Source organism: Homalodisca vitripennis, chromosome 4 (assembly GCF_021130785.1).
Source record: "Homalodisca vitripennis isolate AUS2020 chromosome 4, UT_GWSS_2.1, whole genome shotgun sequence".
NCBI classification, from domain to species: domain Eukaryota; kingdom Metazoa; phylum Arthropoda; class Insecta; order Hemiptera; family Cicadellidae; genus Homalodisca; species Homalodisca vitripennis.
The window spans coordinates 171,322,467-171,444,362 of NC_060210.1; the positions used below are offsets into that span (position 1 = coordinate 171,322,467).

Here is a 121,896-nt window from a genome sequence, read left to right on the forward strand (position 1 = left end):
AGGGATTTGAAACAATGTGGAGAAAGGGATGTCAATATGATGGTGTATTTATTAATTTAATAATCAGAAAACGTGAATAAATATATTCTTCGTTATCTAGGTACGCATACAACTTTAAAAATTATTGGTTAATTTACTAATAGATTTGTTTAGCAATCACGTTAGAACAATGTTAAACTCTTTCATTCGTTTGAGTTCTCCTGTAATTGAAAAATATCATAGACAAACGAATATCTATTTAATTATTCGTCTAATGGTAAGCGTCCATATTACCAAATACTCAGCGGAGCGTTATTGTTGAAATGCCTCCCGTCTTAAATTTTACCCAATGTGTGAACTTCGGTAATCTAAATAAAAAATGTAACTTTTACTTCCGGTTAATTTGTATGGTTTATGTTTTAAATGCCCCTTTCAAAATATTCAAAGCCTGCTATGAGTTGTGTTTGATCTTTTATTCGCATATACTATTTATTTGCTGCTGCTTACAATGATGGTAAGTATTCAACTGTTACAATACGATTACAATAGTTACTGTTACAATAGTCTCTTTACACGTTCTCATCACAGTCGAAAACAGCATGTTTTCTTTACATTTTCATATCATGTAATTCAGGTAAGAGGTACATTTTTCTCTCATGCTGAGAGACATAACTAAATTTATAGAAGTAGTATGAAATGGTTGCTCAATCTTCAGCATTGCCTGAAGACACCGGCTATATTATTTGGGTAATTTTATTGATCTGAATTATTTGCAAGGTAAATTACTAACTTTCGATTAATGGATACGGGTTCTCTGATGAATACTATTCCAATGTTATCATAACATAGTTGTTACTGTAGTAACTTCATGGCTATGAATAAAACTTTACCGTTTTTATATGATATTTTGTTGTGATTGTTGCGTTTTATTTCAATTATTTTCTTGCCGTTGGTATTTTAAATGCTAGAAAACTGATTTAACTCTAGAGTTTAAACGCGGAAGTAAACACGAGATGCTAACTTGTTAATATTAGATAATGTTGAATAATTGTTACTGCAATGTGAACCAAAAACAAAATATTTTTCTTCACCCGACAATTTTTTTTGAGGAGAAAAAACTAATCTCAAGTTTTGGAATCTTTGTTAAAAGTCAAGAAATCCTAATGGGGGTAACCACTAAGTAAATAACTCTGGAGTGTGTCAATATTCTTCATATTTTTATTTGAACTATGTGTTGCGAGTTTTGCAGGAGAGGGTGCTCTTCTGGATGAATGTTTTAGTTACGCTTTATAAAATTTATATTTTTGTAACTTTCTAAATATAATACCTAAATTTGGGGCCCAATGACCCTGAACTCATAAAATTTCCTTTTTTGTCAGCAATCGTCTCTTATTTAAATATTTGTAAGTGGTCGACTTTTTCTGTCATTCTGTAGGTCAATATTTTTGTTCAAACCCTACCTTACCGTCACGGCAATTATCCGCTTAATTGTTGGATTTGATTGTGGACGGATAAAATGTATTTTATTGAATGGAGGAAATTGTGTTTTCATAAAAATAATTAGTATTTTTATATTTAACATAGTACAAAGATACTAGAATAAATTATAAAAGGTCAGGTTTCGAAAAACTAACGTATACATGATTCTGAATGAGGCTGTGTTAGTTTTAATTAATAAATAATTGTATTTCCAAATAAAAAACCTTCTTTGACGTTTCATAATGATTTGACTACATATTTGAGTCTAATTTATGCGTCATACCTATGCTATTTTAAAACAAATGCATTTTCTCTACGTAGATACCTAGGTATTCGAAGATAATTCAAGTGTAGATAATAATTAATACGCTTAAAAATACATTAATATTAAATTAAATTAATCCATTAGGTATTTTTAGAAGTCATTACTTCATAGCAGCAGTAACCAATATCGAGTAAGTTATAATCAAAGCACATGCAAAAAATCTCTAGCTTTTGGGTCATGCAGCCTATGTTGGTTTACCAACTTCTAGAGATATTTCATTAGAAAAAAATGTAAACAGTGTTGTAAATTCGCTGTATTTATTAGATCAGACAACAAGGGATTTTGACGGAGAACACTAGTAGGAATGAATATTTGTACAAAATATTTTTACATCGTAGTAACAAAACATATTAGCGGACGTTAGTTTGACTGAAGAGTTAGTTAATATATAAGATTCGTTTCACTGTGTAAAACTCTCAGGAGGGTGATCTCTCTGTGTCACCAGAAGATAAAATCATATAGATTAGTATGAGAATTAATTAAGCCTTCGTTTCTTAACCATCAGCACGGACGCGCTCGGTGTGGCAACACTGTAACATTGTTATAGTAACATGAAATTGACGGTGAGTTGATATTTACGAAATCTATGTAGGGCTGTAGGCGGCATACTTGCGTTTAGTTCTATTTGTATAGGATTATGGGAAATTTCTCATTTCAGACATTTAACTAATACACATCAAAAATATTTTTAGTTCTTGTGAATATTTTAATTGTTATATAGGAAAATATTTCCTATCTATTTATACTTCGCCCATTAAATATTCAAGTATAAACGATTAAATGACCAAACAGAGTTTTCATGTATTGAAACTGAGAGCCTGTCCAAAATTATACAACATAAAAATAAGGCCATAAAAGGGTTTGAACTTTAACCTCGTAATAACGTTGAGGTTATTACGAGGTTATTATTTATCCCCCATAATGGGGGTAACAATCAAGTTCATTTCACAATAGCAAGTCGTTTTCAATACAAATAATTTTTTTCTACACCAGAATAGACGATAGAAGTATTCAACTACTCTATTCGCTACAACTGTTGTCTGATAAAACATAAGTCGTTGTGCCATTGTTGTGAAAGCTTATTCTGGAATGGCCTTGATGCTATTCAATCTTTGCATTTTAGATATTTATATCAGCATAATCCTATTGTTTTTTAGAATTTATATCTCAGTAACGTGTCAGTAAATTCGATTGTGAAGGCATTTTCACTATTGTTTTATTATGTTTTGAGATAATTTTATTTCTCTAACAATGAATAATCGTGACCGATTAACACTACTGCTGGAAATAAATAAGCATAAGGTGCGCTTGAATACTTGATAATAAAATACCTCGAGAATTAGCTAATAGTGGGATTAAGTATATGGATTTATACATAGAATTCATTAGCATTTTAGATTCTCACAGCATTACATTATTAAGAATCTGCAGACCTCCTCATGACGTCACTCGAGAACGCTAAGATAGAAATTGTGCAACGATTGGCTATAGTACACTCTCAACAATAGTCCCAAATTATCTATGTATACACATATGAGAATATATATATATATATATATATATATATATATATATATATATATATATAACGTATGTATCTGTATACAGTAACAAAGTAACATGATCAATTTCTGAAAACAAACTATAGCAAGCCTATGAGGAATTGTCAACACGGAAACAAAAGTATTTGCCACATGCGCAAACATTTCAGTAGACTTAAACATTAAAAAGTTATTTCTTATTATATTATTTTATTATTATTATATTATATTATTACATTATATTTTTATACAATTATGGGACTTCTTGAGTGTATCCAAACTATTAACCAATCACAATATCTCCAAGAACTACATTTGGCCCAATGTATGGCCCAAAAGTAAAACAGTGAGATGAAGACTAGAAATGTATAGTAAAGTAAGTACTATTGTACAATACAGATATTTAAGTTGTATTAAAGTATACATTATTCTACTCGGTTATAGATTATTTGTACGTATTGATCTAAACGTCAATTGGATTATATTACAATTATAAAAAGTTTATTATAAAAAGCCAGAGTCCACTCCACCCGAAACATGCGTAAAATTCTTTAAAACCGAAGAATGAAATGCGAACCTTGATAGTGAGTAGCAACAGCCAGATCGGTTTACGTAACAGCGGGTAGGCCCGGCTCCGACCCACTTCTGCTCCGTCATTTGCATTCTACAGCTACGTATTAAAACTATAGATCTTACAATAACTTTAACTAAGTGTTGAAATTTAATAACTATGCTAAACCAAATTTATTCCTCTCCCCTCGCATTTGAAAATCAAACGAAATCGATCTCAATAAAATTGTAAAAGTGTACTTTATAAACATTCATAATTAAATAGTGTAATTTTGTGACTCAAAAATGATTTTGTAGAATACAAAATGATATACGATACGGTGAATCTAGATAGTTTAGTACTTTTATACTAAATATATGTCTTTATATGAAGTAGTAAAAAGTGAATATTCTACATACTATAACAAATAAAAACTGCCTATGCTTTGAAGATTACATTTTCGAGGTGTAGTAGATGCTCTGAGTTTTTAAAACCCGTTGAGTTGAGATAACACATTGGTGAGTACACATAAGCAGTAGGTATATTAGTAGGTAAGTATAGTTGCAGGTTCATTTGTAAAGGTCTGGTGCATCAAAAGCTAGATGAGTCTGCGGTTAAGGATATAGCGGCAGGGGAATTTTAAAGTCCGAACGAACTCATATCCTCAATCAGAAATAATTATAGTAAATGAATAACACAAAACTCCAAGGAAAAATATGTTAATTCTCTATTAACTCACCACTCTGAATGTTAATGACGGTTCTTATTTAGACATAAAGTCTACCTCCAGTGTCATAAAATTTGCCCATTTGTTTACTATCAAACTGTGCAAGGATGAGTTATGTAGGTCAGACACAGCAAGATGTGCTTTATAGAACTGTTCACACAAGTCTATCTATAGGTACATTTGGGAGTAATATTGGTCAGACATTGGAACAGATGCGTGTTTTATTGGTATTTCGCAGTAACAGTTTCTTTAAAATAATTATTATATTTTGTACTTATGCAAGAGACAAAAATGCATTTTAGAGTTATCGGGAGGATTCGGTAATAGGATGTGATTTACTCAAATGTGACTAGTACATTTGTGAGTTGTAAAGGTGTAGCAGATTTACGAGTATTTGTGACTTAATAGGTTAGACGCAACAAATGCTTCGGGGAACAGTACAATAACTGAATAGTTACAAGGTCATCCGCGGATATGATCAGGTTTATTAACAGGTTGATCGTTTTTACTACGTACAGCAATGTATGCGGTGTAGGTGTGACCGGTGGGAGTTGTGGAGGTCGGTGGTTCTGTAAGCTGTCCAGATCAGACGCAGGAACACGTTCCTCGTTCCTCAAGGGTATAGATAATAATACGCTGTGAGTTGTGCGTGTTTACATGTTTCATTTGGGTGGCACACGGAATGTACGCGTAGAATATTCGTCCGAATTCACAGTATTCATACTCATTGAATAGGCTCAAACGACGGTGACATATGGCCGAGTATAGTAGGAAAGGTTAGATGCAGCAACAACAGCTTGTGTGAGCAGTAAATGCCAGAGGCTAAGTCAACTGCATGGGTGTACAGGAGCGTCCTAACAGTTAAATATTCACTGGGGTTGCTCAATAATACGAAGCATCTGGAAGAACTGCCTCTTCAAATTGCTAGTAGAACAACAGGTTTAATTGAGTTACTTGTAAGTGTCAATAAAACTTACTAAATTTGTTAATTTACTCCAATTACTGTTATGTAGTTTGTACCTGCACATAGACACGTGTCATATCGGTAATCTAAGTAAGAACACGACTCTTTGTGTTCATAGATGTGATCTTCATGGGGCTGAAACCTCATCATATATATATATATATATATATATATATATATATATATATATTATATATATATATATAGAACAACATTGCCTGTAGCTTAAAAACTCATCTACGCCTTTTTCTAATATACATATATTATAGGCTACAGATTTTTAATCCAGCAAATTTTGTATTTATTTTGTGTATATTTGGATAGAGGCAACGTTGCTATGAGAACTAAATACAACATTTCCTAGATTAAAAACTGATAGCCTATAAATAATATTATAGACTGAACGTGCTAAATTACAAGGCGGAAACACTCGTACAAAAGTGTACGACATTGAAATGTAAAGAGATTGAAAAACTAAAAGAATCGACTCTGTTATTTAGAGCTTATTTATGGTGTGATTTAAGACGCAAAAAATAGAGAAATTTGGATAGAGCAGAATAAATTATACTGTTATACCCCCTAGTAAAATAAAAATTATCGCACATTTACATTTGTATGGCAAAGATCTCAAGGGTTCAAGTTTTTTTTACATACGCTATTGTTCTCGTTAGATAAATGCTAGAGAAAACAGAAACACAATGTCAATGTTTTGATATCTGTAATCCACCTTTTCCTCATTGTGTTTTTTTACCTAAGATCGGATTGCAGGTATTGGAACGTTGTGTGTAAAAGTAGCACTTACCGGTCATTGACCATAACTATCCTATTACCCTTCCCTATTACACATGTCCTTCTGAAGTGTTCTTACAAACTATACTCTTAAAGCCCATAGTAAGAATTTACAAGTCGACTCATTTTTGTAATTTAAATACATTATTCCTTTTTAATCCAGAAATGGTCTCTCTTGGCTCTCTGTTATACTTTCGGCTTCGGATTGCTTAAGGTATGGAAGGAAGGTCCCATTGATTTGTTTATTAAACCTTTACAACTTAAGGTTAAAGTTACTCTCACTTTTCTTTATCTTAAATAATTTATCTCCTAGAAAATAATTTATGTTTAGAAAATACATACTACGTATATTCAAGTTCTTAAAAAAAAAAAAAACAGAAACATTATAAAAATACGATTGGTTGTAGACAAAATTCACTCTGTAAGCATTTAGTGTCAGTTATAAAACTATTATTAATGTAGAATTTGTAGTTTTCGACCTAATATAAATTTTTATTTTAGCATGGCAATACAACTGAGATAAACAGATTTTATTATTATGGTAACCAATTTTATTATTTGATTTGCAATTATACCAAAAGTCCTAAACATTTTTTGAATAACATAAAACAAAAGTTTTAATTTGTAAATATAATTTATTAGTTAATAAACTATAGATAATAATGACTAAATAACTAGAAGTTAAAATGACTTTTTGGATATCATGAGATAGCCGTTAGATAAACGTTATTTACGGTAAAACAAAAGACTTGTTTGCCGTATTAGGCAAACTACATTAATTAAAATAATTAGTGACGTTCTTATTTCTAGACAAAAACATTACGGCTCGTAAATTAAAAATAGAGATGAAAATCGTTTGGTTGACCAGTCTGGCAAAATTCAGAGGACAGGAATGGGACCAGATTACAAAATGAGAACAGGCCTGCGGGCAGGGCGTGGCGGACCCTGGCATCCAGACAACCTGGCATCTCCGGACCTTACCGAGCTGTAGTAGGTGGCCTACAGATGTCCTCTGTGCACCATACCGAGCTGTAGTAAGTACCCTACATGATGGCCTATGTGCACCATACCGAGCTGTAGTAGGTGGCCTACATGATGGCCTATGTGCACCATACCGAGCTGTAGTAGGTGGCCTACAGATGGCCTCTGTGCACCATACCGAGCTGTAGTAAGTACTCTACATGATGGTCTATGTGCACCTTGTCAGGCTGTAGTAAGTAACCTACATGATGGTCTATGTGCACCTTGTCGGGTTGTAGTATGTAGCATACATAATGGCCTATGTGCACTTTACTGTGCTGTAATAGGTAGCCTACATGGTACATAGCCTGCATGCACATTACCGAGCTGTAATATAGGGCCTACATTATGGCCTCTATGCACCTTACCAAGCTGTAGTAATTACCCAACATGGTGGCTTCTGTTTACCTCACAGGTAGCCTACATGATGGTATCTGTGTAACTTACCGAGCTGTAATAAGTAGTCTATATAATGACCTCTATGTACCTTACACAGCTGTAGTAGGTATCTTATATAATGACCTCTATGTACCTTACACAGCTGTAGTAGGTAACTTATATGATGACCTCTGTGTACCTTACAAGATGTAATAGGTGACCTACATTAATTATGACCTCTATACACCTTACCGAGCTGTAGAACGTAGCTTACATGATGGACTCTGAGCTCCTCACCGTGCTGTAGTAGTAGATAGCCTACATAATCGTCTCTGTTCATCTTATCGAGCTATAGTATATCTTCTACATGAAGGTTTCTGAGCATTTTAGCAAATTGTAGTATGTGTCCTACATAATGGCCTTTGTGTACATTACCGAGCTTTGTAAGGCCTATATATCGGATAGTGCCTTTGTGTGCCTTAGGGAACTGAAATGGGCGGCCGACATTAACACTACACAGTAATTTGTCAGAATGATGAAATGTCTGAGCCTTACGTTCCTGCGGAGAAAAGCAGCATTATGTCATCTCTAGACATGACTCTGCTAAACTAGTCAGGCATCACTGAGCCTCATATTTCTGTAATGGAAGGCCGACGTCATTGTATACTCTCTGTGCATTATCTTGCTTCAGTCGATGGTTAACGTGATGCACGAGTATGTCTTATACAGGTTGTACCTATATATTAGTAAGTGTAATGGACAACAGGTACGATTTAAGTTGCAGGGATTACACATCATATCATGTTAATTTATTAAATCACCTCGTCGTTTTTTATGATAGTTTTATGATAGTTAGTGAACACCCATATGGTGGTAAATTCTCGGAGTTATGCTAATTTATGGTTTGAAATAGTTTGTTGAGGGTTTTGCCTAGACGCCATCATATTTTGTCCGTGTTACGACCACATAGTAGACATTACGTCCACTAGTGACGAATAAGTGGCTGGATTGTACCTTCTTGATCGGATAACGAGGACTCATTGAAAATGCAACCGGAGATCAAAGATTTACCATCATGTATTCTATCTCGTACTTATCACATCTTTTTTGATTAGATATTAATTTAAAATTGGTATCCTTCAGATAGAGAGTTTAATACGAATACCTAATACAATAAATTACAAGGTTTGCAAACAATATATGTACTAACGTCGTTTTAAAGAAGCTGTAAAGAGTTTTGCTAGCTTAACCGAGATATGTAGTTTTACTTCCATTACGTGGAAGAACGAGTGTAATGGAAATCATAAACATCCATCACATCTGCAAAATACAGTCTGTGCAAACCGTCAGTAATCTTTGCTTGCTTGACAGGGAAGAACGAGTGTAATGGAAATAATAAACATCCATCACATCTGCAAATACAGTCTGTGCAAACCGTCAGTAATCTTTGCTTGCCTGACAGGGAAGAACGAGTGTAATGGAAATCATAAACATCCATCACATCTGCAAAATACAGTCTGTGCAAACCGTCAGTAATCTTTACTTGCTTGACCGGGAAGAACGAGTGTAATGGAAATAATAAACATCCATCACATCTGCAAATACAGTCTGTGCAAACCGTCAGTAATCTTTGCTTGCCTGACAGGGAAGAACGAGTGTAATGGAAATAATAAACATCCATCACATCTGCAAATACAGTCTGTGCAAACCGTCAGTAATCTTCACTTGCCTGACAGGGAAGAACGAGTGTAATGGAAATAATAAACATCCATCACATCTGTAAATACAGTCTGTGCAAACCGTCAGTAATCTTTGCTTGCCTGACAGGGAAGAACGAGTGTAATGGAAATCATAAACATCCATCACATCTGCAAATACAGTCTGTGCAAACCGGTCTGCCACCGCTGCGAGGCGGGTGAGAGGAGTGAAGAGCATCCTTTCTCCTCAGAGGCACGACGTTTGTAACGTCGCTGGCAACATCTCCTTCAGGTCTTCGTTAAATAACCCGTTTCATAGTTCAGCTACAGATTCCAAGCTATTTTACCTTATATGTCTTTGGTTGTTTTAATTTATTATTTATGTCCCTGACATGTTGCTCAAGAGAACCAGCTTTTTATGAAAACTGCCAAACCTCTCTCCACTGGCAAAGAATTCTTACTGGAATTCTGGCAAAATACCAGTTAGTCATGTGTTAAAAGAATTTATAATAACGATAACCACATAATATTTCAACACTATTATAGTTATAGTGGTTAATAATGATAGTGACTGGTGTTGAGACAACCTCTCACTGCTACTGCAACCTTTGGTAGCGACCGTCTCCTCCCCAACCACTCCAACATAATTTATGTTATTATCATATTTTATTACAAAAACTCTGGTTAATGGAGGTTTTTTTCTTTATTTATTTATTTTTTTTAATTAGAGTTTCGTTCTACTAAAATACTTTGTATTATTATAAATGTAACCTCATAAACTATAGAATTGAGATAAGATCTACTTCACTCCCTTTTGACAAGGAATTAAAACAATAAAATATCTTATACTATTGCTAATCTTTGAAATAATCAAGGGACACATTGAATTCCATTTGTATAAATAACTGAATATACCATTTTATATATGCGTTTGGAACCATGCAACTCGGTTAAGTCACACAGTACTAATAAACATTTATAAAAAAACAGGGAATACACGCAAAAGGCTTGAACTACTTCCTTAGTGTAAACCGGAACTCTAACATTGAAATGTTCACTTACTGATGCGGATCAATTTAAATTGTATAAAAAAACAGTGCATAGTTTTCTTTTCATTTATTTCTTTTTCTATATTTATTCTCTTTATTTTAAAGGCAAACCTTGTCGGAAAAATGTGTGTACAATGTGTCTTCTAAGGAGTACTAGTGGCGGCAGCCTCCTTAACAGCGAATCAGCGAATGAGTTGAAAAATACTGTATATTATACTTAATTGTCTGGTACAACAGAGTGTTGAAGGACCCGAGAGAACGTAAAGAAATAGTTATCGAACAGACTGTCTCTTGACCTTTTGACCCCAAAACCAATAGTGCTTTCCTTGAACCAACAGAAACATACCAAGTTTTTAAGTCTCTTGGGTTTTCCTATCAAGCGTTATGGTACAGCTGGACGGACAAGGGGATGGCCTAAATGGAGTTTCCAGTAGAAGGAATGAGTACAGTAGAGTTTGTACCTGGACGCGACGCCAGACCTGTGTTGCTTTCGTGACTCGACATTTGCGCTCGTGACGAGCGTGGCTCCTGACCGAAATGGTGACTTTTAATGCCACATCAGCGATAAGGTCACAGTTATTGTGCATTAATGTGGCATTGTACATCTCTGTACCCACTTTCCCAACCTCCAGTTAGTGAAATTGAAATTAACAGATCGCTTTAAAATGAGAAAACCTACTTTCCACTTTCTCGTCCAATCCAACAATTTATGTAAGAGATGGCCAAATTATGTAGGCCTACGTTTAACAGAATAACAGTATGAAATCGGAATGTTTTGCTGTTACTTGAACGTTGCGTCACAGGCAATAGTCACTTTAAAAAGAGGCTAAATTGGTTTATAGACTATATAACTAGTTTCAGAAATGTACATTATGCATTCCCCCTCATAATATATGCTCGTACAATACGCTACTTCCAGTCTGGAATGTACTTGATATGAGTTGAACTGTGTCATAGTTTGGTGTAACTAAGTGCCTGACACTCTGTCACATGGTTAATACATCCGCCAATAATAACTTCTATTAGTATGTGATTTGTTAATGAGAATTACAGTCTAAATTTTGATGGAATTCGGTATACACTTAAAATTGAAAGGGTATACTACAAAATCTGGACTCTTATTTAGATCGATATTATCAAACGATATTTCTTTTAGATACAACCATGAATGTTTGTCAGCAAATATTTATGCATTTAAGTCTAATTTCCATTTTCATAACAATCTTCCAAACTTTGATAGTTAATAAATGTTTATTTAACCATGGCATATGTTTGTTCAAAAACACATTTTGGTATTAAGAATAGAGACAGCTGCCTTTTTATCATACATGCTCTACTGATACGATAAAGTGAATGTTTGAGGAATTAAAAGTATGTAATTATTAATAACAAAAACATAACGCATATTTTTTCTATGCCTTTTTTATACGGTATTTTTTTACTACCCATTTTTGTAATACGGTAAGCCGAAGTTTATGAACACAAATCATCCGTTATTTACGGACTTTAACGATTTAGGTATAAAAATGGTTTTAGTCTGCAGTTGTCGTGCGAAATGTTTTTCAATTCCTTCCAACAACTTTACCGTCTTTAAAGATTTTCCTATGCGGATATAGCATGGAGATAAATAGTATCGAAAAACAGCTATTCATTCAGTAACATACAGGTAAGCAACAAGTAAATCGGTTTCAACTGAATTCTGATTTTAAATATTACATTTTGATAAATATCTTTTCTTTAACATTATATAAATGAACAATGATGCTTTGTTGTGGTGAGAATGTTTCTATAAATTAGATTTATAATAATAGTTAAATGTTAAACAGTATATAAAATCGAAGACTGAAGAACAAAGAGGTTGCTAGGCTCTCTATAAGTCGAGAATTCCGACACCATAAGAAATTAGAGTAATTTAGCATTTATTAGTTAGAAAAAGTCAAATCTTGGAGCTGAACGGTGCATGAGTCTGCGTGGTGTAATAGGTTTCGAGCAGGTAGGCCACCAAAATAAAGTGTAATGGAGAAGAGAAATTTGTATGGTGCCTAATGAAATGGGTGTCCCCCCTAACGTAAAGTTTTTCATTAGTGAAAAAGGAGCTCATTATATACTTTTAATACCAAAACATGGATGTGTGAAATAGATTATACAAATTGGGCTTTCTTGAACGAGTAAACTATTGATCGTGATTTGATCACCTAATTAATGTCTCGGAGGAAAAAATGTAATATGAAAATACTTCATATAAGTTAATGGGCGTACATATATTTTTAATTTCAAAAAGAGAGTTTAACAGAAGTATTGAATATTTCAAATGAGTCAAATATGTTTAAACTATAAAAATATGTATTTTTAAAACAAAAAATTTCAAACTAGATATTTTACTGCATATATGCTACTTATAATCCATTTTCAATGTCTATATTTTTCTAATATTGTTGATATATTAGTATTGGTCTGTTTCAAAATCTTAGAAAATTTAGTTTTTATCAAATGAATCAAATAAAAATCTAATAACTTTTGGCCTATTTGTTAGGTTATTAAAATAAGCCAATAAAATAAGTTTCTTGTGTTATTGTTACTGAGACTTACTTTCGTTAGCTGAAATAGGTATATTATGCGTTTAAAAGTAATTTATTTGAAAATTATAAGCGAAAAAAATTGTGATATTTAGAATTCGTATTAATATATAATTTCTGTAAAAATGTAAAATTTGGGACCAAGTTCGTGTGTATCCAGCACCGGCCCACTAGTTACAGAATGTTCTAACGACAGTTTGTGGTACAAGCTTACGTAGAATTTATTCTACATAATTTTTTTAGTAAAAGTATTCTGTGATGTGCAAACAATTCACAGCATTACTTATCGAGGCGATGTTTTTAACACCGTTTAAATGTTATTTTCAATGCATTAAATGATCCGTTACTGGTGCAATTTAAAAAAAAAAAAATAGTAACTTTGTCTTTGCAATCTGCATAGCACTACTGATCAAGCACTGCATAATTATGCAACATTTTCTAAAATTTAAATGTAAAAAAAGCTTGTTTAGAAATTGGTTGAACTTCAGCTGAAACTGTCAACAGCTGCTGTTTGAAGTTTACTTTACAGTTAACTTTTGAATTACGTGTCGTAAATATTATAATTATTTTCCAGAATAGTAATTATTCTGAGAAACTTTTCCAATGTTTCTCACCTTTTAAACCCTCCTTGGACTTCTACAAATATTTGAAAACCAAAATTAGCCAAATTAGTCCAGACGTTCTCACTTGAGTTTTAGTGATACTAACAAACGTCATTTCATTTTTATATATAAAGTACTAATGTGTACTTAATCCTTTATTTGGAGCTCGCAGATGTATTAGTGAGGGCCCTTACAGTGTGGAATGATGGGGTCCTTTTATAATTTTAAAAGGACACTAAGTAAATTTTAAATACTTATGTTTTTAATGTTCATGCAAAATCCAACACAATCGTAGTCTTTTGCGTGACAGAAGCAGCAAACATCCAGTCATCATCCATTTATAATATTTACGATTTGATTAATATGGTATAAAATGACTCCATCAGTCTTCTTCGCGGCTACACGGCTCGTCGCTTTCTTCGTTAGTTCCTCGAGTTTCATTTTGGGAAATAATAAATTATGTAAATGGACAGGTGGGTTTTATTTACCAAAGAAGTACTCTTATGATGTATTCATCATCAAATAACGAGTTGCATAATATTTAACATTTGGCTCATCGCCATGTTCAAAAACCAGTTAAAATACTCAAACTTAGTAAGGTATTCATTTAGACATATTGTTTTACTAATTATTCTGTCTAGTTTCATCGTATCATTTTTTAAACTTTGATCAGTCGCACCTATTATTTGCTGTCAGTTATTTTAATATTGTTACCTTCCATGCAAAGTCAGAGAAAAACAAATCTAATGTATTTGAATTGTTTCTATAATCGTGCTTTTGATTAGGAAAATCCAATTTAATGTTTAACGTAAGTAGTACTCAATTATTTTAACACCTAAATTTTTTACTGTATGAGGTAAGATGAGAAGATTATTTTGATAGTTAAATATTAATGATTATGACTTTAGTGTGAAACACTCTCAGGTTTAGAGTTGTTCTAATTTACTTTTGATTAGTTAAACAAATTTTAACTTCTGTAACGTAATCTTCCAAGTTAAATCGCTTTGCCACTGAGGGAGAGCTACAAATATTTCTTTTCCTCTAATTCCTACGCTAAGAGCTCCTACAAGTTGGTGAAGCTTTGCGTGTTAAAGGTATATCAGTTTCCTATAGCATTTCAAAAGATTAATGATATTGTGAGAAGTATGTTATTTAAGTTATATTATGTACCTCAGATTATTGTAGAATGGTTTCTGAAGAACAAATCCTTTTTTATTATTTCTAGAGTTTTAGCATTCCTATATTTTTATATCCAATGTCTATATACTTAGTTAAAATAATGAAGAAGTGATACACTCTATATTTAAATTGGGTTCAGCGTCGTTAAGTTGAGTAATACTATATTAGTTATTTCCTCGGGCATTTTAATTGTTTCTGGAAAACATTGTTTCAAAAGAAATATTTTGTTTCATATTGGAATCTGATATGCCATATTCCTAGGTGGAATTAGATTTTTGCGGATCTACTTTCTATCTTTTATATACTAAGGTAAATCTCTTTATTTCATTTTCATGAATTAGTACACAATAAATTATTATTATATTTTATAACAGGTGTTCGTATTATGTTGGTTCTTAAACACTTATTCAAGAAGTGTCAAATCTTTTGTTTTCCTCTGATTCATACGCTATCATGGTATGTCTGAGACCATGTAGGCTATCTGACATACCATGATCTAATCTGATCTGTGAGTAGAGGTCCTCTTTGGCAAGTCTGCCTACATCAATAGTAACCGGGATATACTGATTTACAGTATTACCTATTTCAACTCTCTTTTACTGATTTTAATAAAATGTAATAGTGGCATCTCATGGCGTGAAATAACTGTGCTACTATGTTGGTGTTTAGTGTTTCTAACGTTTCGTTTTTAATTAGAATTGCAAAACAGAGTTGTAAGATCAACCCCATCAAGCCATTGAAGGTGTTGAGCAGGACTGCCAGTGAAGCTTTGAGACATGTCCTTAGGTCTTGCTGAATGTCCTTTTTACTAAGCAGACACGGAAGCTGGCAAGGCCAATGTATGTATTACCAATACTGGACTGAGGTTGACAAGTAATAGGCATACATCGGCCCTTCACTTGAGCCTGCTGGGGAAACGATCTTTGTTTTATTGAGGAAAATGGTTTTGAGGAAATGCTCTGTAGAAATAATCCATATGTCTTGTAATCATTTTGATATTTTTTTTAATATTTTGACACTAAATGCATAATAAGGTAGCCTAATTTATAACTATATAATCAAACTGTAGAAAATCCTAATTTCTAAGGAAACAAATTTGTTTTTAATATGACCATGATTGGTAAAACGGATAAATACTAACCGCCGTGAAAGGTGTTAGAAACCTCACATTCACCCTGTATCTTTTATTCACAATTATATTTACTCAAAGGTTAAAAACATAACTTATCCATCAGTGTCACACAACACCAATTCAGTCGTCATATTGAAAAAATTAAATCAGATAATATACGGAATGAGACATTGGATCTCAATTTGTCTTCAGCGTCTTACAATCGAATGCGAATGTTTACTTATGCACCACGAGCTGTTATACGAGGAGATATCCGTAGCTTGTCACTAGTCATACCTACAAATAATAATGCATAACCTAAAAAATCAAGACGTATTTAATTTAAATTATAAACCATTCTTAAACAGCACTGTAATCACTATTAAGGACCTGACAAAAACTTCTTAAAATCCGTCTTAATTGTCCGTCCCAAAATCCTAGAAGCCGGTACATAAGGTTGCTCTTAGTGCACGGGAGAATTGTATGGAATTTGAACTCAAAGGGTAGTCACAAGGACAGCCCGCCCAGTTGTATTCGTCTATTTATCTTTTTATTTTGGTCTCCGAAACCATTTTAGAATCAGTGAATATCTAATTTGGACTTTAAAACCTGGTGAAGTACTTGTACATGTCACACAGGAAAACTTTAAAGTGTTAGAGCCACTGGAGACCTGTAGTCAGAGACTGAAGTAATTTCTTTGAATTATATGTACGTTATATGTAAAAAAATTTTTTTTTATTTATAATTTATTAATTTTTAATTATGTACGAAGTACATAACATTCTATAAATCTGAATATTCTATGCTACAATTTGAATAATTGGGAATAATTCTATGGCACGTTATGTAGTTTTCAGTAATTATTGCTGTATTTAAATATATAAGACGAGTTTGATTGAGATCTGGAAAATAAGGTCATAGATATTTTTATTTTGCAACAACTATGAAGAGATTTGTAATTAATACAATATATTATTGTAGTCGTGGTATCTCAAGGTACTGTAGATGAAATATATTTCAGTCCAGTTAAACTGAATATATCTATAAAGACGCTTTTGTTTGTTCACGCCATCTGTAGTGACGCAGTCTTCTGTGACGCAGGCAAGCCGGTAGGCGTGGACCTCAAGAAATCGAGGATTGCACCAAGGGATTTTGGAACTTTCTCTCATTCTTGTTAACCACGATTTTTTTTTTTCAAAACGCAACATTAAAATGGAAATGTAAATAGCCTTAGTGCATTAAAAAGTATAAATATTTAGTCCTGGACCATTTCTTATAATCCTTAGGTATAGAAAAGGATTTTAATGTTAAAATTCCTAAAATAAAACTCTTAATCCGCTATTAATTTAGCAACATTACAATGTATACTAGTATATATTACAATATATACTAGCTATTAGCTATAAACTTTGTGGTTACGTTTATAATGTAACATGATTTCAATTAAAAATGCTGATTCAAAATGTATGTAAAAGAACAAACTAGTAAATGAAAGTAAATTCGCCATAGAAGGATGGAGATATGGCTGCGTAGAATTATATATTACGACTGTGAGGCGTTATTAAAAAAATGTAAAAGCCGAAGCGCCTTGGAGCTGTGCAGATCTTGCAGTTTTCCTAAGCAAATGTTTAGATACAAGCCTAAAGAACGTAGCGATACGACTCACACGCGGACAAAGATGTTCTCTGATTTATTTTGGAACATATACAAATTATAAATTATAAACAAACTATGGTAAATAATCATATTATATTAACATCACATTAAAATAAGAAATGAAAATAGTTTTAAAATTGAATTATTTCTAATATTTAATTACTCGTGCATTGGTTAAGTGATAACATTGTGGTTGAGAATTAATAAATAACATTCTTGTTTCGCCAGTGTGTCGAACATTATAGAGGAAGTGGTGTGCATTACAACTGGTTGTGTGTGGCAAATAAGGAATGTAACCACAGCTGTGCTATTCCGGTAATCCCAAGTACTTCCAACGGACTTGTTTTAAATACCAATTTCAAAAACACACCAATTAAAGTTAATCTATTCTTGTTTTGCAGATGGGACGGTTCACGATTAATGAGAACAGTATTTGTGAGCTAACAGGTATTTGTGAATAGTCAGCCATGACCTCAGGGCTCACTGACTCAACAACCCACTGGGCACTTAACCAAAAATCCAGAGAAGATTATGCATCCGTTCTCTTAGTTATTTTGAAGTGTATTCCTTAGCGCGTCAAGGTCATATTCAGCAAACAGCTGCTATAACGGTGTTCCAAGGTCGCATCAAGGTCGTCCACTGCAGCACCGCCGACCGCAGGCCAAGCAATAGCACATTCTTTTAAGTACATGCTGGGTAAGATCCGTACTAAAGCGTCTAGAGGATAATGTAAAAACCTCTTTCGACATCGTTTTAAAATCATTGTCTTACTACACAACCGCTAACCACTTTTATTTCTTGCGTCTTCTTGTAACTCTTGCCTACAAAATAATACATCTCATAGTGCTCCTTTGAGAATGATCAGCAACCTTCATCAACACTATTATGGGGATTATGAGTTTGAACAGTAAAGCACGATTTGTACGGCAAACCGCGACGTCCCCGTACTAATACCAACAGTTTAACTTGAAATATTCCAAGATAATCTTAAATGTCCTGAAATATACCATTACATTGTATTTACAATGCATTCAATGTTTAATTCGTCACTGGCGCAATGCGTTGTAAGATTTAGACCTTCTTCTTTTCTACAGCGGTATTCTATTGACCAAGCAATGAATATAAAAGTATACTTAACATTTTTTTAAATTTACAGGTTAAATGAATATTTTATGTTATATTAAATGTTCAAATGTTCTTATCAGGTTATTATGTTTTTATTAACTATGTACTCATTAACGATTACAGAGAACATTGAAATAGAAGTGTTGTTACCTTTAAGTATAGGTAAAAATATATTTCAGTCTCTTAGGCGAACTTTAGCTGAAAGTGTTGTAGTTAAATTGGGATTATGTTTAATTTTTCTCACAAATTTAGAGATATTCTATTAAAACTTTTTTTTTCTCTCTACAAAAACCTTCCTAGGAATTCAACGAATATTTGCCAAAATTATCCATTTCTCCACTGTTTCCGATTTGGTCCAACATGCAAATGCATGTTGAATACATGTAAAACCCCGCATGTTATAAAATATTTACTTAACTCTGTTAGTTTCTCCAAATATTCAGTGTAAATTTAAGCATTGCTAATTTCTCAACTGTTTAAGTTATACGATTCTGTTGATTTTTTTATCAATTGTATCTTCGGTCTTTATCAACATGTCGGTTTGTATACACTAGCGTTTTGGGATTGTAAACTCAGGACAGACTCTGTTCGAGGATGAAGAAGATGAATACACTTTTATTTCTATCGGATAGATAAGGACTCTTTCAAAAGAAGGATCTAGATTGTATTCCTTTCCCGCGCTTGGTACGATCACGTTGGGAAAGTTAAAATCACTTGATTGTTCTGCTGTAGGTTCAGTGATGGCTGCAGATGTCCAAGTACCTAATCAGTGGACCAGGCGTCTTCTCTCTTGCTTTCACTATCGACGGTCTGATGTTTAGTAGATTATACAATCGTCTCTCCGTTCGTACTACAACCCTACGGCGTTCAAGAGCGAATTGTATGAGTTGAAAACGTCCTTTGCTATTAATGAGAACGAATACGAATTTGGAAACAATCATCAATGGATCGATATCCCGTTGTATTCAAAGTGGCAAATTTTGGGGTAGGAGAAGTATTAGACACTGGTGGCGCTTTACTATTCGAAATACGTATTTTGAACTTAGGCGGAGTTCAAATATTACTTTCTCAACAGCTTGAGTTTACTTCACACCTTGGAATCTAGGGTCGGAATTAAGTGCTGATCTACTGCTTCTCAAGAATATGCTCAAGAACCAAACTCACTTGCACGCGTATGTATTTTAGGTAAATCAGATGCTGGTTTAATCGTGTGCGTGGTTTAATACGGACGAGAGACGCTGTAATCCAGACATAGTTGGTAATAAAGTCACTCAGATGGTGAGTGACTCTTTGGTAGTCAAATGGTTAGTGCAGTCAGTACCTGTGTTTCGCAGTTTGAATGCTAGCTGCTAGTGTGGCTGTTTTCTTGGCTGCTTCCGTGAATATATCAGAGGTTGCCGATGTATTATCCAAATAATGTATAAGATCCATCTAAGCTGCAGGGACTGGTCATGGGTAGGGTCACAACCATCTTTCCATGAGTTGGATGACGTAAAGAGTTGTATGAGTACCAGCGTGCCTGCAATAGTCTTCTTCTGTCACCAATAATTTATATATATTTACGATTATGTATTTCTACATATACATTAATTATTATAGATGGGTAGTGGTGCTGGCCGCCACCGTGGCTCTCGCAGTCGCCGCAGATGACGACTACGAGTACGAGGATGAAGTTGCTCCCGCCCCCGCTCCTGTAAAACCCCTCAGGCCGTCGCCGTTGCTGCGGCAAGCCAGAGGGCCTGTCATCGGCCGACCTGCTCCCAAGTCCACAGTGAGTAGTAACACATTTAGTTTAGAGGTCTAGTTTAAAATCTATAATCTCTTAAAAAATATATCTACTTTATAAAATTATAACAATGAATGAATGATTTTAGATTTATTTTACGCGAAAGTTGAAGAATCAGTTACTATGCTTTATGAACTAGTCGTGTACATTTATTTCCAGCGTAATTCTAGGGTAGACTCGTTTTAATCAGCCTAGTTGTATAACACTGTAAAGAGTATTTATGATTTAAATATGTTTCACTTTACCGCGACGCCCTTAGTCTTAGAGACTTCTTATCAAGTCTCCCCTCCTCCATATCTTAACTCTTACAGGAAATGATTCCTACAGTCCCATAATCTCCATTAGTCTCACGTGTGAAAAATCTTGAAATACGAACTTTTATTCAACCTCGCAGTCACCCATGTTATGTGTCAATCCAGTTAATTTTATATGAGAAACAGATGGTCTTTTTGTTACTCTATCAACGGTACTAAACAGAGTCCAGCTAAATCTTGTAGTTTTCTAGTTTTTAAATCTCCGACCATTTTTAAATCTCAGTACGCATCACCACTCAGTTACAGCAGACTTAATCCCAATCAGATTTATTCTACAAGTTTTTTTTTATGCCGAACGGAATTTGCTACAAAATTATTTTAATTAATATATTCTATATCCTAAATTATGTCTGTTGGAGCAAAAAAAATTTGGAACCCACAAATATAATTCTATGACCACCTCTTAGATAAGCTAAATCGAGTTTTTTTAGCTCATGGAGAAAGTTATTTATAATGTTTATTTACTTTCTCTCTAGATTACGACAATATGTTAATAATAGTAACTACTGAGTAATATAGAAATACCTGTACTATTAGAATTTGGGTTTCCAGGAATCCGCAGCACTGTCTCAGCAGAGTTGTTAATGTTATAATAGGTTATACTAAGATACTAAGGCAATGGTTAAGACAAGTAGTCCGCATAGTCTAGGTTGACCTCAGCAAGACTTCTAACTGTGTTTTATAACCAACAATTTTATTATTATTAATGGAATTATAGAATTATAATAAATCCTTGTGCAAATTAATCGAAACAATCCAATTTTTAAAGAAGAATAGTTTTAATTAACATACATTGCAAAATATTGGTTACAAAATTCAATTTTTCTCTTTGTGTGGCCACTCTTATTATAGCATATCGAGTGTGGCTGTTAATGGATTAACGCTGCTGATTTTCTGTCCGTACAAAGCAGTCCCCTACCCGGTCGTTGGTGGTGGTTCGGAAGTCGTCTTTAATCCTTTGGTCTAGGTTAATTGTTAGAGGGGACTTCTTGGCCCTAATGACACCTGGTAAAATAAAACATATTTTACTTTTCACTTTTTGGGATGTGTACAAGGTGCAAAATCTTGTAGGAAAATGACTGAACCATCTGAACACAGTTTCTGAAACAACGGAATGGCTCTGGAACGCCATTTCTTATATATATATATATATATATATATATATATATATATATATATATATATATATATATATATACATAACCTTATAATGCATTTACAATTTACACGTACTGGTACAAGTGTCGCAGGTGAAAAAAGGGAAAAAAATCACGGAACATTTTCAGTTAGGGATAGAGCAACGTGCCTTCTTATCGACACTTCTGCGTTCTTTGTGCAAGTAAAGTACTTTAATATGAAAACAAAACCTATATCTTATTTTCCTTAGTCCAAAGTTTGTACTTTCTTACCGGGTTGGCGCATTTTTTAAATGACTCCAGTCAGCAATTCTTTTCACAAACCAGTGAGTTGGTTGATCACTTTCAAGTGACTTAACTGCAAAATATTTCTAAAGGTCAAACAATTGCTTATATTTGGGAACAGAATGTGCTTGTCTGCTATTATTTTTTTGGGAATCCATAATATATTGTAGAGTACCTCAAGATTCTGTAAACCACAATTTTTAATTTATAAATAACATTTAAACTGTACAAACTATAAATTTTAGCCTAAAGTCACGATTTCACTCAAATTCTAATTGTCAAAACCATATATAAATCTATTTATGTTATTAAAAACAAATTTTATTGCGTAGGCTCATTAGCACGTAATTATGGCCATAAATGAATACTTCAAAGCTTAACATTGTACAAGAACTATGATCACAACTATATGTCCTAATGTAGCGAAATCGGTTTTTGTTTGAGTTATTTTGTTCATTTCCAAATCACGGCACTTTTAAAACGTAAAAAACAATGTTTTGATCACTCCACGAGGTTTTAGACACATTCCATCTAAATCACAATTTGAAATAAATTATACACAGATGGATAAAAAGTCGTTCTGGCGAAATCACTGGGAACGGTTCGAGATACAATGTGCATACTTTTGATCTGATCAGAATACATGATCTAAAACAGGATATTTTATTTCATATTTCTAGGAGGAAATAGAAGGCTACACAAAGTCAACATTGTTTAGGGATATGTATGTTCCAGGTAACACAGAAAACTACCACAACAGAAGCACCTCCTCTGGAGTATGAAGAAGAGGAGTTAGAAGAAGAGATCGCAGATGAGGAGGAGATAGCAACTACTACTACGGAGGCGCCGAAAAGAGGATTTAAAAACGGTGTCGTGCGACCATTCCGCAGTAATGCTGATTTGATAGAAACGCTGAAGCGACGGCGCCAGCAACACCAGGGTGGCAGCTCGGCATTCAGCACCACCAGCACCTCAGCGCCACCACCCACTTCCGAAAAGAGCTTCAAGGGTGGACGTCGTGCCTCCAGCAACAAGATCAGTTCAACGGCAGACCAGACCGGCAGTACTTCGGAAAGAAAGGCGACAGTGAACGGAAGGAGGTTCAGCTCCAGAGGCAGCAAGGTGACGGAGGCTCCGGTAGAGGAAGAGTCGGCAGTAGAGGAGCAGCCTTCCAGGTCCCGATTATTCGGGAGAGGCCGAAGGTTTTGAATCCCTCGTACAATCAGGTCATCTATCTATGAACGCGGGAAGTATTTATGACAGTAAATGTGTACAACCTCCATCTCCTTGTTTATTAACATCGAAAGCAATCGATAACCTAGGCTACCAGAAACCAAACCCTGTTGTAAATTCATCCCTGTAGACAAGGAAAATTTGTATAGTTTTTTTAAATATATAAATGTATTATAATTTAATGTTACACTTCTTGTTTGTAAAATATACTGAATTGTCATTGTTTGTTACTATAGCATATTAAAACCAATTTTTGTAATCTGTTTTGTTGTTTTATTTTATAAAACCCTCGTAGTAGTTAAAATACTGATTACGATATACGAAAACGCCATACTAAAACATGGCCTTATTATGAGTATATATTCTTATATCGCAAAATAATTTTACACGATAATATCACACTATAGTGTAGAAAAAATAGTTACAACCTTGCGTTACAAATAAGTATTAATATGAAGAAATTACAGTAATCGTGTAATTGTTCCCAATTTATGTCACATAACTGAGAGGTCATGGGGTACGTAACTGAGAACAACAGGGTACTTGTTCCCAATTTATGTCACATAACTGAGAGGTCATGGGGTACGTAACTGAGAACAACAGGGTACTTGTTCCCAATTTATGTCACATAACTGAGAGGTCATGGGGTACGTAACTGAGAACAACAGGGTACTTGTTCCCAATTTATGTCACATAACTGAGAGGTCATGGGGTACGTAACTGAGAACAACAGGGTACTTGTTCCCAATTTATGTCACATAACTGAGAGGTCATGGGGTACGTAACTGAGAACAACAGGGTACTTGTTCCCAATTTATGTCACATAACTGAGAGGTCATGGGGTACGTAACTGAGAACAACAGGGTACTTGTTCCCAATTTATGTCACATAACTGAGAGGTCATGGGGTTCGTAACTGAGAACAACAGGGTACTTGTTCCCAATTTATATCACATAACTGAGAGGTCATGGGGTACGTAACTGAGAACAACAGGGTACTTGTTCCCAAGTTATGTCACATAACTGAGAGGTCATGGGGTACGTAACTGAGAACAACAGGGTACTTGTTCCCAAGTTATATCACATAACTGAGAGGTCATGGGGTACGTAACTGAGAACAACAGGGTACTTGTTCCCAATTTATATCACATAACTGAGAGGTCATGGGGTACGTAACTGAGAACAACAGGGTACTTGTTCCCAAGTTATATCACATAACTGAGAGGTCATGGGGTACGTAACTGAGAACAACAGGGTACTTGTTCCCAAGTTATATCACATAACTGAGAGGTCATGGGGTACGTAACTTAGAACAACAGGGTACTTGTTCCCAAGTTATATCACATAACTGAGAGGTCATGGGGTACGTAACTCATACTTGTTCCCAATTTTTAATCACATTTTATCAGAGGTCATGTGAACATTGGCATATCGTTACTTTTAACTTCCGAACAACTTCATGTTCAGTACATGATAAGCTCACGTATTATACATCCAAGTATTAAACTCCATTAAAGCCTTTGATCACAGTGACCTTCAAACAGTTCTAGGAACCTTACTTTGGCTATATTCCGGATATATTTTTTTTAATTTAAAGAAGAAATTATTTTAAGTTAATTCAAGTTCATGCTAATGATCGTTCAAATCCATGACGTGCAGTATGGATGTTTTGCGAAAAACGTAGATGCCCTGAGCTCAAACCTCATTCCAAAGTACATTGATCCTGGGGCTTGACTAGTTTTACCTGCCTAATCCATGCTACTTTTGGTTAAAATTCATTGAAATTCAAGAATATGTGAAGACAACTGTTTTGTCTCTGGAGTTCCACTTCTCTTGACCTCAAACGCTTAACAACAAACTATCCTTGGTTAACATATTTTTCAATAGGAAGTCAGGTATACATATTATATAATTTAAATCTATACCATCTTAAACTATAATACATTTAGAGTAGACGTGAAGAAAGCTGGTTCACCTTGAGACTCCATTCATGCGGTATGATTGTCCTCAAAAACAAACCTAATATCTAAGACGATTTTCATAAATATCCGTTAAGAATTCCAGATTTAGATCGTAATGATACGTTTAGACACAGAAACAGATATCTAGTTACACGGCCATTGTTCCAATCCGGGTAGAAAGACAAAACAACAATCGATAATAGAAAGGGTAGAAAGATTGTTTCGCCATTGTTAATCACTAATTAAATTACATTATATTATCTAGTTCCATGATCATTAACAATACTTTCAGAAATTACACTACTTATTTTATTAGAATGTGCGGTTTAGCTGACATAAAATAATACTACATGAACATATCTAATTTAAAATTACGTTAAAACTGTATAATTATTGTATTTTTCACCTTCGAGACGACAGAAAATTATTTGAAATGAAACTTCTGGAAATATTACTATCATTTCTGTTACAAAACAAGGTAAACTCTGCTAACTTTGCTAATGCAGTTATTATAGGAAGTAACAAAATTCTAATATAGGCCTGAAGCTTCAAAAAGCTTCTCACACTACATATATATGTTTAAATGACTAGCGATAGAAATAGGTTGCTTAACCAAGAGTTTTGATATCACGATAGTTTTTAAAATCACGTAAGTGAACACCTGTTAATGATTGTCTAAGTTTTCAGAGCTGTGGTCGGGACAACATGGATTATTTTGACACCAGCTTGAGAGAGAATACTTGTTGCACTACTGCCACTGCCTTTTGTACGGTACCCGTGAATGTTCTGCTTGTGTATCAAGTTACATCAGAATATGCTGTAAGACAAGAGGCAGTTATATAGTCATCAAACCAAGCTCACTGAAAGCACATAAGCAAGAATCAATTATCGATCAGATCAATAAGAGAACTATAAACCACATCGGCGTAATACACAATTGCTATCTCTCAGCTCTCAGCATCAGTGTCGCGAGTCACGTGGTCTCCAGATTCTAAACAAATGAAATGTTCTGCTTGTGCATCAAATTACATCAGAATATGCTGTAAGACTCCACAAGAGGCAGTTATATAGTCATCGTACCAAGCTCACTGAAAGCACATAAACAAGAATCAATTATCAATCAGATCAATAAGAGAACTATACACCACATCGGCATAATACACAATTGCTATCTCTCAGGCTCTCAGCATCAGTGTGTCGTGAGTCACGTCGTCTCCAGATTCTAAACAACATTCTAAACATTTCCCCCCAAACATACAAGTTTAATAATTGATTAGCACCGGGTGCTTTTTATTATGATGTTATGATGAATCATCTATATATATATATATATATATATATATATATATATATATATATATATATATATAAATGAATGTTTGTGTGTTTGTCCTTTATGGAATCGTGAACTATTTGACCGATCATTATGAAAATTTGTATGAATATGTATTCTTCCACGAGGAGAAGGTTTATATGCTATGCCCATTGATGTGACTCGCCACCAAGTGACGCTGCAAAAGATAATAGTCTTTAAAGCGCCTGCAAATTATTAACTGCAATTACCTGACAGTTATGTATATTAAACAACCAAATACTATTTGAAGGCGCTAAGTTATGATGGGGAATTTCTCTTAAGATAAATTTCTGGTTGAACTTAAAGCTTGAGTGTGACTACTTCGTAATAAAGTATAGGTACGTGTACAATAGCTATAAAAATATACACACACTTTCTTGATCGTGGCAACAAGGCAAACTCTACATCAGCGTTGGAAATCTAACTGACTCGTACCAGAAGTGCACATACACGGGCAAAGCTTACGTAGAGCGTGCGAAGCCGCGGGAATCAGCTAGTTTACAATAAAATATTTACAATTTGTCATATACCTTCATGTCAAGGGGTACTAAAACATGATTTTTTTGAATTTCATGATATTGCTTTTGCTGATATTGTTATGCATTGCTTTTGATCATCCGGCACTTGTATTTGACTTGGCAACGCTAACTTGTAGCAGCAGTACGTGAGAGAGTGAGCAGTATCGTGAGGTACTTCAGTTCAGTGAAGCGGGCAGGAAGCACGACCAAGTCAGGAACAGGACGTGCCATCTGACTGCATAACTGAGAACTTCCTCTACTCAGCCTTGCTGGGTTCTATCTGCCAAGATCACCTCAAAGTGCAGTTATTGGTGAAGGAACGTCAGAAGTGTTAAGATCACGTGTCTTGCATGTTCGTTCGTGTCCCGCTAAAAACATTGGTGTCAATTCGATACAAGCTTACACGTTACCTTTACCTTACAACATTTTCCTGTTTTTACGTATGATGGTCTACTAAGTCGTGTAACTTGAATAACTTTTCATCACAAATGGATAGATTTGGGGTGCTTGGCCTTGGACTACCTTTACTTGTGACACTACTAAAACAACTAACAAAACAGCTAATAAAAAATTGCCAGCGGAATAACTTCGAGTCGGTGAACAGTGTTGAAATAGGTTATGATTAAGATAGTATGACAGGAATGTGTGTTGGCCAAGTGCCATGTTCGTATGCACTGTAAACTGCGATTGCATTAACAACAACCATTATGTCTGCTGCTTAACCGACGCTAATTGGTTTGTAACGCAATACATTTGTTTAATATTGTGATATCAAACAATAATGTTTAAATATGGTATGGCAGCGTAAACCGGATGAAGTGTGTTACAGAGATGACAACTTGTGCCCGTGTGTGTGTCTGTGGGGGGGGGGGGCGCTTTTGTAATTTATAGTTCATGAAAGAGTGAAATTTATGTTTAAAGCGGTGTTGAGAAGTGAATGTGGAAAGAAATCATTAATGAAATATTCATTCATTAAAACCGTTTGATGAAGTATGAAGGATTCTTCTGATCCTTCAGATAGACTATCCTAAAGATAGTCAGACACTAAGCCTCGGTGATATTGGTTTTAAACAGGTATTGGTTTGGCTGACTGTATTTATATACAATAATTGTTTTTCCTTTGCATATTGCTAAGTAAGCAATTGGTATATTAAAATTTCATACCCTATACCAATATCAAAGGCTCCTCCAATATTTTAGACTTTGGAAAAAGCTACCTTGCATTGTTTTCTCTATTTTTACTTCCACTCTAGTTTATGTGCTTATTTACATTTTTCTTAAGACAAGTTTCTTAACCTACTGTTCAAATTATTTATTTTTTTATAATGTCTTTTATCTCTAGAAGTTTTCTAAACTTGGTCTCATTAAGTGTTATTTTTAAAGCTTCTCCTTTTTTCCTTCTTTACTTTTTGAAATGGAAAACTTTCATCACTATAAATTTCAACTCTATGATCTATACTGTCTTCTGCTTCCCACTGTAATTCCTGATTCCATTTAAATTAAAATGAAACAACACATAAAAATGAAAAACAATTACACAAACACCACAAGAATGAGATAGTATAGATGAGATAGCAGACTGACCTGGGCCACATAGAGAAGGACATGTGGCTTCAAAAATAATCTGATTTTTGTGTTTGGACAGGATTATTCATTCTTGCTATTTCTACTTGCCCACGGAGGACGTCCTTGTAATGGTAAGGTTAAGGTTCCTATATCTTATAGGGATGTGGAAAGAAAAATATGCTTATACTTTAAGATTTTACTTTAAATAGATATACTTCTGCCGGATCAATGATTATTTAGATTTCATCCAAAAATCATCCACAAAAAAGTGAGGTCATTAAATGTTGAATTAAAAAATGTTAACTTATCGAAAAAAATAAAGATTCCTATGATAACTGGAGTTTTTGCTATAAAAACCATTATAATTATTACAGTAAATATATAGAATTCAAAGATACCTCAAAATCCATAGTTGAATATTTTATATATTTTAAATTAAGCTTATATATACGCGTGTCTCTGTCGCTTAATTTATATGCTTAATATGTAAATATATGATAAAATTAATTGATTACAATGAAATCCATTTACTGTTTACTAGGAAGCTCGTGCAAAACTGTAGGAAAATGGTCTTGACTAAAGTAGTTAATTTTAACATCGATAACGTAACCATCAACGGTCGTTTCAGAAATTGCTCTCAGATGTCCACGGGCACCAGATTTATTACAATGAATTCATATACACTGATTATCACTATTGTGTACAGGTTTGTATTTTTACCCTTTATTGAACAATGTTTAGCATTACAGGGTACCACTTTAGAGAGAAACAGATATTGATAATGTTTAAAGTTTGTAGGTTTTGCGAATTATTAATAATAATACTTGTGTTGAAAAAAAAATACATTGTGTTGCAAATGGACATCTCTTTAAAATATAATCACTAAAGGATTGATTCTCCAAGCGGGCTGGGGCGTCCCCTACTTGCTAGAATTTACAACAGTAAACATATTTCAATCCTAAATGTTTCTAAGATGAAAGTTTGAATCTTCACGGAATATAATTTGTAATCTGTTCTGTTAAAGTACTTATTGATAACAGGATGATGATTACTTCGGATGAAACTAGATCTAAGAACGTACTTTACCCCAGTTGTAGATCTATAACAAAAATTGACTTATAGAGGCAGTTATTTTTGGACTAAGAACATTTATTTTACATATTATTACGTCGTACCGTTAGAGGACACAATAGGTTTTAGTAACAATAAAGTGTATACCGTTAAAGAACATAAAATTAACAGCTTGAAGGAATAACAGGATTTCGGACCTTTGCCATCATTATATGTTACATAAGATATAAACAACGTTTCGAGAATTGGAATCTATCCTCTTCGTCAGGTGGGTGAGGTATTAATACATACAAAAATATAGAACGGAAAGAAGAAAAGAAGGGAAACAAAAGGGTTCAAACATATCCCAAAGCGGCTTGGAGTCTAGTCTAAGCGTTGTCACTGCACAAATTCTGGGTTTCTGGGCTTTTGGGTATGTTCGAACCCTTTTTCTTTCCTTTATTTTCTTCTTTCTGTTCTTCATTTTTGTATTAATACCTTACCCACCTGACGAAGAGGACAGATTCCAATCCTTGAAACGTTGTGTTATACATTTTGTAATATATAACAATAGCAAAAGTCCGAAATCCCGTTATTCTTTCAAGCCTTTCATCGTCAATAACAAACTTTAAACAAAGAATTTAAAAGCTTACTTTCTCAAATTAAATTGTTCACTTTATTAAAATAATCAATACTAATACATCACCTGAATTTTCTCGTATTTCTAATATGCCAGTTAACGAATTCGAATAACTTAATTAAATTAAAATCAATTCAAGGTTGTCAAAACAAATACAATATTCAGTATTTTGAACAAATCTATGAAGTTTTAATTTACGTTTTGATGTTTCCGTTTATATTTTTGGTTTAATCCACGAGTAACGTTTATCTAATTCTAACGAAAACTCGGATTCACGAGTATTTTTACCTTTTACAATTACAACTAAAATATATAACAAAACTTTTATTTGATTTACTATCTTAATTTTCTTCCAGATAGAAAATTAATATCCATAACGAGTAGATCTTTGTACTCGTAATACTTCTGGATGTTTTTAGTCCATAACTATATTTGATGGTCCATACTAACATTTCCGATTCTGAACTCTTAAAACGTTTTCTTATGAATACCCTTCATTAACAAGGCCCTATAATCTTATCCAGGACAAGGACATACAATGACCTTGTACCGATACTAAATAGTAGCCCAATAAGAATGATGTTGCGTCGTAAACAATTTATTAGCCATTTTCCGTCTAAAATCTTGCTGTTAGTCCATCTAAAATCGATAGTTATATTAACTAAAGTTAATAAAATCTTTCGTTGTTTAATTACTGGTTGTTTTTAAAATCTGTATTTAACCAATATTTTCTTTAAATCTATTTTTTATAGTACGAGAAGACTATGGTATACTGACTACAGAAACTCCAAAATCAGTTGTACGAGTTAAAGCTCTACCTTAATAATTTCACCTCTCAAAACTCGAGGCACTGAACTCACTCAGCTGTAAGTGTAAACTCTGTGTAAGAGAGGCACTACTGTGTCGTCTCATTACACTTGAGTTAGCACAATCGGGTTTCTACTGGACTTTTTTTAGGTAAATTTTGGTCACAGAAAAAATAGAAAATTTATTCCGGGAGGGTTTGAGGTGTGTTTGAAGAAAGTGTCGGGAGATTTTACAGTCAGACCCAAAGAAAACTGTTAAAGATAAGGATATGGACTTAGTACATTTTATTTCTTAATTCGTAAATCAATAAAAATGTGTAATTCCTAGAAACTTATGTACATACTCTAAAAATGTCATATTTTTTATCAGCCATTTGCACAAATATTGGCAGTTGTGTAGCTACAATACTGTATGTGTATATACAGTATTGTGTTCATTAAAAATATTCCAATACTTCGGGATTTTGTCCTACTCATAAAAATGAGCAAAAATGTTCATATGAAGGTGCGTCCTAAAACCTTTAGTTTCCGTGTATCTGTCCTGTGTATAATTTCAATAAACATTGAATCACAAAAAGTACTTGCTCCGCCGGGACTCGAACCCAGATCTCTCACTTGCCGGGTGAATGTGCTACCATTCCACCACTGAGCCCTTACTTTTACGATTCAATTATTTTGTATTTGGCCGTATCTGTCACATATGCGTTTAAATAACCAAACTAACATATGATCGGAAGACCAAATACTTGTAAAAAGACTTAAAATTATGTATTGAAAATATGTCATCGAGTTAATATTATCATTGGTACATTACTTTAAGGTGGTATTAGATGCAATTATGTATATGACATTTTAATGCTTATTTTTACGTATCAGTGACAAATATTTACTACGCTCGATCTTATTTGGTAAATAAAATTTTATGAACAGTTGGAAGTGTATTTATATTCCAATTTGTTGGCAATTTTTTTTATTTTAAGGCAGTAAGGAAATAAAGTGTCAAAAATAATGCTTATAGTGACAATAAGTGGTTCTGTTACTTCTCTGTTTATGTCTTATGAATAATTAATATTATTTACCAGCTACAGTTTTAGCCAATATCTGCTGACGCAAAGGCGAGAAAATTAAACTTAAGCACTGGAGAAATTTAAAAACTGGTAAATATTTCAGGGTTAGTCAAAAACCATTTTCAACATCAAAATGTGGCATTTAAAAACTATTTGATTGTTTTTCGCTAGTTAAAAGATAATTAAGCATTTGATGGTTTCAGACATTAGCCTACTAGTGTAAGCTTACGCTTGTGCTACTAAACAGTTAAGTACAAATTATAACTTTGGAAGTACGAGTATATTTCACTCTATTCCAATTAAAACCGTGAATTATTTAATATTTGTATTTTATTACGAAACAACGTTTTCGTATTCATAGAAACAACGGAATATAGCCAATATTCGTTCCAGAAAAGCCCTTGAAAGCTGATCTAAAGGAAAATATAAGTTTTAGTGGTTCCTGGCCTTCAGTCAGAGAATACCGCATTGTTGCAGGGCGAGGCGATAATTAATCGAGTAACAGTTGCAGGCGTTCATGCAGCCATCATGACATGATTACCTTATCTGGCACCTGGTACTAATAAGAATATTCCCAAATCAGAGATACTCATGTTTTATTTGTAATAAGAACATACATCAGCAATTTTAAAAAGTATTAATAATGTAATAAAACGTCTAAACAGAATAAAAGTTATTTATAACTATGCAATATTTTTAATGTATATTTTTTTATCTCTCCCGGAAAATAGTCGAGTAAAAACCTTTACTTTAATGCGAAGAATACGAATAGCATCCATCTCGAAATGTTTTATGATAAGACTGACTTAACTAAGTTACTTGCTGTGTGCAAGTGACTCCTTTGTACAAAGTTCAGTCTGGACATTAAAAAAATTACGGCAGTTACTGTGTTTACAACCTATTAATTAAAGTATTAAAAGTCCATATATATATATATATATATATATATATATATATATAAATTATTATTATATATGTGTATATATACATATATAAAATAGAACATAAATAATTATTAATTATATATATATGTATTACACATGCAAACTAAATTACCCATAATTTACAGTTTTTGAACAGATGTTTTTTTAAATCAGCTCTTGCTATAAATAAAATAAATGCACACTGAAACCGACTATTAAACCTTTAACATCTAATAATGTAAGCATAACTAAATTAACATGTTTGTAAGATCAGTTACCTATCATTTTATAAACTACAACCTTCCATAGTTATTTCTTAACCGATTATTGCAAATGAGGTATCCTTGGTAAAGACAACTGTGATCAAACGTTGGTTTATTAGATATTTTGTTAAACAAAAATTAAATTGCCACCATTTTGAAAATAGTAAAACTAATTAAAAACATTTCTTCTGATATAATATCGTCTGGCATATAAAATAAAAATGCATAGCCCCACCTTTTTGTTACACTCTGTATATAGGGTGTTATAAAATTTCCACACGGCCTTAATAATTCCCCAAAGATTACAGGTAAAGTAATAAAACTTAGTACATCATTACTAAACCTATAAATCTACTTTTTGTAGTAATTGCCATTTTCTGTCATGTCAGAGGGATGGTCCGCCAGGAGTCCGAAGGAAATCTTAAATGACAGCACAGGTACAGTAGTACATCAAATTAAAGGTCTTTATTAGTAGAGTACAGTGCCGAAAATCCTACCTCAAAAGATTCACTTTAAAACAATACGTTGGTTAAAAGTTGAAACATTTACAATTTAGGTCCTGCTCTATATAGTTTAATATTCTTGTCTTGGCTCAAGTTGTGAAAGTTAAACTTAGTAAATAAATACTGTATTGAAGAAATAGTTTTTAAGATTTTTAGTGATTCTTCACATTTAATGAAGAATGATCTACAATAAGTTCGGCAAAAGGTTTAAAGTAAGCATAACTCATGATGTACATCGTTTTAAAGTGTAATGTAAGATGTACATCAAGTAATTCCAAAGCCCAACCTAAATATAAGACTTTTCTATTAAAATAACTGACACCAGGTGTTTTCCTTTATCATTTATCTCTGCAAACAACCTCTTTATAATGGGTGTAAAATTAAAATTTTTCAATCCTTTACACCCAAAAATTACTTGGGCCAAGACTTTAATTTATTTTGAGGCTAAAATTTTTCTTTTGTCTTGTATTCATTATTTCTTCTAAATTTAATCTCAGGTGATTATTTTCTCTGAGGGTTGGGAAAAAAGAGAAAGTTTTTTAGGTATCACCCCAACCCGGTCAGCCAACTTCATAACTTTGGATAATGGCAGCGTTCTGCTCATAAACACGTATATGTATTACGGATCTAGATCAGTACAGAGGCTAGAACCCTATGTATAGTAAAACCCACCTGCTATGCTGTGTTCAGAAATTTCATGATGCCAAGGAATGTACGTACAACATACGTCATGGCATAGAGCCGTCGCGTCGGTCGACCAGACAGTAGCCCAGGCCCATAAGCAGCTGGGGTTATTACACCTATCCTCTTTACGTAACCGTCACCCAGACGTCCCCGACACGTGTCATCTCCATCAGTGTAACCTGGCGGCGCGGCGCGGCGTGGAGTCCAACACTCGCTATGCTACTGTAACCGGTCATTGCTACCAATACGAACTATCCTATTCAGGTTCTTAGCCAATTATTTAGTGACTAATCGTTTAACAGGGGCAGGACAAACTAGGGTCAGTGAGCTTTTCGTACTCTGTATGAATAGCCGAGGGCCCGTTTTTCACTTACTTAATGCATTGAATGGGAGTTATGAATGGGAGTGAATGGGGTTACTCTACAGCAGTGGTTCTCAACCTTTTCAACGCTGCGACCCCTTTTTTATGTTGAGAATTTTGGCGACCCCCTTCTTGTAACATCGTAAAGTAAGCCTTTGTATGCAAAAAGACAGCAATAATTAGTTTTAAAAAAAACATAAAAAACATACAACATAAAAAAAAATTTTCTTAATAATTAATAAAACGATCCGGTAATAAATGTAACGAAAGTAATTTTAATCATTTTCAATTCTTCAATATCAAAGCAGGCAAAGACTGTGCGCAGTGTATTTACAGAACTGACGCGTGGTATATTTAAAGCCGCGGAGACAGCCTGACATGGAGCTGCGCGCGGAGCCATCGCACGGCGCAATTCGTCCTCCGACAAGCCACTGTGCCAGTGTGCCAGTCGACTGCCTGACGTCTTGAGAAATAGTGCGTACTTTGATCTTCAAATTGAGAACGCTCAAGTTTTTAGTACTAATAATGGATAAGTTTTTAAAAAGAGAAGCTTCATGTAGCAAAAGTAGTTCCGAAGTCTCAAAACCAAAATGCCGAAAGTATGATAATGCATATCTACAGTTTGGTTTTACTGAACTTGAAAACAAAACCTCAGTGTGTTATTTGTAGTGAAGTTTTATCAGTTGAAAACATGAAACCTTAAAAAATGAATCGTCGCCCTTGACACTAAGCATTCTGCGCTGAAAAACAAACCAGTCGAGTTTTTTCCAGAGAAAACTGCTGTCCCTTCGCAGTCAACAGGTAAATATTAAAAGTCATAATGATGTTAGCAAAAATGCCCTCAAAGCTTCGTACGAGGTAGCGCTAAAGATTGCTAAAGTGGGGAAGCCACATACCATTGCTGAGGGGAATTAATTCTTCCTGCCGCAATTGATATGGTTTCAAATATGATTAATCCTCAAGAAGCTGACAAGCTAAAAAAAATCCCACTATCAAATGACACTGTGTCACGACGAATAATCAGACATGGTGAAAGATGTTCAGAAACCAGGTAAAGATGCAAATAAAAGAAAGCACGTTTTTTTCGATTCAATGCGACGAATCAACTTGACATTGCTAACTGTGCTCAGTGTTTGTGTTTTATTAGGTATGATTGCGGTCACTCTATTAAGGAAAAATGTATTATTTGCAAATCTTTGCCAGACCATGCCACAAGTGAAAGTCTTTTTAAAGTGTTCATTGAGGCAACTGAACCATTTGAAATTGATTGGAACAAATGTGTTTCAATTTTTAGTGATAGTGCAAGAGCCCTTTCGGGTAAAAAACAGCGGATTGATTGCCAGGTTGAAAAACGTTAATGCCAAATGCATTGTTTTTTTACATAGACAAGCTTTGGCAGCTAAAGGAATGCCGGATGACTTGCGTCAAGTTTTGGCTGAGGCTATCAAAGTTGTTAACTACGTCAAGAGTCGACCATTGCAGAGTAAATTACTTGAAAACTTGTGTGAAGAGGTAGGAGCCCTGCACAAACATTTGCTATTCCACAACCGAAGTGAGATGGCTTGTCCCGGGGTAACGTGTTGAGTAGGCTGTTTTCATTGAGATCAGAAATGTTGATTTTTTAATAGACAGTAAACATGAACTTTCCCATTTTATCAGCGATGAAAATGGTTAATAAAGCTTGCTTACTTAGCTGATATTTTTTCTCATCTCAACATTTTGAACTCATCCCTACAAGGGACCAGAAACAACTATTTTGTATGCTCAAGACCGAGTAAATGCATTTGTAAGAAAACTTTACTCTTTGGTATACAAGAATAAAAGATGAAGACTTTGAAAATTTCCAACTTACACAAGAAATTCAAGGAGTATGTCTCAAGTATTGGTGACACACATCCATTGATACATCATCTCTCTCTCATTACTCATATCATCACACCTTGAAGCCTTGATAAAGCAGTTGAATGATTATATTCCTGTTAAAGATACAAGTGGATCTGTGTGGATAACAAAACCATTTTCCGAAAAAGCTGTTCAAAAAGCTGAATTAAATGCTGGCCTCCACGATGAACTGATAGATATAGATAAGTGATCAGTCATTGAAACTAACTTTTGACGATGTTTGTCCCGACAAGTTTTGGCTAAGTATGTATAAAGAAGGAACACCCAGAATTGACCAAAGTAGCATTGAAGATTTTGATACCTTTTTCTACTTCTTACAATTGTGAAAAAGGATTTTCCACAATGGTGAATTTAAAAAAACCAAATCAAGAAATCGTTTGGCACTGGAAAATGATATTATTTTGTGTTTGACAAAAATCAACCCAACATTCTACAGTTAGTTAATTCAAAGCAAGCTCAAGTTTCTCATTAAGTCATTCTGCTGGACTTTGAAAAAAATGTATTTTTTGCAATGTATTTTTGTGTAGTGTGCCTTTTTTAGAATAAACAAATTTTGTCTCACAACAATAAGGCCTACGTTACGATACAAAGCGGCGCGGCAGGCACCATCATTTTTAGCAGCGATGTTGAGTCATTTAGAGCTCCATTTGTTCCTTTTTGTTAATTATAGTTGTATTTTAAAATAGTATTGATTAATTGTAAATTGATTAAATATAACTTATTGTATTTAACAAGCGGACTCAACTCGGTTTCTAAATAAGTACATGGTCGCTTCATTTGATATTCGCCGCTCATATGGTATATATAGTTTTTTAGTTTTTTTTTTTTTCATTTATCACCTATCTCGCGACCCCCCAGACCCGTCCCGCGACCCCCCTGGGGGTCGCGACCCACCGGTTGAGAACCCCTGCTCTACAGTGATGGGAAACGTATAAGTTCTAAAGTGATATTGAATTATATAAAAAGAGTACGAATGAGATACAAGATGTTGTGACCAAAGGGAAGCAAAATTAAGATATAAATGTGATGCCAGAATATAAAAATCCAATTCCATGAAAATCATCTTTATTGTGCAGCGTGGTGTAAGGCATTGTCTGTTTGTTGCTGTTCTCGTTTTAGGCTACTTGTTGATTTTGTTTTAAGAGCTATTGCTCAAGATTGAGAGCAAACGAAACAAGTCAACTCTTGGACTTATATTAATTTTCTTGACAAATCGAAAGGGTTCTTCGAACAACTTACAAATTATCATTCCTTATCCAGATTATGGTAGCACTGGGGTTAGCCTCCATTAGGTGCTTGCGCTTTGTCTCTGTCAAGAAGTTCAAGGTGATTACAGCTTTTACGTTCACCTTTGTAAGTGTTACGTTTTATTCCTTATGTATCTGCTTGTGGGAAATAGCGTAGACATGTAGGTGGAGTCAAGACACACAAAGTTAGAATTATTAATACATTAAATGACACAAGAAGCAGCGCAAAAAATATTATATTGTATTGTATAGTATTATATTACAAAGTTAGAATATTCTAGTACAGTACAGTCCAAATCTTATTATTATTATTTGCATAAAAGCACTCATTTATAAAAAAATATTAATAAATATTATTATAAAATAATAACTCTCAAAACTGACATTATTATATGTTAGTTAGTCTCTGTTTGTGTCTTGACGGAACAGTTTGAAAGTTGTCAGCTTTAAAAGTTGCTCTCTCTTTTTACTATACCATCCTAATCCTACTAATATTATAAATGAAAATGTGTCTTTTGTACTGACATTTTACTCTGTGTAAACATTGTATTATGACAGCACAACAGTATGTTTCATTAATTTCACCACAATTTCAATTTTTTTTTACATTTATAAAGTGAAAACAACGAGAGTAACACTTTTTATTTCAAATTTTAACAAAACAAAACAATTAATTTATACTGGATCTACATAATGAACTAAATTGGAATGTGTTCTCATGTACACAGGTATACAATTTGGTTTCTTGAGATTTTTCTCCGTACTACAATTTAAGGAAACCAGCGAGCGCATTGAGTCTGTAATCATAGCAAGTGAAATCACAAATTACAATACACGAGACATTAGATGCAATTTTTATGCCAGAAAATCGTTGAAGGAACATCTCATATATTTCTCACGGATGAGGTGTACAGTACTGATTAGGTATATAAATACTGATGTAATTCCTACTCTGGACCGAGGAAATATGAAATATTTAGAACTATTGTATGATATTGGGAAGCACGAACATGTTCTTTACTGTATCATGTATCATCAGTTGTATCATGTATGATGACAACTGCTGCCATAGTGTAAGTCTTGAAATGTGTAAGTATTGTTGATGTTGGTTGTAATTTTTAATTTTCAATAACAATATCTTTATCCATACAATTTATAAAACTGTATTGCTTTGAATCCAACCTCACGACAAAATTATATATAGGTCTATTTATATCGTTTCTCGGAGAAAAATTCAAATTTTGCGTTGAAAACATAATTAATTTTAACTAGAACTGAAAACCTGAAATATGAATTACTCTCAGTTTTGCTTAACTTCTGGTTGTCTTATTTGTGTACACTGAAATATGGGTAGCTGATACATGGTATATGACTAATCCCATATTTAAAATATCATACGACCCTTTCTTATTACATTACAAGTGCTTTACTGAGATAGCTATGAACCTTTTTGGGATTCCTCTACATTTATATAAAATAATTTAAGTGTTTCTAAAATCGTGAAAGCCGTTCAAACAAATAAGGTACACGAAATGCTGCATAGGAACTGCGGGCGAAGCTCGGGTATGTGCTAGTATTATAAATAAGTTAGAATTCAGATTCACCGCCTCGACAGCCTGGATAGACTTTGCTTCCCTGAAATTTCAGGCCATTATTGTGTTAGTTTGTACATTTTTTAATCATTTGCCGCCTTATAAGAATAAGGAATTTTATAGAAAGGCGACACGACGTTTACATGTCCAGATACCATTCGGGAGTGACTTCATACAACAAAATACACAACTTAATTTGGCATTGTAGTTATATTAAATGTTACATTTGCAACACATTCATGGTGAGTACTCGCCAGACCGATACTGACTGCGATTAGGCACACGATCAGTTGTTCAATGAAGAAACCGTGTGGCTGCCTGATAAGAAATGTATATATATATATATACCATGATGTAAAGGGGGCAAAGACCTGTCGATCTTCAAATTCCACGTTCTGACGGTATTGACTAGATATATCTCTAAAGTGCAGTCTGTTGGATAAAACCACGGCTTTTCATGGTACACAGTTACGGCACGAGATCTAGGCTTTTCAGTGCTCTGAACCCAAATTATTTAGAGGAATCATCACGAAGGCTCTTCAAGGCAGCTGTATGAAATCCTCCAAGAGGAACAAGATGATCAACAGAGGTAACTAAGCTAAGGTCAGTATTCATAATTTTATCGAGGGAATCTATTTGGAGAATTAAAGGGGTCAGTTTTGTGAACACCAACCTCTCATATAATTCCGTCCATATACTGTTACTATCCCTTCACCGTTATTCTGTTAAAATGTAGAGAACAAAACTGTGTCAGTATTATCGCTTTTATTTTTTAAATATATCTGTTGTGCAAGGCAAGGAACCGAGACGGTGGTCACATTGTCTGAATATTACAAGATTGTCAAACGTTTCAAACGTGACATTCCTTCCGTATCAGTTAACACTGTCCAGCCTGCCTTCAAGAATCTAAAAACTTGCTCACCTTGTGGTATTGACGGTATTCCTGCTTTAATTATCAAAGATATACCCGATATCGTTGATACTCCGCTTGTGACATTGTTCATATTGGGTTTATTGACATATCTTCTTTCTTCTATTTTAAAGATTGCTGTATTCCGCCGGTCCAACCTTTCAAGGAAAGGACTCCGAACTATTCCCAACTTTACACTTTACTGTCTCTAATTTCTGTTGCAGATTACGAATATTGGAAAATATGCTATTATAACTTATCTCTCCAACGTAGCTACCATGATTTCATGAATGGTTTCACACCGCACAACATAGCAACGTTGATATATTTTTGTTTAATTTAGTATATTGAATCATAGTATATAGTCGTATTTTACTGCAAATATAACTAACCGTTTTACAGTGTTCATGAAGCATGTTTTATAAAAAAAACTACAACATACCAAATTTGCCATTTTTCAAAAAACATAAACACTCAGCCCAACGTGAAAGATTCACGTTAATCATATTTACACTTACTGTGAAGTAACATAGACGCCAGGGACTGAATATTAATTTTAAAACAATATTTGACATAAGATTATATTCTTTTATTAAAACTATATTTTATAACTGTATCCTTCTTGTAGATACGGAAAATCTGTTTCAAAATTCATCTAAAACAATTTTGTTTTTGTTTTTATCGCGAATTTTGTCCAAAAGGCACGGCTTAGACTTTCCATGGCTGCGAAGACACCGCGACAGCTGCATGATAGCACAGTGTAAGCGCGCTCATAAGAATATTATGCTGTGCTCTGCTGAGTAATGTGAAACGAACCATTACTTGTCAAACGAACCAAACCCACAAACTTGTCATCGATTTTAGCAATGGCTGCTTCTGCGGTTGGGCACAGAGCCTAACTTTCCTAAATGCCGGATCGAAGCTTCCGGCGCGGCGTAGCCCTAGTCTCATTTGTTAAATTGAATTTTATATACAGAACATTTATAGAATACTATTTGGTTGAATATATTTTACGAGTTTTTGTCGAATTCAGGGGAAATTTTCCCTAAACTAGGAATACACGTTTTTCTTTTTCATTATCAATACCATAATACCTATCATACAGTTTAACGTCCAGTTTTATTATGGTTATAATGCCCCAATCACTCTTCCGATTACCAGAATAACAATAGTTTTAACTATTCCCAACTATATAACTTATATTCAGCGTAATCTAGAATAGGTGCCGGGATTACCAGGCGCAGTATAAATCCAGGGATAATACGAGTCTTAAGCTTATTACATCTAATCCTTGTGATTCAGCCACACAGCATCTATCAAGAGATTTGGAGGCCATCTAAGTCTTGACTTTCGGCTCTGGGACTAATTTCTGTGTTACTTACAGAATAGAATAAACAAATTGTTTTGGAGGTTACAAGGGTATCCATTGCAAGGTATCCATTGGTATCCAAGGTATCCATTGCAAGGACATGTCCATTGCACCTGTGACAGATCCTCTAATGGATTAAAAATGGATTTCTAGATAGTTATCCATTTGGTGGAGTTTTCTTCATTTTTTGAAAATATACCTCGTTTACCAATATTATTTTTTGTTATTAATTATTTTTTGCATATTAAAACAAGCTAGAACCATAATTTACAAACCGAGTCTTTAGGTGATACCATAACCACCTACCGGGAACAAACAATAGAAGATTAATGCCTTATATGGCTTAAGATTATTATCTAACTCACTCTATTAGGTTTAAACAGATATATGAGATTTATGAGATTAATTCCATTGCTCCACAAAATCATTCAATCAAGAGTGCAAAATGCTAGTTTGTATATTTTAATTATATTTTTAATTGCTCTGAAGTGGTCTTATATTTTTAAATTTTAATTTAGGTATTATTGGGAAACACACATAAAAAAAAATTAAAATTCTTAGTAAGTGAAGTTACACGCTTGATTCTTTCTGATAAATAATGTATCGATATCAATAGCAGTAGATAGATATGTTCCTTCATGGTATACACGGAGAAATTACATCACAATAAGATAATATAATTCCGCAGTAGAGAACTTGGTAACAGTTTTTATCTAGTTTCTACTTTGAATTGCTTAGAAATGTGTTTATGAATAAGCATCCCCGTTGTAGGTTTAGTAAAGTTATTTGGTAGTATTACCAATTACAAGTAGTATTACCAATTACAATACATTGGTAGTATTACCAATGGCAGGAAAATACTAGGAAATACTCTGGAAGAGAAGTGAAGAATACAAGGAACACGTCTCTTTAACATAACATCACAATCACAAGTACAAGCGTTTGCACAATGTTGTCTCGGCGTCTGGTCACAAAGCACATTGAAACTCCATTTGGTCTAACTAAAGTTGGCCATTGCAGGTTTCTTAAGTACTTAGTTATCTTAGATACTTCACGGTGGAATACGATGTACACAACATTCGTGTTAGTGTACACAAGGTGGATTGCACCTGTGACAGATCCTATAACTTAACGGTAGTGGTGTTGACAATGCTTCACAGTAAAATAAGTAATTATTGACACAGACTTGACAGAATGGGTGTCACTACCTTGAGTGCATGTACACTTCACATTCGTGTGACTGTACGAGGTGCAATGAGATATAAGGACATGTCCATTGCACCTGTGACAGATCCTATAACTTAACGGTAGTAGTGTTGACAATGCTTCACAGTAAAAGAAGTAATTGAGGGACTTGACAGAATGGGTGTCACTACCTTGAGTGCCTGTACACTCCACATTCGTGTGAATGTACGAGGTGCAATGAGATATAAGGACATGTCCATTGCACCTGTGACAGATCCTATAACTTAACGGTAGTAGTGTTGACAATGCTTCACAGTAAAAGAAGTAATTGAGGGACTTGACAGAATGGGTGTCACTACCTTGAGTGCATGTACACTCCACATTCGTGTGAATGTACGAGGTGCAATGCGATATAAGGACATGTCCATTTCACCTGTGACAGATCCTATAACTTAACGGTAGTAGTGTTGACAATGCTTCACAGTAAAATAAGTAATTATTGACACAGACTTGACAGAATGGGTGTCACTACCTTGAGTGCATGTACACTCCACATTCGTGTGAATGTACGAGGTGCAATGAGATATAAGGACATGTCCATTGCACCTGTGATAGATCCTATAACTTAACGGTAGTAGTGTTGACAATGCTTCACAGTAAAGAAGTAATTGAGGGACTTGACAGAAATGGGTGTCACTACCTTGAGTGCATGTACACTCCACATTCGTTGTGAATGTACGAGGTGCAATGCGATATAAGGACGTGTCCATTTCACCTGTGACAGATCCTATAACTTAACGGTAGTAGTGTTGACAATGCTTCACAGTAAAAATAAGTAATTATTGACACACACTTGACAGAATGGGTGTCACTACCTTGAGTGCATGTACACTCCACATTCGTGTGAATGTACGAGGTGCAATGAGATATTAAGGACATGTCCATTGCACCTGTGACAGATCCTATATAACTTAAACGGTAGTAGTGTGTTGACAATGCTTCACAGTAAAAGAAGTAATTGAGGGACTTGACAGAATGGGTGTCACTACCTTGAGTGCATGTACACTCCACATTCGTGTGAATGTACGAGGTGCAATGCGATATAAGGACGTGTCCATTTCACCTGTGACAGATCCTATAACTTAACGATAGTGGTGTTGACAATACTTCACAGTAAAAGAAGTAATTGAGGGACTTGACAGAATGGGTGTCACTACCTTGAATGCATGTACACTCCACATTCGTGTGACTGTACGAGGTGCAATGAGATATAAGGACGTGTCCATTTCACCTGTGACAGATCCTATAACTTAACGGTAGTAGTGTTTGACAATGCTTCACAGTAAAATAAGTAATTATTGACACAGACTTGACAGAATGGGTGTCACTTACCTTGAGTGCATGTACACTTCCACATTCGTGTGAAATGTACGAGGTGCAATGAGATATAAGGACATGTCCATTGCACCTGTGACAGATCCTATAACTTAACGGTAGTAGTGTTGACAATGCTTCACAGTAAAAGAAGTAATTGAGGGACTTGACAGAATGGGTGTCACTACCTTGAGTGCATGTACACTCCACATTCGTGTGAATGTACGAGGTGCAATGCGATATAAGGACATGTCCATTTCACCTGTGACAGATCCTATAACTTAACGGTAGTAGTGTTGACAATGCTTCACAGTAAAATAAGTAATTATTGACACAGACTTGACAGAGTGGGTGTCACTACCTTGAGTGCATGTACACTCCACATTCGTGTGAATGTTACGAGGTGCAATGAGATATAAGGACATGTCCATTGCACCTGTGACAGATCCTATAACTTAACGGTAGTAGTGTTGACAATGCTTCACAGTAAAAGAAGTAATTGAGGGACTTGTCGAATGGGTGTCACTACCTTGAGTGCATGTACACTCCACATTCGTGTGAATGTACGAGGTGCAATGCGATATAAGGACATGTCCATTTTCACCTGTGGCAGATCCTATAACTTAACGATAGTGGTGTTGACAATACTTCACAGTAAAAGAAGTAATTGAGGGACTTGACAGAATGGGTGTCACTACCTTGAATGCACGTACACTCCACATTCGTGTGACTGTACGAGGTGCAATGAGATATAAGGACATGTCCATTGCACCTGTGACAGATCCTATAACTTAACGGTAGTAGTGTTGACAATGCTTCACAGTAAAAGAAGTAATTGAGAGGGACTTGACAGAATGGGTGTCACTACCTTGAGTGCATGTACACTCCACATTCGTGTGAATGTACGAGGTGCAATGCGATATAAGGACATGTCCATTTCAACTGTGACAGATCCTATAACTTAACGGTAGTAGTGTTGACAATGCTTCACAGTAAAATAAGTAATTATTGACACAGACTTGACAGAATGGGTGTCACTACCTTGAGTGCATGTACCACTCCACATTCGTGTGAATGTACGAGGTGCAATGAGATATAAGGACATGTCCATTGCACCTGTGACAGATCCTATAACTTAACGGTAGTAGTGTGTTGACAATGCTTCACAGTAAAATAAGTAATTGAGGGACTTGACAGAATGGGTGTCACTACCTTGAGTGCATGTTACACTCCACATTCGTGTGAATGTACGAGGTGCAATGCGATATAAGGACATGTCCATTTCACCTGTGACAGATCCTATAACTTAACGGTAGTAGTGTTGACAATGCTTCACAGTAAAATAAGTAATTAATTGACACAGACTTGACAGAGTGGGTGTCACTACCTTGAGTGCATGTACACTCCACATTCGTGTGAATGTACGAGGGTGCAATGCGATATAAGGACATGTCCATTGCACCTGTGACAGATCCTATAACTTAACGGTAGTAGTGTTGACAATGCTTCACAGTAAAAGAAGTAATTGAGGGACTTGTCAGAATGGGTGTCACTACCTTGAGTGCATGTACACTCCACATTCGTGTGAATGTACGAGGTGCAATGCGATATAAGGACATGTCCATTTCACCTGTGGCAGATCCTATAACTTAACGATAGTGGTGTTGACAATACTTCACAGTAAAAGAAGTAATTGAGGGACTTGACAGAATGGGTGTCACTACCTTGAATGCACGTACACTCCACATTCGTGTGACTGTACGAGGTGCAATGAGATATAAGGACATGTCCATTGCACCTGTGACAGATCCTATAACTTAACGGTAGTAGTGTTGACAATGCTTCACAGTAAAAGAAGTAATTGAGGGACTTGACAGAATGGGTGTCACTACCTTGAGTGCATGTACACTCCACATTCGTGTGAATGTACGAGGTGCAATGCGATATAAGGACATGTCCATTTCACCTGTGACAGATCCTATAAACTTAACGGTAGTAGTGTTGACAATGCTTCACAGTAAAAGAGTAATTAAGGGACTTGACAGAATGGGTGTCACTACCTTGAGTGCAGGTACACTCCACGTTCGTGTGAATGTACGAGGTGCAATGAGATGATATAAGGACATGCCCATTGCACCTGTGACAGATCCTTTAACTTAACGGTAGTGGTGTTGACAATGCTTCACAGTAAAAGAAGTAATTGAGAGACTTGACAGAATGGGTGTCACTACCTTGAGTGCAAGGCTGAATGACAGAATTCAGAGTGTAACGTGAGCAGTGAATGTAAGAAATGCTACCCGCGGTAATGTTATCTTCGGCGTCCTTTCAGCATAGGATGGTTTAATATCAGATGGTATTAACCCCTTTCGCGGAATAACAACTTAAACATATTATATTTCTTGAGCATACATATTAAACATTTTGTTTTTGATGTGACGAATTAAATATTTTTCTGTTTAAAGTTGAAATAGTGGAGTAATTCCTAAGTTTTTTGAGGAGGAGCATGGTTGAAGTAATGTGGCCCTAAGACTAATTTGACTATTTATAATACTTAATTACACTGAAATAATCAGTAATATATGTAATATCACCACAAAGTGGTGCTTCAATGCCGCCATTTACGAAATATTATTTTTTTAATACGGTTCTATGTGGTAACAATATGTCCACTAAACGAAGCTTATGATTCGAAATCGGAAATAATGAATAAGTACCTTAGTGCAGAGTTATCCGTTAAGATGTTGGGTGTACCGGAAGAAACTCACACACAACAAATAATGCCGATGACAAATAATGAATGCTAATGAAACCATTTATTTCTTTAAGTACCGTAGTGTTCGGGATGTCTAATGACGACTCAGAAAATGAAGTACTTTCAGTGGAAGTGTCTTGTTTAGAAAGTACGAGTATATACGTTTGTTTACAATGGTAAAAAGTAACACGTCGACCGTTCTCCATTTCTATTTTTAACAAAGCTTCGAGCTTGGAGAGAAAGTCAATGTTTTTCAATCCATTGTCCTTGTCTCTGTTCTCTGCGGTTACTAATACTGCTCTGTTTTGTACAATGTTTATGAAAGTACCTCATGGATTGAGATACTTTCATGGACATTATGACAACTATACAACATTATACAAATTAACATTAATACTTGTTTGCGAAAAATTGCTTCTTGCAAACTTGTTATTATCATGGTTGTATGTATGGTATATATATATTGAAAAATGTGAGATTGAACTCCTTATTGGAATGAACAACATTTAGTCCTTCAACTCTTTGTCCACTATAATTAAAGAAAATAAATTACGCAATTTGACAAAACTCCGTACCACCTTATTGGTTTCACTAGCTTTCAGTTCAGACTCTGTGCATTTATTTGGGTAAAAAGAGAACATTTTGTTTTATTTCAAGCTTCTTAATAGCTAAAAGATTAATTGTTCTCTCCCTCTTTGCAGTCAGTACTAATTGGTAATTTTCCGTTCTGCTCATGTCGCCATCACGTAAGAGAAGACCATAAGAATAATTGAATCCGGTTCTTGCTGAGCTTCCCGGACTACGTCCTCGACCTTTGCCAGTACCGCTACACGCTCCCTGCTGACCCTGGCTGTTCGGTAAACCCATGGCTATTCCAGAAATCTCTTAGATTACTCACGGAGTTATGCAGGTCATGTTTCATCCATCTTGCGTCAGGTTCCTTTGCAGTTTCATAAGTGTGATTAATTTTCCGAATACAATACCAAGGCAGCTTCTCAGGGATATTAATTGACTGACAGGCTTGCGACGCCAGCAAATATTTGGTCCAATTATTTGGTTCAAATTTCGCAAAATGTATTATGATATAAGGTAGTCTACAAGAGCCGTTGCTGTTATGTTGAGACCTATTTTAAATCTTTAGCTCTTACTCACTCATTTTATAAAATAGAAATTATAAAACAGTGTTTTAAGCTCCAATTTAATATTTAAATGAGCTATACATATTTAAATATTGTATTCATATAAAATACACATTTTTGGTAAAAGGATCATTTATTTTAAAATTTGTAACACCCAAAAAAATATTCAACATGTACATTTAATTTTTAACTAAGTAGTGCCCTAGTTTAATAATTACTATTATAACCATAAGAATATTTTCATGCATTTCGATATTTAAATATTTGAAATATTTTAGAATATTTAGAAGTTTGAAGACCATAATATTTAGTATTATCCAAAACCAAAGATATTTTAGGTTTCGAAATGTAAATACCGTTAATTCACAACTGTTTAAATATACAACGGCAATATTCAAAATCATGACACGTCCAAAAATGTAATTTACACCGATACGCATCATTTTGCAGCTAAACAGCTCCACAGTATTTACTTAGTGTGACATTTACTAAAGAATACACAAATTCTAAGTTCGGATTTTTAACATAGATACTATTTTACTGATATTCTCCCAAGAAATACATGGAGTGATTTTCATATAGATCAGTGACAATGAGAAAAACGATCCGACTAATCATTATCATGTTTTTTTATGTAAGGTATTACAAAAATATTTTAAAATAAGTGTAATTTAATTTGTGTTGTTGTTGGAGTTATATAAATTAGCATTAATTCCTATAATTTAGTAGGACAAAAATCATTGTGGATTAACGATGCTGGACAAAATTTGAATTATTCCCGCACTCAGGGAGTGAACTATGGACAAAATATATAGACATTATTTTGTAAAAACAGTTTTTTAGCCCAATATTATAATTGTTTTTATTTCCAAAGTCAGTTATGGCTAAAAAATACAGATAATATAAGAACCCGCTGTGGAAGAATATACGGATAGTGTGGAAACCCGTTGTGGACAAAATAGCCAACGTCTTTGGAATAAATTATAGATGGTCTCTAAATTAATGATTTCCAAAAATCTGATTCCATAATTCCAAAAAAATACGTAAAATTGTGGAGAATTATTGTGGAGAAAACACATTTTAGAACAAAACTGTAATGTTTCTCGCTCTCATAAAATTAATTATGGTTAAATGTATGAAATGTGTGGAAAATAACTAAAGATATAAGACATTTTTAGACCAAACTGTAATTTGTCACTCATTGACAAAAGATACAAGGATATTTTACCATCTCAGGCCCTGGTTGGTTCGAGTTAAAATCTTGGCCAGATCAAATGATTCTAATGATTTGTTGAAAGAGTGGGAACATATTGTACTGTGGAGAGGACCTACCACTGAGCGTGTGTTTTTGGATACGTTACACTCGTATTTAGGTTTAATATGTTTTTAAAAACTCTTTAAAAACAATATTAAAAGTACTATAACTGTACTTTTGTTCAACTGTTGTACTCTGTAGGAGATTGCTGTTACAAACACATTAGTTATATTTAATCTTGAATAAAACTTCAATATCACTGTATGGTGTATTACGCCGGGCTGCGCCGTTACTCCAAAGCGGGATGAGGGAAGGGACAACACTTGCCAGTCACGTGACTTAAGAAGGTGCAGCTGAGATGAGAACATAACTGCATCCGTTACATAACATCTACAGAACACAATAGATCCGTGGAGGGGAGGGGGAAGGTTAGCAGCGTGACGGGCCGCGCCGCGCGTGCGCCATTCCACTAAAGTCTACCTTTCATGATATTCCGACAATTATTGTTTTCAAATAAACGGGTTACGATTATACAATGACTCGGAAAATATTAGCAGAGTTTGATACAAACTGTAATTAATTCAAATTATGTAATTAAATTACAGTTTATACAATCAGCAGTCCGCGTGTGGTGTGCGCAACAGCCTGTCACGTGTAACCGCGGAGAGTAGGAGTCATTGCGATTCGGTTGCGACGCTTATTTGGGACATTGCACACTACTGCTACGTACATAACGCAGAGACAAATAATTACCAACCAATCTCAACTTTCTATTACTAAGCGAAGTATTTAGAAAACTGTATACTTGAATAAGCATAATGGAAGTTCATCAAAAATCATTTTCATACGTAAAAGCAATCTTGATAAAAAAAATGGTAAAACCACACCATGACCAGTGGTTCCTTACTTAAACACTCCTGTTAAATTAGAAACATTGGACTTTACACATTACACTGACCTACATAAATAGGTGCAACTTATATTTTGTACAAGAAAAATCTGAAAGAACAATCGTTACAGCCAAGCATGTGTGGATCGATAATTATATTTTATGTAATGTCGTAGTTCATGTTAGTCATATTACATGCTACATCTTAGACTTTTACAACACTGTCCTGTTCATACTTGCAAAATTATGGATACACAATTATATGTATTTCATAATACTTAAATGAGACCGTGAAGGGCTGGACGCAGTGTTACCCTTGAACTGTTCGACTCGTGCTGGTGATATATGTCAGAACGTTTGTATAAGTAAGGTAAGGGCTCAGTTTATTGTGAACATGAGCCAACCAATGATAGCGACCCTCTCGACTGTGAAATCTCGGAAGAACAGTGTTACCTTGAACTGTATTCGAACTCGTGCTGGGGATATATGTCAGAACGATTCTGTAAGTAAGGCTAAGGGCAGTTTATTGTGAACATGAGCCTCAACCAATGATAGCGACCTCTCGACTGTGAAATCACGAAAGAACAGTGTTACCTTGAACTGTTCGGCTCGTGCTGGGGATATATGTCAGAACGATTCTGTAAGTAAGGCTAAGGGCAGTTTATTGTGAACATGAGCCAACAAATGATAGCGACTTCTCTGACTGTGAAATCACGAAAGAACAGTGTTTTACCTTGAACTGTTCGACTCGTGCTGGGGATATATGTCAGAACGTTTGTATAAGTAAGGCTAAGGGCAGTTTATTGTGAACATGAGCCAACCAATGATAGCGACCTCTCGACTGTGAAATCACGAAAGAACAGTGTTACCTTGAACTGTTCGGCTCGTGCTTGGGGATATATGTCAGAACGATCTGTAAGTAAGGCTAAGGGCAGTTTATTGTGAACATGAGCCAACCAATGATTAGCGACCTCTCGACTGATGTGAAATCACGAAAGAACAGTGTTACCTTGAACTGTTCGACTCGTGCTGGGGATATATGTCAGAAACGATTCTGTAAGTAAGGCTAAGGGCAGTTTATTGTGAACATGAGCCAACCAATGATAGCGACCTCTCGACTGTGATAATCTCACGAAAGAACAGTGTGTTAACTTGAACTGTTCGACTCGTGCTGGGGATATATGTCAGAACGATTCTGTAAGTAAGGCTAAGGGCAGTTTTATGTGAACATGAGCACAAACTAATGATAGCGACCTCTCTCGACTGTGAAATCACGGAAAGAACAGTGTTACTTGAAACTGTTCGGCTCGTGCTGGGGGTTTATGTCAGAACGATTCTGTAAGTAAGGATTAAGGGCAGTTTTATTGTTTAACATGAAATACCAACCAATGATAGCGGACCTCTCGACTGTGAAATCACGAAAGAACAGTGTTACCTTGAAACTGTTCGGCTGCGTGCTGGGGATTTATGTCAGAACGTTTCTGTAAGTAAGGCTAAGGGCAGTTTATTAGTGAACATGAGCCAACCAATGATAGCGACCTCTCGACACTGCTGGAAATCAACGGAAAGAACACGTGTTACTTGAACTGTTCGGCTCGTGCTGGGGATTTATGTCAGAACGTTTCTGTAAAGTAAGGCTAAGGGCAGTTTATTGTGAACATGAGCCAACCAATGATAGCGACCTCTCGACTGTGTAATCACGGAATAACGGTGTTACTTTGAACTGTTCGGCTCGTGCTGGGGGATTTATGTCAGAACGTTTCTGTAAGTAAGGCTAAGGGCAGTTTATTGTGAACATGAGCCAACCAATGATAGCGACCTCTCGACTGTGAAATCACGGAAGAACAGTGTTACCTTGAACTGTTCGGCTCGTGCTGGGGATGTATGTCAGAACGTTTGTGTAAGTAAGGCTAAGGGCAGTTTATTGTGAACATGAGCCAACACAATGATAGCGACCTCTCGACTGTGAAATCACGGAAGAACAGTGTTACCTTGAACTGTTCGGCTCGTGCTGGGGATGTATGTCAGAACGTTTGTGTAAGTAAGGCTAAGGGCAGTTAATTGTGAACATGAGCCAACTAATGATAGCGACCTCTCGACTGTGAAATCTCACGGAATAACAGTGTTACTTTGAACTGTTCGGCTCGTGCTGGGGATTTATGTCAGAACGTTTCTGTTAAGTAAGGCTAAGGGCAGTTTATTGTGAACATGAGCCAAAACCAATGATAGCGACCTCTCGACTGTGAAATCACGGAAGAACAGTGTTACCTTGAACTGTTCGGCTCGTGCTGGGGGATTTATGTCAGAACGTTTCTGTATGTAAGGCTAAGGGCAGTTTATTGTGAACATGAGCCAACCAAAATGATAGCGACCTCTCGACTGTGAAATCACGAAGAACAGTGTTACCTTGAACTGTTCGGCTCGTGCTGGGGGTTTATGTCAGAACGATTTCTGTATAGTAAGGCTAAGGGCAGTTTATTGTGAACATGAGCCAACTAATGATAGCGACCTCTCGACTGTGAAAATCACGGAATAACAGTGTTACTTTGAACTGTTCGGCTCGTGCTGGGGATTTATGTCAGAACGTTTCTGTATGTAAGGCTAAGGGCAGTTTATTGTGAACATGAGCCAACTAATGATAGCGACCTCTCGACTGTGAAATCACGGAATAACAGTGTTACTTTGAACTGTTCGGCTCGTGCTGGGGATTTATGTCAGAAAGTTTCTGTAAATGTAAGGCTAAGGGCAGTCAGTTTATTGTGAACATGAGCCAACTAATGATAGCGACCTCTCGACTGTGAAATCACGGAATGAGAAGAACAGTGTTACTTTGAACTGTTTCGGCTCGTGCTGGGGATTTATGTCAGAACGTTATCTTGTATGTAAGGCTAAGGGCAGTTTATTGTGAACATGAGCCAACTAATGATAGCGACCTCTCGACTGTGAAATCACGGAATAACAGTGTTACTTTGAACTGTTCGGCTCGTGCTGGGGATTTATGTCAGAACGTTTCTGTATGTAAGGCTAAGGGCAGTTTATTGTGAAACATGAGCCAACCAATGATAGCGACCTCTCGACTGTGAAAATCACGGAAGAACAGTGTTACCTTGAAACTGTTTCGGCTCGTGCTCGGGGATGTATGTCAGAACGTTTGTGTAAGTAAGGCTAAGGGCAGTTATTTGTGAACATGAGCCAACCAATGATAGCGACCTCTCGACTGTGAAATCACGGAAGAACAGTGTTACCTTGAACTGTTCGGCTCGTGCTGGGGATGTATGTCAGAACGTTGTGTAAGTAAGGCTAAGGGCAGTTTATTGTGAACATGAGCCAACCAATGATAGCGACCTCTCGACTGTGAAAACACGGATGAAGAACAGTGTTTACCTTGAACTGTTCGACTCGTGCTGGGGATTTATGTCAGAACGTTTCTGTAAGTAAAGCTAAGGGTAGTTTATTGTGAACATGAGCCAAACCAATGATAGCGACCTCTCGACTGTGAAATCACGAAAGAACAGTGTTACCTTGAACTGTTCGGCTCGTGCTGGGGATTTATGTCAGAACTTTTCTGTAAGTAAGGCTAAGGGCAGTTTTATTGTGAAACATGAGCCAACCAATGATAGCGACCTCTCGACTGTGTAATCACGGAAGACAACAGTGTTACCTTGAACTGTTCGACTCGTGCTGGGGATTTATGTCAGAACGTTTCTGTAAGTAAGGCTAAGGGCAGTTTATTGTGAACATGAGCCAACCAATGATAGCGACCTCTCGACTGTGAAATCACGGAAGAAACAGATGTTACCTTGAACTGTTCGACTCGTGCTGGGGGATTTATGTCAGAACGTTTTCTGTAAGTAAGGCTAAGGGCAGTTTATTGTGAACATGAGCCAACCAATGATTAGCGACCTCTCGACTGTGAAAATCACGGAAAGAACAGTGTTACCTTGAACTGTTCGGCTCGTGCTGGGGATTTATGTCAGAACGTTTCTGTAAGTAAGGCTAAGGGCAGTTTATGTGAACATGAGCCAACCAATGATAGCGACCTCTCGACTGTGAAATCACGAAAGAACAGTGTTACCTTGAACTGTTCGACTCGTGCTGGGGATATATGTCAGAACGATTCTGTAAAGTAAGGCTAAAGGGCAGTTATTGTGAACATGAGCCAACCAATGCAATTAGCGACTCTCGACTGTGAAATCACGGAATAAGAACAGTGTTACCTTGAACTGTTCGGCTCGTGCTGGGGGTTTATGTCAGAACGATTCTGTAAGTAAGGCTAAGGGCAGTTTATTGTGAACATGAGCCAACCAATGATAGCGACCTCTCGACTGTGAAATCACGGAAGAACAGTGTTACCTTGAACTGTTCGGCTCGTGCTGGGGATTTATGTCAGAAACGTTTCTGTAAGTAAGGCTAGGGGCAGTTTATTGTGACACTATGAGCCAACCAATGATAGCGACCTCTCGACTGTGAAATCACGGAAGAACAGTGTTTACCTTGAACTGTTCGGCTCGTGCGTGGGGATTTATGTCAGAACGTTTCTGTAAGTAAGGCTAAGGGCAGTTTATTGTGAACATGAGCCAACCAATGATAGCGACCTCTCGACCTGTGTAATCACGGAAGAACAGTAGTTACCTTGAACTGTTCGACTCGTGCTGGGGATTTTATTTCAGAATGTTTGTGTAAGTAAGGCTAAGGGCAGTTTATTGTGAACATGAGCCAACCAATGATAGCGACCTCTCGACTGTGAAATCACGGAAGAACAGTGTTACCTTGAACTGTTCGACTCGTGCTGGGGATATATGTCACAATGGCACGTTGCAACGGTCATGTCTACACACTCTCCCTCTCTTTAGTACATTACTAACTTGTAAGTTAATAGAATATTAATATGCTGCACTGAAAAATATTGCTTTCGTTAAATCATAATGTCGTGCAGTCTTAAACTTGAAACTACTAGTTTGAATCTTGGAAATGAACAAATTCATTTCCTGAAGCAATATTTCGTGTGGTATAATAATGCATTTATCAACGTTTTATTGTGGTATTATATTAAGGTGGAGTACATAAAATATATGATTCTACATTACAAGTTTCCTATTATTGTGGTTTGAAAAAATTCTGATTAAAAATTTGATCCTGTCTATTGAATAAAAAACGTGTTATATTGCGTGAGATACTAAGCCAATAATACTGAATGGTTTTCTAAATTTGTCTAAAGGGAATGTTTGAGCTATATGCTACTATTATTTTTCATAAACATAGTCTTAGTATCTAAAGTCGTAAGCATCTAATTAATAACAATCTTTCTCGTTGCTTTATCCTGTATACTTAATATTTGCCATGACACAATGTGGAAGTTCGTACCTAGCACTGAAAATTATACTATCGTAATTTTTAATAGTCCTGTTACAAATAACAAATTGGTATTTTAATGACGCCGTAAACGTGTTAATAATGAAAACTTTGCCGTGCATTACACAGTTAAAAGATTACATTACGTTTCTATTGTTTCTATGCCGATTGTTATGTTTTTGTTTATTATACTTTATGCTCCTTTATTCAGATATTTTTGATTTAAGAAGCCCAAAATTATGAATCTTTCGCTTATAAAATTTGAAGAATTGACTCAATATACACCTGTGAGCGTCATTAAATTAAAAAAGCATCTCTTGGTTAGGCATCACACGTTAAATACTACCTGATTTTAAATAACAGTAAAACGTTAGTAATTATTTGGGAAAAAACTTTGATGTTTTCAAACATGCTAGATTGGAATATCTAATTAATTACAGGTACTGATCAGTTCTAACATGTTTAGACATGCTACAGAGACAGGATTGAATGGCGTACTGGGGCTGACTATTCCAATCATCTATGTCTAATTGGAACACTTGTGGGACATTTTTGTTAACTCTGAGTTTCTAATGTCCAATATTTGTACTGTCCCTTCCTGCCTAATATTGTATGGTGAAAGCTAATCTGGGAAAATATTGCTCATTGAGTTGCTGATCATCTACAGAGCAAGAATTCTCTCATCCCTCATGTATTCGTGTCTTCATTCTCTTCGTGCAGATTTTTGAGGAACTATATATATGCTGATGAGTATTTGGAATTATTATTTCAAGACATGTTCAAAATTCAAAATGTGTAACCTTCATTTATTTATTTTGTTTGTATTCATTTACTTAGATTTTTCCCTCCAAGTATTATTTTGTTCCATTTTCTAACAGTAGTTATGTTACATTCTTATATCGTACTGAATTCATATAGTAAGACCAATATCATATACAGTTATTTTGTTATTTAAAAATTATATTTGTATATAATATAAGATAACTATTTTCTAGGCAGTAATTTATTGGGAACTACTGTTTACTTTTAATTTTATAAAAGTTTCACGTCGATAATAATGCATTCCTGAAGTTTCATGTATATGTCATGTATTTCATGTAGTCGGCAACCACCATGTGCTCTTTTCTATAGAGAAGTGGCTGAAATAACGTTGAATGTATTTGATATTTAACAAAAGTTAAATGGTTTAACTATTTTATTATGATGAGTTTAATGAATTAATTTTGGTAAATAATATACAAATGGAAATGTTTTGTCTAACGAAACAATTAATATACTTTATTCGGTTCAGTGTCCATGGAGTTGTGAAAAGGTTGGGTTGTGCAAAACTGAATATTATATGTCTATATTTTCATTTACTGTGCATCACAATATTATTGTGAATTATACAGGAATCGATATTGGAAGAGCGACCCGCTAGATATAGGTTTATCAAAATATAACTTCTAAATAATTGTTCTAAAAAGTAACAAAATAATTCACTCCTTAGTCAAATAAATAACTTTTACAATTTAAACATATACTGATGACAGTAAATTTTAACTTCGCCCCTTGTGCAAATCTTACATTTAAATTTAATAAGAATTGACAAAATAAGTGTAATCAACTCAACTCTTAAAGTATAGAGTTCCTTTGTTCAAGATACAAAAAGCTAAGAGGAGATAAAATACTTGCTATGGGTAATTACTATAGTGAAAATATATTTAAAAAAAGAAAGAATTACTTATTACAGTTTTGTTTTGAAAAGTTAATAGTTCATATAATTTTATGTTTGTTTATAAAAGATTAATAAATAACTAAAGGAGTTTATACCACATATGTACACACACACACACACACACACACACACACACACACACACACACACACACACACACACACACACACACACACACACACACACACACACACACACACACACACACACACACACACCACACACACACACACACACACACACACACACACACACACACACACACACACACACACACACAAACACACACACACACACACACACACACACACACACACACACACACACACACACACACACACACACACACACACACACACACATACACACAGGAACCCATACTAAAAGAAGAACATACACCCATACAATTTTGATAAATATTACAGAATACATTAAATCTTAATATCAAAAACAAGGAGAATTTTATGCAAAGTAAGTTTACAACACCTGGAGTTATAAAGTGAATTTAGCTGGTGACTTTACAATAATGGAATTTATTCTTTTGAATCATGATTTAATATGAGATTGAGAAGAACCTTGTTTCGTCAAGAAATTTATTAAAAAAAACACGAAGTTAATCAACATTTTAGTTATTAAATACAGTCATACATTTTATTATTTGTGTTAAATTGATGAATCTCGATTTTTGCAAAAGAACAGAACAGTCATTTACTAGATGATGACCATTCGAATATTGGATGGCAACCAGAACTCCCAAAACTTCAAGGATCAACATTGCCAGTATTAAATCCATACTAAACCGACAAGGATGAATGGAAGACGAATAAATGTCAATGGAATACACAAAGTAAAACTGTACTTGAACTCAAGTAAGATCTACCCAATTTATGATTCCAAATCTTTCAAAATTCAAACCTAACATGCACCAAAACCTTTTCTATGTTGGACATATTTTTTTTATGTGCCCATGGCAGTATATTCACGAAACCCTGTATCATACATGTGACATATAAACTCAATAATAATTGTAAATCAAACGTTTATTTATTTATATCAATAGCTAGTTAAGCAAGGGCAAAGAACGAGTCAATAAATAAATAAAGCAAAAGACAAAATTAATAAACTTATATAAAATTAGTATGGATTTTAAATTTATGTTAGGTACATGGCATTTTATGCCAAATGCGAATTTATTTACTATAATGTAAACCGATAGGTTTTATTTCTAATACACTAATTACCACTAGAATTAGAAATGGTAAAATTTCTCTTTTTAAATGTTTTAAGGTTTGTAATCAGCATCATTGTTTTCCACTACAAATAAAACATAACTGAGTATGAATAACTATTACCTTATTGTTTTTAATTTCAAGAAATAACGAAACAACTTTTTGCTTATATAACTGTATCTTAAATATTTGAACCAAGGTTTGAACTACTAAGCGATTTCGAAGTGAATTTTGAACGCCAAATGTGTGTAAACTAATTGAGAAGTGGTGATCGTGATAGCTGAAGAGGTGTTGAAAGTGGCTGGTAGGAGAGGAAAGGAAAGCTGTGGTCCGGGGGTGAGTGGGAGCAGAGGCGGCAGCAGTAGTCAGTCTCTGGTCGGACACCGTCGTGCAGGATACTCGTACATTCTCCAGCCACCAGGTGAGCTCCTCACCCACTATTGTCTTCCTTTAAAACTCTTCCTTTTGTTTAATATGTTAAAAATCTTATTTATTAAAATAAATAGTGACCGTATAGATTAGTATTAATTATCTAAGCCAAATGTAACAAGATTGTTGAACACAATGCTGTAGTCTAAGCATTTAATTTATCCTTAATGTTATCGGAACAGCTTAAACTGTAATTTTCCGCATCAGACTGTGTGCTTGTATCTGAAATTGTAAGGATACATAGATATTATTGGATCGTTTTATGAATCATTGAGTGAAAGTTTGTAAGTCAATGTTTGAACAGTGAAAGATAAGTGTCTTGCTGGACAGCGTGGCCGACGGTTGACGAAGCGACAGAACTGGTCGTGTTGAGTATGGAAAGACGTGTGCAGGTTTTTGTGTCCGATGAAAGACTGAGAGGAGAGGTTGAGTAAGAAGCGAGATTGCCTCAGTGGTGGCTGTGCCCATCAAGGCTGTCTGTACCTTGGTCTGTCGTAGATTAATACTAGAGAGAACGGAATGACTGCATCTTAGCGGCATATTTATTGCAACAGTAGCGGCTGTGCCCATCAAGGCTGTCTGTGATAGATTCCTACCAGAGAGAACGGAATAACCACATCTGTAGATGCATACTTAATGCACAGTGATGGTTGTGCCCATCAAGTATGTCTGTGCCTGGGTCTATCGTAGATCTGCACTAGAGAGAACAGTATGAATGCATTTTAGCGACATGTTGATTGCACAGTGGCGGCTGTACCTTCAAGTCTGTTTGTACTTTTGTCTGTCCTAGATCTGCACTAAAGAGAACGGTATGACTGCATCTTAGCGACATGTTGATTGCACAGTCGCGGCTGTACCTTCAAGTCTGTTTGTACTTTTGTCTGCCCTAGATCTGCACTAAAGAGAACGGTATGGCTGCATCTTAGCGACATTTTGATTGCACAGTCGCGGCTGTACCTTGAAGGCTAACTGTACCTTTGTTTCGTAGATCTGCACTAGAGAGAACGGTATGGCTGCATCTTAGCGACATTTTGATTGCACAGTCGCGGCTGTACCTTCAAGACTGTTTGTACTTTTGTCTGTCGTAGATCTTCACTGGAGAGAACGGTATGACTGCATAGGACCGACATATTGATTGCACAGTGGTGGCTGTACATTCAAGACTGTTTGTACTTTTGTCTGTCGTAGATCTGCATTATAGATAACTGTATGACTGCATCATAGCGCCATAATGATTACAACATTGGCGGCTTTACCTTCAAGGCTGTCTGTACCTTTGTTTGTCGTAGATCTTCACTAGTGAGAACGGTATGGCTTCATCTTACCGACATATTAATTGCACAGTGGCGGCTGTTATTTCAAGGTTGTCTGTACCTTTGTCTGTCGTAGATCTTCACTATAGAGAACGGTATGACTGCATCGTAATAAGATATTGATTGTACAATAAAGCGGCTGAGCCAACCATGGTTGTTTGTGATATATTCGTACCAGACACCAAGTTATAACTGCATATGTTGTTGTATATTTATTACACAGCAGCCGCTATGCCCATCAAGATTCTATGCGTCTTGGTTTAACTTTGATCAGTACTAGAGAGAACGATAGAACTGCATCTGCAGCTACATATTTAATGCCCACTATCGGCTGTGCCCATCAAAGCTCTCTGTGCCTTAGTCATTCGTACATCCTTACTAGAGGGAACGGTATAACTGGATCTTAAGCTGCATATTTATTGCACAGTATCGGCTATGCCCATCAAAGCTCTCTGTGCCTTAGTCATTCGTACATCCTTACTAGAGGGAACTGTATAACTGGATCTTAAGCTACATATTTATTGCACAGTATCGGCTGTGCCCATCAAAGCTCTATGTGCCTTAGTGATTCGTACATCCCTACTAGAGGGATCGGTATAACTGGATCTTAAGCTATATATTTATTGCACAGTATCGGCTATGCCCATCAAAGCTCTCTGTGCCTTAGTGATTCGTACATCCCTACTAGAGGGATCGGTATAACTGGATCTTAAGCTACATATTTATTGCACAGTAGCGGCTGAGCCCATCAAAGCTCTCTGTGCCTTAGTTATTAGTACATCCCTACTAGAGGGAACGGTATAACTGGATCTTAAGCTACATATTTATTGCACAGTATCGGCTGTGCCCATCAAAGCTCTCTGTGCCTTAGTCATTCGTACACCCATACTAGAGGGAACGGTATAACTGGATCTTAAGCTACATATTTATTGCACAGTATCGGCTGTGCCCATCAAAGCTCTCTGTGCCTTAGTCATTCGTACATCCCTACTAGATGGAACGGTATAACCGGATCTTAAGCTACATATTTATTGCACAGTAGCGGCTGAGCCCATCAAGGCCGTCTGTAACTACACATTTATTACATTATAGAGCCTGTCCATTGTAGATCAAGGAGTACAAAATGACATAACTGCGTATGTACTTAACTAAGTTGATTCACACGCAGTGGCCATCACGTTTGGCTGTACCTCATACCATAGTAGATGCAGATCATGCGGACAAAATAGTATAACTGCATATCGACCTGTATATTTTGTTTCACAGCAGTGGCCATCACGTCTGGCTGTACCTCGGTCCATCGTAGATCATGCGGACAAAATGGTATAACTGCATATCGACCTGTATATTTTGTTTCACAGCAGTGGACATCACGTCTGGCTGTACCTCGGTCCATCGTAGATCATGCGGACAAAATGGTATAACTGCATATCGACCTGTATATTAACTAAGTTGACTCACAGCAGTGGCCATCACGTCTGGCTGTACCTCGGTCCATCGTAGATGCAGATCATGCGGACAAAATGGTATAACTGCATCTCGACATGTATATTTTGTCTCACAGCAGTGGCCATCACGTCTGGCTGTACCTCGGTCCATCGTAGATCATGCGGACAAAATGGTATAACTGCATATCGACCTGTATATTTTGTCTCACAGCAGTGGCCATCACGTCTGGCTGTACCTCGGTCCATCGTAGATCATGCGGACAAAATAGTATAACTGCATATCGACCTGTATATTTTGTCTCACAGCAGTGGCCATCACGTCTGGCTGTACCTCGGTCCATCGTAGATCATGCGGACAAAATGGTATAACTGCATATCGACCTGTATATTTTGTCTCACAGCAGTGGCCATCACGTCTGGCTGTACCTCGGTCCATGTATTCATGTAACTGCATCTATAGTTGTGCCTTTCAAGACCGTATTTACCTTGTTCTATAGTTGATCCTGTCAAGAAAATAGTATTACTTCATCTGTAGCAACATATCTTGTTGCTCATTTGAAGCGGTATTCATCAAGGCTCTTTGCACATGGCCTCTTGTATATACTAGAAACTGCATTTGTGTAACCGCTTTTACATACATTAATGCGTAGTGTCTGTTGTTCCTGTAAATACTGTCTATAAATTGACCTGAGGCAAGTCTGTGTTGGACAATCCCAATAAAGTTATTTTCAATAAGTTTAAATTTTAAACTTTTACGCAGATCTAGATTTTTGTTCTCATAATATAGATGAACCACCATATTTAGAGCACAGTACCACAATGCGAAGAGGCATTTCACAAAATGAGAGTGAAGTATTCTATGGACCATTCAAATTAACCTCAGAGCAACACTGAAAAATACAATTTCTGTAGAAACTTGAGGATATATATGTAGTATAGGATTATACAATATGCCATTTATAGACTGTTACAGAAGAAACGCAAGGATCATCCGTGAAATTACTTGGAAATTATATTCGAATGTGGAATGAGATTTAGCTACTGATCCGGACTAATAGCAAGGGAAATGTCAAGGACTGATGAGGTCAGGTCTGGACTGAGATATTTCTGTGAGGTACTGAGGTCACGTACTGTACAAGTACAATGCCGTGTAACGGGCTGAGGCAGAGGCCAAGGCGGGTGACTCGCTCAAGGCGACTCGGCTCAGACAAGGCCCGTTGGATCGTTACAGCCACCGAATACACGGTTGACGGTGGCCAAGGCTGTGGCTGATAATTAAATGACGTTCCGCGGAACTAATGAAGGATCGAGAGTAGGCCTACGATCTTAGCTCGGCCACAGTCTAGAGTGCAGTACAAAAACTGATAGAGAACACACGGTGGTGGCTAAGAGAATGCTAAAACTACCAGAAACATGGTTCAATTTGATACGTCTACGGCGTCAGTAGCAGCAGCAGAAAAACTAATCGTTCTCTAACGATCCAGCTCTGTTCTCTTAGTGTTCCGTTTATTCCATACATGCGTGGATTTAAATTTTACATATATATTAGTACACCCGTTATTTTAAGTATACACTGCTTGGCTGAAGACTCCCAGCAGTTACTGCCCATGGAGGTTAAATGGAGCCAGAGATACAATGCAAGTTGTCTTTTATATGCGTTTCCTTAGTTGGTAATATATAACACACACTATTTATATATTTATTCACACTACAACACTGAAAATATAAATTATTAATTAAAGACTAGGAAACAATTATAAGTTGAATGTGTATGATTTATGTATTACCATACTGGAGTGCCTGTCCGAACATGCGGCGCGTGGCTCTGCATGGTGCACTACTTCTTTTGCATTATCATCAAGGCGGGTTACGTTAATAGTGGAATGTAGGGGCTCTTCACTTGCACAAACACACTGCAATTTAAAATTGTAACGCAAAAATGTTGCATAATAAATTGCCTTATTTCATACAACTTGTATTGTTGAAAACACCGAATTGTTATATAATCCGGTTTGTTCCATATTTGTTTAGGAGTGAATAAAATTAATTAAAACGGTGCTTCAGAAGCGTTCCTCTGGGATTAGATAACTTGTGAGGAAGTCATCCTATGCCTCTGAGGATATGTCATCGAAATTCTTTCTGTCATCTCCAGATTTATATGATTGCGCTGCAACATCTATTAAAGCTCTTTGATTAACCTCTTGCTTGGCCCAGAGTCTATCTTACTTGAAATTAGAATGCGTTTATTGTTAAAGCATTCGACTCTGCTCAGAGAGACATCAGCATCACGTCAGCTACCGTCAGACGCTTTTTATTGGCTCAGCGTCTATGGCGATGGCGGTGCTGAGAAAAATACATTCTCAAGTGATTGGACGCGTTGCTTCACTGGATGTCGGGAAGGCATTGTCAGCGACTTTGATATTGCGTTTTTGACGTGCCGAACAGTTTTTAGATTACGTTACTACTACGCTACTACTACTACGTTACCCTTATGAGCAGAGCTCCACGCAAAGGGACACGATGACACTGTGTGTTGCTTTGAAGGCCATGTCTCAATATGTTGACTGTACGATTGTATGACAGCGAGTCGAGTGTACGACTTTTTCTAACAATATACTCTTTTATGTTGAGTCGAGTGTGGTTTTCAGACAAAGGAACAGGCAACGTCAGCTCAGGGTTCGTCTTCTGTCCGGGTAACTGCAGTGTTTTGCCTCTTGTCCCGGTGAACAAAGTTAAAAAGTCAAGGTTCCCACATTCACTTTAGGTGAATGCGTATTTAATCACAGTCTGTGAATGACAGCAAGTTTATGTGGACATCAAGATTGAATTGATACTGAAAAGGTGGGGAGATACATAAATTTATAGGTGATTGGATAGCAACGGCTCCTTCGACACTCCTGTAGCGCTTGAAAATTATTGTTGAGCCAAATTCTTAATCCCATCTATTGTGCTTGGTAAAATAGTGTTGAGAAATTGATGCTCGCTTGATCGTCACTTTCTGGGCAATGATTGTAGCTGCCGAATAATGTGCGTATGCCTTTTACCATTCTGGTTTGATGCTTTGCAATCATCTTTAGTCGATACAGGGACGTTCCGTTCAGAGTGGATCAGGAAGTGGATCGACTGTCTTCAATTTAAAGAGAGTCCGAATGTCTGCCTAAGCTGCACATGAGAATACTTGAAGTCCCGGGTTGGGACTGTGTTCAGTTTAAATCAGTTGCATCCTAACAATATATGAACGATAAGATAGGACGCAATTCGGATGTCCGATCCTAGTCAGTTGCCATTGAGTTAGGAGCTTTGGGGAAATTCATATCTTCGCGCCTTCTACTGTACTAGGTCCAAAAACTTAGCATAACATTTCTGGTTTATTTCAGTCTACTCTCGACTGAAAACTGTTAAAGTATTTCCAAAATCACTAACTTTAATATTTTAAGAGGTATTCATTTTATCCTGATACACCTACACAACTTTGCCGGTCCAGTGGTTTACTTACGTTTATACCTCGTCAACGTTTTACGGGAAAGACAGTTTTATGAAGTAAATTTTTGAGCGGACATTTAGACACATAATCTTGAAAGTTTTAAATTTTTAGCTACTGATATTTTTTAAAGTTATGGATATTTCTGATATTAGCTGCTGGTAATTCATCACATAATAGATGTAGGAGTTTTAAAAGAGAAATGAACTAGCAAGACCTTTCAAAACAACAAAAACGAAAGGATGTCAATTTTGATATGGTAATACGAATTTCATTTTTCATATATTTTTATTCGTATAAATCGATGCGTTTACATTGGTAATAACTCTATTTCTCCAGAAGATTTGTTCCCTATGTTTAATTTAAAATTGCTTGTATATTATGCTCATATTGAATATTTTATATCATTATCTCAAAAATGCTTCCCCGCTCTATTAACTTATGTGAGAATTAAAGAGTATAGACTAATCACTCCTAGTTGCATATCTATTTTTTTTTATTTTGATGGGCAATGTACGTACTAATCTATATATATATATAAAAATGAAACTGTGCGTGTGTAACAGCATCACTCACAAACGGCTGGACGGATTCGCCTAATTTTTTTAAAATTTGTTCGTCTTGATCTGTAGAAGGTTATAGGATACTTTTTATCCCTTTCCCGATTCAGGATTCCTCCCCACTGGTTACAGAAATACCCGTAAGAAATGCATTGCAGCAAACATATGTTATTAAGTGAAAGAGTCTTTTCAAATTTTTAATCAGCTGTTCTTTGTAAACATATATAATGCGACAAAAAATTGTTGTTATTTTTGACAGTAACTAAGTAAACATAAATATTTTTGACGTTTCTATGTAAACAAACATTTTTTGACATTTACAACGTGTCACAAATGTCAAATTTTTGATAAACGTGATTTGATATCTTTTTTACAATTTCCAAGAACAGTGTTATTTTCCATCAGTAATTCCATCCGACTTGCCATTTGAATTTAAGAGACTTCAGTTCCCCGTTCGACTTGCGTTCGCAATGACGATTAATAAGGCACAAGGACAATCACTTAACGTCGCAGGAATCCATCTGGAACCCTCATGTTTCTCGCACGGTCAATTATACGTCGCTTGCTCAAGAGTCGGAAACCCGAAGAACCTTTATATTTATGCTCCAAATAATACAACTAATAACGTTGTTTACCAAAACGCATTAAAATAAACAAAAAACTTTTATAATAGATTTTTATGATATGCTACGATGTATTAGTAGAGCAATAAATTAATTGGAAAAACGTATAATAAAATTAGTATTTCTTTTCGATGCTTGATTGATGTAGCCCTCTCTACTGCCACGCGAGCGGAGCCGCGGGTTTAGGCTAGTACTATAATAAACATCTGTAATTCTTTTGAACTGTCGCCAATATAAAAAGTACAACGTAAAGAAAGAGACTATTTTTGGTGTCTCACATAATTTGCACAGACGTTTATTTATGCGCGTATATTCCTGACATACCCAGTTTCTCAATAGTAAATTATGATGTAAATATTCTAACTTAGGAGTAAAAAATGTGATGCTGACTCGACACCAGGAATTGGCACAAGCCACTGTGAAGGTGTGTTGGAATCCTTGATGTAAGGGGCTCTAGCTGCCCATCTGCATACAATGCTGCGACCTCACGCCCAACCGCTCGACCACGTAACCGCGCGACGCGACCAGGCTCCGGCTCCCATCAGTCGTCCTGTCCTTGTTTATTTGGTAATGGAATTACATTTCCTACCTTCATTGTTTCGAGGCTATTTTATTGTATATAGTCCCTTAAGAAATAGAAATTCCAGACTATTAATCAACCTATAATATGATTTTTTAAATTTAAATATATCATAACTGGATAGTTGGCTTCACATAAAAACCACTTCATGTTTCAATTTATAACGAAAATAACTATAGTCTATTAAATACTGTTCTTATTACATAAAACTACATTGTATTGATGTGTTTACGTAACATCAGCACTCAAAACAAAACTCCACAATGAAAAATTAACTTTAATATAAGTATGTGTTTAAAGATATATAAAAATTTTTGCTATTACAACCGATGATTTATTAGTGATATTTTCTGCAACGATCCTTGCGTTTTGTCTGTGAATATAGTGGGATGACAGGTCACCAGTCTCATGTGCGTTAAAGTCTCCAGTCTCATTGAGAGATCGATTCTAAACGTAAAATTCTGATTTGCTGGTATTAAAATAAGAGTTCTTTTCATGGGTTTCTAATATAAATATCCAGTTGTAAGTATATAAAATAGATCAAATATTGATTAGCTTTTTGAGCACAATTCACTTTGACGAATTATTTCAATTTGTTTTGAATTGTATTAAAATGTAGTGAATATAATTTCTTCTTAGCAGATATAGTAAACAGAACAACCTATTACTACAAAAATGCAGTATAAACCAATTAACTTAAGCAACTGAATTTAAGAAGTAAAAAACTATCAATGTACAAGGTAAAAATTTTGAATAGAGTTTTGTTCTCAATTTTAATTTAGTTTGAAATGTATTACCTTTTCTACACCCCAGTTCGTAAAATTTCCGGATTGTCAAGCTCTATAACATTTATAAACAATGATGCACTTTTTACGATTGCGTATTATAGGTATCCTTAATACTACCATTAATAGTCAAATTTGTTTTAAGAAAATAAGAGAAAACGTCACATCTGATTACTATAAATCTATCTTTTTCTTTCAATTCAATTCTCTTTCCTTTCTCAAGAAAATATAAATGTTTCCTTAGATATATACTCGTAGAAATAGCTTATTCTGAGGAATATTGAGGGGGGGAACGGATTTCTGTAATGAATTTGAACAGTTGGTCTATTAATTATAACCAACATAGAACTCAAACAAAGCAAAGTGACATTTAACAATCTTGTCAACCTATGAACACAAATCGACTACGGGGACTGTGAATATGTCAATAAGATAGGAATAATAATAATGTATGGGATACGGTAAGAAACACAGGCGTCGTAGTTTTTTTTTTTTTTTTTTTTTTTTTTTTTTTTTTATTTGTGGAAGACCGTATACATATTATATGAAGAACACTGGTGACTGGCCGATCGATCTGTAACTAAATATTGGGTGTGTGAACTAAGAAATCGATGAACTTTATTAATATATATGAAATAGGAATGGGAATCACACACAATGGTAGTATTTACATAGCGAGTACTGATCTGGGAGAGAGTATAGGCCGTGAGAACTGAGAATATGATGGGAATATTAATTATGTATGTGAAACAGTGGGTGATCTCACACGAGCATAGTCGCTCAAACGTGGCGGTGAATCTCTACTGCAATATGGTGCGTTTGCTTGTATCAGTATGAGAGCGGGTAATTGCTATGTGAACTGAAGATATAATGGAACAACTAATGATGTACTATGAGACGCTTTACAGTTGCAGTGAATCTCTACTGCAATGTGGTACGTTTGCTTATATCAGTATGAGAGCGGATAATGAACTGAAGATATAATGGAACAACTAATGATGTACTATGAGACGCTTTACAGTTGCAGTGAATCTCTACTGCAATGTGGTACGTTTGCTTTTATCAGTATGAGAGCGGATAATGAACTGAAGATATAATGGAACAACTAATGATGTACTATGAGACGCTTTACAGTTGCAGTGAATCTCTACTGCAATATGGTACGTTTGCTTGTATCAATCTGAGAGCGGGTAATTGCTATGTGAACTGAAGATATAATGGAACAACTAATGATGTACTATGAGACGCTTTACAGTTGCAGTGAATCTCTACTGCAATATGGTACGTTTGCTTGTATCAATCTGAGAGCGGGTAATTGCTATGTGAACTGAAGATATAATGGAACAACTAATGATGTACTATGAGACGCTTTACAGTTGCAGTGAATCTCTACTGCAATATGGTACGTTTGCTTGTATCAATCTGAGAGCGGGTAATTGCTATGTGAACTGAAGATACGAGTATAATGGAACAACTAATGATGTACTATGAGACGCTTTACAGTTGCAGTGAATCTCTACTGCAATATGGTACGTTTGCTTGTATCAATCTGAGAGCGGGTAATTGCTATGTGAACTGAAGATATAATGGAACAACTAATGATGTACTATGAGACGCTTTACAGTTGCAGTGAATCTCTACTGCAATATGGTACGTTTGCTTGTATCAATCTGAGAGCGGGTAATTGCTATGTGAACTGGAGATATAATGGAACAACTAATGATGTACTATGAGACGCTTTACAGTTGCAGTGAATCTCTACTGCAATATGGTACGTTTGCTTGTATCAATCTGAGAGCGGGTAATTGCTATGTGAACTGAAGATATAATGGAACAACTAATGATGTACTATGAGACGCTTTACAGTTGCAGTGAATCTCTACTGTAATGAGGTACGTTTGCTTGTATCAATCTGAGAGCGGGTAATTGAAATGTGAACTTAATATGTAATGGAACAACTAACGATGTACTATGAGACGCTTTACAGTTGCAGTGAATCTCTACTGCAATGTGGTACGTTTGCTTGTATCAATCTGAGAGCGGGTAATTGCTATGTGAACTGAAGATATAATGGAACAACTAATGATGTACTATGAGACGCTTTACTGTCGCGGTGCATCATCATGGCAACTTTTGGTGTGCTGTATGCATGTACTGGCTAATCGACCTCATTACAGGAATATTTAAGCCTGTACTCAGACCGGATTATTCGGACAATTATATCGGGGCCTTAGCTCCCAGGAGAGCCAGGACCTGGCCACGCCACATGTCTATCCGAAGGGACAGCGTTGACGGACGAGGTAGCTCAATCTAAGTACTGTAATACTATTGCAGGTTAAATGTGTAATGTAGGTCAATAAAATTTAAGAAACTGTGACTATTACTTTAAAAATAATAATCATATTTTTGATTTCACAACCTATAACGTATTTATTTTTACCATGCGTTTAAGCTTAAAAGTCTATCATAGTTTCTGCGATCAAACAACAACTCCCTCTACACTTTCGTTCGGTCTGATCCGATTAATCATAACTGGAATACCGATACGAAAGATTGAGAATACGAAAGATCTTCTATTGAGAATAAAAATAAAATTTAAAAACCTCTTGTGCACAATCACATTTAAAAATAATTTCAATCAGACTAATAGACTAAATATTATACATTTTTATAGTTTACTAATATAATTAAAAACCATGATTAAAATGGTCAGATTAATAATATTCTTTCCGTACTTATTTGTAGCAACATCTATTGAATCTTACTATAATTAAAAAAATAATAAAATGTTGTCGACTGGATAATGGGGGGGGCGAAGCGGTGTGAATGGGGGGTGATGGCCGGACATGATGGGCCCGTTAAAGCTGAGTATGGCCCTGGGTATATTTAGCGAGAAGTTACATATGTAAGATGTATAAATCTCACGCTTAAAATATTAGTTTTATTAGTCCAACAGCGTATTATGCTCCTATGAATGAATGTATCACAGTTTAATACAATAAACTAAACTTCACGGCATATTAATTTAATTTATGAAAGTTTTACTATTTATCGTGAGTATGTTTAGTTTAATTATGATGGACTATCAGTGATTGTATTGAGACAAATATCGGTACGAATAATATTTCAACTCATATGACGAAAATTGTAATTTATTTATTAGTTTTACATATGTTTAAAAATTCATGTAAATACATGAAGTGCTGTCAGTCGTTACATAAGTAGTATCTGGTACATACCTTACACTTTTAAAATTTATGAATTAATTACACAAATAAACTAAAAGATATATGAAATACGTATCTAACACAAACAAACTGATTGTGTGAAATTCATTTAAAAATCATCATTACAAATTCGGTCACAGAGTAAAACTCCTTGCTTATGATGTGATACCATTTACGGGAAACTCTAAAAGATCTCACGCTGCATTCACGCTTCAGATGGATTGGGGGGGGGGCATTGACAAGTTTCATAGCGGGGTACAAATAACGATAAGATTTTTTAATGAAGTTGTTATTTTTTCGATGTCAAATTGCTGCTTATAAAATTGTTGAAAACAGAAGTATGATAAAATATGTTCAGTGATTTAATCGATTTAAAACATGTTTAAGTTCTTTTGCCCATGTTCAAATATTATGCTTGGTGAAATATGATTTAAGAAATAAAATAACGTTTAAAAATTACCACTGCCTAGAGCAGATTAACACGTTTTGATAGTTCTAAAAATAACTCACAACAAGAGTAAAAATATCGACACGTGGAAAAGAAAGTGAAAGATAGGCCAGTGAATAGATTAACCCACAAAAACACGGTCCAATTACCAATGAGTGTTATAATTACACACTGGTGAGTAGCGGTGGGGGGGGGAGATGTCGGCACGCGATCCATCTCACGTGGCTGGGATATGGAGATTTTGCAAAAGAAATTTATGTAAAATTATGTTGTTATAGTGTTAGTAGTAAAACTTGTTCTAGTAATAACGTTGTAATAAAACCTCCTATTACAAATATTAAAAAAATGTACCTGTAGTACGGACATACCATGTGTATTTAAAATACTTTTATTTTAGCTTATCTTTGATAACGCTTACCGTTGTATGTTTTCTAAGATTTCGTAAAAGAAATGTATGTAAAAATATTGTTTTAGTGTTAGTACTAAATCTTGTTCTAGCATTAAAGTTGGACTTCATGATAAAACTTCCCCTTTGCACAGTTATTAAAAACATGTAATACGGATATACCGTGTGTATATTATACTCATGTTTATCCACCTCTCACCTTCCAGGATTCAAATTATATCTCAGTTATTAATCAGGGTAGATAAAAACTGGAAACAGGCGGGCTTTGTATCATATAACGTGTTTTTATATTCATTTTTAAACGTCTGGTAAGGTTTTAAGGTGTATTTTCTCCAGTGTTGAGGAAGAAGTACACGAAAGCGGAAACACCATGACACGAATGAACACGATCGCTGTCATAATTTTACTTTATTGCACTAAATCCTAGCACAATTATTGTAATTCGAGTTTATACGCTAAATCCATTAATTAAAATAATTCAGAATAGTTGCTTCTCATTTTTTACCCTTTACTAGATTATTTGGATTTCAAAATATAAAACCACTTTTAGTAATGGAGTAAAACATCGAAAATTATTTACATTGTCCTTAAACAACATTTTATGTTGTAATTGCCATTCATTTTACTCCATTTAAGGCAAAAATTGAGTGTTGTATATCTACATTTTTATAAACATTTTTCAACAAATCGATCCCCAAAACTAGCAATGCTTTAAAAAATATATATTTCTATATGACAGCAACGTGATTGTGAATATTATTTTTCTTCCGACTTAAACAAAAAGTGTTTATTAAATATTTTATATATATATATATATATATAAATATTATATATATATAAATATTATATATTATATATATACATACATATAAAATGATTGCGTACCTAATTAGATTGTTTGCTAATAAATTATCACAATTACACCAGATCAGTTTATATGGTTATAGCTAAGTTTTGTAAAATAGCTCCTAGAACAGAGTTAGTTATAATTGTTTTCACCCGAGGCTTTGTCCTCTTAACTCCAAAAGTGTTTATTATCAGTCCTGGTTAACACATAAAGTATACAACTGAAGCCAAATTTTGTCAAATCTATTCCAATAAGGAGAGATCCTTAAGAAATCCTTATTAGTCGCTTGATACTTATTGAATCTACCCTCGCTCGCTCCCTCAACTCATGCTTAATTATAACAAAAAGTCTTGATTTGGGAGCTTTGATTAAGCACAATAAAATCACTACGGCCAATTTCGTTAATATCGATTCATTGTCAGTCTCCCCCATTTAGAGTCATTATTTAGCAATGTAGAAGTACGCCACATCAAGTAGGCTTTGCTCAAGGGTTCATTCCAATCTCGAAATGTCCTACAGATAGACAAGCAATCAAAATTTATCATTTATAATGATAAAGTATTATTATTTAGTAAATGATATACTTTAATGACGCTCAGTCAAATCCCATGGATAGACAGACATATATGCACCTTCATCGAACTCATTCTTGTCTGCATAATAACTAATTCTTTCATCTGTAGACCTTATACAGATGAAATAGATCTCGATATATCCTGGGGATAGTTTATGAAAATACTCGCCAACAATGTATCTTCAAACACGATATTACCTTTGTAGAATGAGTTGCATGCTAAATTTCAAGTCCACAGTTTAATTCGTTCTTGTAGCGGAAAACCGGTATAGAGGCAATACAGGCAGAAGACGAATTTTGCCAAAACCCTTATTGATAGCTAATGTACCAAAATATAGTAAAATGTACCAAATTTCAAGTTTATACCACTAATTCATTCTCGGGACATCACTCTGGGTTACATGCTTTACATGGAGGGACATGGAATTGCACATAGACTAAATCTTATCTATATACAAACAAACTGATACAATAGAGTATCGAAGGGCCTAATAAAACTTAGGCTAACAATCTGCAACATATCCTATATTAAAATGTCATATGAATGAGTTCAGCCTGTTTACAAATTTGTTTATTCTATAATTTTCTAGTTGCTTTCATTGTTACTCATAAGCCCAATCATTCATTAACGCTTAGACAAATTCCATGGCTTCGTGCAAATTTTCATATCTACAGGTCTGTTCTTTTTCGAGATATATTGTTTATACACAGATAGAAAAAATAAGGTTTTCAGCCCTCGAGTGATAGACTTTGTTAACGTTTAGTGAGTAATTTCGGGAAATGGGTTTTATCGCGGTACTATGCCCTCTTGGAACCAACTGGAAACTCAAGTTTACTGCTTACGTATGTGCTTAAATTATCCTTCTTCTCGCATTCTTAGCCTAATATTTTTACTTGTTATTATTTTTTTTCAAACAGATGAGTGTATGTTTTACTATCTCGGCCCTTGTTAATATAATGAAGAGTTACTTCCAAGATTTTAGATACTTTAAGAAATAGGATGATATAAAGTTTATAAATCAATGTTGAAAATGTTATTCATTAATACACATTAGTGTAAACGACAGGCAGTATTCTTCCTTCACCAAAAAGAAAAAGTGTTGGTGATCTCAAGTTAAGTAAAATTAGAAATATGTCATGTTAAATATTTTAGGTTGGTTCTGTTGTAACCTACATAACAGAACTAAAACATGAATGCTGATTTCATTGTCTAATTAGTTCATTTTGGGTATTTTAACCCGTGAAATAGCGTTACAGTGTAATTATTAACCTTTTACGGCTGCAGAGTTAGGTAAATCTGCGAACGTTGTGTTGGCAATGCAAGGGAGAAAGTGGTTATTGGAAAAGTCAAGGACGTCAGACGAGTTATGCAAAGCGACTCCAACACGTGAGAACGTTTTCGTTTCTTAGTTTTTTTTTACTATTTGTAATTAAGTATAAAATTATATCAATATATAATTATGTGTAATTAAGGTACATAAAAGACATTTTTCAATGCGTGCAAGATATTACATTATACTAGATGCATCGAGAAACACAAAAATGTCAATTTGAATCTAAGTGTATGTACAAAACATTCTAAAATAAATTAAATTATTGAAAACTATTATAAATTTCAGACATAATTGAATCATATTTGGTGGCATACACCAAGGATAACAACACCAGAAGAATAAAGCTCTGGGCAGAACTAGATTGAGAGGCATTGGGCCTGTATCCTTGGCTAAGTTCCTTAATTACTTAATTATTGTACAAACTTTACATAAGCGTTTAAAATCATTTTATTTTTGCACTCAAATTGGCGAGAATAACATGGAAAGTGTATTTTAACACCTAACTAAAAAAATCCCCTTATAAAGCTAAAATTCAACTATTTATTTTAATCAGTTTTAACTACTTTTATCTTAGTCCAACTTTGGTGTTTGTTATTAACAGAAGTATACAAGAAATGCATGGGTATTGCCTTACCAAAAGGAATGCGATACGAAAAATGTACTTAATTATTATTGAACTGTATACAAGTTCAACATGTATACAACATGTATACAAGTTCAAGTACGTGTCACTACAGAAATTAAAAAATATATTCAATTTTAAAATACTACAAACATAAGCCCTTGAAGAGAATTCGTTTGGTAACAGTACGATCTGGATCTGTTTCTATAAGTTCAATCACTCTTTACGTTCCGAAATGATTCTTGTTTGAAAATAAAACAAATTAACGAATTAATTCCAACAAGCAAAATATTGTGTTAAACCTTAGAGTATAATACTACAATTTCTTAATTCAAGTTAAATTTATTCCTACTTCATAATATTTAATCCATATCATATCAATAATTAGTTAAGAATTCCGCAAGTTTGTAAACAAAACTTGTACTACATACAATCAGCAACAAGGCTTGAATTTCTATTGCGTTTTATAAAGATTTCAAACGTACCTGAAAATGTTATATTCCTGCCGGATTAATATAAAATTATAATGAAACAAATCTGTTCGCTAATTTTATCATAAATATTTAAAAATCTAATATAAAACAAGCAAAGTTTTACTCTCATAAAGCTACTTCCATCTTATATGCGTGCAATTAAAAGTAATCAGATAGTATTTTATAATCAACATAAATTAAAACAGAGAGAACATTTAAGATAAGGAAATGTTACATGGAAAGCTCACAGTTAAGGAAACAGGAGTTTATCGGACATTTGCCATCATTATGTGATACAAAACAATCGGTAACACTACGTTGCGAGATCTGCAATCCCCCCTTCCTCAGGGGAATAACTATCCTAACACATCCGATGTAGGTTAATACTCCGAAATACTTCTTTACAATCCTTCCATTGTCCAAAACAAACTTCAAACAAGAAGTGCACATTTATTCCCAACACAAATTCGCTATGTCTATCTCTCTCACGTGAGGTTTCCGGACGAACTGTTATGCATTTTTTGCAATTAATTTCTTCGAGTATGTCTACGTGGGTTTTACTAAATAAATGTATTAAGACAACATTTAATTGGGAAGGAAGTTAAAAGAGGCTATACTCTATTCCTAGAGAGAACTAATACTATATTGCACTCATGGTAAGGCCCAGTCGTTATTTTTTAAACGGTCTACGAGTAGTTATGAGGAGTTCCACTATAATGAATTGACTTTATACACACATGTATGTGTGTCTAATCCTTATTGTTTTGCAGATTATAAACAGTTAGAATAGAATACAATCATTAATGTTTACATACATCATTGCATAGAATACATCAAACTCCTATTTGCGATGTAAAAGAGAATTTCAATGTTCTTAAGAGTTATTTAAGCTCAGTCACTAAAAGCTTAAGAATTTTTTATATCTCTGATACTAAAGAAACCAAAATAATTGCTAATAAAATAAGAAAAAGTTCAAAAAATATAATTTGTGTAAATAAACCTTATCCTTACAGTTACCATGTTGGATTCAACATGTTAGTTGTCTCATCAAAATTGTTCTTAAAGTACACACTGTAATTAACAGTCTGAGCAGAAGCGACACATGTGCGTGTCTGTGTGAACGTGCGTGAAGTTTGTTATATTACTGTAGACGTACTCTGTACTGGTACAAGAACGTGCGTGAAGTTTGTTATTGTACTGTAGACGTACTCTGTACTGGTACAAGAAACGTGCGTGAAGTTTGTTATGGTACTGTAGACGTACTCTGTACTGGTACAAGAACGTGCGTGAAGTTTGTTATTGTACTGTAGACGTACTCTGTACTGGTACAAGAACGTGCGTGAAGTTTGTTATGGTACTGTAGACGTACTCTGTACTGGTACAAGAACGTGCGTGAAGTTTGTTATTGTACTGTAGACGTACTCTGTACTGGTACAAGAACGTGCGTGAAGTTTGTTATTGTACTGTAGACGTACTCTGTACTGGTACAAGAACGTGCGTGAAGTTTGTTATAGTACTGTAGACGTACTCTGTACTGGTACAAGAACGTGCGTGAAGTTTGTTATGGTACTGTAGACGTACTCTGTACTGGTACAAGAACGTGCGTGAAGTTTGTTATTGTACTGTAGACGTACTCTGTACTGGTACAAGAACGTGCGTGAAGTTTGTTATTGTACTGTAGACGTACTCTGTACTGGTACAAGAACGTGCGTGAAGTTTGTTATTGTTATAGTACTGTAGACGTACTCTGTACTGGTACAAGAACGTGCGTGAAGTTTGTTATGGTACTGTAGACGTACTCTGTACTGGTACAAGAACGTGCGTGAAGTTTGTTATTGTACTGTAGACGTACTCTGTACTGGTACAAGAACGTGCGTGCGTGAAGTTTGTTATAGTACTGTAGACGTACTCTGTACTGGTACAAGAACGTGCGTGAAGTTTGTTATAGTACTGTAGACGTACTCTGTACTGGTACAAGAACGTGCGTGAAGTTTGTTATAGTACTGTAGACGTACTCTGTACTGGTACAAGAACGTGCGTGAAGTTTGTTATAGTACTGTAGACGTACTCTGTACTGGTACAAGAACGTGCGTGAAGTTTGTTATAGTACTGTAGACGTACTCTTTACTGGTATACATACTTCTGCACTATGGCGATCTAAATTAGGTCATTTCCTCTAGGAGAATTTACTAAAAATAAATAGGTTAAGGTTTTGCATGTATTGATTAATTTGGACCCCACAAGAAATTGTTATTTAACCTACTTTAAGTGTGAATATTTATAATGTCGTCAAGGATAACTTGGTATTAGCAAGCAGACACGATGCGACGTTCCGTTAGGTTTTATATGATGCAAGACAGAACGTCGGTACGAGGAAACAGTTACAGACAAGTACTCCTTCAACTTTAGGATGACTCATCGACAACAATGATGAATACTGGTAACGTAACAGAACTATCCACTAAAAAACTGATGTCTTTTAAATAACTGTTTAATATTATTAAACATTCAAGGCGAAACAGTGAATATGGTTAATATTAAAGTCTTTCGCCTTTCATATAGTCATACAGTACTGAAGTATACAGACATACTAACTTGTGTACATTCCACACGTTGTCGGTTTCTGTTGATGGTATCTCAACAAATGATAACGATAAGGGTTTCCTTAGTTTTGCCAATTTACATTTAAACTTCTAACTCCGATAAATTTGCGTTTGTTTTTAGGACGAATTCATACGGAGAACTAAGATCGATTATTTCTGGACATGTACACAATTTAGTGACTTGCAACCAGTAGAAGTTTTTCAGTTTTGAGTGGAACACAAACCATGCGGTTTCCGGGATTGACTATTCTAATAGATTGCTGAAATCTGCAACTGCAAACCAAATTCCATAGCTTATAACCATGTCTCGCTTACCTGAACACCTATACATTGATGGGTAAGTGTGGATGACAGACACTCAGATAATATACCCTTCCTCAGCTACCCTCAAACTCTACCTGCAAGTGTTATTAGACCATGACGCAAGTGATATGCGTGATTCAGTTCAGGATACGGTGGATATGCTTTCATTCGGGAATTTTCATTCTGTCACTTCTGTGGAAATTCATGTGACAAACGACATCAATATTCATCATATTTATGCAAATTGATGTGTAGCTCGTTTCTGAAATGCCTAACATTTAATACATGGAAAGAGTAAGAAATTTTGATTATTGTATATGGTAATGAGCACCCTGGTGAGTATGAAAGTGCAGTAAACCCCCGATGTGGTTAACAACATGGGGGGAAGGGGTAAAGTTGCAAATAACGTCATCAACTGTACTTTTTAAACTCTTAGGTTTTCACGTACAGGAACTACTAATTTTAATGAAAATATACGGTTTTTGAGATTCTATTATTTAAAAACAAGTTTTATTTTTTAAGACAAACATTGACATTTTTAAAATCTTTTCGTTGATTATCCGTCTATCTGTCTGTTCTGCCATGCTATAACATTTGATATAAATAAAGGTCCTAGAGATTTGGAATTTGGTACATAGTAGATCATTCTTGTTCCAATGAGGAACTCGAGTCTGAAGTTTTCACATTGGTGTTATGGATAACCATGAAGGCAACGACAAAATTGCAGAATAAACAAGTTCGTAAGCAAACCGGGTACATCCATATGACACTTCATCTTGTGAAGTAGTAACACTAATGATCAAAATACTTTATTGGATTGGTTGACTATCTTTCGTTGCGTTTTGTAGGGACCTTCGATACTCCGTTATATCGCTTTATTACAATATAAAAAAGTAATACATAAATTTCTATATATTTAACTCATTAAAATAAACAAAACCTAAAAGTGATATGATTCTCTTTCCAGTTCTATGCAATGACACGTTTCATTCAATGTGGCTGTGCTATGCTTTTTTGACATTAATATTTAATAATAACTTAATATGATATAATAACTTTAATACCTTTCATTGAATAATTCACTTTAAGTTTTTCTTTTTAATAGTAAAATGTAAAAAAATAAATGTATCCTAACCGCAATAAAATGGTAAGAACATTTGCACAAGCTATCCCACCATATTATTAGATCTTATTTGAGAATTGTTATATACATCAGATTTGATGTTTTTAAAGTATATTTCTTTTATAAATGTATGAATATCACGCTTTTTTATAGAATTATGCCTTCTCAGTTAAACGCATGTGCATTTATAGAAATGCAGCTGCACTAATAGTAGTGCAGCTGCATTTCCACGGTCGCCATAGGTCTGCTGGTAGGGTTGGTCTTGTCATTAAAAGCGTACGTAAAACCTCTTGTTTGCAAAAAAAACATTAATTTGTCATAGAAAATCCTTTATTTTACCGTTTAGACTGTTTCCCCAAATGCTAACTTGCCCTCAACTTATATCCTATACATAATGTCCTGACTTTACTCGTATAACAATCTGAAAATGTATGGATAGCTGGCAGAATGTTATATGATTTCCAGGTGTTAATGTTGAGGCAATATGACAAACCAAGAAATCGGTGTTTTGCTGTCTTCCGCTATCCACAAGGGACCTTTTATTATGTGCAGATAGTTCCAGAAATGTATTCCTAAAAATGACGTCACTGCCATGTTACTTAGCTGATGCATCAAGACTTTATCAAAACCTGCGTTGAGGATTAGACGTATACATCAGCTTCAACATACGTCCATTCATTCACGTAGATTGTATCTTGTAACTGTATCATTCCCTATTTTTGTAATGAGAATCTTTAGAAGACTTCTTAATGTACTGTCGAAAGTTGCTAGAGATAAGGGAACACACTTAACCAGGTTTATCCTTGAAGAGGTTAAGCTTTTAAATGAAACCCCTTTAAATATTTTTTTTAACATGTCACTTCTTGCAATATGTTCCATATTGTCATCTTTTCTTCGTTTATAGCTTGTTCCATAAACTTTATTCCACGTCAATACGATGGAAGGTGTGAAAGGATAATAGGATTTCGGAACATATTTTGTTGTAACATATAAGGACGACAAATGTCCGAAATCCTGTTATCCTTGTAATATTTCACATAATTATACATAATAATATGACAATTTCATATCCTTATCATCAGATGCTCACTAATACTACTCTAAATATTTTCGATTCCGAAGAATGATCATCCCAATTTTCGGTCTTTTGTCTGCAGTGAATGTATGAGTATCTTAAAGAGCTATGATATGGCTTGATAGTTTCAAAACACTGAAACAAACTTAGATTGCACCACTACTACGATTGTACTTTTCATAGATACATTACGTTTTGTAAACCGTGATGAAACTGTCGTTTCAACACATTGAGAACCCGGGCTTTCTTTTTATATTCCAAACACAGGCCGTTGAGATACTCGTATACGGAGCAATACCTGAGACACTGAGTCACAATTTTACGCTGAATTACATAATTACCCGAAAACCGTGATAAAACCTTTCGAAGACCCACGTGTTCTCGTACTTTACAGATTCACTGTTGAAGTTTGAACACTGCCCGAGGAACTCCATTGAGATACATAATTAATTAGCGTTCATCGCCACTCGTGACTCAAACGATCGAGTCTGATATGAAACAAAACCCTGAGTCTCCACGAATGTGCCCGACAAAGACGCTCTCATAACCCACGACGCCCCACTGTTAGCGGTGAATGACTTCTGCGAACCCCATTTGATTTAAGGTATGCTCCAAATAGTATCAAAGAAAGCGATCTGAGAAAGTGATTTGAACCGTTCTACTGCCTCTGACGCTGACGGGGAGGAAGTGATAATTTACATATGAGTGGTGAATGGCTTCTGACAAAGACGCGTCGTGTGGAGAAATCGGAATCAGTTGATTCAATAAACCGTTCCACAATGAGTGGATATCCCACAAATTACGAGCCATTCTACGATAACTAACTATTCAAGGTAGTGACATTACTATAAATTGCGTCATTCTTTGACCTACAAATAATATGAATATACTGAAACACCACCTTATTGAGTTTTAAAATTTAAAACGGTTCGAAATCTCTTGATATCTTTCAATACATCACTGACTACATGTTGTTGAAATAAAAAGCATATCTTAGGTTTTCTTATCTGTAAGAGACTGTGACAGCTGATTTGCGATTGTCAGTGGTCCACAAAGAGTTAATAGAGTGTTCTACATACTCACAAATATTTTAACCTTAAAAGGTATGCTTCAAAACTGTGTCGATTACACTTTTTCTGAATTAAGATCTTCAGAAATACCTTTTATAGTGGCTCTATAACCCAGCTGAAGTTCCTTGTTTATTACCACGTTTAGTTGCGTAATTATAACCTATTATCGTGATCGGAGGGTTGAAGGATTGTTGAGTGGGGGGAGGGGAAGGAGGTCAGGAGTAGCTTGCTGGTGCTGGTGCAGGCGGAGTCACGACGGAGATGAGCTGTTGTGACAGACTATTGTGTAATGTGACTGTTGTGTCGCAAACACTTACTGCAGTTTAGCGGTGCTTGTGCTCATACTTGTAGTTTGCTCGACCAGCGGCTATCCTACTACAATACGTACTGACTGTCATTAGAACGTTCAAAGAGCATTTCAAAACAAAGATTTATGTTTTCGTAATCCATTGTATGAGTTGCAATAAATATTAATAACCATTGATAAAATCTGATCTATTTTTACGACTAGTTTTTCATTTCAAAATGAAAATGTAAAGCTCAGATATCACGAGAACTAATACCAGGTGTTTCAAAAAGTTTCAAACAACCATGACCCCAACTCTGAATTTTGACGATCGAAAATTTTCAAACGTTCTTTGAGGATATTTAATAACGACACCTAAGAATTCCTAATGGGTTTGCAAAATTACCCCCTCCCACCACTCTTTGATCTCTGAAAAGGGATTGGGGGGACAAATTGTAAATGGGATCATGCATAGATTTTTACTTGAAATTAAAGATCCCCAAGTTAATGCCTACATTTTATTTTTTATCTATTAATGTAAAAACTAATTTTTAACCAATATGTCTTAAGAAATACAGCTTGAACAAAGATAAACAAATGCGAACTTCAATTAGATCCTATGTTTTAACACGTTTTGAATGCTAAGAGATTCTAATTAGTCAAGAAATATGATATGGTCAACGCAGTCAAATGCTTTGGAAAGGTCAAGAAACCGACTAGCAATGTGTGATACTGACTCTCTTTGCCCTGTACAATCATATCGATCAGATTTGTTACTGGGTCGATTGTCGATTTACTCTCTCTGAAACAATAATGATTGATCTCCTGGAAGCTGGTTGTGTTTGTTTAAAAATGTTCAAAAATTGTTTTTTAATAATTTGCTAAGAACGGCTAGAAAGAGACAGACCAAGACTTCTTTCCTAAAAATTGACAGATTTCTTTTCCTAAAAATTGGACGCACTTTAGCAACCTTTAGGAAAGAAGAAATTACCCCTGTTTGAAATGATAAGTCGACTATTTTTGTTAGGTTGTCCCACAGTATGAGTTGAGCATTTTTTATGAGCCACATCGATATCACATTCATGTAATTGGATTTTTCTGGCTTGGAGTTGTTGAATTATTTGATGAACCTCTTTCTCAATAATTACAGGAGCCAGCGCGAATGATGCGCTTAGTCATGCAATCTTCATGTGATGACTTGGCTGCAGGAGATCTAACTTGTTACCACAGACCAGAGCGGGAGATCCCCTCAAGGCCAGAGTGATGAAACTCTGGAGATCCTGAGACTTGGAGAGTTCAAAGTCATCCCATATAGCGGTATCAGCTTGCCCCTTATTCTTGTATACTGACCTAGCCTAGTAAAGAACTGCCAGTCGATCTAACCTGTGTTTAGTAATTTGACGTTGTAGGTAATTACTGGTTGAGGGTCACAATGTGCCAGTACCCGGGTACGGGCATTTATACACCACCAACCGGGGTCGTAGATTCAGTCTGACGGGTATGACTGTCATATCTTATGATTATGGTTTTAAAGAAAGTGTTGAATGCTTGAGAGGTTGTTTGTGATTTTTTAAGTTTTGGCTGTTCTTATATGTTACTGAGGGTCTGAATTTAAGTATGTTTGTTAGCTTAGGATGTTTGTGGAGTTTTAATGTTTTGCACACTTACAGGATATACTTATTTAATTTTAACCTGCAATCATCTCTGTGAATAGCTCTAATCCGTGCAGTCACGAGCAAAGTCCAATCTCAGTGATGTCAGAGCACCGGCAGACCGTAGAAATGCAGATTGTCCTGGCAGTTGGCATTGAGCAGTAAAGTCCACAGCGGCTGCCGTGGAATCCTCCGGTGAATCCAGGCGGTACGGGTGATGAAGTGGTCTCGACACTTTCGAGTCTTGGGTAATGGCGACGAGAGATAACCATAACAATAATTGTTTCATTTGGTGCGCCGATAGTTTTCGTGATGTAGCGCCTCTTCACTTTTCTCTTCACTTTATAGCTCTTTGTTGTAAATATTTTACACTGTTAAAATTACATATGGCTTTCCAGATGTTACAATTACAAACGTCTTGAAGTAAATCAATTTTAAATAAATAGGAATACATATGATAAAATGTCAACAAAAACGATAATAGCAAACAATAACGTCTTCACTAAATTCTTCAAACAATTGTATATTTCTTAAAAGCTTGTTCACTCCAAGCCAAAAAGCTTTTTCAGAAACATTTTTTAAATTTTTCATACCTATCATACTATCGATCGTGACTTGTGTAACATATACAACCCACCAACGAAGAACTGCTTGATCAAGTATTATACTTGGTGATAGATCATGGGGCTCTGCAGTTACGTCAAAAATATATTGTCATCTAATATAAGTACTGAAATGTTTTATTTTGTTAATATCAATTTAATATTCGCCAGTTTGGATGCATTTTAATTGCATTACTAAGGCTCATTCCTCAAATCAAAACTAAATTTGAAATGTTATGATTATTTAAAATTATTACTTTAAAATACGTACCGTAGTGTCATTGACAGCTCATTGCGCTGTTGGTCCTTGTCTTAAAACAGATACACTTTTATTTACAATTTTTGAAGTATACAATAGTTCTATAGTCTCTAAGTGATGGAAATTGTAGAAAATTAACGAATGAGTAGTCCCCAATGTATTAGTCTATCCAGCATTATGTAAATGCACAAGAAGACGTCAAGCGAGTTCAATATCTTGATTGAAAACGGGTTTCACAGGGGGATCAAACTCATATCAATAAATAAAGAAAATTGTATCGATTACAAAGGAATGATATCGCGTTCAAACAAAACGACCTCGCCAGGTTAGCCACACGCGACTAAGTCGGTGCTAGTTCTGCTATTGTCGACTACAACGCTTGGCGATTCCATGCCCTCCAGTAACGAAAACCAGTTTGAGAAACAAAACAGCTCACTCTGATTAACGACATTTTTGTTTCAAGGTTCCCGATCTCTTGTCGAGCACCTCCGATACTATAGATATCGTGATACACACACACACATGAAGGCACGTAACTGTGACGTTGTTGCCAACCTACCCTTCCAATCCTAGTCCTAAGCAGACATAGAGTTGAGTAGGGTTGTTTCTCGTACAACTGTATAAATATAAAAAATCGAATAAAGTTATGTGGCATTGAGTCAGCAGCAGCAGCAGCAGCAGCTAGATATGTTGCGATGTGGGTCAGCAACTTGACCTTGAAGCCACGCCCTCGCAGCCGACCTGCTCCTGCTCGACTGGTTACTCACACAAGTTTCCATTTCTTCACTTTAGTACGACTATCACTTTTCTACCAACTAATAGTTAACGAGCGGATAACAAGACACGCTGTGGTGACGGTGAAGCCCCTTCGGTTTACACGGCTAATTGGTTCGCGAGCTCCGGCTGGCTTATGGCTATTTTTAACATATGCAAGTCCGTCTGCTCATGGGAAAGCACCATACTTATTACTAACACGAGTGAATGTACCCATCGGTAAAACAGCTTCTAGCATCTCTATTAGTTACTTTCTAATTAGTACAAAGGCGAAGGCCTAGCGTAAAACTCCGATGTCGAACACTAATCATATTACTCTGGTTATTCTATTATCCACGAAGACGTATTAAAAAAAATACAAATCTGAAGAATAATCAATCAGTATGAAAGTATTTGTATAGTTCATAAGTAGAATTAAATTTATTAGGTGACATTCCTGCCTGTTGTTACATAAATACACACTTATGTTCACATATTTTTAGTTTGGAGATCCTGTCTGACATATCCATTGTTTTTTTTTTTGTGTGTGTTTTTTTCTGCTTTGTATTCTTGGTGGAAGTGACTTGGTTTTAATTGAAAAGACATTTTTCATACTTCCACATTAAATTTATTTTAATTTTTTAAATTTATTTTAATTTACAAATATCCATTGTTGTTGGTGGTGGTGGTGGTGGTGGTGTTAGACCGCTGTAACATGGTCAAAGTACGATAAATAGTTAAAACGGATTAGATTAAGAAGAGATTTTCTCCTATAATAATTACTAATTATATGTTAAACCTTTTTAGCAACTTATTTAATTCGCTTGAAGCATGTTCGTATCTAATGAAACGATGACGTAACTAGAAACTAAAATAACCAACATGTTTATTTTCCTGGGCGGTCTTCTCTGGGAATAGGCTACCTTCGAATCTATTTGTAAAAAAAAGGTCTAAAAACTAACACAGGGTATAATATTAATCCAGAAGTTGCGGATAGTAAAGGGTTTAAATTAAAGTTAAAGATACTGATTTCAGTTAGATTCACAAAAAATAGTTCAAGGAGAAGAAGAGCAGCTCTGACCGAATAATTCAATTTACGATACAACTCGGATACTATCCCAAAAATTGCATGGAATCAAAATATATACTGATGATGGCTAATTTAAATTAAGATGATTATAACACAACATGCAAAAAAATAGCCAAAATATTACCTTTGAGATGCAAACTGAGTAATCTGATATCACTACGCTATGCGCAAGCCTGCTTCCTTCACACACCGAGAACATTCTGATCTAAGATGTGTCATTGAGATTAACCATGCTGTACTGCTACCATGTTCTTAATATCACACATTATATTAGTACATACAAGTAAGGCGGTTAATTCCGATTTTAGTCATAACTGGAGGTTCTTTAAACATCTATGTGGCAAAAAGTTTGTATTTGACTTCTGGTTTGTTCCTTTAGTGCCCCTGTCAAAAATTATATTCAGTATTATAACAAAGAAAACGTATCTTTCCAAGTCCAACCACCAGAAACTGTAGAATCCGAGAGAAACATAAACTATTACTAAATAGTACTGATTTTAAATTTTGAGGTAATATATTATATATATATATATATATATATATATATATATATATATATATACGATTTATTTTTATGAATATGCATCCAAATTACTTGTTCCAAACAGTCCAATTGTTCCAAACTTGTGTTCTCGCCGTTTCGGCCCAGGTTAAAATTTTTAAAGTGAGATAATACTTCTGGTATTATGACGTGCGAACCAGGAGTTCCAACAGTGGTCTGGCACTGTCGGTGCAAGTCCGCCAGGATCTCGAGCACGTACAGCTCGAGTCCGCGGTCACCCAAGTTTCCTGAAGGCGGCGCCCGCCAAGGCCCGGCCCGCACGTTGGAAAGTGATTTCGTGTGATCAAGGTCGGCGGAGAGAGCTGGTCGAGCAGCCAGCTGGCTACGGCTACATTGTCTCCCAAGGTCGCCGACTGCCAATCTCCCCAGCCACTCTTCTTTACTCAGTCGAGTCATTTTCACTGTACGTGACTTGGGAAATTGGCGGAAACTTCAATATGGTGGCGTGTCTTACCCGGAGTCCGGACGTGGAAGTGTAAGTCCGCCGCCTGTCCGTCACGACGAGAGAGAGAACCTGTCATCTAATAATGCACTTCAAGGTGACAAAATGTCCTGCAAATTCTCCTTCCCATCTTCAAATAGTTGCCGGTATTCAAACCAAATATTTTTGACAACATTACATTGTATGGCAAACGTTAATTAATAAGGATATCCTAAAACATACTACAATACACATTCATAAATACAATCTTTACTATCACGTATCTTTCATTTATCGCCAATGCGATCCACTTCGAACAGCGGAGTCAGCCTTCTAATTGGGCCTCCCAGTTGAAAGCCAAAAAACCCACCTGCATTATAGAATGGCTGAAAGTACCAAGAAGCGTTTTAGGCGAGACTTTAACGCCTTAGGCGTTAAAGCATCTTTGACTGAATTGAACACCCGCTCCCGAGGGCAGGTGTTCATAAACCACCGTTCTGTGTCTCCCAGTTCGGTAGTTTGCTCTGCCACGTGTCTCATACATGTGTATGTCTCGGCCTCTGGTTGAGGCGCATTTATTCATACAAAACAAAGTTGTTTGCAATATGTAGAGGCATTGCAGAGTCAACAGCTGCAATTTCTTCAAAGCTTGCATGCAGGACTCTCTGAATTGTGCGATGATTCTAATAGCTTTTTTTGGATTTTAATAGTCAGAATGTGTTTTCACAAGCTCCCCAAAGGATAATAATGTGTATTAAAAGTAGAATTAATCTGTATTACAAGAAAATTAACTTATTGATAATTTGAAACTATTCACAAGTGTATGCTGTAAATCAAATATTTACTACTAAAAATAATAATTGCGTTTAAAATGTTTCAATATACAAAATAACAAAACCTGTAAAGTAAAATATGAAACAAAAACCGCAAAAGCAGATAATCAGAGACCTTCGCTGTGACTTTCATCGCCGGCAGACGAACCTTATACATCCGGTACCGCCACGTGGGTCCTGGCGCTCGCAGTACTTTCAGTTTCTTCTCACAGTCGCGTGGCAAGCCACTCACAACAACACGCTCATTGCTGTAATAGTTTATTTTTGGAGTTTCCTTATACACTTATTATTATTTATATTATCTATATATAGTTGTCAAAGTACTTGTGTACTCTAAACAGTGATAAAATATATTACTTTATTGAAAAATCAAATGGTACACATGTACACAAATTTAGTAGACTGTATTGAGTTGTGAAGAGGGGGGGGGAGAATTTTGTAAGAGACAACTCAAAAATAAATGCCCATTACAACTAAAGTCGTTATGTGGGATAATATATAACAAGCTCAACTATAAATTCTCAATAATCGGAGCTGACATCGTTTTCCAGCTACCATTAGCTTGATAAATATAATAATTGTCTGTTCTGTAACGTGTCTTCAGTATTGTATGAAGAACACTCTTTTTATTCCACAGTGTTATGCTTATTAAAAAAGATACAATATTAATCACGAAAGTTCCAGTAATGTTCGTCTCAGAGTTTAAAAAGTTTAATGAATGATGTAATATGGTTGTAAAAGGATTGGAATTCGAGAGAAGACACAGCAGATAATCTAAAAAAAGGTTATATAAAGAAATACTGGTTTTAAAATATTTTACCGTTTTAAAATTTTGATGTCAAATTTAACGATAGCTGACGGAACAGTAAAAACATGAGGCTTCAATAAAATGGTTCCAAAAAGACAGAGATAATTGTAAACAAAGCTAGAGAACAACTTAAATGAGCAGCCTATTTTGTAAAGCAGCCTTATAAAGTTTCTGATGTTTTGTACCGCATTTTGTATGTTATATACTAGGAGGAGTACGCCAGACCATGTGTAGCGTAACAGGCTTAGCTGGAATTTCATGCACAAATTCAAATCCATAGCTTATATGTCCTAAATATATCAAGCAAACAGAGAAATATATAGAAAAGAAATTTGGCCATCTCCATGACTGACAGGTTCATCATCCAAGTCCTATGGCGAGACACATACGATCACCCAAGTCGATATTGTCTATATGTAGTTTTACCTCATTTTGTGCTTTGAGATATCGCGTGGACAAACAGACAGACTGACTGAAGTGACATTTTTTAACGCTTTGTCAACAGTTGGCCAATAATAAAATAGAAGTTAATTACCGCTTTCTGAAATATAACATGGTTTAATCTCTCCTCAGCTATGACATTCTGGATTCACCTATGGACATGTCACCAACTGTTATATCTCACTAGTTACTTCAGATAACACTATAAATAGTTCGTTTAACTATATAAAACACGGTCATGTACATAGTTGACGCTCTCTGGTTACAACTCTGGAATGATGCAAGTTCTGTTGCTGCAGCTGAGTAGAGTCACCGCTGAGTGTTCTGCTTACTCCACGCCCAGCCGCATTGTTTTGTTCTTAGTTTCTCAATCCTCTTACACGACAAGATTCCGCCCAACTCAATATACTGTACAGCCATCAACAATCTATTTTAGATTGTGATACATTATAGAGAGTATTAGTAGAAATCCCAAAACCATTGACAATGTCAGATGTTGTTAATTTTGAAGCGGAAAATAAGATGTATCTATCACTCAGGAAGATAAAAAAAAAACGAATTTATTTGTAATACAGAGAAAAGCACCCTATTTTCCTAACTACGAAGCAAAATGCGTTATTGCTTTCTACGGGCACCGTATTCAAATTTAGTTTGATGATATAAGAATTTAAGAGCTTGTAATAATGAACTAAATACAAAGAGTACTTATCAAGACAAATGGATATTTCATCAGAAAACCATACAAAATTTAGTTTGATGATATTAGAATTTAAGAGCTTGTAATAATAAACTAAATACAAAGAGTACTTATCAAGACAAATAGATATTTCATCAGAAAACCATACAAAATTTAGTTTGATGATATTAGAATTTAAGAGCTTGTAATAATGAACTAAATACAAAGAGTACTTATCAAGACAAATAGATATTTTATCAGAAAACCATAAAATCTTGTGGAGTAATTTGGACATTTACCATGTTAAAATTGGTAGTGGACAAGATATTTTACACCTCTCTCATTAAAAGCTACATCCGGAAAAATACTTTCTGTGCTCGTGAGTTTTCTACACTTGACGTTTCCAATGGGTCTAACAGTCCCATGCACAGTTCTGCACTGGAATATTTTCTGCGATGAGACTGAATCATGCAAAACAATCGAGTCTGCATGAAATAGTTGTAATTGTTGAAAAAGTTGTTGAGATTAATCTGCTGAATGCGTAGCGTCTGTGGCGCCCGCACCCACCCGAGCCGTGTTGGAATGCACGTGACAAGATTACACAAGCAAGGCTGGGACTGGCCACATTCTTGACTTGTCCCTCGGGTTCTCATAAGCCACCGGACCAGGACCACTAGTTGCATAACATGGCACTGGCAGTACTCTTCTCTCTCCTACACCACCATGTCTTCATGGTGGACCTCTTCCCATAAACACGCATACGACACGGCCTAACATTCAGCCGTTGAAGAAGTTCTCTGTCATTTAAACCTAAAAGTGTGATGAATTGAGGAAAGAAAATTCCAGCCAGTTTGATTCTAGAGCCAAATAACATCATGGTTGACAATATTCTAAAGGTACTTAATAAAAACCAATAAAATTAATGATATCTAAATAAAAACTTCGGAACCATTTCGTGGATCTCAAAAATGTTTAGAACTCAAACCTCGGATATTCGAAAAACCAGGACCTCAATTCAGTTCCCTTACAACTTAGTCCAATAATTAGTGAGTAGAACCACATGATCAACACACCTACGAATGGAAAAGCGCTTCAACCAAGCAATATACTATCACTGGGTATTACAATGTTTTACTTTTCTGTTTTATTTCCCCTATTTTGTTTTGTTCTTATTCATCATTGTTTTCTCTATTTCTAATAATGTCCTCGTGCAAAATGTCACTGCCAGAGTAGTGGCCGTGTGTCTTATACAGTTGTAAATGAAGAGCTTGCTGAACTTTTGAGAACTCAAGTCACGTGATCAGGGACTAGAGAACCAATTAAAAAGACGATACGTTCATACAGGGGTTACTATAATCTTTACTATCTATATTTGACTCATGTTACACGTTAATAGGCTACTTCCTGTTATTGATCAGCAAGGGGGTTAATAATGGGTTTCGGTATTTGTTAATTGTTTACGTAAAACTAGTCGATTTCCTCACCCCTTCCGAGAACGCAATAACGTTGTCTAACGTTTCCTTGGCTTTGTTTATTACGCAACATCCGATAAATATACAGTAGCGATAAATGTATCACCATACAACAGTCAAAAGTACTAAATGCTGCTTTTAATTCATGAGTAATTTAGTCGTAATAGCGAATTATTATTAACCTAAAAATAAAACACCTTATACGTCATAATACACGAGGAACAAACTATTTAACATTTAACATTAGTATTTAACATTAGTACAGTGTACGAATAAAATGCTACAAAAAATTCCTTAAAATGTTAAATTAAGCTGAAACAATCGTTCAATAAACACAAGAAATCTGTAAACTTTTTTAGTATAGGCCTACTTGATCAGTTTCCAAATATCTGTGTTTTTGTTATATGGTTTACGTTATCGTATTAAGATTGTTATTGTTTCTTAACTGAGATTCACGTAATTATTATTTTATAATAAATTATACCCATGAAATTGAAATTCATCGAGTAAAGAGATAAAATGAGTCTTATCACTAATAAAAAGAAAGCAAGCGCAGCGGATGAAATCCGAGTCCGTTATCAGCAAGTTTCGGATGCTTGTGAGACTTTCTCCAGGCCGATTGCGCCACTCTGTCGCAACTCGCTATCGGGCTCCAGTACCGCTGCGGTTGTCGATTTTTCCCTCCATTAAGCACAACACCGGTCTATATTAGTCCCTTGAGTGTATAACAAGTAAACAATTATTATTATTCCAGTGGCCTAGTCTAAGTGGTACACTACGACATGCACCAAACTTGGATAGTTTTATCAGAACAGGTGTATTGAAAGTTGTGAAGGCTTGAATATTTATGAATATGCCGGAATCGTTATAGACCCCGCGAGATAACAAGACTGAAAGTTGCCATGACTAAACTTCATCGGTTACTTTTTAACCCTTTAGCCACCTCACAATTCGATCACCACCAGACCTACGGTGATTGACGGTAGATCTCTTTCTTAGGGGAAATGTCTCTATCGATTTCATGAAGACCACCTTTGTTTGGACTAAACTAAGCAGTGCAGTTAGTGCAGTTATACGCTGTATAAAAGAGAAAAAAGTAAGATTAAACAAACTGGTGGGCTAGTGGCTGACTGGTGCAGCGAAACAAATCCTTATTTTCTAACATACTCGCAGACCTTCAATTCTGTCCCAATTATTTACTTCATCTACTCTCAGGTTCTTCTTAAAATTATCTCCTTGTGACTTCAAATTTTGTACATTCTTGCTCCAAACAGAACTCCATTTAATTTGGGGTCAAAAGGTCTGATAACCCATCCTGCTAGCCAAAAAGGGGCTAAAATGTCTAAAAGGACAGCAAGGTTGCAATATATTTTTCACATGTTTATATAAGTTTGACCATGACGACATTGGTTAATTCCATAATAAGTATTTAAACTGGCTAAATGGAGTAAAGTAATTTCTACTTTGACTTTCGTTATGCTCTGTCGGATACTTCGATTCTTCGTTGATTGATTCGTTTATTGGACATACAGTAGACATAGACACATATTTTGAACAGTTGTCCAAATGTTCTCTTGTGATGAAGAAGTCGGACTTAAATATATGTGCAACGTCACGATTTCCATCGAAATACTGCAGTGTGTAGCCAGGTGTTCTTATTATCAACAAGCAGATCGTTACATGTTGTAAAACTATACGGCGTCAAAAGTTTAAACTATTTGCTGAATAATACATAAACATTTTGTATTTCTTCCATTAGATGGCACGTGATTTTAATGGAAATTCCAGTACACAATACATCGAAACCACTTTGAACATTCGACTGCCAGGAACAAGATAATGTCGCAGTGTAATGTACTGAGGTGAGTAGTAATTGTTACTGTTGTGTGTAATGTTCAGTGGTATGTGTCATGCGTGGGGAAGAGAATGTAACGCAAGAGTAAACGAAGTAACAGAGACAAACACTGGCTGTTGAAACCAGTTAAATACTCTATATCAACATAATAAATAACAAACTACAAAATATAGATTTCATCATTATACAGAGTATTCCAAAGATTTGGGGTAGTTTTGGATTACCGTTAAATATATGAAAATAAACAAAAACAGTTCCTATAACACTATGGTCTATTTCACTTCGTTCAGCGTGTGTATGTCTGTATTTTTAATTTTTTTAAATCTAACTCAAAAACAGTAGCGGCGTGATGATTTTTCATGCTTGTATGTCTTATTAGGATGTTACTTTCAGTCAACGTTTTCTACTTAGCAGCGTTTTCTTCACCCATTCCCAGCGTTACAGCGCATACGCATGTTTTGGTTCAGCAAGGGAGGGACTGAACAGCACTCTCACATCCGTCATTGCTTTCAGATCACGTAATAATTGTCACTGTCCCATCGCACTTGGATGCGAACGTCTGTTACGTTGTTCTGTTCGATAGTTCACACGGTCATTCTGTCCAAGAAAGCGTAGTCATTCTTAATTATTCCTTCATGTGTTTGGTGTTTGGTGTGAAGTAATGGTCGGCAATTGTTTATCTTTATCTCCCTCTTGATAAATGACGAATGGAAGAGATGGCTTCACACATTTGTATTATGTTTCTTCGTTAAAACATAAACACTTTACAACATATCAAACTAAATTCATCCTTATAGAGGGTGTTAAGAAAATATAGATGAATATTTTGGAATATGATTAAATAAAATTTTTAAAACACCATCATTTTGAAGCAATTAACAATATACTATATGTTTTATTTCACCTGAAAGTAACATCCTAATAAGACATACAAGCATGAAAAATCATCACGCCGGTACTGTTTGTTGAGTTAGAATTTTTTTAATTAAAAATGCAAACATACACACACTGAACTAAGCGAAATATACCATAGTGTTATAGGAACTTTTTTGTCTATTTTCAGATATTTAACCGTAATCCAAAAATACCTCAAATGTTTGAAACACTCAGAATAATGATGAAATCTATATTTTGTGCGAATTGCTAGTTGGTTATTTATTATGTTGATATGGAGTATTTAACTGGTTTCAACAGCCAGTGTTTGTGTCTGTTACTAGTTTACTCTTGCGTTACATTCTCCTCCCCACGCACGACACATACCACTGACTGCGTTACACACAACAGTAACAATTACTACTCACCTCAGTACATTACACTGCGACATTATCTTGTCCCTGGCAGTCGAATGTTCAAGGTGGTTTCAACAGCCAGTGTTTGTCTCTGTTACTACGTTTACTCTTGCGTTACATTCTCTTCCCCACGCACGACACATACCACTGACTGCGTTACACACAACAGTAACAATTACTACTCACCTCAGTACATTACACTGCGACATTATCCTGCTCCTGGCAGTCGAATGTTCAAGGTGGTTTCAACAGCCAGTGTTTGTCTCTGTTACTACGTTTACTCTTGCGTTACATTCTCTTCCCCACGCACGACACATACCACTGACTGCGTTACACACAACAGTAACAATTACTACTCACCTCAGTACATTACACTGCGACATTATCCTGCTCCTGGCAGTCGAATGTTCAAGGTGGTTTCAACAGCCAGTGTTTGTCTCTGTTACTACGTTTACTCTTGCGTTACATTCTCTTCCCCACGCATGACACATACCACTGACTGCATTACACACAACAGTAACAATTACTACTCACCTCAGTACATTACACTGCGACATTATCTTGTTCCTGGCAGTCGAATGTTCAAGGTGGTTTCAACAGCCAGTGTTTGTCTCTGTTACTACGTTTACTCTTGCGTTACATTCTCTTCCCCACGCACGACACATACCACTGACTGCGTTACACACAACAGTAACAATTACTACTCACCTCAGTACATTACACTGCGACATTATCCTGCTCCTGGCAGTCGAATGTTCAAGGTGGTTTCAACAGCCAGTGTTTGTCTCTGTTACTACGTTTACTCTTGCGTTACATTCTCTTCCCCGCGCACGACACATACCACTGACTGCATTACACACAACAGTAACAATTACTACTCACCTCAGTTCATTACACTGCGACATTATCCTGTTCCTGGCAGTCGAATGTTCAAGGTGGTTTCAACAGCTAGTGTTTGTCTCTGTTACTACGTTTACTCTTGCGTTACATTCTCTTCCCCACGCACGACACATACCACTGACTGCGTTACACACAACAGTAACAATTACTACTCACCTCAGTACATTACACTGCGACATTATCCTGCTCCTGGCAGTCGAATGTTCAAGGTGGTTTCAACAGCCAGTGTTTGTCTCTGTTACTACGTTTACTCTTGCGTTACATTCTCTTCCCCGCGCACGACACATACCACTGACTGCATTACACACAACAGTAACAATTACTACTCACCTCAGTACATTACACTGCGACATTATCCTGTTCCTGGCAGTCGAATGTTCAAGGTGGTTTCGATGTATTGTGTACTGGAATTTCCATTAAAATCACGTGCCATCTAATGGAAGAAATACAAAATGTTTATGTATTATTCAAAAAATATTTTTAACTTTTGATGCCGTATATATGACTGCACACGCAAGCAGTATGGCAACATATAATTTGGTTTCATCATTCAAAAACTATTAAAAATGTAAACTTATTAACTCAAAACTCTAACAAACAATACTTTACATAAATGAGTGAGTGAGTCTTCTATTCGACCATCCGATTTAAATATGGAATCAATCGATCTGTAGAGCGAGACTTAGTACAATCTAGTACTACTATACATATCGATATGAGATGATTAGCTTGAGGAGTTGCCAGTGGTTTAGAACACTCCAGGTACTCGGTTCAGTCAACCATTCGACTTGGATTAGTCTGAGCAACCAGCTATTTCTAAAACTAACATAAAATGCAGTTCAATTTTTTATAGTCAAATCAGAAAATCGGACATTTTACTTCGACAGAGTGAATAAAAAGTAGTTTGCTAATGCTTAATTATTTTTATGTTATAATTAGGTTATATATATATATATATATATATATATATATATATATATAAATATATACACATACACAACATATTTGTTGTATACACCCAGATTCAAAAGTTTTTAGGAGATGGATGCAACATTTTTGTATAACAATATAACGCATTAATTTTTTCTTCGTATTATTACGCTGGAAGCTTTTTTAGTTAGATTTAATATAAATCTGTCTATTTCAATCACCAAAACCAAAATCCAAATTCCAATAGAAAATCCAAAACTTTAATCTCATTCTTTCACTTTTTCATATCTCTTAAGGTTTGAAGATTGCGCCCATTCAAAGTTTGGAAAAAGAATCCAATTAATTATTATCCATTATATCGAAAAAGAAAAAGATGTTTAAGATGATCATGTAATCTACGGTAATCTTTGCTCTCACGTGTTTTTTATGTTCTCGTAAGATCTCCAGATTACGGGAGTACAAAGTTTTAAGCTGTATACAATATTGAGGGAATAATTGTGAACACGATAAACACCGTCGTTCTTACTAGATTCAGACTATATTTGGTACTTAAATATATGCAGTATTTGTATTTATTTCTTATGAGTACGTTAGCCAGTAAAATAATAAAATATTTTCATCAAAAATTGTAAGATGGTGGTCAATTACGTCTGGGCAAAAGTTTTATTTCGGGTACTCCAAAACATAAGTACTAAACTAATGCATCTTCAGTTTGACATTTCGAAATGACGGACTCATGTGAAATCTACCTTTCTTCCGACTGAGCCGGAACGGATAATTAAATTTAAAACCAGAATGGAACCATTTAGAACCAATATGTTTACGGTGTTAATGATATTTGTACTGCTTTCTGTAGTAACTATTATCGCTCTTTATCTGCCCAACACGTGTGTAAAGTTAAACTCGTCTTATAATTATGTGTAGATGATCCAACGCTGTAGATGTAACTGACGGAGCGATGAGCTTATCAATAGATTATGTAAATATTGGCGAGGAATGTATGAACATAAATGTCAAGCACACTTTCTACAAGTACGTGCCATTATCCGCTTGGGGCGGGGGCTGAGTCGCGGTGGCAGGCAGCATCCTTGCCTGCCACTTTCACTCTTGTAGTTTCATCTTATCTTATATTCACTAGCCTTGTCATTTTGACAATGATCATTTATTCATTTTATGGCATGGCTTCAGAAAAATTAATGATATGTTAATAATCAAATTTACCTACCATATATATTTTATATGTTGGATTACCGCATTTTCGAACTTTACTAGTTATTTTTCTTTCTTTCCTGGATCCTGAAGGGGGATTGAGTATGATTGAGTTACCACAATAATACAGTTTTTAAGGATTTATACAATCTTTTAACAAATGCAATGAAAAATATATGTTGAAGACAAAACTACACCGTAATATAGCATTTTAATCAACACGAACCATAAAATATGCACCTAAAGATGCATACCACCAAATTTACAAGAATGTTTCGTTAAAATGTCCAAATATTAAAAGCAAAAGAATATGTTAGACTTTTTACGTAATACAATTTCAATGCTTAATGCATAGCTTCAATGCTCAATAAATGTTAGTAACGAAAGTCAAAATATTGAAATCTCAACACTTCATTAGGAAAATCATGCCATAACAAGTATGCCAGTAAAAGTGAAGATACAATTATTAATCTAAATTTATTAAGCAAAGCGAAGTTTTAATGTAAAGAAACAATTCTAAACATAATGTGGCAGTATCCAAGGTTGAAAATAGGTTGTACTTAACATTACTCTTACCAAATCACAAAAAATTACCAAGATTAATCAACCTGAGAGGAAAACAGCTCTCGTGAAGATGTTCTCCGGCAGAAGATAAATGGGCAGGAATATCCATTCCCTAAAGTACGACAAAGTTGAAAAGAAAAACATTTAAAAATGACTGGAGTTATTGGAATATACTATAGAAACAGTAAAAAAAATTATGGTTGCCTGTAAAGTCGGTTTTACGGGCGAAGATTTTACGTGACAACGTCTTTTTCTCGGTAGAATATTTATTGATATAAATTGCACAATAGGAACAAGGAATTGAATGAAAATAAGAATTGCACAAATTTTAACTATAGAAATATATTTTGTTTACTAAAACATTGTACATAATTTGAAATTAATTAAAATTTGTTATTGTAAATGGTAAAGTTGAATAAAACATTTACTAAAACTGGAATTTGAAATTCCTGCTAAACACAGTTAAATTCTAACTCCGCGCGTGGTGATTGGTCGGTTTAGTTCGTTTGTTTGGTCGCACTGTTATGACAGGTTAGAGGTTATAATTTGTTATTTTAAATGTTTGACTAGCAATACGCGCTGTTTCTTCTCAATCGACTGAATTACGATTGATTGCAGAGTGATTTAAACTAATAATTTACTTAACACTATCAACATTTGTCAATAGTATGACATAACCTATAAACTCAGTTTCTCAACTTTTGTGTCAATCTAACAATTAATCAATCAATCATAGTTTACGATAATGAAATATCAGTGTACAATTATTTACCTTTATTGTTGTAGTTGTTGTATCTAAGCACTCCACATTTTCACGAATAAACATAGTTATCTGCTTTATCCCGTGCGGCGGACCCACAGTTATCTGCTTTATCCCGTGCGGATCCCGTGCGGCGGACCCACGGGACGGGCATCGTAACGTTACGTTACCGGGCGTTACACTTTTTCATGAGTGACTCCGAGCCGCAACCTAATTTAAGACGTTGTCACGTCAAAAATGCAAATAGTAACACATTAGACTTAGTTTCAAGACAGACCGAAGTAATAAAAATAACTTACTCTGAATATGGACCAAACAATCAGTCATTAAAATCCAAAATACTTCACCAGAACACGACGACCAAGAGAAGATGGTGCTCCTTGGATTGATGACTGTGACCCTCTTTAGCACTTATATAACCTGAGTATACAAGTAGTTGTGTCAGATATAATGGTATGGATGTCCTATGTTTCAGAAGATGATGCTCCTGGGATTGCTGACTGTGGCCCTCTTTAGCACTTATACAACCTGAGTATGCAAGTAGTTGTACCAGATTTAATGGTATGAATGTCCTATGTTTCAGAAGATGATGCTCCTACGATTGCTGACTGTGACCCTCTTTAGCACTTACATAACCAGAGTATACAAGTAGTTGTGTCAGATACAATGGTATGAATGTCCTGTTTCAGAAGATGACGACGACCAAGATAAGGTGGGTGCTCCTGGGGCTGCTGAGTGTGGCGCTATCTGTCGCCAAAGAGATAGATCTCGTGACGGAGCCACGGCCTGGGGAGGAGTACGTCAGTATTCATGGTGACACAACTCGCCAACCCTCGCCCACCAGTGGTAACTACATAGTTTTTAGTTATCAAGTTTTGTTTGAAATAACACATGTCGGTTGAACTGTTTGCTATTAACCCTTACATGATCATACAAGATGTCATTATTAATAGATTATTTTTTCTAATGTCCACAATGACGTTTCTTAACACACACCTCAGCACTAAGTCTCAGTAACGTTGTGTTATAGAATAGATAAGTAAAGCTGAATCATTCTGCGGATCGTTATTTATATAACAGAGATAAACAATTACGAGGCCGTGCAAAATGTAAGATATTCTTCTAAGCCAGTTAACCGCATGCATGGACGGATATGGGGCGAACTAACCATAAAATTAAGTCATAATTTTTAAATGTAGGCTAAGTACAGACGACTACATTTGTATTTCTAGGAAATACTAACTTTTCAAGCTCGACTAAATGTTCAATGAATCATTATGTGTGGAAGTAAGCAGTCGCAATTGAAGTGCATGAAACTAAACATTAAGTAGGTAGTGAATGTCTTTGTTGTAAAATATTCATAAATATGGTACCAAATATACGGAATCAGTGAGCACTTCCTGTAGAGTTTATACTATACCGTTATATTTTACTTTCTGCTGGACACTGATTCCATTCCTAGACTAAATCTTATGCCTATCAAATAGGCTGTAACTAGCTCTGGCTGAACTGTATCTTGCAGTAGAATTTATCATCCACAGTATTCTGAGAATGTCATAACTTTATGATTTCTATTTGGTTTGTATATTGAATTACAACGTGTTTAAATTGTTTTAAAATAGTGATTAAGCACTATAAAACTGTACAATTTTTAATAGTTCGTACCCTTTAATAACTATTCAGAAATTTCACTGACATACAAGTGTGATTCATGTAGTAATTTTGCAAAATGTTGTAATTTTTATGTTAAATAGCTGGGTAAAACATTTTTAAGTTTCTAAATTATGTTTATAGGTTGTTCAATGAGCATTAATGACTCCACAAATCTTCAAAGAACTTTCTCTCAACCATTGTTCTTTTGCATTCCTAGAAAGTGGGAAGAATTTGGCTACTACTAACACAAATTTAAATAAAATGCTTTTATTTTTGGGGATGTATAATAGCTTAGCTATAACACCCATCTGCTCGCCTTCGCTATTCTCTGGCAACCTAATTGCTAGTGTCATGGCAACTGAACGGATTATGTATATTCGAAATCTATCCTATTTTAGCTTGCATCAATACAGGATTGACTAGGAATCTTGTCAATCCACGGATAGCAGTGACGTATATAAAAAATATTTCGGAATTTACCTAAAAACTAGGTAGTTTAGGAGGTATAAAATATCCTTCAAAATATGAGCTTGCAAATATTGCCCCGGGACATTCTTGAGATTTATTAAGGCCTAATAAATTTATTCTAGTTTAAAACAAACTGATGGGTGTAATTTTAATGATTGTCTTTCAAAACTAGGGAGAGGAGCTTAAGCTCCGTGAGCCCACCCCTTTTATACGCCCATGACGGATAGTGATTCTATGTGATAGCCAGGGCGTTGATTTAAGAATGTTTTAAGACATTATCTTTCCAACCTTGTAATAATGCAGCACATTCCAGCTGAGTTCTTGGACATGACGGTCCACTTTCTTGGACCTGAACCAGCCTGAGGTATAAGTAAGTCAACTGCTAACAAATCCATTAGGAAATGGTTCAGAGATTATCACTGTCAACGGTGGCAGAGATTCTCTATTAGAGGTACAATCACTGAGTTCACGAACCGACTGCTGAGGTTAAGTAAAGGCTTTTTGAAACTGATCATACATTTTATTACTGGACATGGTTGGTTCAGGAAACACCTGTAAACTTTAGGACCCGCTACTGCACATCCTAGGTGTGGACTATTCAGTGAATCTAGAAGACTGCTAAACACATTATTTTGGATTGTGAGAGGTTTTGAGTTTAGGAGAAGGACCGTATTTGGAATCCGACAAGAAAATGGGGAATTTGACGTCAAGTAATAGGCAGAATCTGTTTGATATTGTTCAAGATATAGGGGTACTACTAACATAATCTAGGATGAGGAATAAACTTAGAAGTCCTTATACTCCTTTTTCAATCCAATCTAACCTAATCTATGGAATATATTTATTAATTTCATCGACAATCTCATATTTACAATCTTATGGTAGCATTGACAATCATTTCTTCCTGAAAAATCCTCGGCATTCATATCTTACGGCGGATTCGACTTCAGCAAGATACTCCACTACTTAAACTTGTTTTTTAGTGTGTCCCATACGTCTTAAATGTAATTGAGGTCAACATTGTAGTAAATTTTTGGCTTTTTACATTCATACCATCAGTTGCGAAGAACCCAAGCGGTTACTTTAATAAGGAGTTAAGTTCACCAACAAGTGAATTTTAAATTCTTACTACAACTTCGAGCTTTTGTATACCAGTGTTTGGATATGCTAACCTCGGGAGGTAAACACTGTTTACTCCACACTGTTATAGTCATTTACCTAACTCACATTATCGTGATTGTTCCCAAACAATAGTTTCCATTTCTTGGCCAAGACTATGCATGTGCATGTTCGCCTAACATTTGGGATAAGGTATGTCTTAAACATGAAATATGACAAAATGACGGAAACTTCACCGACACTGCCTGTTATGAACCCATAATCTGTAATAAGTGCTCAAAAGTTGTCTATTGGACTTCTTAGTCCTCTATTGTCTGAAATCCCATTAGATAACATCTTCATTTACCACACAAACGATGTTTAAAATTGTCTTTCAACATACAAGTAACATTCATACATAATAGAATTCTTCTTTGTTACTACTGCCACGAGTACATAGTAGGAAGTGACAAAACTTCAGCTTCAAAATAATGAATTGCATGTGGAGACAGTTGGTATCTGCTGATTTGAGGTTATTTCTTCATATCACTTTCTGGTGTATTTTATCACTTGATGTCGCTACCTGGTGTCGCAGAATTCTCGACGGCACATCAGATTCCGGGAGTCCGGCTGCGGCCCAGGACGACCGACCCCGACCACGACCAGTTCTCCACGGCTCACCGAGTGTCGCGACCCCAGGGCCTGGTACCGCTCAAGGTCAGGGACACCCGGCAAGTCTCCCTTCATGGTGCGTTTCACTACTTTCTACTGTTACATCAACCAGAGTCGATCTCGGTGACCTTACGCATTCTTCTCCCGTAGTCTTCCTACTCAACACTTTCTGTTTCTGCTAAACATTTGACCCTTTCATTTTTTTACTATTCACTGTCAGTTTTAATAATCTTGCTCAAGTTTTACTTTTTATTTGAAATACCAATACTGCCAGATAACATTGTCACTGATAACACTTGTCTTTTAAGATTTTCAGTTCATTATTATGAGCCCTTTTCCTCATAATACTAGAAATACCCATGGTTACTATGAAATAACACTTAGTGTTTGGCATAATTTGTTTCATCCCAGTTAACCTCCAACCTCTCCCTCTCATCACTGCCGTTTTGAAAGAAGAGAGTAGTTTTAAAACTCAAGACACTACCAACAAGGGTTAATTAATTCTAATAATTATTTGAAAAGCTTTTTGGTTCAAATTACGTTCAAAGAGGGGACAGGACTTTATGAATATGTATATAATCTGTATCTAACTTTTCATATCAGTAATATACCAATACATCAATACTTTAAATTGAGTAGTAATTAAATAGTTTTTAGTAAACACGGTCGACTATAAACAGGATGTGACTAAACAGCGTGTTAGGTTTGAGTCGATTAAAAATTTAAACATAAATCTAAAACTCTTCTTTTCTCACTTTTTTTGTCTTTATGGGTTTTAAAAATAAAATTTCACAACTTATTTATTAAACTTATGGTTTAAGTCACCTACAAGTTCATAATCTGGGATAAGTATACATATAACATCACTATTTTTCCTAGAATTTAAAATTATACTTGTTTAAGACGGCAATATGAATTACATTACTGTAAAACTTTGTTAAAATTGATATAATAGCAGAATGTTATAATATACAAATTGACTGTATGTATATAACCCCATGCATATTAGCCGGGTTCTTATTAATTAAGGCATTATATGGGATAACTTTCAAATTAGTAAGACTAAAACAGAAAAAACCCTAACTATATTCAAGTTCATATGGATTCGTCTATATAGCCTGTATGTATGTTGTTTGCAGATCTGCCCCAGGTAGATGTGACTGACGAGGGCAGAGAGGGAGAGCTTTCCCAAACAGCTGATTTTGAAGAAAGAAATATAATGGTAAAATAATAATGCATGTAACTAATTATTATGTTTTGTTCCATTTTAAATAACCAATATATTAAATGAGCCAATTCTACTTTTTCTTGAAATTTTGATTTAACTTCTTTAGTACCTTTTTGTAGTAATTTTATTGTTAGTAACTTCTGTTGCAGGCCAGAAAGATAGATGTTGGGTCAAAAAAAGCAGAAAAAGATAAAAAGGATGATGAGCTAGAGAAAGTGAGCAAAACCAAGGAAGGTCTCAAAGAAGGTTCAAATCCAGGCTGAAGGCAATTCTGGAGTAAAAGCTGCACCTGTCTATGAAGATGTAGATGATATTGCAGTACCACAGCAAAAATATATCACGTAAGCATTGTTATAATTTGCCCTACTTTTTATATAGTGCAAAGATTTTTGTAATATACTCCCATTGAAAATCCAACGATAATAAATAATACTACAGTTGATAAAACCAAATTTAAATTAAAAAATTTTAAATATATTTAAAATTGTTAAAAATTGTGAGTGTCAAAATGCTGTTGGAATTCACTTAACTTCAGAATAAGTGCAGGAACTGTACAGAGGTTAACCTAATGGATTTTCCTGCCCCAAAGTACAACAAAACCTACAGAGCCAAAAATGATAATGGGTTCTCTTGGACCGCTTCAGTAGTTCAGTGATACATATTGTTTTATACAACTTAGAATAAATGTTTGTACTCCATTTAACTGATTTTAAAAATTACAGTGTGTGACAATGATGGTTGAAAAGAAAAACGTACATTATAGCAAAATATCAAGAAATAAATATTCCAAAAAGTAATAAAATCGTGTGCTTTTATTAGGATTGAAGTACTTGTGATACAGGATGTCTCTGAACCAATATAAAACCTTCTGGAAACATATTCCATGATTCAAAATTACACTTTTTCTTGTTAAGAACATAAGTCCACAAAAGCCTCCTTTTAGACCCACAAACTCCCAAATTTACCTAAAATATCTCTTTTACATTACAACAACCACTTCTATTAGCAAAAATTACATAATTTTATATCTTTTCAAGATATTTCTGTAGTAAATTTAATTTTAGTCTTAAGAAATCTTTGAAACCTACTCTGGAGTGATTTGTTACTATAAATTTTTCTGACAAAAATTATATTAACAATCATAAAAACAAAAGTTTAGTCAAAACAAGGACAAAAATAAACAAATTTAGTATTTAATTTGTTCTATAGTTTTTGAGAAAATTTAACCTCGGTGAAGTGCTCATAGACCCACTGATAGAACTAGTGGGCTGACTTGATACTTGTAGCTCAGAACGGAGATAGGCTGCTTGCTAAAACCTTGTCTAAATTGGAAGCAAGTTTGGGCAAGTAAACTTGAACCGTATGCTTGACCAAGAGTGCCTGAAAAAACTAAACTCAAAGATAGGGTTTTAAAAGTGGCAACATGCCTGTCCTGTTCTCACACTGATAACAAAGCGTACATTTGGACAAGGGTGCACTGCCTCTTTCAGGAAACAAAACAAAAATAATTTCTACAGGCAAGTGCACTCATTCCTTTAGAGGGCAGTGAAACGGTAAGATGATTACTAGTGTGCTTTACTTGTTTATTTGTTGTTTACCAGTTCTCATCATGGATACTGAATTACTCATAGCTACAATTCAAGGAAAATGAGCACATTACGGGATGCAACTTCAAAGTTGCATAGAAACAGAGTCCATGTTACAAGTCCTGGAAAATTTTAAGATACTCCCCATTTTAAACTCTCTCTGCATAATTTATATATCCATATATCCATTTTCCCCTAAATGGTTCAATATCTAATGATAAAAATTATCCGTTTTCAAGAAAAATACCCTCATCTTCTGACGGATTTCAGTGCAACAGTTACTGGCGTTCACTTGCTAATAATCGTGCAGAGTGTGACAACATGTCTGAACACATACAGAAGCATGTTTCAGACATACTTGTTCAAGCATGCACATCAAATTTACTTGCCTAAGTGTGCCTCTATTGTAAAAACGACTAAACTCATTTTTATAAACAGGAAATCTATGATTTTCACCTATGCTCTAGAAAGAGTTACTCATGGTCATTAACATGTATAGTGAAGTTATGACAATGATGCTCTTATCAAACAGTGCAAGTGAAGGTTCTAACTTGCAACAAATACCTAACTAATTTTTTCATAACAAAACTTACAATGTAATAACATCCCAAAGTCCTGAAACATTTCCATAACTTTCTGTACTTTGGACTGTATATTTATACATCCTGCATCTAAAATGATTAATTGTAAATAATTATAAACAATCCTATATTGTACTACACACAGGTGATTTTCGTTTCAGACGTATGTGCACATTATTCATACACTAGCATACAATTTGCTAACTTTTATTTTGTCATAGAGTCCCAAAGCACATCGTACCTACAACCATCACTCCAAAATCTCACTACGAGGTGATCACAGTCAACAAGCCTGGAGACAAGCGGCCAGTGACAGATGAAGGAACCTTCGACTTTGTAGACTCGCCCCTTGGAGATAAACAGTTAGTCTCCTCAGGATCCTCTCAAGCCTCTCGTGTTAATGTCAAAAAGGGCCCCAACGGTCAGGACTACGAGTACGAGTATGTGTACTACTACTATGACGAGGATGATGAGCTGGTGGGATCTGCCAAGCCAACAGCAAACCCTACAACGCCTCGCCCTGTTCCCACCACTGAGCCCCCTCGTTCCCGTCGACCAGTGCCAGAGGAAGAGGCGTTGCCTGTCCGGACCAATGGACGCAATAGGTACTAAAACTTCATCCCAGAAATTAACAGGGTGTGGTCAGAAATGAGCATGTGTTGTAAGGATGTATCTAACAGGATGTGTAAGTGTGTAAGAGTCTCTTACTTCTCTGCCCATGGAGACTGGATGTTTGGAAGAGTACCTGGGGATCAGACATAGATGAATAATTTGGGTTGCATCATATTACTATAAACACACACACACACAAACACACACACACACACACACACACACACACACACACACACACACACACACACACAAATGTGTGAGTGTTTATTTATATCTGTATATATTAATTAACTTACACCTCATCAACCAAATCTTAATTTTTCAACAAGTAAGAACTTTTTGTATAAAATATATGTCATGCTATGTGGAAGATTTTTAAAGTTTTTATACTTTCAAATTGATAATTGGCGAAAGCATTGAATTATGTTTATAATTAACTAAGTAGTGTATGAATTAACCCATTATACCCTCCAATCATTTTCCAGATTGCTCATTGTGAACTTTAAAAAATAACAAGCTATTTCAAGGCATAGTTCAAATTCATTTTTAACAGATTATACAACAAGATATCAAATTAGTTACTTACCTTTCGCTTTGAAAACACATATTTAAATGAGGAGCAATATTTAAATTTAAAATAATGCTGAATATCTCAATTAGGTACACAACAATTGAGCGAAACCGACCAACTGGAAGTCTAGAAGCAGCAGAAGTTACAACCCCAGAACCTGCCAGTAACGAGGTCCTTCCACAGACCACTCGAGGTGGAAATAGGTGCGCTTCAGTTTACAATTTTATATAGGTAGCAAAGACATAGTCTTTATTTATTATAGACTATCTGACGACGACGTAAATGAAGACCAAGTTTCTAATATAATGCTTAATATGTTGATGTGCCCAGGTTCCGAGGCAGGACCGTGCAGGCAACCCCTGAACCTGTGGAGCAGAGTTTGTCCGAGGAGAGACTACCAGCCAATACTCGGTTTCCTCCTAGATCTAGGTCCAATCATAATTCTGTGGCCGTCACCACACAAACACCACAAACGGACACTCCTATCACACGCATAAGAGGTCAGCCACTCTGTCAGATATATCAGACTTGTGTTTAGTAAACTTGCTTTCTTATGGTTTTATTTTTATGTAACCATTAACTTGCAAAGAAAAATATACTGCCTTTTAGATTACCGTAACACATTGATTCAAAAAAGTGTTACTGTCCATGGATCATTTAAGACATAACACCCGATTACATGATGATTTACGTTTGTTTATTTTAATTCACAATTAAATTTTAATTAAATTTACATCTAATCTTGTGAGCTAAAATTAATTTAAATCAATTACCATGTTTGTTTAATTTGATAGGAAGTGTAAAAAGACCCAGCCTGGAGCTAGTAGACAGTAGTTCATTCCGTACACACCAAAGTGACGTTTCGCCAGACCAGGATCACACCCAGGCCCTCAGTGACCAGGACATTATCCCCAGAGGTAACAATAGGGTATTTGAGAAAGAAACAAAGTGATCTTTAATGTCTCCCTCTTATTTGTTATGATACTTGTGTAAAGCAGTGTTTGGGATAGATTAATTTATTAATTTCAGTAAAAGGTATCATTTTGTTAAAATAACAATAATTAATGTAATAATAAATAAAATAATCATTCAAATAACATTTGGTAGCATTTTTGGTGTATGGGGTAATACTGCAACTGAATTTGAGAAGGGATTTTTCTTCCCAGGTTTAATATACTTTTAGGAACATTTTTAATGCTTATAGTTATAAACCCTTCTCACCACTCCAGGATTGGTTTCACCAAGCAAGCCTTATAATCATTAGTTCAGTGGCGGACCTAGCAGAGGGGCCATGGGCCCCTCCAAAATTTTTCAAAAGAAGTTATTATAGAAAAAAACTTTTACTCTTGTACTGTAACCATAAACAATAAAATTAACTTAATGAAATAAGCTTTGAGTATGAGTAACTTTCTTGGAACAAATTTTAATTTTTGTTATATCGAAATGCAAATCACCTGTCATAGTAAATAAGGTTAATGGGAAACTAAAACCAAGGTGGTCCCCTCCAGAAAATTAATACTGGATTTACCCATGCTTTATGGTATCATACAAATAATCAAATAATTCTTGTTCTATTATCACTACAGTGTTACTAATTCAATGTGATATCTGTTATAAGCCACTACAAGAATATACAAGAAAACATGTCTGTACACCCAAAAATCTATGAATGAGGAAATAATACCGTAGAAAACTTATGTTGTGTTGGAGGTCAATCAAGACAACGAGTCAGACCCGCAACTGAGGACAATCTGTCAATTGCTGTGGTGCCGCCAAGTTATACGGATGCCGGCAGGTACGTGGGCACAACCCGAGACTCAGACCTGGAAGAGTACATCGACTCCACGGAGGAAGAGAGGCTACCCCAGCAACCAAGGACAACTTCTGACGTCTCCAGCACAGAACAGTCCACCACTACTGGCTACATCTCAGGTAAAATTATTTCCTTACTTTATCCACTTTTGTAAATAAAGTTTAATATTTAATATTGTGATTTTTCTACATAGTATTAAATAGTTTCAATAATTTGTTTATAAAATTAAATTTTCCATTATAAATAAACAAACCACATTATACACTAGAACATATTCATACTATTAAAAAAATATAAGCTATGATCAAGAGCATAGAATTAAAAACATCAGCATTTCAGCAAATATTTCATGTCCTACCATTTACATTGGGCATTTTGTATAAAATACTAATCTTTTAAACAACCTATACAGTTTTTTAGATGTGCAAAAATTAAAATGATGTCTACCAAATTTGAAAGAGAATATTATCTAATAGGTTTACAAAAATCTTCTGTGGTTTAATGCCTTCTATGAAAACAAACAAGACAGAGAGGGCTTATCTCAACATAAAACACCCCACAGATCTCTAAAGTTGAAAAAAATCACATCTTGGTTTTTAAAGTTGTATTACAGCAAACAATTAACATTATTAATTGAAAAAGCCAGTCAGATGTAATCAACTATTTTGTGTAAACATTGTTTTGTTTAAATTTAATAATCTTAATAACATTTGTTCAATCTAAGGCACAACCACATGATTAATTAATGTAACCAATATTTTCAATTTATTTAAATTGATCGTCATTAAAGCTTGGATTAAGCTTAATAGTAACAACACTTCTTATTTCAATTGTTTTTGCATCTGCTGCTAAGCACATAAGAAAATATCCAGATAAGAAAATTAAAAGTTTTAGTAAAAATATACTTTTAACTGTACAAGTCAGCTAATATTAATTATACTTTGTCAGTACTATAACGCAAATATCAAAGACAACATTAGTATCCAACTATTACAATAAATTTTAAGATTGTTATAAAAATCCATCTTACTTGTATTTTGACAGAAGTCTTCTTGATGAGAGAAACAAGGCACGTTCAACTATAGCAACAAAAAAAAAATATTAAGACCAGAACAAATTACAATGGCCATAAATATACACTTTTTGATATATTTTATTCATTGTGGCAACAAAATAAACTCAATATTGGTATTGGAAATATAATTCACTCAAACCATAAGTCACCATGTACATGCAAACAAAACCTCTGGTAACTACTAGTACATAATAAATTATTTTTGGTAACACACGTTTATAATAATTTATTAAAATTTTCAGTTTATCGGTTTTGTAAAAGGTGTTTAAGCTTTACATTAAATATCTGTATGAAAAGTTAGATTTAAATGAGTAATGAAATTTGTTTGATTTTACAGCAATGACAGATAAAGCAGCATTCGATCTTTATGCATTACTCAGGGAAACTGAGAACGAGCAATCTAATCTACTCTACAATGAACCAACATCTTCTGAGGAACTGGACACTACAGAGGTAGAAGATGAAACAACACAAGCACCTACCACGGTAGTGATCACAACTATACCAACCACAACCACAACTACTACAACTACCACAACCACTACCACAACAACCACCACCACTCCAGAGCCACCTCCTAGCCCAGCAACTGGCAGAGGCAGGTACCGAGGTGGTGTTGGATCTAGAAACAAGTTCAGGAACTCTGCCTCTGCTACCACTACTACAACTGAAGCTCCAGAGGAAGCTTCTACAAAGAGGGCAAAATTTTCACCCAGCCGAAACCGAGAAACTGGTCAAGTAAGTACAAAATGGATACCTTCATTCACCAGGCATCACAATGGCTTACTCTAAGAGAATTACAACAGTTTAGTTCTGTTCTAGGTAGAATGTTTTTTTTTTATCTCCAGTAAACTCTAGCAAATGAGTTTTATGTGTGACAGAGGTTGAATGTACTGCCTTGACAACACTGACAATACTGTACTCTTGGAAATGTATTACTAAAAGTTCATGGTATGTAGGGTTCCATCAAATTATACATACGGGAATAGAAATTTAAATAAATTTGGTTACTTATGCAATGTCCTATTTTGAAAAAATGACGCAAAATATTTTCTCATTCTATCAACAAGTTTTAACATGTTAGCATGTTACGCAGTATATAAATTAAAAGTAAAACAATTTTTCGTTTCTTATAAATGTAAAATTAAATTATTTCATCTACTCATTTGAAACCTTAATAATCATTTTTGTACATTTTTAATTGTATTCAATTTCCTTAAAATTATTCCCTATTAATCTTGATACAAAATATTAATTAAAAATTTTTAAACACCTCCTTTCAAACAACTTTTTCTTGGTGAGGGGGTACTATAGTGTACTGTTGGTTACAGGTTTCAGCATATGGACGAAGAGGCTCAAAGACAACACCCTCACCAGACCAGCCATCTAACAGTGGTGGCAATGTGGAGGCAACACCGAGGTCGACAGGTCGAGGTCGTTACCGGGGTGGATCCCGCAATAACGGCCAGACTACCACAACCACCACCGAAGCCACGAGTAGCAGCAGTGCAGCCTCCGGATTTTCCAGGCCAAGTTTTGGATCTGATAGGTACAAGACATACAATTTTGAAAATAGTGGAAGATAGTCTTATGACATGCAGTTCAGTTTGCTGAAAACATTGTATGTTTACTGAAAAAAATCTCTATGATCATGGCCAGCATAATCTTTAATTTTTTGTAATTGACTTCAAAACATATTGGCAACCGCTTTCCAAATGTAGAATTTAAGACACACCCAAGTAATTGTGACTGTAGTCACATTCATCTACATAGCGAAACATCTTCAACCTGAGGACGGTTAAGTATACTAAGATCCCCATCTCTGTAACTCTGGTGTTGCAAAACACCTGCAAGATCATGGAATCCATTACACGATTGCCTGATATACTGAAGTTGCTGAAATTCTGGAATTACATTGTCACGAGAAAGTGTGGTTTACATTTTTTTCTTTAAAGACAGTTAATGAACATATATTAATTTAAAACAACTTAAATAGCATACTTACTTATTTCAAACAAATCGATTTTAAGATTTGTATAAATTAATCAAATATAAGGTCTAATGATTAAAACTGCATTGAATGAGTATTACATTTATTATGTATCATTAGTCCAACCACTTCAAATTTAAATACTTATACATTGATAAAAAATGTAAAATTTGGATATTAATCTATATATTGTACTATCTGAACAAAATTGATGGGTGGATTACTCAGTACTTTCATAGTATCATTGTAACAAACTTTAAACTTTTTTATTTTATATTATAGTAGGATTTTAACTTTAACTCTCTTCCTGTTCTGATTTGGCAAAAGAACATGCTACCAACGATAGCTTGAAATGAGTTACATTATTCTTCTTAATTTTTTTTGCAGGCAATTAGGATTTTTATTTACCAAGATTTTTCTGAGCTTCTTTAATGCCTCTTGACATTTTTAGGATCATGTTGCAACTTGCACAGTTTGCTTGCGTGATCAGATATTTCATTGTCTATGTTGATTAAATTGACATTGCCCTAACAGAGATTTATGGAGATACTGTCAAAAAGGTATTTCTCAAATACTATTTGAAACACCAAACCTAACTTTCACACTTCACACTAATGACTTTTCAACAATTTTTTAATCTAATGTTGTAATAGAAATATTTTATCCTTTAAATATATGACACACTCCTTTCAATATAGCCACGTAGTTATGTTTACAACAACAAAAACAACCAGAATACTAATGATCGTAATAACAGCAGAACAAATTGTTCTATAGTTGGATTATTGTGTAACCTTGTTCGTAAACCTTTTCTCATTCTAACATAATGAATCAAACAGTGAGTGAACAAAAGCAAAATGGTGGATAACAACTACTAAACTGAATCTTGGTACACCGAATTTAACAAAAAAGACCTATCACAGATACAACATGAGAAGACGGGGAGGATCCAGAGTAGCAACAACAGTTACACCTCTTTCTGGTGGAGACTGACAACTCCAAGGTTGGAGCTGACATCAGTTCTATAGTTTCTTTAACAGCGACTTAACTGAAGCTTGGTATTCTGAATTTAACAAACAATACCTGTTACAGATACAGCCTGAGAAGACGGGGAGGAGCCAGAGTGACAACAACAGTTACACCTCTTTCTGGTGGAGACTGACGACTCCAAGGTTGGAGCTGACATCAGTTCTATAGTTTCTTTAACAGCGACTTAACTGAAGCTTGGTATTCTGAATTTAACAAACAATACCTGTTACAGATACAGCCTGAGAAGACGGGGAGGAGCCATAGTGACAACAACAGTTACACCTCTTTCTGGTGGAGACTGACGACTCCAAGGTTGGAGCTGACATCAGTTCTATAGTTTCTTTAACAGCGACTTAACTGAAGCTTGGTATTCTGAATTTAACAAACAATACCTGTTACAGATACAGCCTGAGAAGACGGGGAGGATCCAGAGTGGCAACAACAGTTACACCTCTTTCTGGTGGAGACTGACGACTCCAAGGTTGGAGCTGACATCAGTTCTGTCGTTTGTTTAACAGCGACTTAACTGAAGCTTAGTATTCTGAATTTAACAAACAATACCTGTTACAGATACAGCCTGAGAAGAAGGGGAGGAGCCAGAGTGACAACAACAGCTGCACCTCCTGTGGTGGAGGCTGAGGACTCAGAGGCTGGAGCTGACGACAGTGCTGCAGTCTCTTCTACAGCTAGACCTACAAGGTACGTTACAGGCAAATTTTAGAAATATTGGCTAACATTTTTGTGTCTTTTAGACTGATGGCAAGATTAATGAAAAGTATATCCCTGTCTCCTACGAACTGAAATCCAGATGTTTTAATTAATAGTGTGTTCACAGTTATACGTCACTGTCCACTATATATATGACGGAGTTAAAGTCACTGTCCACTTTATATATGACGGAGTTAGTCACTGTCCACTTTATATATGACGGAGTTAAAGTCACTGTCCACTTTATATATGATGGAGTTAAAGTCACTGTCCACTTTATATATGACGGAGTTTAAGTCACTGTCCACTTTATATATGACGGAATTAAAGTCACTGTCCACTTTATATATGACGGAGTTTAAGTCACTGTCCACTTTATATATGACAGAGTTTAAGTCACTGTCCACTTTATATATGACGGAGTTTAAGTCAATGTCCACTTTATATATATGACGGAGTTAAAGTCACTGTCCACTTTATATATGACGGAGTTTAAGTCACTGTCCACTCTATATGACAGAGTTTAAGTCACTGTCCACTCTATATGACGGAGTTTAAGTCACTGTCCACTTTATAATAATAACATTTTTAATTAATCTTTTTGCCTATATTTTAAATCAGTTGAGTTGAACCATAAAAGGAAAATGTGATGTTGCTAAATGTATATAATGAATGGAGCTGAACTTCACATTGTGTCAACCCTTCCCGCCATAACTTTGTTATATGTAAAAAGCTTGAAGGGTTACTTACTGTTAATATCATAACAAATCTCACCAAATTTAATTTTCTTTCATAAATGAATGCAGGCCTCGCATTAGTATTGGAGGAGTGAGACCCTTAAGGCCAGGTCCCAAGATCAACATTGGAGGCAGAGGTAGGATCGGAGTCCCATCCACCACCGCAGCTCCTACTCCCGTGTCTGAGGAACCATCCACTCCACAGCAGGCCGAGCCCAGTGAGCAGCCAGAGCCAGAGGTAAATTATGTTTAGTAACTAAACAATCTATTTTCCAGTTAGGTGTTATTAATTTTTTAATCATACTTAATTTAAACTATAACAAAAATTCAAAAGCAATTTTTATTTTTCATCAGAAATTCTTTACTAATTTTTCTGTAAATATAAACCAACAAAGTGTAGACTGTACATTAACTACTCTCAAATCAAGCTAATCAAGTTAAAATTTATACTAAACTAAATTTATATTATCTTTTCACAGCAAACAGCGGAAACTACAACTAGTGCACCAGCTGATGCTCTAACAAGATTACGAAACCGACCTCGCCTCCATGTGGGAGCAAAAGTGAAGCCAGTACCAACACAAGGCAGTCCTACCAACCGTAGAGCTCTAGTATCAGGTTTACTACCTCGGCGACGTCCTAATGGGGTCACTGAGCCGTCCACCGAGGCTACGTCCACCGAGGAAGGCAAGATAGAGGAGGAGCTTGAGAATGCAGAGACAGTGCCCACAACTGCCTCCACAACAGAGGCTGTTCCACCTCAGGACAGTGGCTCCAGACTATCATCACTGATAGGTGGTCGTCGCAGGCTACCGGGAAGGAGGCCAGGACTGTTACCTAGACCTGCCAGCCCTGCTGTTGCTGAGGAGTAGAAGGACTTAGCAAGGCTATCACCTAGTTATTAAATTGTCTTATGTTTTATGATTTCCCAATTTCCAAGGGTTAGAAACATTATTATGACGATTTAAGCCTTCTACAAAGAATTTTCCTGCTTGAAACAATTTTCTTTGAATTAATTTGGAGTCCTTGATAATTTTGAGTAAAAATGGACAAAAATTCATTAAGTTAATTTACTCAAGTAATTTGGATGAGACTGACAAAGGAGGACAATGAAGAAATAATAGATCATGAGTAATTTGTAGTATTTAAATATTACTTTAACTTAAAGAAAATCAAAATGTAATAAAAGGGTTATTTATATAATACATATTATAAATGTTCATAAATTGCAACATTTAAAAAACTGCTCTCTAAATAGTACCCTAAGAAATTTAGATTGTGAAGTACATGCTAAGAATATTGTGTGAAGTACATGCTAAGAATATTGTGTGAAGTACATGCTAAGAATATTGTAAATGTTCATAGTATATTATAAAACATTTTTTAGGTAAAATATAGCTAACAGTTGTTGTACTGTTCCTATTTTAATATTTTTGTATATTCTGACCTTTAAAACAACAGTGTTTACTATTTACACTGTTCATTTATAACATTACAAAATAATGAGTCATTATAGGTATTAGTCATTCTGTGTCATTTGGTAGCATAAAAACCATAACAATAATTTAACAGAACAGTGCTAAGGTCATAAATAAGTAGACCAATTCGTTCAAATCTTTTACATGTATTTATTTATCTGTCTTAATTCAGCGATATATTTGCACTTATGGCACTCACAGTGTTGAAACTCTAGGAGGCGGTAATGAAGCTTCAACCATCGTTAAAAGTAGACTTTACCTTGCCGTGTACTAACTAGTGTTTGGGCCAATAATCTGCAAGAGCTCTCTTTCTCTTAACCTCTCCATAGCTTTTACAGAACTTTCTTTTTACCCTTCTGAGTTGGTTACATTTAGCGAGTGAAGACATTCCTGTTCACCCACACTCAGAACAGTTTATTCTAATTCTTGTCATTCGTAATTAAAGCAATTTAATAAATCACTTACTTAATAGGTTAGAAAGCATTTTGAGTACAGAAGTTGTGATATGGATCATCAACATTTGTGTTTTGGCATCAGTAATTATGTAGAAAAGTTTTAAACAATGTGTAGAGCAATTAAAAAACATTTTTGAGTCATTACAAATTAAACTAAGTAATACAGTGACTTACAGTATATACAACAAATAGATAACAAAGTGTAAGATCATTATAAGAATTTCAAATCTTGTAACATTATCAGTTTTTAGTCCATTTGTGTGCTTTCCACAAGACAGATGAAATCATTTCATATATATTAAAAAAACCTTAATTTACAGAGTAACTAAACAATATTTACAGTTTGTTGCAAAATAATGTTTTACAACATAATGTCAATAATGTACGACTATCTAGAAAATTAAAGATGTATTTTCATACTCTTGCAAATTTTACTGATCACAAACTCTTTTACTGATGGAGTATCCATTTCTTGATCATAAGAATCTAAATACAAGTAATAGATATGTCAGGAGCAGGTAACAAATGTGGAAGTACAGTAGGAGAGAATGTTCTTCCGTTGTATGAACAAACATACTGAATTTGCAAAACAGTCATGCTGTCAATGGTCTGTAGTGTTCTGGGACAACTTTACTGGTAGATATTAAACTTTGTTTTTATTTCAAAATTTCAAGGTTTCTAGGTGCTACACATTTAAAAGTTTGGTACACCATGATTATGTAACTCTTACTGCATCCAACACTGTTACCGTGTTGTGTATTTTATAGTAAATCCGGAGACTCCATCACCTGATCTCTTCTTAGAATCCCAACTTATATTTGGTTTGTTCAATTTCATATTCTATAATTTATAACTCACTCTAAACTCATGTGATCGGTGGACAAATAAACTCATTACTAAATAAATTATTTTAAGTTTAAGATAATGTAAAACTTACATTTTTAAGTAAACTGAACAGAACATAATCTCTATTTCTATACATTTTTCCATTTTATTGTTTAATTTTTTTAATCCAGTAACATATTTTACCACATACATTTTTGTTACCAGTTGTTTAAACTGTGAATGAATATTAGCAATTGGTTTAAATTTAATTTATGTTCATTATAATATTTCTTTGGTAGTATTGTATAAAGATAATAGGACAGGACGTTTCATTCCGCTATTGTTTATCTTAAATGCCATAAGATGCTGTGACATCATAGACAATAGATTTCTTCAAATACCTAAGAGAGACCATTATTTATGATCAAAATGAAATTGTACAGAATTCTAAATAGTTAGTTAGTTTATGTATGTTTGCCTGTATGAGTGTGTGATTTACAGTAGTTGTGCTTATTTTTAATACTGTAAGTCTGTAGTGTTAAAAGTGGCAGTGCCAACTACCGTGTTTGTATATAATGTATCAATAAAAGTGAATTAACTTTGTCTTTATGTCTATTACATGTTCAATCATACATAAATTGCTCAAAAAAGTTCTCACTATAACAAACAATTAAACTCGACACTGAGTATTAATTCCTGTGGCAGCATGTGGAGAACATTGTTTTACCTCATAATGCTGACTTTTATTCTTGCACCCTTAAGAGTGCTATTTAGAATATTTTAAAACAATTACAGTATACATACTAACTGTCTAATTATTGATTACAATTTTTAATCTCCTCTTTTAATACCTGTAGTAAGTCACTAGCACCATTACCTGTATCATCTTAAAACCCTAAAAATCTCAATTTTGTTTCCGTTATTAATATTCTAATTCCATAAAAAATATCAAATCTATAACTAGGCTTAAACTTACATTTAATTCATGACAATTTAAAGTTGTCAATTTCCCTCTAAAATTTGAGGGAGTAGACTGCTCCCCAAGGTCTATTCTGTGCTTTCAATGCAACACTGCTGCTCGGCCCTTATAAGTATCTGGGCACAGGGCTTTACAGTGTGTACTGAGGAACTTTAACTCATTTCTGTTGGTCTGGATCAAACTTAATAACAGCCCATTAAAATTACCGGACACTGGAATCGATATTATTACCACTCCTGCTTCAAACACAAGAAAAAAGCTCATATTGATTTGTAACAGCTTTCAACTAACTAAGTAGGAGTGTACATCTCAACATTTGATAATAATAGATAATATATGTCACTTAAAATCCAAGAACAGTTTTTTCTTGAATTATCCACAACAGGGATATTACTAATTTTTAATTTTATTAAGTAACATACAACATGCAACATTTTATCTTTATAATAGTTATTTGCTAATTTTATAGATTTTTTAGGTTTTTCTACAGGATCATAACTTTTAAAGTAATCCAACTATTAATCTTATAAATTTAACAGTAGACTTGCTATCAGTATACCAGGAATAATTATTTTATAGGTATTCTATTGCGTTTGCAAGTGTTGCTTTCCAGATAACTCATTTAAGATTCAAATTTATTATTAATTTCAAATTTAAAGTTCTGTTCTTTTTGTATATTGTTAAGAAGCTCAATACACTGATCTATCAAGTGAATGAATTCCATTTTTTCTTTATTCTTTTCGTTACTGTTATCCAATTTAGCTTAGGTCTGGCTGAAGAAATGTATCAAAATCTCAGTGATACGAAAATGTTTACATTTGTAAACACTGGCATGTAGAAACAAAGTTTAAACACTTACTGGTAAAATGAAACATTCCTTTCTTTCATCTATTGTGTAGTTGTAGGCAACTTATGCTATAACAATGTAAGATATACAAGTTTCTCCAACAGAAGTCGGGCCGATATTGGATACAGACAATGTAAGATACAGATCTTGAGTCCGTCACATATGAGTTACCTACCACAGCTAGAACGGCTCTGAGTCACTGCTCCCAGTGATCCAATAGTTTTATACATCAATATGTATACTATTGACCAGACAATTACAGATCTTGAGTCCGTCACATATGAGTTATCATAGCTTGAACCGCTCCGAGACACTGCTCCCAGCGATCCAATAGTTTTATGCATTGATGGGTGTACTATCAACCAGACAATTAAAGACCTTGAGACCATCACATATGGGTTGCCATGACTTTGAACAGCTTTGTCTGGTCACATGATACAAAGAGTCGATCTGTCCTTCTCACTTGAGGTACCCCGCTCCATGATTATTTTTAGCCTTGGACAGGGTGGTTAGGTCACAACCTTCTTGACAGGTTCAAAGTCCAGCCGTTACACGGTATCCTAAGATCTTTTTATAGGGGTGAAATCTAAATACACAAGAAAATAATAAACAAAATAGTTATATACAACATTTATGGTTACCGAAGGTGAATGAAACATTTGTGATGCTACAGCCAATATTGAGGCTGGTGCTTGTGCAAGCTCAGCTTAAAAACTCAGCACAACTGGCTCTGTCAGCTGCACAGTTTACAGCGATCAAAAAGTTAAGCACTTTAATTTGTTTAAATTACATTTTCCGGCCCACCTAGACATTCGACAAGTGCTCAGATGAGTTCTGTATCGTTATTTTTTGTCACTACCTTCATCTTCCAGAAATGGGTAATTTTCACACCTGTTGTCTACATGTGGTCTTGCAATGTCATAATCTTGTCTCGGTGACACCAGCCAACTCAAATTACTTAATTTTATTACTATGACATTAGGGATTATACTTTATAGGCATACAGTATTAGAAATTGTGTTTGTGACAAACATTTCAAAATTTGCTTCCACAGTTTGGCACAGTGGAGAAATTTAGCATTGAATTTGGTCTAACCAAATGTAAATCACAACTGAAGTTGGAATTTTTTACCACATTCTTTAACCTGGAAGAATTAACAAGGGCTACATGTAGCACTCTGTTCTCTTACTAAACCAGACAAGCACAAGGCAGGGATCAATTAACTTCACAGAGTTCACAGGAAGAATGAGCTTTCTGTTTGTTACTAAATATGACTGCTAACCACTTGAACCTGATCATAATTTAATGTTGGCATTATTTTCTGTTATAAGTCAAATAAGAAATAAAAATAAGCTGCTTCTCTATGAGCAGAATAATATAAAACAAAAGCCATTCCATGTTAATACTGATAAATCTCATCACTAAATGTTCAAAACTCCATATGATTTAATTTTGTATGGACAAGGTTTGCTATTACTTGAACAAGAGAGATAGTACAGTAGGTGTAAAGGTCCCTTAATGTACAATTCTTTTTTTTGCAGGGACAACTTCTTACCAGATTATATGGTAAAGAAGAATCTACCTTGTAATATGTAAGACATAAAAAAAAGCTTTTGACATTTGTAATAACATAATATTTTGTCAAAATCATGAAATTGGTACAGTAATTATATAATTTAAGAGATAAAATGTAA

General features: G+C 35.2%; 2 protein-coding genes across 2 annotated transcripts in view; both read left to right on the forward strand.

Moving 5' to 3' along the window:
- Positions 1-23,764, forward strand: part of LOC124360619 — a 24,929-nt gene extending 1,165 nt beyond the window's left edge. Inside the window, exons 2-3 of the mRNA XM_046814381.1 lie at positions 20,347-20,518; positions 23,004-23,764. Of these exons, the coding sequence (XP_046670337.1) occupies positions 20,347-20,518; positions 23,004-23,477 (646 nt within the window). The 3' untranslated portion in view covers positions 23,478-23,764. The remainder of the gene's footprint in view (positions 1-20,346; positions 20,519-23,003) is intronic.
- A 35,656-nt stretch (positions 23,765-59,420) lies between these two features.
- Positions 59,421-118,981, forward strand: LOC124361295 (mucin-17). The gene is made up of 15 exons (XM_046815342.1): positions 59,421-59,529; positions 100,484-100,640; positions 103,609-103,761; positions 104,825-104,907; positions 105,063-105,171; positions 107,304-107,685; positions 108,356-108,469; positions 108,597-108,766; positions 109,061-109,183; positions 109,974-110,198; positions 111,492-111,892; positions 112,486-112,703; positions 114,744-114,872; positions 115,688-115,856; positions 116,098-118,981. The coding sequence occupies exons 2-15, from the start codon at positions 100,487-100,489 to the stop codon at positions 116,488-116,490; spliced, it is 2,823 nt and encodes a 940-aa protein (XP_046671298.1). The 5' UTR covers positions 59,421-59,529; positions 100,484-100,486; the 3' UTR covers positions 116,491-118,981.
- The last annotated feature ends 2,915 nt before the right edge of the window (positions 118,982-121,896 follow it).

What these genes read in the sequence shown, in the direction of transcription:
- LOC124361295 (XM_046815342.1), top strand. Translation starts at nt 100,487, where the DNA reads ATGACGACGACCAAGATAAGGTGGGTGCTCCTGGGGCTGCTGAGTGTG. An exon ending in CCGGCAAGTCTCCCTTCATG is followed by an intron (nt 103,762 to 104,824) that starts GTGCGTTTCACT and finishes TGTTGTTTGCAG; the next exon opens with ATCTGCCCCAGGTAGATGTG. An exon ending in TCTACAGCTAGACCTACAAG is followed by an intron (nt 114,873 to 115,687) that starts GTACGTTACAGG and finishes AAATGAATGCAG; the next exon opens with GCCTCGCATTAGTATTGGAG.